We start from the raw sequence: 144156 nt of genomic DNA, 5'->3' as shown, positions 1-144156 counted from the left end.
TTCCAGCTGCTCAGGGCTGTGTGACACAGATCTCTGCAGAGCTCTTGCCAGCCTCCCTTAAAGAGACATTCTCCCACAACATTTTTTCCCAAGCCAAATGTAATCACAAGTAACTACCAGAATCATCATAATGCATAGCTTCCAGCATAAATAAATGGATTAAAACTGTCCCGTTAATTTCTGAGATGTATTGCCACATTGGCACTTGTGCTGAAATATTCCCCTAAGCTCCACTGCTGTCAAAATGTAATAAATCCATGTTGGGTTCTGCCCATCACTACCTCGCCAGCCTGGCTTCGTACTCACTGCTAAATCACACAGGGCTTCGGGGGGTTCCTTCGGTTTCTCCACCTCACTAAGATTTGCATCCTATTCCTTCAGACATCTCTGCAATGTGCAGCTCCCAGGTGATGCTTGAGGAATACAAGGCACAAGTATTCCAATAAATCCTCCTCTCTGGAGGGGCAGGCACACTGCAGGTGTCTTCCATTAGTGTATGCCAAAGTGCCTTGGTGTATTGGTGTGTTCTCTCCTGCTGTTTTTTCTCAGGTTTGAGGAAAAATAAAAGGCAAAATGAAGAGGTCTCTACGAAGTCTTTAGTCCAAAGGCAACACCAGCTTTACCCACATTCCTCCTGATCATTGTTTGCTTGGCCTGCTGTTTCAGAGACCTGTGCGACCATCCTTCCCCACAGGAGGTGAAACAAAAAATGAATGGACTGAGAAAACATCTGGACTGCTGAAGGCTGAGTGCACGTTCAGCAGTGATGGAGAAAATAATGTCTCCCAAGGAGAGGGCTCACTGTGAAAATGTGCTTTTCTTATAGCCCTTGCTGGAGGCTGCTGAAGCATCAAGTGTGAGAGAATAAATCTCCCTCTCTGCAGTGAGAGAGATACTTTCTACTGAAATTCTCCTGAAATCTGAGGTGTAATATTTCCCACATGACATGAGCTTCTGTTTCCTACACATACACACTTACAAAGTTATATCCAATTTTATACTTACCTGAGGTTGCATTTTACCCCACTTCTTGGGTAAAGATTCATGCAAACTTTGGGGTTTAACTGCTTGTCTTTTATTATCTATGGCTTCAGTGATAATAAAGCTGATGATTGACAACCCCATTCTGATGAAGCCACTGCAGATGTTGCATCTCTTTCCGCATGGCGTATGTTGTCTGTGTTTGTGGTGTTTGTGGTGCAATTCCTCGTGCGATATCTTTTCCTTGAATGCTTTTCTTCTTTCCCAGGAGCTGTTTTCCATTTTATTTCACACGTGGCACCACGTGCCGTTCAGCAGCTGCACGGACCTAGGACGTCTGAGAGAGTCTGTTCCCTTCAGCATTAGCTGATCATTAGCTTTTCAGCTCCGTGTAAGAGGAGCCTTTGCTCAGTGCAGCAGCAGGCCCTAAATGGCTCTGGCAAGAGCCTCTAAAGCACAGTTATTGCTTTATTGCTGAGGAATGTCTAATCACGAGTCTCCTCTTGTTATTCTCTGTATTTCTGGGATTCCTTCCCCCTCAGCAATACCATTTATGCACCCTCCTGCCAGAGGGTGCCGGAGTGCAAGAGGCTGATTTATTGGATAGTGCAGAGGGTATTTTGCTGGGATTTTTCCCAGGAAGCACCACAGTTTCTCAGGCTGGTTTGATGAGAGCTGGCTAGAAACACATTCCAGGGGCCAGGCCAAGACAGGCAACTTTTATTTAAGCAAGAAAACATGATATGGTGACAGTGGGGGAATAATATTGGAAACTTGGGAAGAGGATGAGAGAGTTTTCTGAAAAGCCGCTGCAGGAACCCAGCTCTAACAATGCCCGCAAGGTCTGGGTGCTCCCTCTGCCAGATCCTGGCTCCAGAAAAATTCCTTGCAAGGCTGGGGATGATTAGGCCAAGTGGAAAATAAGATTCAAGCAATTTAGGCAACACTGAGGCTGACAAACAACTTTCAGGTCAACTCTGCTCTGCATTCATTGGGCCAAAGCCTGAAAATAGGTTTTCCTTCAACCTGACACTTTGAAAAAGCAGAAACCTAGAATGCTGATGCTGACAATTTAAATTAATATTTTATCCTCTTTCATGAGAGACGAGATTTTTTTTCCCCAGTGCCAAGGTGATTCTGTCAAAGAAGCTTTCACAGCCTTGCGCATCCCAGCATAGTGCTGAGATTTCACCAGCAGGTTTCATGACAAAATGTTACAGGATTTAATTTTTTCTTCTTTTACAGAGAGGGATCACTGGGCGTCAGAGAGGCTGTAGCTAGATGCTGTTTTGATTCCAGGGAAAGCAATTACAGCAGAGAGACAAACCAAGAGCACCAAAAAGCATCAGGACATTGCAGACAGCAGACATTGCAGGATTCAGCTAATCCCCTAGGCAACATCAGCTAAGTTTTTATTTGACACCAACCGCTGAAGAAGTATCAGCATTAAACTGCACCTGCAGTAGCTTTTCCAAACAAGCTGACAGCACCTATAGCAACTGTAGATAAAAACAAATAACCTCCGTGTTCATCTGGCGCAGGGCTAACCGCCTTCCTCAGCATGGCTCCGGTGATAAGGGCCACTGGACATGTATTTGCCTTTTTGGAGAGGAGGGGATAAACCACTGGAATACAGGGATTTCTACCTGAGACAGGACACTCTGTTCCAGGACTAAGAAGGGAGAGGTACAAATCTCTGGCTCAGCCCAAGGCCTACCCTGCTGGCAGGAGATTTTATGTACTAGAGAAAAGATACCTGTAGCCAGCATCAATGTTCAGGGACCGGATGTGTTTTGAGACGGTGTCCACAGGGGAAGACATCTATTGAGTCAAAGCCTTTTAAACACCACTGCTAAGCTGTTATTTAAGTGAAGAACTAGGCCTATGACAAGAGCTTAATGAGATCCCGTCTCAAGCTGAGAAGGTAAAGGCAAGCCCTGGTTGGCCAGCAAAGTCTGCACAGCTTCAGTGGCTGCAAAATCGCCTTGCAAATCACAGGGATTTTTAGAGCTGTGATGTGAAGTGCTTTGTTGTTACAGGACTTAAAAAGGTACCCAAAAAAGCCATCCCTGGAAGGCAAACTCTCCTCTCTGCTCCCTCCCACGCTGCCCACCCAAGAGATTTTCTGACAGTTACAGAAGTTAGCTGCTTCTTTGTAGGTTATTTACTACCATAGCCTATCTGTTTTTCCTCTCTATGAAGGAAAGGTGCACAAGAAAGCTCAGAAAGGTGCACAAAAAAGCTCAGAAAAGAGCTTGATTCTTCCTGCTGACAGAGGTTCATCAAACTGCACCCAGAGGAAGTCTCTCAGGAGACAAGTCCATGGCATCATCCCCACAGAAGTGAGGAATTGGTTGCGTGCCTCCTGCCCAGTGGGTGGTCTCATTGTGGTGGCACAGAGCTCTGGATGCCTGACAAATAGAGATCAGGGGAAGCGTGGGATGTGTCCCCTGGCCTATGGTAGCAGTTGGGCCTGCGCTTAACATGCTAAGCTCAAAAAGATGCTGAACTCAATGGCAAGTTTATGGGCATCACCCTCACATTTGAGCTGTTCTCTAAATGTTTATTGCCACATTTTAAGGTAGAGACTCAGATATTTATTCTTGGGAATTAATTTTGCATCTAAGTTGCTTGGGAAGACAAGTAGCTGGGTAGTGTGATCCTCACCAAGGGTGGCCCTGACCCCATCCTAGTCCGTTGTGTTATTGTTGAGATGCTCAGTGCACACGAGCAAAATACCATGACCACTTCAAGACGTGGGACTTGCCTGAACGTGAGCAGATGTGAAGGCACAAGAGAAGCATTTGCTTCTGCACTCAGTCCTCTGGCAAGAACAGACTGAGACCATCTGCAAAGCAGGCAGATCTGTCAGCATCGCAGAGCTGCGCTGCTGTCAGCGTGTCACCAACCTGCAGGGGAACTGCATACCCCAAAACATCTGGCACCAAACTGCACTGCTCTGATGGAAGTGAGGACAGGTGTAGATGAAGGTATGTTGCAGGACAGTCATTAGTATGACTTCCAGTTTGCCCTTCTTCTGCAGGCACAAATGTGTCAGTGTCGTGACTGAGCCATCATCATGTAGGAGAGCAGCTGTTCTGCTGAGGCAGGAGGACATGGTGTGACCAGACTGATAGCATATGCACCAGGAATGTTACCCCTTAGAGAGAAATATGCATTCACACAAGAGAAAAACCATTCTGACATTTGCCTGGGTATTTAAGTGCTTTCGAGATTTCACCACAGATCTCTCTGTAGATCTCAAAACTGACCACAAACAGTTCTTGTCAGGGTGTCCCAACTTGCTGTCTTTGGGACTGCAGGGAATCAAGATGTGTATGATGAGGCGGTAACTTATGTTGCTTGAGGCCCAGGGTAAAATTCTTGCCACAGCAGGTGACCTCTCAAGAAGCCCCTTGCCTGGAGCCAGAGGCCAACATCTGGTTGAGGAACTGGCTGCCAGCTAATTAGGACTGCATTACCAGCCACAGATCAAAAGTTGGCTGAAATCTGCTCAGCAAAGCAAGCTGACCAAACACAATTAAAGGAACTCTGCCCTTCAGGACATGGGATGAGTCTCAGCTAGGAATCCGAACAAAAAAAATGTCATGCTTCCTCGTGGAGGGCTAAAGAAGAGGTACTTTCTGCTCATCCACCGAGCTGTGCAGGCTGAAATGCTCCCAGGGCTGCACAGGGGACAACAAGGCATTGCGGAATGCTAGGTCTGCACACACACAGCATCTCTTCTCTGAGATGAAAGGATGTATAGAAATTTCCATACTGTGCATCTGGGAACAAGAGAGAAGAGCCCAAACCATTCAAGCCCTCTCTGAAGGTTTTCAGTGATGAGGTGCTGACCAGTTTCCATCTGCAAAATCAATGGTGGCTTTTCATATCTGACTCTTAGCACACTGTTCTGAGCCAGCCACATTTGGTGTTTTTTCTTCTAATACTGGTTTTAATCACATAAAGTCTGTCTTTGCAAGGCACAGCATGCTAGAGGACAGCTGACTTCTTTTCACAAAGGCTGCAACTGTAGCCCCGTCACTTTGAGTTGTCCCTGTTCACAGAGCCCACTGAGACTGTGGTGAAGACCATGAGGGCCCATTTAGAGGGAACTGCTGACTCATACAGGGTATTACTGACTAGTCCTGCCATACTGTGAGTAAGGAAGGCGAGCCTCTCTTACAAATTAATATAACAAATTTATGATATATATGTTAATCAGAAATAGAAAAGTGACCACATAAACAATAGAAGAAAAAACATGACAGATGTCTTGGATTATTGAGGCCTCCTCAATGCCAGATGGACCAATTTTGTCTTTGCCATTCATACATACATTCAGGGACAAGTCAAAGAATATATCAAGGTCCTGTGTGCCTTAGTGTCCCCCTGGAAACCATATGCTCCTCTCTTCTCTATCCCAAAGCCTGTAGAGACAGTGGAGACTGTGAAATGAGTCTCCAGCAGCCTTGGGCTTTCACAAACAAGAAACATCATCTGTTTCTTACCAGAATTAGAAAGAAGAATGGACACCTGATAAAAATATCCCCAAAGATGGGCTCCTGCTTAATTTCTTCTAGGGTTTTATCTAGCTTTTCAACAGCATGAGCTGTATAGACATGCATGCTGTGCATGCTTGTCAATGTGTGGCAGAGTATAAGACTCTAGCACATTGAGGAGTTTCTCCCTGTCCTTTTCAGAAGTGCTTCACTTCTCTGGTTTGACTTCTTGAGAGCTAAACAAGGATATCTCTCAGAGACCAGGCCTGTGTTCTTTGCTCTTATTTAAATAGCATAAAAAATAGGCTTATCTCACAAGAGGTTTCCTTGACAGTTAGACAAAGAGTTGTCTCTGGTTTCCAGACAGAGGTATGAATTACATGTATCCAAGCAGGACACCTGCACCAAGTGGTGCAAAAGATAGCAAGAGTTTCCTCTTCTCTTGGCCCTGTGAATGGTGTTTCTGAGGCGCACCTTGTCCCATCTGTGTAATACTCAGGAGCACAAACTTTTGTGGGCCAATACATTATCCTTGCGCCTCTCTTTTTCACCTTCCCCACTACCCTCTCAGGTTTGTAAGAAATAGGGCAACATCTTCCCCCATGACCATACAGAGGGGACAGAGTGGTTCGCAGCGACTCCTTTTCCCCGATATGTTCATCACAGCCCTGCATGCTTCTCCTCATGACCCGTCAGAAGAGAGGAAATCCTTGGGTAAGCCCCTACCACATCATGGCAATAAGTGGGGAGCTATCCAACATGGATATATTGACCCCAGCCTCAACCCTGACCATGAGAAGTAGAAGCACCATTAGCCCTCAGAGCCTTCCCATGTGATGATGCTTCCTGAAAAGTGGATGCTCTGATTTCCTCATATATCTGCTTGTTACAGTTTGCTCGGCAGGGACATTTACCCTAATGGGAACCCCTCTCCTGGTAGACATGCTGTGAACATGCTTTATAATTATACCTTTATTTCTCATTCAGTTACTTTAAAATACTACTCCTGTGGCCAGGCACTTGTTTTCTGTAGTCCTTTGCAGAAAGGAGAAAGTTCATACAAATAGTTATCATCTGCTCCATTTTCAAAACAGCATCAGAAAAAGAAAAAGAAAAAAAAAAAAAAAGAAAACTGGGGTCTATCTGTTTTCTTCATCTGGCTGGTGACTCATTTGGCACCAGTCTCTCAGAACTCGAAATTAAAACTTAGATATGATCCAATTTTAAAGCCATAGAAGAAGGCGTTTCCCTCTCTGTTTTCCAGGACTCCCCCAGGAGAGCACAGAGGTTTCAGCAAATAGAATAATATCTTTTCTGCACTATGTATAATGAAATTATACTCACCACAATTCCTACTGGGAGTTTCTGAACTCCAGGTTTATTTCTTAAACCGCTGCCAAAGGTTTTATTGACAGGAGGAATAATAGAATGGAGAATCTTGTCTAATGGCTCTAAGGAACTCAAAGGAGGTAAAATGATAGATTTTTACCCAGATTGTTTTCTAGGGATTCTATCATCGAGACTTATCTGATCAATTATAGGGCAAATTTATATGAAGGAAAAGATAAAAAATACACCTACTTGCCAATATCAGAAATATCTTGAACTGTTCCAAACTAGAATAATCATTCCATTAAAATAATTATCAGTTAGAAATTCAGTACTAAAGAAAGGTAATAGAATGTGAGTTGTCAGCCTGTGGGATATATGTGTGATTGAGCTCTTTAGATCCATTTACCAATCATAATGAAACCTGTGCTAGAAGCCACCTTTCTTAGACAACCACTGACTTGAAAATATCATCCAAAAATAGCTCTATTATTCTCTGTCTTTTTTGTTTTTTTAAAGATTCTTTTCTCTTTGGCAATTCACTAGTCTCTGGGATGGTGATTCCCACCAGATTTCATACCTGTTGTCTTTTGTCTGCTGAGCCTCACTTGTTATTTTTGCTATATCAAAAGTGAGATTCTAATTTTGATGGAAACTTGATAACATTAGGAAAATAAATTAAGGAGAAACAAGGTGGGGAATGGCCCAATAAGAAGCACAGAAGTGTAACTGCAGTGGGAAAGTCTTCCCCTGTAAGGAATAACATTTATAACAAGAAGGCAGAATAAATGAGCTTAGGCAGGAATTGAGTGAACAGCTCATTCCCCACTATGCAGATCAATACAGTCTAGGTGTGTAGCCCAAATACACGCTCACTCTTCTAAGCACCTCTACATGAGGAAAGAGAACCATTCATAGGAGCCAAGTACTGTCTTGCACCTATCACCTTTCAATGATTTCGGCCTTTCAGGGGCTGAAATAGGTCAGGATACATCACTATACCAGGGCGAAAAGTCAAAGAGAGAAACTAGTACTCAGACATGCTGGCGGACCAAAGCACTTTCTAAGAAACCACACAAGCAGTTACTTTCAGGGATTTTTTTTTTACCCATTCCAATAATGCATTAAATAAGATTCGCGGATACATTAAATAAGATTCACTTCTTCACTTCATCAATGATTCATTTAAGCAGTCTTTTCCTAGCTCAGAACTGATCATTTGCCCTCTGTTTAATATTTTAAATCCATAGGAGAGCCCATTTTTCTTTCCTACTTTTTTTCTCCACATTGGTGTTCAGGTAGACATGATATTCAGGTATTTAATCCAGCTTGACCTGTCTGCTTTCCTCACACTGGAGTGTGCCTGAGTTACTGGCTTCAGCCCTGGACTCCATGTCCAGTTACGACTTCTGCCTTTCAGCAACGTTAACTAACACCTGACACAGATAAGCAGCCAATGCATCTTCCCACAGTTCACTTCTTTTCTCATTGGCCCCCATCACAACAGAGATATCTGCAAAAGTGTTCAAAGCTGCCCAGAGAATGGGATACTCCTCTCCCTTGAATTTTATTGGAAAGCACGTGTCTAATCTGGCACCTCTACATATATCATTTAATGCATTTCAACGGCAGCAGCAGCACCCAGGAGCTGTTTGGACAAAGTCTCCTGTGTGCAAAGCTGCCCTCAGAACTAGTGAGCTGCACAAGACTGCAAGATGAGGCACTCCACAAACTCCATACGAAAATAGAAGTGACTCTCCAAGCAAGGGAGAAAAAAGCTCAGTTTAGATGATTCCAACAGAAACATTCCAGTATCTTGACTCAGTAGGAAAGTAATTAAGTTAATCTGGAAATCAGATTCAAAGTCTAGCATGAAAGAATGGCTCTCACTGCTAAGAGAAACAGCCTTGCAGGAGACAGTGATGTATAGCACATATTACAATGTAACAAGGAACAAATGGTTTGTTACAGGGATGTTAAATTCTGTGTTAATAAATGAACTCTCTGTTTTCACTCATTTGCAGCCTGTTTTCTTCCTTCTCTTCTTGTCGGTCTTTTGGTCTTCATACACATTTTCCGGACAGCTTTGCTGTAAGTCTCTTCTGTCATGCTGTCATATTTACTGACATTTCAAGGCCATTTCATTTAAAACATAAAATATATACACATAAATATATATATATATCTCCCCACATCTGTCCAGGAATGAATGGCAGCATTTGAGATCATGTCATCTCATCTCCACTCATCTGCATCTGGATCCAAATCCTGAGAAGCAACATATGGAAACGGAATCCTAGGAACACTTCTAAAGGCCACTGCACATTTTGATCACATCCATGGACCTCACTTCATGACAGCAATTCACCCACAACTGGGCATGAGTTACCACAGATCATTTATTGCTTAGGTCCTCCTGAGTTTTATCCTTCCGCATAGTGTTTCATTTATCCTTTACATCTCTTTTCACGCTCTCAACATAGAGCTCTCCCTAGTTTCCCCTCTTCCTTTGCTGTTCACATCACATACTCAGGAGATTGTGTTTAATTTATTGTTTCTCTAAACTTAAACTGTCAGTGTCAAATCTTCACCTGTGCCACTCGTAGTAGACCTTGAAAATGAATAGCTCCAAGGCCATTTAAAGTCCTGGAAGATACGAATCTCCATTTCCAAGCTCACAGTATCAGGTTTTTGAGAAGGGGGACAGTTTGGTCAATAGATGAGCAAAAGATACTAGAGTCTATGTGCATGCTAAACAACTAGGAGGACAGAGAAAACTTCTTCCCCTTGAAGTGTGAAACTATATGGCCAAAGGCAGCCACTGGTAGTGAGGTGTGTGATTTGAGACCTTCAAAGGGTTGAGAAGGAAGGTAGACATGAAGGGAAGCTGAGTAGATCCTCCTGTTTGTTGTGTGATTAACAGAGAAGCAGAGAAGGCAGGATAGTCGTGTCCCAGTTCATCTGGAGCGGCGTGAAGGACGGCTGTGCTCCAGGGAACTGACTCACTGCGGGAAGCTTTTCCGTTGAGCTTCAGCTGGGCCAGCGGGTGGTCCGATGCGGATTAACAGGCTAATCCTGTGCTGGTTTTTCTATTCAGGACATACCGCTTGCAAAAGAGAAATACGATGTGGCACAGAGTACAACTCCTCATTCCATTTTAACCTGCTGGAACATCAGTATTGGCAAGTCTAAGGCAGAAAAGATCATGAAAAATATGCCATAGATTAAATAGATGCTCTCCTTAAAAAGAAAATAATGCAAATCTGAGATCCAAATTTTCTTGATCAGAAAATCATTTTTTTGATTATGAATTTTGCTTTTTCATCTTATTCCACTTCTGTTTGAACCCTGTCTTTGTGATGGAGCAGTGACAACTATCACTGATAAAGAAGATAATCAACGATTCCCACTGCCTCCTTGCTTTCCGTCATTGCTATCTCTATTGCTTTGTTTCTTTTATGGTTTGAAAAAGAAAAAAAATCCACAGAATTGATGATACACCAGCATGAAATTCCCTTAACTACCCACCCTCTGCAATCACAATTAGATTGTGAAATAATAGTCTCCAACAATATTTGATGGCCTTAGAAGGTGGGACAAGAATGTCAATAAAGTTTCATTTCTTCAGAATGTCTTCTCTGCTGCTTTTCCATATTTGCCCTGTGGGATATTTGGCAATTTTTCGCACAGAGCACATAACTACGTCGACTTATCACATGCAGCTCTTTTAAAATAACACTGGAGGAATTCAAGTGTTTTACTTAACACAATATTGTGAAGAAATACATCAAAGTTCTGTTCACATTAGCTATAATTCCCTAATGTCCCAACTATTCTGCTCAGCTGCAACTGGCAATTAAGCTGAAGTTATCTAAGCAATAATTAAGCTTTTAATTATAGAATTTTATCCAGTGTACTTGGGGAAGATCATTCCTAAAAAATTGCTGTCAGAAACAATGGTGTCCTGAATTACAAACATCCCCAAAGAGACAAAGATGTTACACAGGTCACTTTCTATGACACAGACAATGGACACAGGTGCCTCCTGTAGAGTCTAAGCGCGAGAAAGTAGTGAGCAATTCAAACCACAGAAATGCAGCATTCTTAGATCCTGCCTTCTTAGGAAGCCAACAAGGAGAAGTCATCAAAACACTCAGACTATAAACAGTCAAATTCCAGCAGCTCTGGGAAAAATCAGAGGTCTAAATCACTCATTGCTCTCTTAGACAACAATATTGTAATAGGCTTTTAAGAGGACATATAAGAGCTCAATTCTCCTTTATTTTAAACCCTTAGTAGTGGGACAAATCTTTTTTTCATAATCGTCAGACCATCTGAATTTGGATTACGATATGTCAAGGTAGGCAGGGTGTGACTCTCCGCAGGGTCTTACTTTTAATGAAGTTTCACCATCTGATTTATTATGTCAGAGCAGGAGCCTAGTTCCACAACACCCTCCACCTAAGGAAACCCACTCCAAGGCAAGTCTGTGGTGGTGAACATCCTGCTTCTGCCTTAGTCTGTTCCACATTAATCATGCATCCCATTATGGCCTTGCTGGATGCCTAGTTTCAACGGCCAGCAGAGAGGTGATTTTCACTCCCAGTAACCTCTAGGGAACACTGCAAGGCCCATCATTTCTCCCAGGGTTTTTCTTTTTGAGGGAAGGAATTAACTCTGTGGGCAATGGTCCACACTGTTGGCTCTGACTATGCAGCAGTGTTGGTGGGCCACATCCTAGAGCCCTTCCTTGGTCTCCATTCTATGCTTATTTAGGAAACTGTCTGTTGCTTAGCTTAATAAATACTGAAAAAGAGACAGGCAGGGAGAAATTGTCCTCTTCTTGAACACTGTGTGTCTTCCCAAAATCCTGATCCTCACTGAGAACATTCTAGTGCTATTTTAATAAAAATAATTATCCTAATTGCTCACTTGACATATTCCAGGTGCTGACAATAAGTGTGCCTTATAAATAGAAACATGGAATGAAAAAAAAATAGGTGAAGCCACTACACTTGGAATAAAAATACCTAACGTAGACTCCAAACCCCTATCTCAGCTACAGTCAATCAACAGGAGCACTACAGATGTTGCATCAGTACTGGGCATAAGTTCAGTGTCTTTACACAGCACTGCAAGCTTCATGAATACAGACACAGTGGCCAGCACCAACACTTGTGCCCTGATCCTTTCTGAGAAAGCCCAGTCTCAAGATGAAGGTTTTCAGGGCCCTTGTGCCTCTGGGCTTTGCAGTGCCTAGAGCAGGACATAACGCAAAGGGTTTTTCATTCCCAGGACAGAATGTCAATTCCTTTGGCTGAGCAGCTGCCAGATTTCAAAGGCTGGTTATGCAGCTCATACTTCCAAATGTTTATTTTCTGCTAAAGCCCTGAGCCTGTCGGAAGAAGCGTTTCACCGTGAGGACCAGAGCAGAAGACAAGGGAGGTGCTGAAGCAACACAGTATGCAAGGGCATGCTCTGGTGGACTAATGGCCATGGTTGCAGTACACCAGAAAATCATCGGGAAGGGCAGTAATTCTACGTGTGTCTGCTGATCTGCCAGTATGATGCAGTTCTGAACACCCTGTGGGGACAGAGCAATATGGGAGTGGGAAGCCTCATTCAAGGCCCTGGTGAATCCTTGCCTGGGATACAGAGCCAGATGTGGTCAGTGACTGTCCAGGACAAGTGAAAGGGCCCTGAACTGGCACGAGAGCTGTCGTGGTGGTGGGAGGACTGATTCTTCCAGGTTTGGAGAAGACACTAGCAAAGGCCAACATTTCTAGCCTGATGGAGAGGGCTGAAAGGCACTATGCTATGAACACACTTTAGATACCTCAAGGGCAAGGACTGAAGAAGTTGGGAAGCTTTCTGAACTAGAAAGCAGTGTTGTTACAAGTACTGTGAGTGTATCTTGCAAGTGAGTTCCGGTCCGGAATAAGCTTTATGAACTCCTAATATTTAAGCACAGGCTTGTGTTGGCTTCAGCCTAGCCAGCCAGTGTGCTTCTTTCCACATCATGCCATTGTCAGTAGGATTCAGAGGCCCTAATCTGAATTTTATTTGTTATGAAAATGTCAGGACATCGCATATCTTCAAGAATATATCCCTTCATGTAACAGGCAATGCTCTGTTATGACTCAGTCTGTGAATCACAGGAGATAAAACTAGAATCCAAACTATACTGTGCTGTGTTCTTTAACAATGCAGCATTACTTCTCTGTCATATCAAAATAATTTATTCTTTTGTTTCACTACTTCTCTCTCTCAGCCTCCCAATTGTCTTCTTTTTTTTTTTCCCCCTTTCTCACATATATTATTTGTCCTTGATTGGAAACATGTTTGCCAGGCCCATGTCCGTGACATAGGCATGTTTTGAAGTGCAGCACAGAAGATCTATTGGTGGCTCTTGTGCAACCTCTTTCTCATGATAAAGAGAGGCTTCCTGATGGATTATCTTGTTGCAATGGCCCAAAACATGTCAAGGCATAAAGCTCAGTCACACAGGCATGTGCTGGCACGCACAAGACCTGCATGTGTCCAGGATCAGGGTGCTCTGAAGGACGTGTCTCCTGCAATGTGGGCCAGGGGACAGGCAGCATAAGCTCACAGTCACATGCCTGGGCCTCAGCAAGAAGTCCCATTGCTTCCAAAAGAAGAAAGCCTGGCTAATTTTCTTGACCATCATTATGTTTTTTTCCATGAAAATCAGTTCTGTTGGTGATGCTGAAATGTGGAAACCAGATAGATTTAAAAAACAAACACTTGGGATGTGAAAAAGTTTCCCATGTAATTTTGAGCCAAACCTAAATCATTTTTCATTCAACCCTGTTCTGGCCGTGTTTTGAAGGGAAATGTATTCACACAATCATGCTGGGGGAGGGAGAAAGGCAGTTGATTTGCCTACGAGTGCTTCAGTATCCCTCTCCTAAAATTCCATTTGCAGAGAGGACGCTGTATCTGAGAGAGGAATAGTCCTGTTCATTGGGTAGATGTAGATGTTCAAGTGGAAAAGAAAAATCCAGCAATGCCCTGGGCAGGAAAGGCTGCAGGTTGAGCTATGCTTGAGTAGACAGTGGAGGGTTGACACAGGCACCTGCCCTTGGGCACACTGATGCCCAAACCCCCGGCCCAGTTCTGTCATCTTGGAGCGCCTTGGTGGCCAAACGACACCAGTCCAGGCCCTGTTCCCCACAGAAAGCTCCTGCCGCAGCCTGAGTGTGCAGGGCAGGACACAGCACGGCCTGGCGGAAAGGGACAGTCACGCTGGGCCACCTCTCAGTTCACCTCTCATCACTCTTCTCAGTTGCTGCTTTTTCCCCTTCTCCATTTTATCCTTTTCTCCCTGGCATCACATCCCAGGCCATGCTGTAGGTCTTTCCGCTGAGACCAGGGGTTTGCACCAGGGAACACAAAAGCAAGAAACTAAAACTACTGACAGTGAGCAGTGCTGCGCCGGAGCTGGAATTTCCGCTCTGCAGAAATTCCCCTGTTTTGAAATGCTCTCTTCTTCTCTGCTGGATCAAAACCAATGGGTCTTGGCAATTCCTATGCAGCTGAACTTTGAAAAGATGAGTGGATCCTTTGGTGTCTGTCAAAGCATTTGTTGCCGTTTCAACAGCTGACAGTTTCTTTTTTTTTCACATGAAATACATTTCAGAAGGGCACATCTCACAGAAGAGTGAAGTGAAGCATTCTACCATGCCGTGATTGAAGCAAAGTATCTTATTACTTTAGTGCAGTGCTTCCTTCCTTGCTTCCATTTTTTTTTTTCTTTAGATATTCCATTAAAAGGTTTCCAGTGTTTTGAAATAGCATTTTCTCCTGGAAAAAAAAAATGTTTTGCTGGAAAGAGGCCCATCCAATGTACTTTTACTGCTAAGAAATCTAAGCAATTTCAGTGTCTCTGCAGCCCTAAGTCCACCTGTAGCACTTCCTGAATGCTGGAAAGAGAGACCCATGGAAACTGGGAGCAGAGATGAAACTCAGCCTCTGAGCTGCTGCTTTTGACTGACTGACGGCTAAATCCTGGGGCAGATCAAGCCTTGATGGATCTATCAGTCAGACCAGCTCTGCGTATATATTTATTGCTGCAGGTTTCCATCAGCAAGAGAAAATTGCAAACCCTTTATCTATGCCCTCGGGTTTCCATAAATCTTAACCTCCTGCAGCGAGGGGCCTCTGCAAATTCGGGCTGCTTGATCCTGCAGGATGCAGCCAGCGGAGGGATGAAAGAAGGAGGTTCATGTTTTCTGGCTGTCTCACAGAAGGTGTTTTGTAGAGGGAGGTGCACAGTCTGCAGCAGGGATTTCAAAGTGCTGTTTGGTACTGGGAATTTTAAGAACCTTTATTCTCACTTCACACAGTTCCCTCCAGTTTTTTCTGATAGATGAGCCTTCCTGCCCCTGCACAGACCTAATCCGCAGCTTGGTGGTCATGAGAACCAGTACAGAACAAGTTTTCCTTTCAAAGAAAAGCAATCCTGCAACAATAGAAACCAAAGCTATTACCTTCCTATTCTACCATTTTTTCACTATCTATTTTGACTAAGTCAATCCCATATAAATTCCTGGAAGTTGAAAAGCTAAGTATCCTTTTCTGCATAAGGAGCATGTTTTAGCCATATGAGAAAAGTGATGGGATAATTTCTCTGTATAGCAGTGCTTTAGATCTTGTGTCCATTTCTCTTCATTTATTCATCCATTTAACATCCACCCTCCCTCTGTTGCTACCAAGTTTTGCACTTGAGTACTTTCAAGTGCAAGAACATGGTCTAGCTGCAATGTAAATCACAACAAAGAGGAATTTCAGAAAGCCGTGAGTGGAGAAGCTTGGAGCCTCCCGGGAGGCAGCTGTGAGGACCCCATGGCTCCCTGCACCCGTGACACCCGCGTGCTTTGGTGTCCCTGGCACGGCAAGAGCGCGCTCGATGGCTGAGCCCCCTCAGGACCAGGCAGCAGGTGTCTCCCCACAGACAATCCTTCTTTAAAGACAAGATGGTGATCTTATTGGCAAATGAGGGCATTAGAAAGCACGCAAGCTACATAAGGTCAGGTCTGGTACAGCAAACATTGCCACTATTTCCACCATGCTCTCTGCCTGCCTCCTCTTCAAAACATGCACTGCTGCCCTCAGCTTGCCCAGTCCTTCTGGCCTGTTGAATTCCTGCCTGTTCTCCCACGTTTTGCTTTTTCTCGATCTTTTTTTACCCCATGGGGAGGGTTTGGGTAGTGTCCCTTGTGAGAAACCCCCACTGATGAAGTCAGCCCTGGGACATGATACCGAATTTAGGCACCCAAGAAATGCCTTTTCTTGCCTGGTCATTCTGTAAGACAGGAAGACAACCAACTCAGATGTAGGTGTCAACATTTGGACAAATTCAGCCTCTTGTAGCTTGAACACCACTTGTAACCCTGTAGCCCTTCTACAAAGAAGGCTGAAACCCTCCAATTAGTTAGCTGAGCCAAGAAAATTGTAATTATTTTTAAATTTTTATTTCATTCACTCAGTAAAAAGGGTGGATTAGTTTCCTTGCACCCTATCTCTCCTTGGATTAGATTCCCAACTTGACTTGTCTTCGAACACTTAGCTGAGTGTTTTTCTTCATACTGACTGTCTACCCCTCAGTATTCTTCTATTTCTAGTCCCCAACACTCCTCTGTGTATTGCCATGTATGGTATCTTTTAGGGCCCATTCCTGACACACATCCAAATCTTCACAGCTGTCTTTTTCAACTCTTCAGTAGCAGGGTAGTTTCTTGTTCTAGCTGTTTCCCTCATCACATCATCTTTTATTTTCTGCAGCCCTGGCCCTCACAGCGTTCTTTCCGGACAGCTCATTTCTACAGTCCATATCTCTGGTTCGCTGCCTTTTCTCATACTCCAGCACCCTGATCCATACAGCAGACTTGTCTTAGACGTGCTCATTCTCATTTGCAGCAAAACATTGTGAGCATATTCCAGTCCTTGCAGCGTTTCTAGCCCACTGCCAGTCTCACAACACCTGATCTCTAGTGTTAGTCCTTTGAAGACTGCAAGCCTTTCAACTGATCCTAGTTCTTCATCTACAGATGCCCAAACTTTCTGCTCTCCTGGTCCTTCCTCGTCACTTATTCTCTGTAGACCATTCTTAGTGATATGAGGTCAATAAGACAGCTGAGCTGGGAAAATTGCAATGAATAATTAATCTGACAAGTACAGGTCCTTTGTATGTCCATGGCACATCCATGAACAGCTTGTGTTTCTCTGGCCTTCATCCAAGTCCTAGGCACATTTGCAAAGCTCATTCCTCACAAGCAGGTTTATTATTCAATTACACACTCGCCACTATGGGGGAATTGAACTCATGTAGCTGTCTAGCTTGGGTCTCGACCAAACCATCAGCCCACCAGTGTCTGCTCGTTGCACCCCTGTCTGGGCTTGGGAGAAAGGTGGTTTTCATTGTGTTGGTGCATAGCTGCCGATATCCTCTGCTGGAAGGAGTATGCTCACAGTTCCCTCAGGGCTTGAAAATCTGGTTCCCACACATACTTACAGATGCAGCTTCAGCATCCACTGCCTGCAAACGTGAGCACCAGCGAGATTCAGCTGCGCAAACACGTGTGGCAACCAGCTCCCCAGGGCAGAGCTAAATCCCAGAGGGATTTAGCAGGGAGCAAGGCACGGACAATTTGCTAGTGGCTATTCATGGCAAGTAGTTGGCACTTGAGCCTTGAGCCGGCCCTCATTATCGTGCGGACAACCTCCTCACGTAACTTCTTGATGTGAAGCAGGGTAGACTATCAGGTAATTTAAAAATCTAATTTCAGCATCAGTTAAGCAAGAAAAGGCTGTCAGGAAGCTGAATAGCTTGGGGAGACCTCTGACTTGCAGAAATGTCAAGGACTAATCAGGGAAATCTGTGCACAGGACACTGGTTTCCGAGTAATCCTTTTAATGAAAAATGGTTACGTAAACTAAGCTCAGCCCTTCCTGCACTTGTAACCCCAGTCACAATTAAAAGACAGACAGAGAAAACACGAGCAAGAGAGCACTGCGTCCATTGCTAATGTGTCCTCTTATTCTCCACAGGGACTGGATTATTTCACTTTTAGCTTCCAGTACTGCCTTGCACAGTGAGCTGCAGTAATGATTAAGAGGAGGAAGACACCCAGTGACCCAAACCAAAGCCCATTACAGTAAATGGAAGCTGCCCATTGATTTCACCGGGTGCTTCCTCCTGCAGTATGGGGAGAGCTGGCCCCAGGACGGCTGGTCTGCGGCGCTGCTGGGTAGAAAGCACTTGTGTTGGAAAGGTGGGAAGAGGAGCGTCTCTCCGGAGCTCTGGGAACCCGTTCCCGTGGGATCACAGCAGGCAGAGCTTATAAACGTGGCTCAGCTCCCCCCTCTGTCCTTCCTGGTTGTGCTTAACGCCTGTCCTTGTGCTACAAGCCCTTCCACTCCTGCATAACATGGCATTGCTCTCCGTGAAACTAAGGGTACCTGCAGGCCTGAATTAGTTCAAAAAATCACCGCTGTGATTACTTCCAGGGTAACAGGTATATATATCCTGCATAATTAAGTGAGTGCATGTGATAGGAGCAACCTCAGGAATTTGATCCACAGCTCGGAAGGACTCAGGAAGGGAAAGAACCTCCTGCAAGGAGCAACACTTGGCAGATAAGGGCTGCTTTTCTGGGGGAGACGGAAGGGCGCTAATGCCTTGGTTCAAGGGCATGAAGAGCTGGTCTCTCTTATTGATGTTATAGCCATTAAAAGCTTTTCCAGAGCTGCAAACCTGCATTTTTGGCATACTCTGTTCTCCTTTACTGGAAGTGAACAGCCTACAATCCAGCAATCTTTGGGCCTTTGAAAAGCTTCCCCTTTATATTGTCACACTGGAGCGTGGATATCCCATTGGTGTCAGCTGGCATGAAACCCTCCATACAGGACAGCTGCTACCCAAAATGCAGGTATCATTGTAAGGTGCAGGCAAAAAAGGGACTGCAGGCCCAGGGTTTTCCTGGATATTAGGTGGGGACCGGTGTGACTCTAGGAAGGGAGGCAAAAAGCAAAGGGGCAATAGACAAAGATGCAGGACAACGTCGGAACGTTGCTCTAGGCCAGGGAAGGAGAGTGGTGTGCGGGTGTTGGAGGCCGGGCGTCCCGTCCCCTCTCCGGATCGCTCCTTCCTCGTGGCCATGTGAAGACCCAACGCAGGTTGTTTTCCTCTAAGATAAAATAATCTGTAAGGCTCTAAATAGTGGCAACAGGGTTGGGTCAAGTAGCAAAATAATATCTATAAACGGAGGAGGTTACTCCCCACCCAGGATTTGCTAAAAGTGCTATAACAGTTCAGAGGCAGTTGCAGGTACCATGTCAGGGGCTCTGACCCCTGTACAGTGTGTGTTTGTAGCAGGTATTTATGAGAAATGGAGCGTTTTAGAGCCTCTCACTGGAGACTATTAGCATCCCTCCAAGCTGCATGGGACCGCACAGCTCCTGCTCATACCCAATTTCTTTATGACTAGACCCTGCTACTAGATATGGCCAGATACTCAGCAGGGGAAAAATGGTAGAGCTGCTGCCTCTATGGTTAACCCCAGTGGATCATCTGGTCTCGTGCTATGTACAGCAGGGCTGCTTGCAGAGTGCAGGTAGGTTTAAGTTGGTTTAAATAGTTGCTACAGTTAATTTTTAGAAAAATATGACTCTCCATTGTTGAACATCCTTTATTCCTGTGAATCTAGTGATGTGTCAAAGCAAGTCCCCAGAAACCTCTATATGTGCTTTCCCCTGCAGTCTCACCTTAGGGCTTACGGTGCTTGAAAACTGAATATTTAGTGCATTTTTATTTATGAAGTGGGGAGTTATTTCAGGGCACCTCATGAATGTTTTTTAAAGTAACCCCACATGTTTAAAACAAGTCAGAAAAAAAAGAGGAAAAAAATAAGACAAGGATTATTATTATTATTATTATTCCAAATATGAAAGCTCTTCCTCCCTGCACTCCACTATCCTCCCGCCATTTGGTGTCTGTGGAGCAGGAGGTGCTCTAATTCAGGGAGCACGTACACCCAGAGATAGGGAACATTTGTTTCTGCTTGGCATTGAGCGGGGCCCTGGCCTGAATCTGCAACACTTGGCACTAACTGGCAGCATAAACCAGGGTTTCCAAAGCCAGTGCTGCAGCCTGTACAATAGGAGTTAAATTAATGAGTAATTGGCTTCCTGAACCCAAGTAGATTCCTGAGGCAGAGGAAGACTGGGAGGCACCTCCTGTGTCCATCAGATCTCACGGAAAATGCAGATGGGTTGCCTCAATTTGCCCATGAGGAGCTGGCTATGCCAGCTGGGCCGGCCCAGGGCAGCTTTTTCTCTGCCCATGCCTCTCCTTGCTGTGGAGCATGACATCCTCTTTTAGCAGGTAATTTTGCTGGGAATGGCAGTAAGAACAAAGCTGGATTTCCTTCCCTCTCTAAGTAGCACCATTTAAGTACCTCTCATTCATCACTCCTTCCAAAACCTGTAGGAACTTCTCACCTTTAGGATCACCATGTGTTTGCCCAATTTAGTTGAAATTGATTGATGTAATGAGAAGATATTGAGAGCAGGGGACGGGAGGACACAGATGGCTGGGCTAGTTGGCTGACTGGCTGTCGAGACAGATGGACAGATGGTAGCATGAGTTTACATGCCTTATTTCCTCTGAAATCCAGGCTCAAATTGTGTTTCTGTGCTACAACTGCAATAATTCATATGATGGTGTGAAAAGATAGCTCTTGGGCTCGCTGCAGTTCTGGGATAACCGAGAGCAAAAGGTCAAATGATGCATATAACCATATAAAAGTCCTCAGATAACACAGGCTCTCGTATTTCTACAGACAACAGAGAAATCCATTGCCAGGCACAGAAGCTGAACCACGAACAGTAAGTTTGGAAAAATCTTTAAACGTGAATCCGGCTGTAGACACGAATCGAGCCTAAAGCCCGGGCACCAGTGAGCTGCCCACCCCAAGGCCAGTGCTGCGGTGAGGGGCTGAGGGCGGCCCTGGCTGCAGTTCTTGGGGGGAGGAGGCCACGTATCAGCCCACCCTTCAAGTTGTGAGGGGTCTTTGGGAGCCTGAGCATCTCTTTCCTCTTAGAGATGGTGCTGTGGCCATCATGGAATGCAGGGTTCAAGTGAAAGACACAGACACAAGAAAGTGGAAGCAGGTAGATGAGCTGCAGGGATAAGACGAGAATTTTCCTGGGTTTCAAACAGAAGAGGCAACCAACGGATTTTTCCTCTCAGCCAGAATTCCCCACAGACACCTTTCTGGATCTCACTTTGACCTGCATGTTTACCTACATGTCACTCCGGATGAGGATAATTACGGCCATTATGAGGGCGAGGGGAATTTTTCACCCTTGCAGGTGCCAACGCGGCCTCTTTGAGCCAACCCTTCAGACGCTGTGGCCAGCTCAGGAAGCCGGCGGCACCAAGGGTGAAACTGCCCCACGGGAGAGACGCTCCAGGACAGGGGGCCCTGCCCGCGCGTGCCCGGGCGCCAACACGACACCCTGCAGCCCTTGAGCCGCAGCCTCTCGCATCACCGGTGCAGCCAGTTGCACGGGTTCGTTCTGAACTGCCTTGCCCGTGTCAGCTCTTGTGTCTGCAAAGGGCTGTGGAGGCTTGTTCAAAGACAATAGTACCTTGTTAGCAGATAGTTAACCACAAGGGTGTCAGTCTTTGCAGCAGATGGGGGACAGAGCCGAGAAAGACGAGGACTGAGGAACACCTCCCCCTGCCTTGTGTGCGACGTGTCTTGCCAGAAGAAAAGAAACAAAGCCAGACAACCGCGCAGGTGGCCAGATGCTGATTGGTTGTGCGCTTTGCAACACTTGTGTTAAGAAAGTATAAAAAGAAGTCGGTTTGGAAATAAAGTTGTCTCACTCTGCACCCCAGACTGAGTCCGTTTCTTCACAAGGTGCAACAAATGGCGCCCAACGTGGGGCACGAAGACTAGCTGTCTCTCCGGTTGCACCGCCCAGCTGAACTCCCGGGAATCACGCTGAAAGGAAGCGTAAGGATCAAGCTGAAAGGAAGCTTACTTTGTGTGCACACTAAAAGCCTCTTGAAAGGAAAGAGGTAAGCGGCTGGGAACTATGGGTTCATACCTAATGAAGGAACAAAAGGACGATTTGGAAGCTTCTCCTAAAAACTTGAAACCGCAAAGAAAAAAATTAGGTGAAGAAGAGCTGCAAAAGGTTCTTGCATGGGCTTCTAAAGACGATCCTTCGGTGAATAGTAAGAATGTTTTTAATCTGGAAAGATGGGACCAAATTGGGGTCCGACTGTGGGATAGTGCCACGCGCGGTGATAAGGCTGCTGCTAACCTGTTGCCACAATGGCGAGTTGTACTCGAAATATTGAAATCTCATAGTGGGTTGCAGTCGAACATAAATGACGGGATCGGGGCCCCTGCCATCCCCTCCGCGCCTCCTTTACCTCAATCGTGTCCTGATGAGAATCAGAAAAGAAAACGTGCTGCAAAAGCCTTTGCGGTACTGCCACCTGATGAACAGGACGATGATCCTTTTGGTCCGGGTCCTATTGACCCTGGAAAGGAGCCAGACCTATACCCCCCGGATCCTCACGATAAATGGGCCTCAGTAAAACGAGGAGCAAAACAGGCGGGGGATGTGGGCATGCTGAAAGCCTTTCCCGTTATCTGTGCACCAGACCAGAATCCGCGTTGGGAAGGTTTGTCGTATAATCTTATTAAGGACGTGCGACGTACGGTGACAGATCATGGCCTTGGCGCACCATATACCACCCACCTTATACAATCTCTTTGTGATTCTTCGGTTTTTACTCCCCATGATTTTAAAACTTTGTTTCGCCTCATTATGACTGATATGCAATACACGATGTGGGAATCGAAAATGAGAGAGCTTGCTCGAGCTCAGGGGGAGGAAAACCAGCGGCTGTCGAAAAAAGGTCCTTTACGGGCTGTTACTGTGGACGTGCTAATGGGGGAGGGCGATCACAGTGCTACAACAGCACAAGCAGAAATCCCCCCTGAGGGCTTGCAACAAGTTAAGGCACTTGCTCTCCGCGCCCTTAAGGCTGTTCCGGAGAGTGGTAAACAAAGACAACCTTTTGTTAGCATAAGACAAGATGCGAATGAGCCATATATGAAGTTTTTGGATCGGCTTAATGAGGCTCTGGAGAAACAAATTGATAATGAACAAGCACGAAGCTACATTTTTAAGCAACTAGCAGTTGAGAATGCTAACCCTGATTGCCAGAGAGTTTTGCGGCCACTAAAGGATCCTACTATTGATGACATGCTAAAAGCATGTATTAATGTCGGTACCAAACAGTATGAATATTCACTGATGGCCGAAACATTTGCAACAATGTCTATGAAAAGGCCATGTTTTGCTTGTGGCCAATTTGGGCATATTCGTAAATACTGTCCGAAAACACAAGCAAACAAAGGAGCGCCTGGACTATGTCCGCGCTGCCACAAAGGACAACACTATGCTAATCAGTGTCGATCAAAATTTGATAAGGAAGGTCGACCGCTAGCCCCTTCGGGAAACTTCAAGCGGAGCGCGGCAAGGGGTCGCGCCATGACGGCAAATCACCCCTCGGAGTGGCTCCCACCGGGAAGCAGCCGCCGCTTGTGCACCAGCACAAGCGGCAGCGCCGGGGTGGACCTGGCCACCACAATAGAAGTGTTAATTACTGATACATCTAGTTGTGCTAACTGGTGTCCACGGCCCCCTGGGGCGAGGAATGGCAGCACTGTTAATTGGGCGATCTTCAACCACGAGACAAGGGCTGTTTGTGTGTTACCTGGAGTTGTCAATGCAGATTTCATAGGAGAAATTAAGATAATGGTATGGACTCCGATACCACCCTGTACTGTGCCAATGGGAAGATATGGACGATATATTGATTGCTGCAGAGCAAAAGGAAACAGCAGAAGAGGCTCTGCATCAGATTACGCGAGCAGCATCAGCTGCAGGATTAAGAATTGCGGAAGATAAAGTACAGGAAAGTCCGCCTTGGCGATATTTAGGATGGAGAATTTCTGATCATCAAATTCGGCCACAATCATTGACCCTAAAGACAGACATAACGACTTTGAATGATCTTCAAAAACTTTTGGGAACTATTAATTGGATCCGTCCCTCCTTAGGGATTTCCACAGAAGATTATCTAGTCCAGTAAATCCGTTCGTAACCTGTCTAGTAGGACAGACTGTTGATGTTTGGCATATTTTGTTTATTGTTAGCATGCCTGCTTTGTTTCTTGTTATGTGTTTAAGGATAGATTGATCATTTAATTAAGTCATGGCTGTTCAACCAAAAACAAATAAAGAAGGGTGAGATGTGGAGGCTTGTTCAAAGACAATAGTACCTTGTTAGCAGATAGTTAACCACAAGGGTGTCAGTCTTTGCAGCAGATGGGGGACAGAGCCGAGAAAGACGAGGACTGAGGAACACCTCCCCCTGCCTTGTGTGCGACGTGTCTTGCCAGAAGAAAAGAAACAAAGCCAGACAACCGCGCAGGTGGCCAGATGCTGATTGGTTGTGCGCTTTGCAACACTTGTGTTAAGAAAGTATAAAAAGAAGTCGGTTTGGAAATAAAGTTGTCTCACTCTGCACCCCAGACTGAGTCCGTTTCTTCACAAGGTGCAACAAAGGGCGGCAGAATAAGTTGCAGCTTCCTGGGTCAGACTTGGCTGTGACTGAAGAGAATTCCTGCAGACTTGGCTGCGACCGAAAAGGAGAATTCCTGCAAATCGGGCTGCGCTGGGCACAGGAACGTGGAGGTTTCTTGCAACGTGTGCAGCTTTGTTGGCGCACTGGGAACAAACCGGCGAGCTCAGCAGTCTGCAGGAAGAGCGCAGAACTTGCTGGAGATAAGTGATCTCAGGGGCACAGGAAGGAATATATTGATTTAGGGGCTCAGAGAGCGTTTTTATGCAGCAGGATGCACAGGAAAGTCAGATCAGTTTAGCTGAAGCTGTAGAATTTTTCCAAGCCACGAGACATCTGCCAGAGGAAAGAGATGGCCCCAACAGGAAACAAACTGCCTCATACTTTTGTCTCATTAACCACGTATTTTTTGGTGGAATCATCTGAGCTGGAGACACTGCCAACCACAGCGAAGAAAATAAGTTATCCTTTTCGGATTCGCCTACCCCACGTTTATCTTAATACGGATTGCCTTCCCCACTGCAAACTGGAAGGCAAAAGCTTTAAAGCACCCCAGGGACTTCCCCCCCAGCTATGCAGAGCTGTCGTTCAGGAAGGCTCTGCAGAGAGGCTGCCTCCTCCTCCTCCTCCTCCTCTCCTGCAGCGCTCGTGCTCTCTGCTTGGAGCTGAGAACGGCAGCAGATTTTAAGCCAGACCAGTGGGCAAGGAGGATAAGGAGGCGCAGTGCCAGCAACTACAACAGCAGTATCTACATACCTATATAGATGCACACAATATATACATACATACACACACAAATATATATATCCTTAGCCATCGGGTCTCCCAGGCTGTCCCTTCCCCAGGCCGGATGAGCTCCAGGCTTTCCTCACAGGCCAAGTGCTCCAACCCAGACCATCCTGGCAGTCTCCCCTAAATTCGCTCCAGCTTATAGAGAGCTTATTGGGCATGGCGGGAGGGAAACTGGATGCAATATCTAGGAGCGGTCCAACAACAGCCAACCAAAGGGGAATAATGACTTCCCTCCATCTGCCAGCTCTGCTCCTGTTAATCCAGCCCAGGATGCTGTTGGCTGCCTCTTTTGGCAGGGCTCCCTGCTGGCTCCTGCTCACCTTGCTGCCCATCCAGCCCCAGGGCCCTTTTCCCTGCCGCGCTGTCCCCAGGCTGAGTCACTGCCAGGACACGCTGTTCAAAAGTCAACCCACGTGGGGCAAATCTTCCAAACTTCTTACGCCCTTTAGTCCTTCCAGCTCTTTGGTCCTTCTACCAACAATACAGACTAATACAACAATGGTTGTTTTGCAAAGGTTGTCTCTTTTAAAACAGTGCTTCAAAACACATTGCAATGGCTTTTCCAAAGAGGACACATGCACAACTTTGCACCTGATAAAGATGGTGAAGCAAATCAGGGTGCAGATTTGAATGACTTGAGTTTCAAAAGGTCTAAAGAGATCTATCCCTATCTATCCCATTACCAAGTCCTCCTCCTTTCTTCCCAAATTTTGTTTTCTCCTCTGTAATTATTTAGAAGTGTGTTAGCTGAGATGTAGCTCACAGATTTAAAACAATGGACTCCTTGAGAGCTGTAGTTTGTTTTCTGAGACAGCAGACATGGCAAAGCTTTAGCAGAATATACATGCACATACATATATTTATTTTTTAAACACGAGAGCACCACGGGTGAATCACCTAGGTGAATCACAGGGGATTTCTCCACTGCATTTGGCAGCCAGAGGACACAGAGGCTGAAGGAAAACGCTCTCCCCTCCTGCCTCGTGCAGGCTGCTCCAAGGGAAGCCACGGGCGAGATCCCGCAGCTCTGCGGCGTGTCGGCTCACTCAGGTGTCCGGAGGGCCCACGGCCCTGCAGGGACTTGGCCATAGTTAAAGACAGAAGTGACAGAGCCTCCTGACCTCAGCCCTGCCGTGATCAGGACTGCAAACAGACTGGGCCAGCATCTGCTTTTTGTTCCCCGGCAGCCTTACCCTGAGAGGTGACCAACTCATCTCTCTGAAGGGTCCTCAGTACTCTCTGTTCAGATATAAAAGCTGGAAGTAAGAGCTGTATATTTTACCAAATCCTCTGCTTTTCCATAGTAGTGGAGTTCATCAAGTCCAGAGTCAATTCATATTCTACATCAACTGCAAGCCCCAGAAGAGAGATAAAGTGTTTCAGAGGGAAGCTTATCACAGCTCTCATCATATTTGGTATGGGCCAGATCCCCCCAAGCCCTGACATCAACAGAGACCTTCCCAGAGCTACTGTGGGAATCAGATTAGGCCCTGTCTCTCGGTACCTTTATTGTCATTTTTCCACTCCTCCTGTCTGTATGCGATCCTTGGAGACAGGCCAAGGCTGCTTCCTGTGCTCCTCGTTTATCAGCTCGCTCCTAAAATCAATATGGTTGTGACGGCTACTTCTGCTAGCGCGTTACCGCTTCCTGTAACGAGGTTATCTCGGCAGGGTGAAGTTTCAGCTAATTGAAGTTCATAAAACAGCTGTGTTGACATTGGGCCACAAGCACTCTGCGACCCATCCCACGCGGTTTCTTCCCGAGAGGAGTCCACAAAGGTTTGGGGTCCCCAATCAGCCCTCGTGCACTCGCCAGCCTTGCCTGGTGCTTGGCAATGTACTTCGCATTCGGGACTCTGCCCCCATCAGCAGCGAATGAAACAGGAGTCCTCCAGGCCCAAGGCACTAGGAGCCCTCTCCATCGCTGCCAGCACAAAGGCATTCAAAGGCTCCATCCATGTGCAAATTCCACATCTGCTGACACTGAAACCTTCCTCAGCCACCCTCTTGGCATATGCGCTCCTTAATATGGGAGAAATGAGAATGCAGCTTCTCTGATTTTCAAAATATTTTCAGCAGAGCACATGCCTGCTCAGAGATAACAAGCCATCACAGGATTGCCTACTAAAGCAGCCCAGTCGCAGTTTAAAACCTCTGAAAGGGAAGAAAGGAAATTGCAGAGTCTGCTGGTAAATCCCAGGGTGGTCTGGGCTGAGAAAGGCTGAACAAACTGTGGGCAGCCAGCAAGAGCTCTCAGACACTTCATTAAGTCCCTACATCAGAATAGGCTAATTTGGGGGCCAGTACCATGTAGCTCATGAGCTATATGCATTTATGGGAGGTGGATATCCTTACAGCTTCTAGACAGATGCAAGAAAAGCATTGAGAGGTGAGAGCAGAAGTGAAGCTAAACAGAGCTAACTCAGTGCAAACTCCCTTCTCTTTGCCCTCTCTCTGCTGGGGATATTGCACCAGTTTAGGCTTGCAGCATACAGGAATATTGTCCTGCAGTTTGGCATAACTCAAATGCAAATGGCCCGAAAGAAAAGAAGCATTGGAAGGAAAATCTAAGAGTAAGGCTTGAGGTTACTGCTAATGAAAGTCGACAGCGGTGCCTTGGTTTGGGCCCTCATGTTCCAGGATGTTCACTGAGGGCAGCCCGAGCTCAGCTGTTAGGAGAGGTATATGCACAGCAGATACCTCCCGTCGATAATATAAGGCATTTTCTAATACCCCTTAGATGACAACGGTCTCATTTCCACACCTTCCTGAATGACTCGTGGGTTAGGGTTCTCAGCCATTTTCCCTGAACCTTTCCTATGATTGTTTAATCATGACTGCATTAGAGCTGGCATTTATTACTCCACTAAGAACTGTGTTCTAAAACACAGTTTGCATCTCGTTCAGGAAAAAAAGACCGATTTCCTGCTGCAGCAGCCTGACTTTCCAAATTCAGTATTTCCTGCATCCAAAAAAAAAAAAAAAAAAAAAAAAGACTATATAAATACACACCATTGGTAAAGCCATCTGCACAATATCAGAGCCATGAAATGGGGAAAACCACTGTGGGTTCTTTCTAAATAAGTTCAGAGACTTTCCCATTTGCAGATTCCAGATAGTGCTAGAGAACCTGGTGTCACCTCCAGGGCCTGATACTGACCCAGACAAGTAGCAGTTACGCAGGGGCTGCCACAAAGTGGCAGTAACCTCTGTGCAGTCCCAAAAGGGAGCAGTGATGCAGGAGCCACGGAGAATGAAATGCATCTCCTCTCGCAAGCTTGACAGGATTGATAGCACAGCATTGCCAGGAGTTGTACTACTGAGAAAGGTGATTTTTCAAATTTATGAAGAAAATTCAGTACTTAAAAGAGACGTGAAGAAAAGAAATCATGCAGGAGGAATGGTAATTTTTTGTTGAATCAGGTTCAAACATTATAGTAGGATTTTCAGCCTTTTCTAGGCTGAAAATGATAATGATAATATCTATTATTAATGATAATATCTATTATTATTAATGAAAATATCTATTACATGCTTCTGCATCTTCTCATTACTGCATGACATACATTTTTGTTTGTTTTTCAGGAGAAAAGTACTTTTGTCATGCCACAACTAGGACTGTAAGGCGACTTCTACAGAACACACCTTCAGCTGACTACAAGTTCCTAGTATTTATCACTTGCGGACACTTTATTTTCATGTTTAAGCGCATTGTGGCAATCACAAACATCCCAAAGGAGAAGCAGCAGCGGGCACAGCAGGTGGAGCTCCCCTCTGCTGCTGACGATACGGTGGCAGCCAGGATCCCACAGGATGGGAAGCCTCTGCCGTTACTACAAGCACCTGTTGCATTCTCACTGCTCAGTGAAACCAGCTCATCTAACACCATTTCTGAACACAAAGCTCTTTTTCATCCGTAGAAATCACACCCTTATAAAGAAATAAGCGCAAGACCTGCAGTTGTAAAGGACAATCAGATGCTATAATTCAGCACCTGTACTTGGCAATCAAGACAACCTCAGTGTTAGTTTGCGAAATCTCAGACCATCATCACTAGCAATATTTACAATAGCCCTAGGTTTATGATTCTGATGCCAGACGTTGCTGTATCTTGCTTTTCCCAGCTGAAATGAACTCAACCTTTTTTTCTGACCCTCCTTTAACTTGGCTTTCTTAACTGGAATTTATTACTGCAATTCTGTTCCATACAAGCTAAATGAATAAATAGTGTGTGTGAGATATTTCTACTGTTGTGCCACAAATCCTTTCTTTCAGTTCTGAAAACCCTTCTGAGTACCTGGCCGAACAGGGCAGTTGGGGGTTGAGTCCCTCTCTACTTTAAGGCTTGCCGTGGCATGAGGGTTATCAAATTGCGTTGACTTCTCACTCAGCAGATACTACCACGTTTCTGCAAACCCACTGCCTTTCCTTAGGGATGGGTCTCCCGGCAAGTGCAGGAGTGGCCTGAGCTTCTGGCATCCACCAAGTTCTCGTTTCACACACTAGGCCGCCTCCGCTTCGTTTCGCGCTGACACACACGGGTATCAGACACGAGCCTGCTTTTCAGAGGAACAGGAATTAACCCCCAGGTTAAACACCTACCGGTGGTTGGAAAGGCATCTGTGCATTAGACAGCACATATATAAATACTGTGTTCATGGAAGCTTCATTAGCCAAAGGGTCTCATGTCTTCTAAGGCTTCCCCACCAACATGGGGAGGACTTGTGTTCCTTATTTCCCCCTTGAAGGAGGGATGGCTCTGCAGGTCTGAGACCAGCAGGGCCGAGGGGAATCCTTCAGGCTTTCCCTGCAGCAGCGACACTGCACCCGGGAAGGACAACAAGGAAGCTCCCCGGCGCTTTCTGCTCGGTTGGAGCCCAGCGAAGAGGAACACTGACATTGCCTTCAGGCGACTATCCCCAGAAGAACCAAACAGCTTACACAAGCAGATTCCCTCTCCAGAACAGAGAGGAAAGTGGTGGAGAGACACCGCCAACCTAGCCCATCGGTTGGGATAGCCTTTCCCTCCAGCAGGCCTGAACTGTGCGCACGGGTTTTCCCAGAGCCCGATGCTCCCATCCAGGAGCAGAGCACGGACACACGTCCCCGACAAGCCAGAGCTCCTCGAAGGCAGATGGGCGTTCGGCAAGCACACGCCAAGCAAACACCTCACAACTGCCGAGCACGGAGCACGCGGCACCGCCAGGGGAACGGGAGCCGCTCTTAGCGCCTGACCACAGGCTGCAGAGTTTAACCATTAATTTTCAGCTTATTAAAATGGCAAGCTGCAGAAGCCTACACAAAATATTTAGCATGAACAAGATTTCTCATAGCTTTCAACCACAAGGCAAAGGAAACTACATCTTTGAAGACTAAAACATAAAAGCAGTTTAATCCCCCACAAGAATAAAACCCAAGGAGAGGCTTATGCCTTCCCCGACTTGCAGCAGCTGCCAGCTCAATGAGGCAAGCGAAAACCCTGGGCCGGCCACGTCCCCGTGCGAGCTCTGCTGGGAGCACCAGTCACGCAATGCGCCGGTGCTGGCAGCAGCACCCGGGGTACCCGTGGGGATTCGGCCTGGCTCTCCAGGGCTCAGCGCCAGCACCGTGGGGCAGGTGCTCCCGGGCTGGGCCTGCTCTCGCTTGCACCTCAGAAAGCTGCTTCACTCGGTGCACCCAACGCTGTGGGGTGCGTGGGCATGACCGCCAAGGCAGGCCCCACGCCGAGACAAGAGGCAGGGCCTCTGAGGGGCCTCTCCTCAAGGCTCCATTCAGTGCTCTGATCACTCCAACCAACAAGGTAGTGGCCGGTCCAGGACGGTCATGGCAGAAACAAAAACACAACACAACAAAATACACCCTGTCGTTGCAGCCCATAGGTCCTTCAGGATTCTGCAGCCATGATCCAGCCACTGGGACACAGCTCCCTACATGCACACAGGAGTCTACAGGAGGGAAAAGGACTTCTAGCTGTTCTTGTGGAGTTGATCCTTCCCCCGGCTAAAGAAAGGCCAGCGCCCGCAGCAAGCAGCCTCCCTTGCCATGTCCCCAAGCCCCCTCTGCTCTCCCCTCTTACCAGCTCGATGACCAGACACGTGTCGCGGGCAGCTTTGCCCAGACCGCGAGCAGCAGATGCAGCTGGAGCTGGGCCTGGCAGTACTGGGAACCGCCAACGTGCCCTTGGCTTGGAAGCTCAGAGCCTCTGCTTCTCTCTACCAGGCAGCTGCACCTACTCGTCAGAAAGAAGCCACAACAGTGCGTGGAGAAGCCCCCTCACGGAGAAGCCCGGCAGGGATGGCTGCATCCGTATTTTCCTTTTTTTTTTTTTTTCTCCATCCCTTGCTATGGATCAGTGCAGAGGTGTGCGGTGGTGATCACTGCAGTCTGCATCCTTCTGGACCAGGTAACACAAAGCCAGAATGATGGGAAGCTCAAAGACTTTGGTGGTGAAGCCAAAAGGAATAATAAGAAAAATGAAAATTATGAGAAACTTCATATACGTTTGTTGAGAGATCTTCCCCGGGGTGTTGAAGATAAAAGCGACCAAGAACCAAAAGATTTGGGTGACATCTCTTATTCCAAGGGGATTCCTTCAAACCTGCTTCAGGAAAGCACAAATGTCATCTTAACTCTGACCAAAAGCTCTTCTCAGGAAGCAATAGAGTTCTAAAGGCAAATTCTCATTAAGATTTCTGTAATTACATTTCCCTTATGCAGGCTGGGGCTTATATTGTGCAATTGGTTGTAAATAATGGGGCTGGGAATATGCCAGAAGTATTTTCCCCCCAGGATTTGAACTCTTTAATAGAAGTCAGCGTAATGCATGAAGGACAGGATTTACTATCCTGTTGAATAAAGTTTGTTATTACTAATCATGACACTTCTGGTAATTCTTTCTGTCCTTGCAATTACCCATTCCCCTTTCAAATCTTCCTCAGGCTGTAACCTCTATTACTTCCAGAAGCAGTGAGTTGCATCGATTGCTTGAAAAATATTTCTATCGAATTTGAATTTTTCATCTCTTCAATGTTAAAAAATGAAGTTACAAGAAAACAAAATTGATCCTTTTTTTTTTCTGTGCTTGTCATCACTGTAGGTATCTTAGCCTCTCTTCTCTTCTGTTTCTCTGTAGTCTTTCCATCGCCTAATCATTTTCGCTACTATTTTCCGAACTCTAAGTGCATACCAGGTTGGTCATAAATCAGTTCCTGACGGATCCAGTTAATTCAGAAGGCTAAGTTCTGCAAGTACTTCACTTCAAATATGTCTTCCCTTTACCTTCACAGCAGGACTTTGTCACTGTGGTTCTTTCAACTCGCTTTATCAGGTGCATCTGTATCCTGATTTTTTTTTTTTTTTTTTTTAGCCTGACTTGAATAGCCTTCAGTATTTTCTATTTCACTGGCTCTTTCCTTTTCCATTCCAAATTTACCAAATTTTGAAAGCTAAATAACCTCAGAATATTAAAAACATTAGAAGACATTTTTTCTTTTTTTTTTCAAAATACACAGCCTATTATAATAGATTGGTAAGCAAGCCAATTATTACATCCAAAACCTCTTCACAGGTTTGCATGCACATGACAAAGACTGCTTTTGACAGGTCTGTTCTTACAATATGAAGATGTTCTGGGCTCCACAGTACAAGAGGGATGTGGAGCTGCTGGAGAGAGTCCAGCTCAGGGCTACAAGGATGATCAGGGGCCTGGAACATCTGCCCTATGAGGAGAGGCTGAGGGAGCTGGGCCTGTTCAGCCTGGAGAAGAGAAGGCTGAGAGGGGATCTAATCAGTGTCTATAAGTACCTCAAGGGAGGCAGTGAGGAGGATGGTGCTGGTCTCTTTTCAGTGGTGGCCACAGACAGAACTATGATTCTGTGTTAACAACCTATTATCGTAAGACATATATTGTTGTCAGCCTCTCAAAAAATAAAGACCTGTTATTGTGCTCTGAAAATAACCTTGATGTTCACAAGTTATGACCAAGATACAGGACCTAAGATATCTAAACACTTCAGTAGAAATAGAGATAGGAAATCTCCTTTAAGAAACCTAAGGTATCCTGATAATTCCTCAGATTTATACACAGAATTCCCATCAGATTGATAGTGCAACTGCTGTTAATGGCCTAAGCATCAAATTAAAATGAAACATGTATCAAAATAAACCTAAAATTACCTGTTTAATTAGCATATTAGCAAGAGTTTGGGGAAGTAAATCCAATGTATTTTATGTTTCAGAATGGACTCGGATTAGATTTGCTCTGCAAATCTAAGTTCAAGAAGCAAATAGGAAGACTGATATATTTCTCTCCCTTAAAGTCTTGCTAATATGCTAATTAAACGGGTAATTTTAAGGTTTATTTTGCTGCATGTCCCATATTAATTTGGGGTAGCAGAAAGCCCTGACTGTTGGTCAGTCTATGAATAGCTGCCATCCTCCTCCTTTTCTCGTAAGAGGAAGCTTCTTCCCAATGCCATATCTTTCTCTTTAAAATTAAGGCACGGTACCTCCTGTTACCATTGGTAAATGCAAAGTACTGAGGAAAAGCACTCAGAGACTGCAGAGATCTGCACTGGATTCATATCAAAGCAGGAAGTTCCTGTAAAGCAAATGCGTTAACATTTTAAAAGCATTAGCTATTCATTCATCCTCCAGCATCTGAGAAGTCCCTTGGATTATGGAAACAGTCACATCTGTGCTATCATTTAGGAAAGAAGATACGTACATACATTGCTATCAGATGATATTCCTTGTGTGCCACTGCTGCTTTATGCCAGATAACACACACGATGCATGGGAGACGGGCACAGCCCCTTCAGACCACGGTCAGACTGCGAGAGGTTTCAATTCATCCTCTTCTTTCCTTCCTTAACAATATCCAGTAATTCTCAGCAGCAAAAAAAGTCATTTCTAACAGTGAAAACCTAATGTCTAAATGCCCAGTATATTACCACACCATCCACCAGCAGCCTGAGCCTATGAAGGCTTCGCCTTAATTTTTATACCCTGCAAATATACTCCTGATTCCCCTTGCCTTAGAAAAGCAACATACCTGCAAGCTTTAGCAAGGCTGAGGAATCTGGGATTAGGAACGACTTGTTTTTATTCTGATAAATAGGCACCATAATTTGCAAAGTACAAATCTTTTAGCAATTCTTTTCCAGTTTCTCACCAGCCTAAAACAACAGAAATACTTGGAAACAGGCAGAACACTGAGAATTGGCAGAAAAACTCAGGCAAATGTTCTGCCTGCTTTCTGCAGGAATTACATCTTGACAAGCACATGCTTTAAATGCCAAGTAGGATCTAAGCATTTGTTTGGGCATGTACATACTTTATTCTTCAAGAGAAGCAAAGACCACATTTTTCACTAGTCAAGCTAGACACATTTTAACCAGAACTTATTGGATTTTAATGTATTTCAGTTGCTGCTTAGTATCAAGCTATTATTTTCAAACCATGATCACACTTCCAATATTCATTCTTCAAGATCCAAGTCTCTTAAAGACTTGTGGAACTAATAAAACATGTCCTGCTTATCTCCTTTCTTCTTCTTGTACCTAGTTATCATTTCTCACACGAACCTCTGTTACTTGGACAACCAGCATTTTGGAACAGGGATGTTACACTTCATATTTAAGGACGGTAAGGTGCGTCCTACTAGCTTTCTTAAACTGATGTTTAGCAAACCTTTAAGAAGTTGGTTTCGTGAGAGTTAGCTGTTGAAATGAACTGCACTGCAGAGAAAAAGAAGGCCTTCCCTTGGCATTCATGTATGCAGCGAATGCCCAGTACTGCTTTTATCTCAGTCCCTGACCCCAAAGAGGTGAGCAAGTTCCCTGCACTGTAAGCAGAAGGAGGGTGTGAAAAGTTGCAGAATGAGCCCAGAAGCGTCTGGGGTTCACAAGGGTGCGACTGAGGCACAGGAGCCACCCCACAGTAACTGCCCATGCTCGTGGCAAATAACACCTTTTTATTTTAATAAAATGGAGCCCTTCCAGATTAAGAAATGATCCAACGATAACCCTTACAACACCACCAAAATGCACTACAATATTCTTTTATTAGTTTACAGAAGAGTCTATCAGTACAGGTTGCAGAAAGAAAATGTTTAGTGCTATTTACAATTTGTTTTAAAACTCTGCTCTATACAAATTTAATTCTGATCAGTATGAACAATATTTTTGTAAATCTACTGCATATAAAGCATTTCATCAAAGCAATAACAATGGATAAAATAACCCGATTACATTTGAATGATGCTGATCATTCGAAAAAACCATTACACTGAACATCTGTAAGAGTTGTGGACACTTAAGTACAAGAACACAATGTCAACCTGTGACTCATTGTTTTTTAAAGGCTAAAGCTATTTATACGGAATATTGTTCTATTATACTACACGCCAATCTATATTTAACTTCTATAGTTATGTATTTTATAAGATTTTTATTAAATATATTCTACACATATTTGTAATTTCAGCCAGGAAGAATTCCTCCCCAGTGAAAAAAATATAAAATCTTTTATATTTTTTACAGGTTTAGATGAAACTAGCTCATGCTTTAGTGCTGTGCAAATTTCTTTAGCATATCAACATTTAAATTATTGATATGAAATAAAAGAATGGCATCCTTTTTAATTATGTATGCCTTCAAAAAATCAGCTTCTGATTTTAATACAATTGCAAGCACTAATACCAAATGCAGATTACAAAGAAACAAAACTAGTACTATGGCAGAGGTTTTTTTCTCTTTTTTCTTTTTAAACTTTAATCCATTTGAAGTCTCTAATGAGTAAGCATGACACTGGACGCTAAGGTACAGATGAGAAAATGACCGAAAAACACCAATTGCCAATATTCAAATACATAAAACTGATTAGTAAATGATGACTTCTAACATTTATGCACAGTAATAAAAGCCTATGAACTACAGGAAATTACCCCTCCCATATTAAGGCTAGGAAATGCACTCTCTGCACTTGTTTGTGCTGTCTGAATAAGCACTCACCTAATGAACTAGATCAGAGTGCACGCGGTAACGAAAGAAGGTCGGTTTCATCAGCCCTCTGCAGAGTGCTTTAAATTACAGGCACATAGTTTTTTTGTTTGTTGCAGTTAAAATATATATGGTTAGACTTGGTTTAGTTAGTATTCTGTGCCAGTTCGGCCACCAAGGTTGACTTAGGTAGAATTGACTTAACAGTTTTTCCTTCCATTTGGCCATGAGATTTTGTTGTAATTACAGATACGCTATTTTCCAGTGTTGCATTATACGCTGTAGGTTCTTACTAGGTGTCTGAACTATTGTTAGAGATTGGTGATGAGAAACATACTGTCAACCATACTTAGTGCAAATTGCATCTAGAAAGCTTGACTGGTTAGATCCAGTTAATGGAGACTGTTGTTGTAGCAAAATAATTCCTGCCATGGAAAATAACACATTAACTTTCCTAGAGGTTTAATTCAGTCAAGAACAATGTACTATAAGATTATTTAACAAACAAAAAGCAGGAATTAAAAAAAAAAATCAATGAAAACGTTCATAGATCTTTGTCTTCTTTAAAGAGGAAAAAAGACTAATGTGACTGTTCGTGTAATATTTCAGTTCCATGGATTTACAGATAGGCTCTTCCTACAGGTGTTTGAAGCAAGGTAGGGCCTCTTCTATTCCAGCAGCATGAAAGACAACGACTATATTACATCAAACTTAGCAGGTAAAGCTAACAGGGCCTACAGGATTACACAGCAATTGCTTTCTCCAGTTTTTTCACGGTTCCTTTGACCTGTGGAACAAAAAAAGCCTTGCTGACAAACAATTTCTAAAGCAGTTTGTTCTGTGCATGAATAAGCTTGATATAGAGTGTTTTTATTTTTTAAGGAAAAAACTTATTATTATTATTACTACTATTAAATATTTGCATACATATATATGAAAAGCAGGAATACTTTTCAACAATAGAGACTGTAGCTTTCTAAGGGTTTCTGGGTTCATTTCTGCAGTCTATAAAAATGCTCAAGTTTCTCATTTCTTAGTTTTTTATAAACACGTGTACAAAAGTTACTTGGTTCACAAGAAGTACTCGCGGACGTTTCCCTGCTATGAAATACCCCCAAAGCCCATGACAGTTCTGAACACTTTCTCATTTTGTTGGATGAGAAGTCTCTCTAGTGCAGAGCCTACCTTGAGAGTTTGGCTCTGGCAACGTCTCTCTAGCCACCAAATGCATCACTGTTGTTTTACCAAAAGGGAGTTTTAATGCTGCAAAAGGAGAAAGGGAGATTCATTAATATTTTAAAGATGTCATCTTTCTTCAAAACATCCAGACAGGTGAAACTGCAGTTTTTCTTGTGTTAGCTCCTTTTCCAATTTTTAGTGTTTAGTTTGAAGTCCTTTCTTAATAATTGTCTCCAAAGGCATTTAATCTGACAAAAGATGTACAGAGTCTTAGGACATGGTAATAATCCTATAAAGCATTATGTTATTGAAGATTATGATGCTCACATTATGAAGCTTACTCTTCCTCCTATGAGCAACATTAACACAGGCATCAATGCCAAGATTTAGGTGCTAACCACTCTCCATACGTAATAATACAAGCAAATTGCTAATTCAACCCTTACAGTATAACAACTCCCAAAACAAACAAAAAGCCAACAAATAAATATGAAATAAGCAAAAAGAGTCACTATTGATCTTATCGTGCATGTCTGCATCTTGCATTTAGTATTAACCTATGATGCCAGCATCATATAAAAAAATACAAATTAAAAACATTTAGTTTATATAAGCAACATAAGGAAAAGTACCTTAACTGAGTTTTGTTAACACAAAATAATAAAATTAGATCTTTCAGTAGTTTGTTCTACTTATGGCTGAAACTAAAATAGCTGTTTTCATATTAATTAGAGTACTACAACAGTGTATTTGTGTTTTTTTCACCAAGGAATATTTAGCAAAACTTCTGGCTTCCTTGAAAAAAAAGCATTCACTATTATGGTTTTTACTAATATTTATTGCCAGCCTTAATATTTTGAACATAAGCTTCTTCACATAATTTTTAGGAACATTTATTTATAGAAGTTTTATGTATTACTTTAGTTTTGTTCCCCCTCCCCTATCCAACTCATTAGACTATGTGTCTTTCTTGTCTATTTTTCCTGAGAAATGTATGAGGTCTATAATGTCCTCTTTTTCTTTCTTTTTTTTTTTTCTTTAAATTTATAGAAGAAAAAGACTTAGCACTAGTATGTCTTCTAAATATACAAATCATTCTGACTGGAGTAGAACTTCATTTCTATTCGGCTTACAGCTTTCATTTTCACATCAGTGCCCTATGGCATTTAAAAACCACCTCTCCAGCAAACCAGAACATGGCCAAAGAGAAAATGCCTCTTAGTCTGGGTCACTACAGCACGATCCAGAACTGGGAAGTACCTGGGCAAACCAGTACTTGGTGTCCATGTATGTTTACTACAATTCTAACTACAATACTGCTTTTAAATCACTTTAATTATCTATGTATTTGCTTAAAGAAATGCAACTACAACACAGGTGTAAGCATATGGAGGGATAAACAAATACACAAACTTCTTTGCAGTATTTGTGCTTTGGGAAAAGCCATTTCTACAGAAAATCAGACCTGGAATCCTGACTCTACTTGAAGCACAGTCTGTACCTACAACCAGGAGCTATTGATACCTGCGAGACTGAAAAGGATCAAGTATTTTGAGTATGTGGTTCTCTGATACAACTGAGAACTCTACCAAGACTATATCAGCAGTCAGTTAAACTCACTGTAAAGGGATTTTCTTTATTACATAAACTCCTAAGAAGCCATTATAGAAAGATCAAAATATCACAAACTAATCACATTATGGTAATCTTGCACAATATCAAGACACATGAGGAGACTTATTAGTGAGCTGTGGAGATTAATTATTTGCAGTAATTAAGGAAAAGTATGCTAATATTTCAATTAATTAATTTCAGCTAATAGGTTGCATAGTTCATGTAGAGATTCCTTTTAGCAATTTATTGGAGCACCAAGCCAGAGCACTCTCAATGATGCTCAGTGACCTTTTTTTTTTTTTTGATGCCTTCCTTGTTTTTTCACTTCTTTCTCTCCCTTAAGCTAAGTCCTTATTTCACTCCTTTCCCATCCATTTAATTCTATTTTTATTCCAGATTTACTATTGTCAGAATTTCACCCTCTTTTCTGGTGAGCATACACGTGTGTGGGGGCGGTTTTTTGTTGCTGCTTTATTTACAAATAAAAAAGCAAAACATTGCCTATTGCCTTTATCTAGCTGGAAACAGCACTGGCAAATACAGCATTACCTCCCTATGAAATACTACTTCAAGTGCAAGCTGCAGACCAGATGAAATTTCCTGTTGGAAGCTGAACAACAAGCTCTGGTGTGCACAGACGGGAAGCAACCGGGCACAGGCCAGAGGGGCAAACAGGCTTCACAGAGCTCGATTCTCTTCTACCACCACCAGTGAGTGCTATTAGCCCTCCTGTACTTGTAGTCACAAGCCATTCACCACTAAGACATGGTGGTCAAGGACATGGTTTCTTTAAAATAGTTTTTTTTTTTTCTCACTAAAAAAATATTTTTAACAAGTTTTCCTTTCTTTGAGGCTTGTCCAGTAAAGGAGGTGCAGAGTCATAAGATTTTACATGGAAATGTGAGGTAACAACTAGAATTCTACAGTACCATTCTTCAAATGTTGTTGAAAGTCTACTCGGGGCGGGGGTGGGAGGGGTGGAATCTGTTTCCTTGGAATTTTTTGTTTCCCTAGTTGGCAAAGTGTCTTTCAATACAGATTAAGTGCAAATTCTGGTCAATATTTCCTAATCACTTAAAGCAAATAAAACACTAAGTGCTACAATTCATAGTTACAAATGATTGATATCAAAGCTTAAAGAAACTGTATTATAGCAGAAGAAACTAAATGTTGTATTTAACATGGAATTCGATTTTTTTCTTTCCCCAAAACACCTAGTTCACTTCAGGTTACATCAAGTGAATACCACAAACTGACCCCTTTCAGGCTGCTTCATGGGTTCCTGCTCCCCTTTCAGCTCCATAATCTTATTCCAGATAAATTTGTTAGTACTGAAGTAAACCAATGTTTTAGGGATTTTTTTTAGACCAATACAGCAACAAAAAGATCTTTGAAGAACACTAATATACATGTAAGATCCTTAGGGTGAAATCATTATGATCAAGTTGTAATGCTTGAATGATTAACAAGGAACTAAAATGCCCTGAGCCCAAGTATGTGCGCAAAATCCAGAGACCTGGGTTATTCCAAGAGTCAGGAGCATGCAGCTATTATTTTTCAGTATAACTCGATAATCAAATATTCAAAGTTGCTTGTGATTTAAACAGATGTCAGTAAAGGAAGTAAATACTGGTGCACCACAGAGATGGATGGCAAAGAAAGTGCCATTCAGCTATCCCTGTCTGGAAAAGCTAAGGTGAGGCTCCAGAGTTTGGGATCCTATCCGTGACTAACACACTTGTTTTTCAACCCTACCCCAATTACTGTGGGCTGCACCCATTAGCATAGCTACTAATACTACATTACTACTATGGGCTGTACAGAGACATGCAAATTACAGAGCAAGTAAAAAAATTCGGAGTTCATTCAGCTCAATTTACGGTGATCTTGTTTATATACATAGCAACATTAAAAACTGATTTATATGGAGGGTTAATGTATTCTAAAGGCCCATCACCAGCTGATATCAGTAATGTTGAAAGCTAATCAATGGCTGTATTATCCTAGGCACTTCCTAAAGGAAAGGTTCTTGTAACTGGTAATTTTCATTTTAGATTTATTTTAACTTCAAAAAGCATTTCATTGGTGGTTTCATATTGCATTATCCTTTCTATATTGCATTCAAGTACAAAAACAACAATTTATATAATCCGTACACAGAGAATTGAATTTACATCAGCACAAAGTCTCATTTTGTGTAAACAGTGGTATATTTGATATACATAACAGTAGCTTTCATCTACAGAAAGAAAAAATGGTACAGTTTTGTCTCATATCCCTAGCAAACAGCATCTAAAACCCCAGCCATAGGAAAAGGCAGGCCGCAAGGGGGCACAGTTGAATTGTGTTTCCCTAGCTCACAAAGTGAAGCCATTTACTTGGCTTTTCACAGAACTATGTGATGGTATCCCTGGGAAAGCACTGGACAGCAGGAATGCTTCCCCTCATTCTCATTCCCAGGATGTCCCTCATCATTGCACTAAGATTTCAAGTATTGTTTAACCAATTATCATAATCTTTACCCAACGTTTTTTAAATACTTAGGTGCTTATGCAGTGGCTTGCCCTACAACTGTGGTGTAAGAAAAATGCAACAAAATACCCCATGCAGTAAGGTAATAAACACAAGCAGTGTTGCTGTTCCTTCATGTAAGAGACTTAACTCACCAGGTGTCACCTTCCAAAGCCTGACAACTAAATATAACAGGGGGGAAACAAGATAAACACTCCAAAAGATACAATATGGCATTTGATGCAGTAGCAAAATAGTATATAACAAATCCTATTTAGATCTTGAGTAGTAAAGTAATATTTACTCTATTTTAAATAAAAATTCCCTCTGCCCAGATAATCTGTAAAATAGACCTTATTGTCGTTACCTCCTAGTGTGACATTGCCATGAAGAAACCTCCCTTGATAAATAAGCCTCAAAATATTTGGACTGCTGACCTGTTCCTCTTCCCAATCTGAAAAGAAAAGAGATTTTTCACTGTTACACCATAATAAAAATATCTTTTGTTATTTTTCTCATCTTTGCCTCAAAAGAAAGTTAACTAAGAGGATTTTTCCACATTAAACACTAAAGAGAGCATATTCTGAAGCACTCCCGAAGATCTACTCTTAAATTTAACATTTGATGTTGGGCTTTAATACATATTAGTTTATGTTCTTAATATAAATGTTATGCACTTTTATTTACAAGTAGCTTGTGATGCTTAATGCTTACAAAAGTCTGGCTAAAATACTTTGTAAATACAAGTTGCTTCCTGTTTACATCCGGGCTTAATATCCACGTGGCTAATGAAGCCTCCCGAGCCGCCCCAGTCATCGCCAGGAAACGTGACACGGGAGCGGAGAAGGGACAGGGCCCCCGAGCAGGCTGCTCTGCAGCCACCAGATCCAGGCAGCGGAATGTCCAGCAGGCACCGTGAACTGAGCAGCCCCAGTGGCTGTGGGGAGGCTGAGCAGGGACTGTGACAGAGGAGACACACACTGACACATTTTGAGAAAATCTTTCAAGAATAATCTGGATACGTAGCAAAAAAAAAGTGTAATTTGGCAAAGGCAAGCATTTTCCTGTAATTCATTTCCTATAAAGTTTAAGCTGTTATAAGTCATTTATAAGCTTTAAAGATCATTTCCTACTCTTTTGCTGTTCCTTGTCACAATGTGAAAATAAATATGCACTTTGCTTTCAGAATAAATATCATAAACCTTTAAAAGTTGAATTTCAATTGGCTCTCTGGGAATACAGGATCTTCTGTTTCTTAGCTGAGCAGCTATCTTGTACCAGCTGCTCACAAATGCTCCCCTTTCGGGCTTTTGTAGTGTTCAGAGGCCAGAATGAATATTCAGCGAGGGATCAGGCAGACAAGAGGAACCGGCCACTTTACCCAGAACGTACAATTAACACGCAGACAGTGGCAACTGGCAGCACAAAAGGAGAAGGACTGAAAGGGGGAGAAGGGGAGGCATTTAGAAGAGGAGAAAAAAAGGAAAAAAAAGGAAAACGAGAAACCAAAGCATTACTCTGGAAAAGTGTAAGAAGCATCTGGCGAGGACAAGACAGCAGAAGACCAGGGCAGCTGCATCCCTGGGGGTAAGGAAGGAAAAAGGAAAACTGCCCGAGGAAAGAGGAAAACTACATATTTCCTCCTAGGTGTGAGGAAATCCTTATCTAACATGAGTTAACCCAGCAGGGGAGAGCAGCAGAGAGGCTTGGCTTAACCCTGCTAACATGTGACACTGGCGACACATTTAATGACGTTTTTCATTTTCTCCACAAGATTCTGATAGGTCAAAATAATAGCAGAGAAAATATCTTCTTATTTGTACTTTGTCCTCTCCAGGATTGCTCAAGTCCCATGTTAAAAAGCACCCTCACTCTGAGGGCAGCTAGCAGGCAAACATACGTGAAAACCTATAGCCTATTCTGAAGCAGATTTTTCCTCAGTCTTTTTAGCTGACACTATCCTTCTCTCCTTGGTAATCAAATATTCATCAAGAAGATGTGGAGTGCTCCTTTGGGATGCTAGATATTTGCACTGAGGCTTCCACAGCCAGTCTTTCTTTTCTTTTTCTTCAAAAAAGAGGCTTTAAAGCCTGGCATTCTTCCCAAATACAAACCCAGAATCTGGAACCTTCATGTTTTCCACAGATTGGGAAGATTGGATGCTGGTAGAAACACATGCAAATAACAGATCATTAACTAGTTTCAAAGACGCAGCAGTGCTCCCATTCTGGGGCTCTTCTGATTTTCTAAATCAGCTCCATCAAAACTGATGACTCTGCTGAAGTCCTTTACTATAGCGTAAAGGAGAGACGAACTGAGCTCACACACACCGATCTGCAATCATTTTCTGAGGTTATGATCACTCATATTGTTCATCTGTTTTCCTACAGCAGCAGGAAATCACCTTTTTTTTTATTATTACAACATTGTTCATTACTTAGTGTCAGTTGATACTGATATATTAAGTCTATTACATAGATATATTATCTGATATATTAACTTAAGTCTAAAATAATGAGTCTGATGAAGTGTTCCTAATCAGATGTTCTGACACAAAAAAATGAAAGCATAAAATGACATTTATTTCTGAGTCTGTACTACAACATTGCTAAGCATATAATCAGGTCCAACACAGGCTTCAGACTATAAGCTTTTATTTTATTCAAGAATATTCCTGAAAATGCAAACAGTTTTGCCACTACCAATTCAAATAAAGGTGTAAGAAGAACACTGGATCATGACAACTATGTCTTCTGCTCTCACTGAAGTATGCAGAAATGTTACACTATCCAGAAAAAAAATAGTATAAAAATGTTGCACATCTATATCAAATATTTAAGAGGACTATGGGCCTCTTCCTTTCATCATATATTTTGTTAAATATATAATGCTACATCACTGCAAAACTAGAAACCAGCTCCCCCACAACCCTTTTCTTCTAGTTTAAGGCCCAAAATACAGATTAGCAATGCTAAACTTTGTGGTATGGATTATCATCCATTCTATTGCTTTGACAAAGGCACCACAGAAATATATGTTACAATGTTTTATTTTGTGTAAGCAATGAAACAGTAAATCGAATGAAGTTCTGTACGGGAAGCATTTTTTTTTTTTTTTTCCATCACATGTAATGCTATGTCTCTGTTTTGGTTATTTTCCCATGAAATCAGAGTCAAGGAGAACAGCAGCACTTTGTTTTTGTGGAACTATTCACATACTTGAATATGTATCTTAGTTTTGAATTCCATTTTTCCAAAGTTAATACTCCTGCACAACAACAAATATATTCCTATAAAGATCCTCACTTTCCCTCTGTCTTTTAATACCTCTTAAAATGTTTTTCCTATTTGCATTTCCCCCCAAAATTTATCATTACTACAGATCCTTGCCAAGATAAGATAATAAGAAGTATTTTAAATTCAATCTCATTCCTGTGCCATGCCATGTTTTCCGTAGTCTGTCCTCACACAAATTTTGGTAACTCCTCTCACATACTATTAGATCTTCTGTCAAAACTGATCAACAACAGGGACAGAAGACTGATGGAAACAATTTCCGTTTGGAGAAACATTATTTTAGATATAAAGCAGAAACTAGTTAAAGCATCCAAAATTCTGCACAACCAAAGAAATTGAGACAGCACAAAGAAACTTATTTATCTACATAAATCTACACCTAGGTGCAAAATAAATATTTGAATGTTGAGAACAGAGAAAGTTAATGAACGCTTCAGGCTGAAAACCCAGGGAAGTTCCTAACTTGGCACATAAGACCCGAAAGGTCCCCGCAGCTACTCACCCATGGGCCAGTTGTCGTACACATGTTTGGCAATATCTGCAGCAGAGTCATTGGGGGAAAACAAGAACTCTTTCGTCTTCCCGCTTACCAAGATGAGGCGCAAATTTATCTGTTAAAAAAAGGCAGTATTAGCAAAATATACACAGAAGATTTAAGCCATAAGATTCGGCCAAACACACTAGTAGTGTGTCTAAGGAGAATGAAAAGGAGAAAAAAGCAAAAATAAACAACAAGCCTGAAAATTTACCTTAACACGCACAGCAAAAAAAACATGGAAAACTGTATCTACATATTCTGAACATCACTAGGAGCCCTACGACCCTCCCTCCAGTCTGGTATTTATCGCCCTGATTTCATGCCCAGTATCTCCTCCAAAAACCCATGGGGCCAAATGGCAACCTACCTAATCTATCTGCCTAACCCAAAACTTGGCTGCAACCTGGCCTGTCGCTACAAGGAAAACAGCTATCTTCCCTACAATTCAATAATATATTCACTGGTTTTTTTCATCATTCATTTCCTTTATCTGATCAGCAGCAGCTTCAGCTATATTCCCTTCTAACTAGTGAAGACCCCTTACTGATTGCAATCCTTTTCCTATATAGCATTAAAATATTCTATATAAGAGTTCATTATGACATTACAATGCATAAAAAAATTAATTTTGGCTCCTCCTTTGGCTCAAGCAATGGCTAGTGGGGTTATAAGTTATGTGAGTAGCTAGCACTTAACAGTGAAAAGTCAGAGTGTTGCCAATTCAGTGTTTTGGTCTGCAAATCTAAATCCCATCAACTTTTTGCAACTTTCATGTATTAACTGCTTGGGTCTTTTTCAAATGAGAAAATGAAAATTGCACCTCTCATCTTAAGTTGCCAGGAAGTTTATTCTTGCTGGAAGTCGGGATTTTTTTTTCCTCTAGATCAAATATAAAAGGAAAAAAATTGACACTCATGCTCAGCTTTAAGATTTCTGCAAGGATGAAGATGTCAACACTTGATGTCCCTGCCTTGCTTCATTTATCCATCCCCTGTTTATGCCTGCAGCTTGCCAGATAGATCATCTGTTCCCTTCTAAACACTTTGGCTCGGATTCATACCGTCCATCTTTAAGCACCTAATGGAGACATCTGAATTAGGATCTCCATCATCCTGCATATTCTATCAATGTCAGTGGAGAGAACGGTCCCCCCAAACGCATTCGGTCTTTATATCGAGGTATAGCAAGGGCAAAAAGGAGTTATCATAAGAAGGTAGCTTCCCCTCCCTGCCTCCCGGTGAACTCCTGTCAGAAAATAAAGTCTCCACCATTAACACAGGCAGGAACCCAAGCAGAAGCTGTTTCTGAGGAAAAGCCCCTGGCCAGTTTCACACTCTCACTGCCTTCATGTAAAAAGGAAAAACAAAATTCACAAATATCTTAAAGGGCAGAAACTACGGGAGGGCTGTTTAATCAAAGGAGCTTTTTCAGCTGATTCAAAACAAATCTGGTTAAAAGCATGAAGGCTGCTTTCCTTTGCTATTTCTAGAATGATTAAGAACTACTTTCAAATCTTACCAGGATTAAGGAGGGAAAAAAGACTAAATTCCACTATTTCTGTTTATTCCAAAAACCAGCCTGCTCTGATGAATGAGAACTTTCAAGCCTAAATTTAGCAGCGACCAGCCTATGCCCACTTGTTGTTTTGCTTATATTGTCTTTCAGTGTAAATAGTTTTTCCCCCATAGCTGCCTCCCTGGAGTATTTATAGAGCGCGCTCCCAGAGGCGGTTTCTTTAGCAGGCCTTCCCAAGATGAGCTCCTCAAGCTTTCACCCTCGAGAAGCATTTCTTCACTCACCGTAGTAGTTTGTTCTTGCATGTTTCAATTCCAAATACTTTTTCCCCCCCTCAAAACAGATGACTTTAAAGTATACTAGCTGATGTCTCAGCAGATGTTTGTATAACACCACGAGTAATTTCCTTTCTCTCCTGGAAATATCCCCTTTGATTGCCTGCCAGGACTACACAGACTCCACAACTGAACTGCCCAGTTAGCTCGGTGCTAGAGGGAACTTTGCAAATTCCAAGATTTCTTGTTTTCAGGCCCCAAGCTTAAATGACATTTTGGCTTCAACGCCCTAAGGCAAAAGGCTCTGTATTTCATCCTACTTAGATTGCTCCACTCCTTCAAGTGAAAGGAAGAAGCTTAGGTAGAATGAGATCTGTCAAACCCCACTCTGTCCCTCAGAAATGCTTGTTTGAGATCTTCCAAGTTGACCCGACTCCTATGAAATCACCCACAAACATTTCTGGATAACATTCCCTTCTCGTAGTGAACAGCATTTTTCCAGCTTCATGCGATCAACAAATTTTAGCAGCACAATCAGGTACCTTGATGACTCAGATGAAAAAGAGATTGATACTGGAATCGTTTGTGGACAATTCCAATAATTCTCTCTCTCTGATCCACCTTCCCTCTTTCTCTATCTGCCAATAACCCCTGTTAGGTCCTTATCTCCTCACAATTCCTCTAATTTTTCTTATTTAACCATCAGTTCACAATATGGCAACAGATTAAATGCTATGCTCATTTTCAGATGAAACCATAAAAATTTCTAATTAGAAAAATCATTTTTTTTAATCAAAAGCCTGTTTGTCATAATCTGGCTTTCATAAATGGTACATGTTATCTTCTATTCCATTTTCTCTATATCTCATTACCTTTAACTATCCTTTAAGGCTAAGGGCAACTCACTGCAACACAGACCTACTGCCAAAAAAAATTAGGAGGTTTAGGCTGCATCACAAACTGTAGTATTGTGCTTGGGAATAGGATATCTGTTTAAAAATAAACATGCTAACCCCAAATATTCATCGGTAATGCCCGCTGGATGCTTTAGTGGATAAAATGAGGAGCCTTCTTCATCACTTGCCTTCCTGTCTCTCCTTCCCTGCCATCTGCTCACTCCGTCCTCCACCAAATCCTGATCCTTCATAGCTTGATCCCACTATCCAAGCAGACACAAACTCTGATTTTATGAAGGTTATCCCAAGATTTATTTTCAATTATTGGTGCATAGTTTATTTGTGGTGGGGATTACATCTTTTGAGAAATAAAACACTTCCCTAGGCAATAAACTTTTATGTCACTAAAGTGCCAGCTATCTAGAACAGTCTGACTTGGGTCCCAGAATTGATGATTAAAAAGAAAATAATAAAGAAGAAAATCATGGAGAAACAACTGAAACTAACTTGGCTTCCTGCATATTTGATTAAGTCATACTTCTGCAATTAATATACAATTAAAAAGCAAAATCAATATAAGTAACAGGAAAAAAGGAAGTGGGGGGGAATTAGTTCCTTCTCCTCAAAACAGATAAAACTTCAGCACTGATGAGTTATCCAGTTATTGTTGCAGAGTATTTCTCATTCTTGTTACTAAACATACAAGATGATACTTCAAGAAAAAAAATCACTAATTTGACAAGTTGTACAAAACATATGTGTAAAATGTGAATTATTTCATTTAAAAAATACCAAATATTAACAGAAGCCCAAAATAAATCCTTAAATCAGTCAAGCAGATGTTACATCAAATGCAAGGAAACAGCTGCTCTAATAAGAGGTTAACATTTTTTCTTATTTATAGTAGTGCATACCACTGACACATTTACTTTGCATGTTTGTCTATTTTTTATATATGTATATACACACACAAATATTTCAGTTTGGGCTTGAAGGAATCTTACCCTTCAGCTGCACATCACGCTGTCTCAAGGGGTTTGAGGCCAAGAATTCCAAAACTTGCCTGAAATTTAAAGTCTAATCCTGAAGTTCCCCTCAAGAGTATTAGTGATGCTACTGGCTTACGGCCACTACACTTCTTACTCTGTAAAGAGTTGAGGGTTAAGAAGGCATTTTCGAGGAGATGGTAGGAGATCTGGAAAACTGTTTTGACAAAACACCACTGATGGAATTTGACATATAAAATGAAATGAGTAAAAGTAAGAGGACGTGCATGTGCTTACTGGAGGAAAGAGGAGAAAAAACTTTCTTATGATTCTCAGTCTTAGCCTTATATATTACCAGTTATATCATATTTTGTATCTTAAGAAGTTGCAATAAAATTGCATCTTTACCCTTTATAGACCATATGCTTAAAGCTCTTCCATCTATTCTTGCAGAAGGAGCCTTGGTTCTGCTACACTTTTTGTGATTCACATGACTGTGACAAGTTTGCTCTTCCACAGGGTACAGAACAATCACTGTCCTGGTTTCTTTTTTGTTTTGGGGTTGTTTTTTCCCTTGAGACTGCCAAAGGGAATTCCAGGCTTTCGCTACAGCAAGCAGAGTAAGGATCACACACTTGCCTTTCTGCATTGCAGCATGAGCTGGGATGTTACCGACGAAAGCACCAAAAGGAGAATCAAATGTGATTTGTGGACTCTGCTCATTGTGTGCAGTTATATAATGGCATATTCTGTTTGTGATGCCAAGGAGGCACACAAGCAGTGCCCCTCCACTCCTCCTTCATACTTACAGCATCACAGGAGTCACACCACATACGTCATACACAACCATAAGGTTAGGTACACTATGAACCTCACCTCCATGTACCTACACATAAAAGGCACTAGGAACACTTGCTGAGGGACTACAATTAAAAAAAAAGTCACATACAGGCAATTGTGAAATAAGTTTCATTTTCTTTGTCACAGGCATATGCAGGGTTTTGTTTGCTCTATAAAATCTTAGTATCACAGGGCTTCTGATTTCAGAGCTGACTAGATGAGAGGTTACCTAAATATCAAGAAACAAGAGTGTTACAACCTACAGAATATTTCTGAAAATGTTGTACAACCAAGTTCAAACTATTTCCTCCTCTTCAGCTATTTTGAAGATTTAAAGTTACATATACAAGACTATTTTTTCCTCAAGACTATTTTCTTCTCTTAATAAATACAAAATTTCATTAAAAGCTATAATAACGGACCCAGAGACATAAAATTGTGAGAACAGCATTCACAACTGCAGACTGAAGTCTCACTTTTTAAAATCCAGTATCAGCTTCCTAGTTCACGTTCAAGAAATATGTTCTTCCAAGACGTATCAACGTTTTGGAATGACTCTAGCCCAAATAGAAGCCTATTCAACTCATACCTTGCAGCACCATGCAAAATGCTAACTTAAGGCCATCAGATTTACTTAAGTTGAACCAACTCTCTGTGACAATCTAAATGGAAAGGCAACACTGATACAGGTCAAGTCAGCAGGAACCTGCGAGGTTCTAGAGTTCACTCTTAAGGTAGCTGCCATCTCATCTCATGTAGTCCCTTCTATAAAGATATGCAGCTGAAGTTAAAGAACAGCTTCAGTTTTCTGCTCGCTGTAAGGCTGCTCCAGCACCTGACTGCTCTGTTGACTGGAATTGCTTTCTAACTCCCAGCATGAATTTACACATGGACAGGTTATACCTATTGATGTTGATCCTACCTTGTGCTTAGCTGCAGTAGCAGTTTTTCCCCTGCTGAGTGTCAATGCCTTTCTCCTACATCTGCACTACTGGCAGACATGAAAGCTCTCCACAAAAGTAAATAAAAAATTCCCTTATTAATAGATTGGCCCTTTGGTGAACATTGTGTTCGAAGAGCTGAACTCCAGGAACAGAGGTTGAAGGAACTGGGCTTGGTTCACTTGCAGGATGGGTGCCCTCCCGCAGCTAGGGGGAGGCTGTGGGGAAGACAGGCCTGAGTGCATGGCAGGACACTGAGGTGCAATGCTCACAACTGGAAGCAAAAGGTTTTGAAGCAGGAGGGGAAAAATGGCCCTGCCCTGAGAATTGTCTCTCCCTGAAGGTTTTCCAAGCCCAATTTGACAAAGCCCTGAGAAAGCTGGTCTGAATTCAAAGCTGGCCCTGCTTCAAAAAGCTTCTGAAGTATCTGAAAAAGTGTCTGAAGTTGACTCATATTTGCTACTCAGTAATTTTGCAATTCTTTTCTCTAGCCAATCAGCCTATAAGTCTTCAGACTTGCCTGACAAAATGCTTCATCTAGTCACCCTGTTACGTGTACTTTGATACTAATAAAATTAATTTTGTTCCTACTAATCCAATCCTTGAGATCACCCATACATCATCATGATCCTCTTCTGTACAGCTGATGCCTCCAAATTTTTCACTGTCAACACATTTATCAACATATTGACTTTGTTTGTGCCAGTGATATAAATGAAAATATCAAAGACAGCTGATGCCAAAATTAATCTGCAAGCAATTCCGCTGAACAGGACCACCAGCCTGACACTTCCACATTCACCATTACATCTTATCTTCTCCAACTGAGTGATGCACTCTACAAATATCCTCCTTCCCAAGCTCATCCTTTCCTATGTGACAACACATCTGCTACTCCCTGAAGCCCAGGCAGATCTGTAACGTTTACTCATTCCAAGATTATTTACATAGCTTACCTAAAATACTCAGAATTATCTGGATATGTAAATTATCTAAGAAATTTATATTCTATAAATTAACTAAACTAAATATAAAGAAATAAAGGCACTATTTGTATCACATATCACAGATCCTTGCCACTCTTTTCTGGCAACTCTAGAATGCTCCAAGTTATCAGGCTCCTTCTCTCTGCCTTCATGAAAACAAATACAATAGCTGCCATCCTTCATATCATGGTCTCATCCCCTTCATGATTTAAGTTCTTTCGATGTCTTTCTAGTGTATAAATCACTCAACTGTACACACGTCTCCTTCCCAATACCCTTGGTGTAATGGTTATTTGTCTCTTGGCTTCAAAGTCTCTTCCTGCGTCCTTTCCCTCATTTAGCATTATGCTCTTTATACCAACCCAACACATTGAGCTTATTTGGCACTTGCCTCCTTGAAATCCAGGGCCTCTATAGCCACCTCTTTGTTTATTCTTCCATATATCATGGGATCTATGATTACAGGTCACTTATGACCACTAGATCTGTCATTGTCCCCAAGGAGCTTTCCTATGATTTCCAGAACTTTCTGGCAATTTACTGAGGATCTCTAGCACAGTAACACTCCTTCCTGCCTAAGGAACTAGCTGTTGAAGGGCCTGAGATACAGATCCATAAGGCGAGGAGAAAGCAGATGCGCAAGCAGTGTAAAATTTGTAGCCCAGCGACACAAGCAGTCTCAAGAGAGTGAGAAAGGGCCTTGATTCCGGACTCTGCTTCAAGGATCACTGAATATTAACTTGGCAGTTATATTCCTAGACACCTATTTTGCGCTACCTTCGCAATCATCTAGTACCCATCACAAGTCATCATCTTATCAGAGAAGAGACTGCTGCAGAACACATCAACAGACAGTTACATGTCAAAACAAAGCTCCACTTTAACTGCCAACTATCTCCAGTTTAATTGCATAACTCACACAGAGCTGCACTGCTTGTGGCAGGAGGGTAAGTCAAAGACGAAGCCTTAAAAATTTTATAGTATGTCCCATCACCTCATTCACAATTCATGGGAACTTGCAGCCATTTCCACGAAATACTCACCTTTAGATCATTATAAAGAGAAACAAATTAACTTTCATGGACAACTGGTTCCTTCAAACAAAGGAACAGCTAAGACAACTTGGCACAGTTAATAGAAAAGGGAAGCATGAAAGAATCAAAAATGATGCATTATCAAATCTTATTTAGAGGAGGAAGAAGCAAAATCCTATGATCGTGTAACTCAGGAGCGAGGACAGAGGCACCTGTTGCCAGGGGAACCAGGGCATTCTCGAACTCCAAATCACAGTGTGCGGTCACACTTCATCCACCCCCTTCCTTCAGTTCAAGGAACACAGGACCAACAGCACTGGATTTATTCAATATCTGAGCATGGGGTTGTCTTTTAAGTAGAAATATCTAGGAAAGATAGCTCCTCAAAATAAATGTTTACTATTATAAGCAACCAACAACAGAATACAAAGCCATTCCAACAAATAATAAAGCTCATCTACCACTTTAAGCATTCTCAGCAAAGGTGGGGTTTTGGGTTTATTTCTTTTGGTTGGAGGGTGTTGTGTGTGTGTGTGTGTGGGTGGTGGTGGGGGTGCGGGGAGGATGGGCAGAGGAAGAAATTACAAAAAAAAGTCTCAAACCAGATTAAGGACTTTAACTTAAAAATCAATTCTAATAAGAAGGTCCAAATGGATGAACAAGTTTTCACTGAAAAACACTGGTTCCATCAGTGAAAAATTTTTCAATAATTTGATCAGACTGGAGACACAACAAATGGCGGATAAGGCAGCTTAAGGCGGATATGGCAGCTTAACAACTGGCTGCGCCGCTGGACCTGGCAACAGGGTTTCGGCTTCTACGACCATGGGTCTCTGTTTGATGACCAACAGCTAGTGGGGAACGATGGTACTCATCTTAGCAAGAGGGGCACACGTCTCTTTGCAAAAAGGCTGGCCAACCTGGTTAGGAGGGCTTTAAACTAGACAAGAAGGGGGAAGGGGAGTGGCACACTGACGCGGCAAGCAGTACCGCACAGCCCAGGTCAGATGGCGTCCAGCGGGAGTATGGTAGTGGGGAAGTGAGGATAGGAAATGATCACAGAGGGTCCTCTTTCACCCCTCCTGGGAAACCTGTGGCCTCTGTTGCTTCCCTGAAATGCCTGTATACCAATGCGCGAAGCATGGGGAATAAGCAGGATGAACTGGAGATCTGTGTGCGGTCCCAGCGTCATGATCTCATCGGAATCACAGAGACGTGGTGGGATAGCTCGCACGACTGGAGCGCTGCCATGGAAGGCTGTGTGCTCTTTAGGAAGGACAGGCTGGGAAGGCGAGGTGGTGGAGTTGCTCTTTATGTGAGAGAGCAACTGGAATGCATGGAGCTCAACCTGGGAGTGGAGGATGAGCGAGTTGAGAGCTTGTGGGTAAGGATTAGAGGGCAGGCTAATGTGGGAGACACTGTGGTGGGTGTCTGCTACCGGCCACCTGACCAGGATGAGGAGGTTGATGAGGCCTTCTATAGGCAGCTGGATATTGCCTCACGGTCACAGGCCCTGGTTCTCATGGGGGACTTCAACTACCCCGACATCAACTGGGAGGACAACACAGCCAGGCATAAGCAGTCCTGGAGGTTCCTGCAGAGCGTCGACGATAACTTTTTGACGCAGGTTGTGGAGGAGCCGACGAGGAGAAGTGGGCTACTGGACCTCGTGCTATCAAATAGGGAGGGCCTAGTAGGAGATGTGAAGGTGGGGGGTAGCCTCGGCTGCAGTGACCATGAGTTGGTGGAGTTCAGGATTCAACGAGGAGGAGGAAGGGCTGTAAGTAGCCTTGCGACGATGGACTTCAGGAGGGCCAACTTTAGCCTCTTCAGAGACCTCCTCGGTAGAATCCCATGGGCTAGAGCTCTAGAAGGAAGGGGGGCCCAAGGGAGCTGGTTAGTTTTCAAGCGGCACTTCCTCCACGCCCAGCAACAGTGCATCCCTGTGTGTAGGAAGGGAGGCAGAGGGGGCAGGCGACCTGCGTGGATGAGCCGGGAGCTTGTGGCAATGCTCAAGCAGAAGGCAGCGGTATACAGAATGTGGAAAAAAGGACAGGCCCCCTGGGAGAAATACAGGAACGTAGTCAGGGAGTGCAGAGATGCGACAAGGAAAGCTAAGGCACGTCTGGAAGGCAAGCTGGCAAGGGACGTTAAAAATAACAAAAAAAAATTCTTCAAATACATTAACAGCAAAAGGAAGATCAGGGAAAACGTGGGTCCGCTGGAGGACGGGATGGGCACCCTGGTTACAAATAACACAGAAAAAGCAGAGTTGCTCAATGCCTTCTTTGCTTCGGTGTTTACCAAGGGCAGCCCTTTAGAGCCCCAGGCCCTAGAGACAAGAGAAGAAGCTGGTGGAGAGGAAGACTTGCCCTGGGTAGAGGAAGATTGGGTCAGAGAGCACCTAAGGAACCTCGATACCCACAAATCCATGGGCCCTGATGGGATGCACCCCAGAGTGCTGCGGGAGCTGGCAGATGCCATAGCTAAGCCGCTCTCCATCATCTTTGAAAGATCCTGGAGAACGGGGGAGGTGCCGGAAGACTGGAAGAAGGCCAATGTCACGCCAGTCTTCAAAAAAGGCAAGAAGGAGGACCCAGGCAACTACAGGCCAGTCAGCCTCACCTCCGTCCCCGGAAAAGTGATGGAACGGCTCATACTGGCTGTTGTCTCCAGGCACATGGAGGACAAGAAGGTGCTCAAGAGTAGTCAGCATGGATTCACCAAGGGAAAATCTTGCCTGACTAACCTGATAGCCTTCTATGATGAAATGACCGGCTGGATAGACGAGGGGAGAGCGGTGGATGTCGTCTATCTCGACTTCACCAAGGCTTTTGACACCGTCCCTCACAACATCCTCCTGGGCAAGCTCCGGAAGTGTGGGATAGATGAGTGGACAGTGAGGTGGATTAGGAACTGGCTGGATAGCAGGGCCCAGAGAGTGGTGATCAGCGGTGCAGAGTCTAGTTGGAGGCCTGTGGCTAGTGGGGTCCCCCAGGGGTCAGTCCTTGGTCCAGTCCTGTTCGATTTATTCATCAATGACCTGGATGAAGGCACAGAGTGCTCCCTCAGCAAGTTTGCTGATGATACCAAACTGGGAGGAGTAGCCGATACCCCAGAGGGCTGTGCTGCCATCCAGAGGGACCTGGACAGACTGGACAACTGGGCGGTGAAAAACCTCATGCAATTCAACAAGGCCAAGTGCAAGGTCCTGCACCTGGGGAGGAATAACCCCAGACACCAGTACAGGCTGGGAACCGACCTTCTGGAGAGCAGCTCTGCGGAGAAAGACCTGGGTGTCATGGTGGATGAGAAGTTGACCATGAGGCAGCAGTGTGCCCTCGTGGCCAAGAAGGCCAATGGGATCCTGGGGTGCATTAAGAAGAGCATCTCTAGCAGGTCGAGGGAGGTGATCCTGCCCCTCTACTCAGCCCTGGTGAGGCCGCATCTGGAGTACTGTGTCCAGTTCTGGGCTCCACAGTACAAGAGGGATGTGGAGCTGCTGGAGAGAGTCCAGTGCAGGGCTACAAGGATGATCAGGGGCCTGGAACATCTGCCCTATGAGGAGAGGCTGAGGGAGCTGGGCCTGTTCAGCCTGGAGAAGAGAAGGCTGAGAGGGGATCTAATCAGTGTATATAAATACCTCAAGGGAGGGAGTGCAGAGGACGGTGATGGTCTCTTTTCAGTGGTGGCCACTGATAGGACTAGAGGAAATGGCCGGAAACTGAAACATCAAAAATTCCATAGGAACTTAAGGAAAAATTTCTTAACAGTGAGGGTGACAGAGCACTGGAACAGGCTGCCCAGAGAGGTTGTGGAGTCTCCTTCTCTGGAGATCTTCCAAACCCGCTTGGATGCAGTCCTGTGCCACGTGCTCTAGGTGTCCCTGCGTATGCAGGGGGGTTGGACTAGATGATCTCTAGAGGTCCCTTCCAACCCTAAGCATTCTATGATTCTATGATTCTATGAAATGCTGACCCAAGAATAATTCATTTCCCAGCATTTGGAGATAACAGAAGTGTTTCATTACCTGAAATAATGGAAGTGTCCAAGTATCTCATTTTCTCAATTTAAATGGCAATATCTACTGCATTCCAGGTTCACACCTTAATTGTGGAATAGAGACTTAACCTGTCTCCTCTTGGATGGTACACGAAAATGAAACCAGTCTTATAGGAGAGCTTCAGCAGAACACCTACTCTCACCACACATGAGCCAAATTCAGGGCAGTTCCACCTGGTACACACGAGATTTAAGTGCACCAGCATTTCCGAAATTTGCTTTCTCATGCCTTCATAACCATCTAGAAATTTTCAGGAAAGCAAAGTACAAAACAATTCACAAATATTAGCACCAGCCAGGTGCAAGTCCTTTTTCCACAACTTTGTATGCATATTGTTTCAAGCTTCTTCTGAATATTGCTTTGCAAAAACAGATTTCATTTTCCAACTTTTATATAGAATAATGGTAAAGGCCAACTAGGTGATATGCAAGTCTCCTGATGTTAAAAGCCTTTCAGAATAATTATACCAGAATAAAAACTTTTCATTTTACAGACACAGGGTTATGACAGAATTGTCCAAGTCCCATCATAATCTTGATGCATAAATTAAAAGATATAGAAAAATATCATTTGGAATTGGATTATAATACATATGAGTATAAAACAGGCATGCAGAATTAACCACATGGCATTCAAGTTTCCTATTTTCCAAGTTCATCCTGTCAGCCGCGTGTTGCAGTAAGTATATTTTTGCCTTTAGATAATGAATTAAAACACAAACCAGAAAAACTGATACATACAGAGTAACACACAACTTCGATAGAGATCACTTGAGCTATCAGCATACTGATAGCTCAGTATGAGCTGAATGACTGAAATGCCATTTTAGAACATAAAAGCAGAAATAAAAGTAAAATTGCATCAAAAAGCAATGCATATGTGAAGAGCTTGTCTGCAGGAGCTAAACAGGCTAGCTCCAAGCAGTAGTGTGTCTCAAACTCCAGTGTCCTGAGACTTCTGCTACCAGAAGCAGAAGCTACTCCCCCTGGCATAGGAACTGGAATGGCCCCACTCCGACAGGACACACTGTGGAGCTCCCCACCTTCTGCACATGGAATTGGAGGACCCTCCTTGGCACACACACAAAACAGCAGCAGCAAAGTGCACTTGGGGTTTTATTTCCAAAGTCAGAAGAAAAGGAGAAAGGAGACAGCGCCTGTTTCTATGTTGTCAATCTTTGTCTCCCTAAAAATACCTTCTAGTGCCACCATTCTAGCCTCCCACCACTTGACTACAGACTTTTAAAGTGAAACAAGCAGCATGTGGCACCGTCTGTGGCACAATCCTAGCACCTCCTCTCAATGGCTGCGCCCATCCCTCTCACCCCCATGTCAGCTGGTATTAGAAGCTTAGAAGTTCACTACACAAAGGTGATTAGTGACACTGCTAGACACTTACTTAAATTTGGATTTAACTCTGATACAATCCAACATTCGATCTGACTTATTCTAATTATAGGGCATTTACATACTATTTTTAAATTATTACTTAAGATTGTTCAACCTCTTGTTTAATAGGAAAAACACAAGAGCATCAGGTTTGTGACCGCATATTTTGTCACATGCTAAACATAGCTGAAAATGAACTGCTACTGCTGACAAAGAAATACAATTGCAAGGAACCGGCTCTTCAGGGAGCTACTCATCCCAGCCCACGGGAACAGGCTGAGAGCTTTCACATGCTTGAGGCTTATTCCTCAGTCCATTATTTTCCCCTATCTTTAACTTTGTGAATGACAACTTATTTAATCGGCATTTCTGAAATTTTCAGATACAGCTGTTCCATGATTACAAAGAATAAAGAAAAACTATTGTCAAGCCGGGGAGAATATGTTCTGGGTGCACTACAAGAAAACAAGAGGCAAACATCTGAGCTTCCTGATGCAGGAAGAAAATCTGAAGAAACATGCACAGCAGAACTTGGACATATCAGAATTTTATAACCAGAACAACTCAGTGAGCCGATAGACACAGCTGAAAAGAAACCTTCAGTTTCAGGCTAAATGAAAACAAATGTCGGCTTCAATTCGAACACAGATGAAGCTCAGTAGGAAAAAAAATCCCCATTTTTTTTTTTAAATGAGAGAGAAATTTGACATATCAAGAGTTACTATTAATTGGAAGCAATCAAAACAATGGCAAACGTAAGGAAATAGATTTTACTGGAAATGAAGCGTCCACTCTTCAGTTCCTTGAAAGAGCAGGAAGATCCCTATCACAATAGTTTTCCTGAAAAATAAATTAATCTCCATGTAAAGCCTATTAATTTGTCACTGTTTGGACCCCCAAAAAGTGGAAGTGATAAACAAGTACAAAAATAGCATTATTTGGAGCAGAAATGATGGAAGAGTGAGAAACCTATCTTCTCAGTTCATTTTTGATTTGTATTCTAGGTGCTCTGACAATACCTATTGCATTGCATGGTTTTTATGGAAGTTACTGTAGAATGCATAAAAATGCTAACACTGTCATAAATATAGAGATTATTAGCTGACACGAATAATATCTGTCATTTTAATCAGACCCAGCTTGTAAAATTCTAGGAAAAAAATACTGTTATGCCCTAACAAAGAAATAAAGAGTAACTTGTTTCCCTTGAAGTCCAGTCAAGCACTGTTCCCTCTTCTAAGCTATTGAACACAACGCTACATGAATAGAAGATTTACAGAAGCAATATCCCAGTAGAAATGCCCACAACTGGGGCTAAGTTTGTAAGTCCCCACTCTCAAGTCATTTCAGGACAATGCTAACTGGTCTTTCACCTTGAGAGTCTGTCTCTTGGTCCATATTCAGCTACTAAATTTTTCAAACCATGAGAGCAAATATCAAAAATAAAATGGGAAAAGTCTCCAATATTTTTAAAAACACAAAAAAAGGCAGAGTTGCACCTTGAAGTAGGATATATTTCAATTCACTTGGGGTGGAAATACCATAAAATTATTTTTTTATTATTAGCTACTGATTCTGACTTTTGCTAGGTTTACTGTGCATCATGGCAGTCAGCCAAAATTTTGCCATTCCGAAGCACTTTCTAAATCACTGAGCTGTGGTAATTGAAGGTAAGAGACAGGACAGTAGGTATTTTTATCTCTGATGCAAAAGATAGTTTAAATTTTAATCAGAATGCATGTTTTAATGACCCTAGACCTCATCTACTCTAGTGAAAGCAAGCAGCTCCGATATGAATGAGAGCACAACTATTTCTAATTGTTTTCTCCCTAAAATAGCCCAGAGTAAACACTGTATCACGTGACAAGAGATCAAGGATAGTCGTGCTGATGCCAATTTATTCAGTATAAAACTCCTCAAGAGCAAACAGCTTGACCTTGACCTATGCCTGTACTTCTCACAATTGGATAATGAGCATTCTTTATCATCAGATATTTTCTTCTTCCTTAACGAGTTCAACAAAAATATAAAACATTTATTTACACAAAACTTAGGTATTTTTTCTCTGTTTAAACATCATGGTTCAAACTCATGCACAAGCTAATCCTGCTGGAGTCAAGTGAGTGAAGTTAATGAAATGATATCCCACACCAGGCTTAATTCAGTTATTTGCAGTGCACTGCATTCGTTGCTGAATACTAAAAAGCACAGAGCTCATCCAACCTTCTGCTACTGCTACCGCATGCGAGTAAGGTGCCCGCGCCCTCCCACCCAGCTGGAAATCTAATAGTTGCTCTCATCCTATTTCCATCATGAAGAGCACTAGCTACTCCAGACTATCTATTAGTGACTGAAACAGCCAAAATTTCCCTCTTGTTTTGGCTTCTCCTGTCCGTATAAAGTACAAACTTGCTGCTCAATGACTTTGGTAGCTTGAGCTGTGGATGCAAAGCCCCAGTGTGGCCACCATACGGTTTCGTGCAGGACTTGCCACCTGCAGTCAAGCACTTCCAAAGCAAACAGGATCTGCCTGGCAAGGTGCCATGAAGTCATGGTACATTCCGCTTTAGCCTCTTCCAGATGGAAAATAGATTTTCCTCATAGAAAATCAGTTTTTTTTTCTGAGGGAAAAAAAAATAAAGTTCTTTTTCCAGAGATGATTTTTCCCCTTCTTCATCTGTCAGAGGCTACACAAGAAGTATCATATAGCATAACACAAAAATGCCTCATTTCAACCGTGTAGAAAAATCTGTATATATTGAAAAAGGAAAAAAAAACAAAAAACACTTTACTGTGTGTTAAGACTGAAATCCCAACTTAAGTAAGATTGAATTCATATTCAGGCATCTTTAAACAAGACCATCATCTTGGTCTAGAATCTCCCTAAAGCCTATGGGGAAGGAGGAGGTAGCAAGGCAGAGACTCCACAGCCTTACAACTGGCAGCACTTACAGGCAACACCAGTCAGGGATCCAGTTCTTAAGGCATCAACAATTACGTTCGAACTGGCCACCCGCTCTGTGTCCAAGTAGCATGGGTGGCTTCTGTGAACCTGGGGGAACATGTGGCTCTAGCCTGTGTCTTAATTATCTTTGACAAAATGCTGTGTACAAACAACTACAGAGGTATGCCATTAAGAGCCCCCAAAGTATGTGTGTCCCTTACAAAAAAAAATTAAATAGTATTACCGCATCAAACTAAGGGGATTGAATTTAAAAATGTAAAAACATAGGCAGCACAAGAAAAACTTGTGCTTTGATCCTCAGGAGAGACATGTGGTGCTGACTTACACCAGAAGATCATTTTCTGACCTTCTTCCATGGCAGGCCACTCAGTCTCCACATGCCTGAATTTTCTGAAACGGATTTTTCTCTTTATTTCTCAGGTGCTGACATTCTTAGCTGTTTAGGATGGTCTCTTGTTTTGCTTTCTATATAATGCTCTTAAGCTATACCTCATTTCTAAAACAAGTGCTTTAAAACTGAGAGTTTTGTTAATGGTTCCACAAGTATTACATGAAAGTTTTTCAAAGACTCAGCTCTTTTATTGCAGCAAAAGGCAGAGCAATCTAGAGAGACGGCATCAATGACCACGTTGCCATTTTTTTGTTGTTGTTGTTGATACCACTAGTTTTGACTAACTGTAGTTAACAGAGAGTTATTTTCCAGCAAAGTTGCTAGATCTTTGTAGCTGTCTGAATTGAGTATTACTTTTATGTTAGAAGAAAAAGCAAACATTCCCTCCTAACAGCAAACAGGAAAGAAAAGTCTTACTGGAACTTAAAATGTTCAACTCTGAGAACTGTGGATGGATATTTCACTTACAATGAACAGCCTTCAACAAAAAAGTATTTTAAAAATATTGAGAAAACTCTCATATTTTTCAATAAGGGAGGAAAAAAAATGTACTATCTTTGCAATTGCTCTCATGGCATTACAAATGTTGCTGCAACAGTACTTTTGGAGAAAAGAGAACAGAATTTAGGCAAGCTCTGTACTAGCAGACAACACCCTTTAGGAATAATTTTTCAGGAAAAAAAACAAAAAATGTATGCATATGTAACAGTTCTCTGTACACAACCTGGCGTTCAAGCATGTTCGAGGTATCAGTCACCCGATTTTCTAGCTGTCTACTAAGTCGCAAATACAATACAGTAGCAGCATTGTAGACAATCTATTTTTTAATCAATATTCAAGTGTATACTCACAAGTTAGTAATGCAAATACAAGAAACAGCTGCATATGAAGAGAATGAATGTCCACATAGTTAAAACTACTCCATTCTTCCCAATACATTTGGGAAACAAAACATTACACAAAGCTGAAAGGAGGATCTAGCATTTAAAAGAGAAATGTGTTTGTTAGACAAAATAGCTATCAAGTAAATTATTGTCTTAAGCTACCCATGGCTTGGGCAACTGTTCAGCTGAGAAGTCAATGAAGATGAACCTGTAACTAGTGATACTGTCACTCAGTGGTGCCAGAGACAACCACGGCATCATCTGTTCTTTCATGTTAAAATTCTCACTTGTTTATGAGTGCTCCAAGAACACTAACGAATTCCGATGTGTTTGTAACTATTTCATCGATTACTTCAACAGCGAAGGCCATTTACTTAAAATAAACAGCCTATCAAATTCTACAAAGTAACTGTTAAGTGATCACTGTACCAATGCTTATACTACAAGTCAAGGCTCTGAGGAGATGGATAAGCAGACATTGTGCCAGATACTGCTTGGAATCTAAGTATCACCATGATACAAGAAAGTTAATGTCATCATCTTTGAAACAACTTTCTAAACTATCAGCTAATTGACAAGCAAGCACCACGAGGACAGTTCTGTTCTGAACTGGTCTAAATAACCCTAATTTACATTTACAATTAATTATTTTCAAATTAAACATTTGTATAAAGAATTTGAAACGGCTACAATGCAACTAAAAAAGGCAGCCCAGAAACCAAAGACGAAATGACAAAGGAAGCTGAAAAGTAGAACAAAATCACAGATCTTTATAGATAAATAAAACAAAAAACTAGAGCACCCATCTCTCTGGAAAAGGAGATCACAGCTCCAGCCTGCAAAGAATACTGGAGTCCAGGGAAAACAATGGTAAGGAGAATCCTAGAGCAGCAAAGGAAGGTACTCCAGTATAATGCTGAGGAATATGTCACAAATAAAGACAAACGGCAATTACCTATGATCTTGTTAAGTTTAATCAAATGAAGCCAAAGAAGCTCTAATTTGCCATAGCAGCCATACAAATATTTATGCCAGAGACATTAAGAACAAATAAAACCATTGTACTAATTTGCGTTCCTCTCTCAATGTGCAGGCCTCTCACAGAAGTATCAGTTAAACAGGCTGTAACAGTAACAGTTACAGCCTAAATAAAAGGTTACTCAAGCTACCTCTGAGAGGAAAGTTTTGAAACATTTCAAATATAAAGATCAGACCCCATCCTTATTAAGCCTTAACAAGGGCTAGTTTCAACTTCAAGGACAGTATCAAAGCAACAACACTGACAATAAGCAAAGCTTCTCCTTATTTTAAAGCCCATGGTATTTTGGACCTTTCCGATATATGCCTCAAAGGCAGGATTAAAAAGTTTAATTAGCTTTTCATGCAAGTACTGAACCAGCTGATCATGCTGCCTTCCTCCCCAAGTGCGTCAGTGAAATCATTGGGGGGCTATTTGCGCTGTGAGGAGGAGACTATTATTGTGATTACCTGCAGCACACTCTCAAATCACAAAAGCCCCAGTGACACGTTCCTAAAACGATGCAGCAAAGGCAGCAACATATGCCCATCTACTCAGCAGCAGCAGTCTCAAATGCTCAGGACCATCCAAAGCTTTGGAGCAGAGAACATGTCTTACATTCTATAAGCTTTTTATTTAAATGCCAAGAGAATGGAGTTTATCCATAATGAATTAAAATCCTACATAAAGTAGTATTATTCACTGTACAGACATTTATACATATTATTATACTAGAATATGTGAGAAGTCTGACAGAGCAGCCACCATCCAAACCATCCAATCCATCCAATATCGGAACAAGAGTAACCTCCATAAAGATATGGATTAAAAAAAAAAAAAAATCAATGCAAGAAAAGAGCAAGTTAATCTGAAACTTCAAAACTCTTCACAAGTTTCAATTTTACTTAAAGATAAACTTCTGACACGATTCTTCTGGAACTCAAATATCATTGTCATTTAACAAGTGATGCCTCTACTCTGTTCTTCATTAAAACTTCTTCTAAAAAATAAAACAAACAAAAATGCAGCCAACAGCCAGTAAGTGTTCTTACACTATCAGATCCTTCAGAGTTATTAACTACTCTCTCTTCTGTCTCAGCATACAAGGGTGGAGGATCCTAACTTGGACATGAGCCTCTGTACAGGACACTTCAACGTGTGACGAAACTGCCCTAGGCAATCAGATATTATTGCACTAGAGTGCAAGAACCTTGCTGCCAACCCAACTAAGTCACCCAAACTTGAGAAAAATTTCCACAAATGACTTGACTTCGCTAGGTCTAAGCTGTAAAGTAGAATTTATGTCATTTGTACCAAAGGGCTGAAAGCCACAAAAGTGGGCCTCGGTTGATGAGGAAAATGTTCAGAATTTTTCTTGCCTCTTGTGATTAAAGCAGAGGAATATGAAATACCAAAGAACAGTCCAAGCAGCCAGACCCCTATTTTGACATAGTCATATTTTGGATATCTCAGAGAAAGGATTAAAACTTTGACAGCTGAAGTCTCAGTCCCACAATACCCTAAGTACAAGAACTTTCCCTCACTTCAACAACTGCTTTTCAGTTTAAGGCTCCAAATTCGCAACAAGAACTAAATTATATCATTTGTCTCAGCATCACAAACCATCCTACAGACTTCCCACCTCACAAAGACTTTATGTTTTTTTTAAAATCTGACAATTCATTTGCCTCATTGTACAAGGATAGCTTATGTATTTGTCAATTCCTAAAGCACTTCCAATCCTTTTTCTCATTTCACATGAGATGAAACACATTTTTCATGTCCAAAACCTTAAAAATCAGGATACGCCCCAACTGAAGTTGATTCTATTTAATCAAGAGAAAAGGTCTTTTTCTCCTCAAAAACAGTACTTTCACCTCTGTATACAGCTAAATTTTATATTTCTCCTTGTATTTAGGGAGAGTGTAACAGCTTATAGCTACTAACAACATATTTTCCAAGTTAAATTTTAATGGTAAACATCATTCACAACATGACATTTCCATTTATAGATTAAGCTAAAATCAAATACAACTGTACTAAAATGCATGGGGATTCTGAAAGAACATAACTTTAATCTTTCTCTAATTATGAGAATTAATACTACAAAAAAAAAGAAGACAAGAAAAAGCACATTTATTCAGAACTCTGCAAACTGCAGCACAAAACCAAATGTCTCTTGCCTGCTAATTACTTCTTTTGTGGTTGGGTAACAGCAGCGCAGCAGAGGGATGGTACTTGTGGTGAGCTAAGTGAGCAGAAGAGCATAAATCAAGAGAGTATTTCATCCTGTTTGTCTGCTTCATAAGCTACACTGGCAGACACCCCTCAGTTAAAGACTTCCAAAGTTTCCAAACGAGAGGGCAGTGGTAATTAATACTCCCTTCTTTTCATATGGGCTGTTTTATCAAGAAAGGAAGTGTAACTGACATTGCAAGCCACAAAAAAGACCAAGTCACAGTGATGAGGAGCTTTCTGTTCCTGGTTTGTGGGCTATTTTTTCTTCTTTGTGGAGGGTGGTGGTGGTGGTGCTAAAAGATACTGGCTGCGTTTTGGGTGAACACAGAGTTTCCAAACAGACAGGGATTCAGTAGGAGAGGATTATAAATCTGGCGCTCTGCATCTAGGCATCATATCCAGCTTTCTTCTGGAAACCTGGGATTTTGACTTGCAGCTCCCCAGACTGCTCTTTAGGCTGTCTCATAACAAGCTGAAGACAAACAGCCTTTCCTGATGAGCTGCCACTACTCCTTCACAAATAAGCACTAAGAGGAAAACAAGCAAACAAAAATATTAATCAGGACTAACACATGACTGGACTTCCTTCCAATCTCCCTGACCTCCACAAAATACATGTGCATTTTCTTATGATTTTCTCCTGCACAAAAGCCAGCACAGACCAAAAACACCATCCTATAAGGTAAATGGTGAGATTAACAGCTGGAAAAACAGGTCCAGGCCAAAAAATCAAAGGCATGGTCTCACCATAAAAGAATTAACTTCAATTCTGAGAGCTGAGCCCTGCCTGTGTGCACTTTCCATGCATTTAGTCAGATATTTTCCCTAGAATATGGGTATAAAATACTATCCTCTAACTACATAGAATCATAGAGTGCTTAAGGTTGGAAGGGACCTCTAGAGGTCATCTAGTCCAACCCCCCTGCACACACAGGGTCACCTAGAGCACGTGGCACAGGACTGCGTCCAAGCGGGTTTGGAAGATCTCCAGAGAAGGAGACTCCACAACCTCTCTGGGCAGCTTGTTCCAGGGCTCTGTCACCCTCACTGTTAAGAATTTTTTCCTTAAGTTCCTGTGGAACTTTTGGTGCTTCAGTTTGTGGCCGTTTCCTCTAGTCCTATCAGTGGCCACCACTGAAAAGAGACCAGCACCATCCTCCTCACTGCCTCCCTTGAGGTACTTATAGACACTGATTAGATCCCCTCTCAGCCTTCTCTTCTCCAGGCTGAACAGGCCCAGCTCCCTCAGCCTCTCCTCATAGGGCAGATGTTCCAGGCCCCTGATCATCCTTGTAGCCCTGCGCTGGACTCTCTCCAGCAGCTCCACATCCCTCTTGTACTGTGGAGCCCAGAACTGGACACAATACTCCAGATGTGTACACGCTTCTTAGTTCAAACTCAACAAGCATTTTTCAACAGTGCCCCCTACAAGCACTGGCTCATTACACAGAGAATAAACCCACTGAACCATCAGCTTCCAGAATTAAGAGATTATCATTTGATATGTACTAATCACTAACCAACCAGAATGTGTACGTAGCCAAAGATCTTACGGCTTCTGATCAAAACTGCATACGGCAAGCAACTTCAAGTAATTCCAATGGTACTTCAAGAATTTTAATAGACTTTTATACCCTACCACACACATTATATTACTAATTAAAATGTTTTTGTTACCTTTGCACACATTCAAGCATGACAGTGAAAATATATTTAATTTCATGAAATAACAGACTACTTTCTTTTCAGTAAAGTAAACATTAAGTATTCATGAACTCTAAGTAATTACTATCTTTCTGTAGATTAGATCTTTTTAATGTACAATAAGGGCTTAACTGTAATAACAGTAGCTCAGCTATTTCAGCTGTTCTTGAGGAAAATCAGATTGTAGCATTTGGGTTTAAAATTGCAGAGTGTATATAGAATCATAGAATGCTTAAGGTTGGAAGGGACCTCTAGAGGTCATCTAGTCCAACCCCCTGCACACGTAGGGTCACCTAGAGCACGTGGCAGAGGACTGCATATCCACCTAAGTCATGTCCAGAGGAAAAAAAAAGAAAAAAAAAAAAAAAGAAAAAAGAATAGAAAAACAAACAGAAAAATTTAGAGAGAGACAGACCCAAAACACTGCGTGAGGAACACATACTCTGTTAGAAAGACAGTTATGGGTAACTTTGACCAAGACTTTCCACCATTTCATCAACCCATCATTGACAGTGCTGAACAACCTGCTATTTCCACCTCTGAAGCTGAAATGTGCTACAATAGATCTCACTTAAGACAGGACTTGTTTTATCTCTCTAAAAGCAGGAACAAGAATGAAATTACCACTTCTGAAGACAGGGAAGAGAGACAGTTAAAAAAGGAAAAGTACTTTCATGATTTTTGAAGATGTGACGCGTTTCACCTTAAGTCTTAGATAACTTTACCAACATGAGTGGAAATATCAAACTTAAGTTCCAGTGGTAAGGACTGAATACTACAGCACATGCCTAGCATTTAATGATTACAGATACATGGTCACTTTCTCATTCCCGAGAGGAACAATCATTTATTTATATTATTTTGACACCCACATTAGAAAATGCTTAACACATCATCCGGGCCATCCCAAAAGGGTCACATTATAAAAGAAGCCTCACAAGTTATACTTTGTGAAAGTCATTTTAGCTAGCCACTTGCTTAATCCATTAGCGAACACTACTGTCTAGAAAGAAGGTTTCCTTCCTACTAGAATTCACAGTGAACTAAAAGTAACTGCATAAAGTAGTAAACATAGCTAAAGAAAACAGGCAAACGAATCACAGTAATACAGATATGTATAAAACTTGCTGAGCCCTACTTAGCTCTGCTCCCTCAGGAATCACCAAAGCAACAAGTCTCTAAATCTCCTTCTATAAAGTTTCTATCTCTAAAGTTCCTTCCTATTTTAATCTGTCCTCAGCACAGGTATCAAGAAAGAACTTTGATCAAGTGGCAATGAAATGGCCAATGAAAAGATATCGCTGCAAATTTAGAAATATTTGAATTATATCATCTATAGCATAGGAAAAAAAAAGTTTGGCAAAATATAATTTTTATTTTTTGCCATCTAATACTGCATGCCTTGCACAATTCCCCGCAAATGTACACAGTTAAAATGATCCCTATACATACTTTCGACTTGTGCTTTTCTACATGTGCAAGTTCTGACTCCTTGGGGAAAACAGCATAAAATCATTGGAAAACACCTATTACATCACCCTTCACATTTGACCTTGCCTTGTCAGGAAGCCAGAAGTCAATTTATTTCAGAAAGGTGAACAAGAGCTGCTAATAAAACATCCTGATGACTCTGCTTAACCCCAGTGTCTGTATTGCTGTGGTTCTGTCTGCTCTCCCCATTTCCTATGACATTTTCAGCCTCCTATCGATTTTCATAGTTTTCTTACCTCTTCCTCTTTCAATAGTATTTTCTATGGCTCCCTTACCGACACCCAGCCATAGGTGACTCATTTGTTCTTGTACATTTATCTGTCATTGTACAAGGAACCACTTTCCTTCCTTTTAAAACCCAGATATCTTATAATTCATTTCACCAGCAGGCAACTTGGTCCCAACACAATCAAAAATTACACTTATATTTTACTTCCAAACTCTTGTTTCCATTTTTTTTCACAGCTGTAAGCAGCTGCTGACCATGATTTTCACCATTTACATTCACTTCATAGCTTTCTGATTGCCTTGGATTTGTTTTTTTTTTTTCTTCTAAACAAGGACAGACACCAGCTGCCCTTTCTTACTCATTTGCATCACTATATTACTTAAAAATCTGAGTCTAACAAAGTTATCTTCAACTAAGGACACAGTCCCTTGTAACTCAAGGTGAGGCAAGGAAACCTAAAAACTCTATGGGCAAACCATAAACAGCAGATGACTGTTTTTATGGTCCCTGCTCTTACAGAATCTCCTGTTTGTCGTCACAAGGTTTTGCAAACCAGAAAAAGAGTTCAGAAAGAGAACAAAAGTGGGAAATTTAATTTTGCAGTTGGTGCACACAATATTCCTCCTGAACAAAAATAAAAATGCGGGATAAAGATCAAAAAGTATTTGTTGCATTGAGTGCACATGCAGGAGCAGCTGCCAAAAGTCACTGCCCCCACTCCGCAAATACATAAAGATAAGGAATCTACCAAAGACAGATAGCGAACGAATGTATACAGAATTCCAGTCTTAAGTCTTTACAGGTCATTCTGGAGGCACAGAAAAGAGGGCAGAGAAGGGGATGCTGCAGTAGTTGGAAAATGTGAGTAGCAGATCCTGGAGAGCTGCAGCGCAAGGGACAAGCACAGAGTGCAGATGTCTGAGCTGCTATCCAACTATTTCCAGCTCCTCTTTCCCAGGGATCTCTCATTCAGGTGTTTCAGGCAGGCTCATTCCAACACAGTCCCAGAGCACAGGCCCAAGCAATAACCAACAGCACCCACTTGGCCAGAACAGAAGCAAAGGAGATGGCTTGAGGCCAAGCTGCGCTCGAGCTACAGCTGATCATCCACCAAGAAGGGTCACAGGGACAGGCTGAGCTTTTAGTTGGTACAGGGCACAAGGCTTTTGTAGGGACGTGGTGCCAGGTTGCTCTGCCTGCAGACAGGGCTCTTGGGAGGGCCACAGAGGGCAGCGCTGGCACAACTGAGCAAGGTGACGCGCTGGGAACTGCCACGAGGGCTGGCAGGGGAGAGGAGCTGGTGCCATCTGCAAAGAGCACAGAACTTCATTGCAGTGTCAACTGCAATAAAGACACTGCACACAAACAAGGTTAAAAAAAAAAGAAATCCCACATTACAACATCTCTAGGGATTCCTTTAAGCCCACTATCACCCCAAAACTCTAATTTATGGTGATTTCTGGTCCCAAATCTGCAGCCAACAAGATAGATATGCATCTCTAACTTACATGGTAATAACAAGCCTGTTATTCAGTGAATAGTGGGTACAGATGAAAGATTTAGCTGGAAATGACATTTCTCTTGAAGACTGATCGGTTCAAAAGAGGACAGAAGAGGAAGAACAGAAGTTTTACTTCTTCATTAGTCAGCATCATGCTGCTATTAGTACAAGAAATTAGTAGGAAATTACACTTAATAAAACAAAATTACATTTACATCTTCAAGAAAACAAGACAAGGCTTGAGTTAGCAACAGTGGAATCCCTACCATTATCTTAAAAAAAAAAAAAAAAAAAAAAGAAAAAAAAAAAGAAAAAAAGCATATTTCCTCTCCCACCAGATGTTTGTCTTCATGATGCCTGAATTAACACTACTTTTCTACAGCTGGAACACGGATTTTAGGGCCCTTGAACCAGGAAGAAGGGTAAGGAAGAAAGGCAGGCATCAGAATGCTTTCAATTATTAGTATATTAAAAAAAAGTAAAAACATTGTCATTTTACTCTTAATCATCTCCCAGTAGTGAAAATGAAATGTAAATTTTACAATCTTGAGTCTTTTTAGAGAAAACATACATATTTCACAGAATAAATAACTGTTCGGCAAATCATTCGGCCATTGAGGTTTAGTTTTTTGTTTGTTTGTTTTGAGCATCATTTCCTCCTGTAACTCCCAAAATTTCTAATTGGTCATTTTCTAAGTTTGGAAGACTTGCATGAGCTTTCCACTTCATGGCTGCTAGCTTTAAGTATAAGCTATAAAGAAACATCTAAAACCTACAGAACCATTTCCATTAAAAAGATTATCTTCTGAAGCTCCACTTTTCTAGAATATTACCCAAGCATTTCATTGAGTTTAGAACACTTTACAGCTGATTTGAGGTCTTTTTATGTTATTGGTTTAATTCCTGTATTGAAAGTTTTTTCTTTGAGCAATAAGCATGGTGTAATTTCACTCTGCAGGTCTGAAAGGATGAAAAGAAGCCACCAGTTATAAACAGTCATTCATATTCCCTTGATAAAAAAAAATACGAGGAAAAACACATTTATAGTATTTATTTTTCTCCACTTGTTGCATGTTTATACTCAGCTGTAGAGCAACAATCAAAGCTAAAGGGGCTAAAGAGAGCTAAAGAAGCAGTTACAAACTGAAGAACTAAATGATCTAAAATACTACCTGGCCGTTTTACACCACATTGCAGGGATGATACTGCTTGATAAACATTCAAAAGCAAGTATTATACATTTACTGGGACACTGTTCGTGAGGAACAGAGGTTCCAAGTTCCTGGCCCTGCAGTTTTAAACTAACAATATTGGTTGTGCTTTATCACAATTCAGAAAGACAATTTTCAGTATACTTAAAATGGAAAAATCCAGTGGAAAAACATACTCAAATAAAAGCATACTTTTTATAAAGAAACAGTAAAATACAGTGATAGCCTGGACCCCAAGCGAAGCTGCGCAGTGCAGCGCCCAAGAGCGAAGCTCGAGGCGCCCGTGCAGCTGGGATGGCATCACAAACTGCTGCCCTTTCCTCCTCCACAGCAGAAGCAAACAGCAAAATTCTGTTCCAAAAGATGATCTTCCACCTTTTGGAAAACTACTATCAAAGTCCACCAGGATGCATATATGCATATTTCAAGATGTGAAAACTTCTCTTAAAAAAAAAAAAAAAAAAAAAACTATTTTCAGAAACTATTTGAAAATGTCATTTCAGAAAACAATTTCAAAACAAATTGCACCATCTTTTTTGCACCTTTAAGTATCACCTCAGCAAAATGCAGAACAAACAGTATATTTTGATGGCATCTACTTACTTCTTGTCTCTCCATTTATTGTTTCTTTTATTAGCCTGAATGCTTAAGTTTTTTTTTTTTTTTTTCTTTTTAAAGGGCAGATTAAACACAGTAAAAGTACCAATATACATGCAAGAGACAACAGGTTGATTTTTGAGGGAAAAGAGGAAAGGGAGAACATATCAATATATAAATTTTAAGTACTTTTTTCCTGGGAAGAAAAAACAAACAAAAAAAATCCTTATCAGCCACCTCTTTTCAAAATTCTATACACAAGACAGAAGCCTTCCTCTCTTTGACCCAACATTTTTATATCCATACACACACACACTTTAAACTGAACTATCTTCCAACTTCTAAGTGACTTTTAGTTGAATATACACACACATATATATATATATGCACGCACACACATATTTTCCCTCTCCTTCTACCACATAAATAAGATGGATAATGTTTTTGGCATTTCATCTGTGCCCATTTTTCAATAAGAATCTACACAAGCAAAAACTTCTCATCTATAGACAACTCTGAAAAGGGCAAATACACTAATGAGGAGAAATCAGGAAGAATGCCAAGTTATTTTGAAAATATCCTTACTAAAAGCTCTTCAAATTCCTATGCACAAGCAAATTCACTATTTGCTATGAATTTCAAATCATTTCATTACTTATAGACTTATTTCTAACTCACAAGTTTCATTAAATAAAAATTACAGTAACATATCACTAAAAAATTTATGTTCCTCATCTAAGTACTAGGATTATATTACTGTAGAAGGCTCAGTATCCTTCATATTGCATATTACATGCTCTAATTAAAGCAGAAAATTATAGAATTAAAAGAATTAAGAAATAAAGAATTGAATCTCTTTGTCAGTTTTTAAGAAACAAAGGGGTTTTTTAAGCAGAAAAGATTCAGAGAGTCAAAGGGGAAAATCCGGAATTCCATCTGAACAATTCATAGCATTACCTCATTATTATAACAGGTAAGCTGGAGGGAACAAAAAAAAAATTACAGAAACAGGTGGATACTCCAATACACCCCCTCGCTCTCTCCCACTCTCCTCCTCAAAAAACTCCAATATCTTTATTAATGCTATTATCATTCATTTTCATTGTCAGACAAAATATTGTCTGGGAATTTCATAATGTTCCTCTGATTTTTCCCCCCATAAAGTAGTACAAATAGGGGGAGAGACAGTCTAATAAATACTGTATCAGGCATGTGAAAAGGCATGAGTAAGTGCTATTTTAAGTGTGTAAATATTGCATCAAAAAGTTTAAATTTGAATGTGTAAGATACTGTGTCAAAAAGTACAAAAATGAAATTTTTTTTTCCTCAATTCTGCTGTCAGTTTACAGGTCCATATGAAATTTACAACAGTAGCAGCTATTTAAAATAAAGGCTATTTAGGCATTCATGGACCTTTTAATACTAAGATTCATTTTTATAAAAAAAAAAGAAAAAAAAAAGATTACTTCTATTTTGCCTACTCAATCTGATAAGCAACTAATCCCTTAAGCTATAAAGCATTGTTACGCTCCTACTGGGAGACGAGTATCGCCCGAGTGCATTGCTGGTTACATAAATGTAAGCACGCGTCAATCGAGCATCTAACTCCCTTTTCTTGCTACGAACATGGCATTTTCACAGCACAGGCAGCCTCTCGTACCTGCAGGCTGCTGATGAGGGCATTGGTCCTGCTTGGTCCCTTTTTCTGAGGGCAGTTCGGATGAACACAACAACACTGGATGAGCAATTTTCAACTGAACATACAGAAAGGTTTGAGAGAATTTTTTGGTAGTTAACTTCATCAAAACACTCGTTAACCAATTCCTCTTTTGAAGGCATAATAACTACATCCCACTACAAGGAAGCAGTAGGAACACGGCTGGCGGAATGCAGGCCTGGCATTATACATGTCTATGCATAACAACTAGTGGAAAAATAGATGGAGAAACTGAATTGCCAAAACAGTTCATAATGCAGTTTTGCACACCGGTTCATCAGAACATTTGAATGAAAGCATTAAGTGCTTGGTTGGGCTGTCCGTTTGCCAGGAACACAGATAAATGGTCTCTCTTGCAATTACGTTACATGCCCTGGTCTTAGCTACAAAGCTTCTAGTGAGACTTCCAAGACAAAGGCTGGGGCAAAGGAGATTTTTAAAGGGAAGATTTGAGGTTCTTGATCTTCCTAGGATAAGCCTCTGATGAGCTGGTCCAATAAAGTTAAGCCAAAGCAAACCATGTGCAAACAGCAGAGCCTGCAGGATGTGATTAATTCCCTTGAGTGCAGTTTATCCTGCTGAAAGAGGAGTAAAAGAAAAGCAGGCAGCTTCAAGCATTTTGATACTATAGGTTGATTAGTATGACAGATGCCCACAAAATACATGCATTCAATAGCTTCAAATTCTTGCTCCTGTTTCTCTTATTCCTGGAGCCCCAGCAAAAGGGGAATGCATCAAGCTGCACCACAAAGTGCTGCTCTTCTGAGAGCATCAGGACATAAAGCTGGGCAACACAAGAATATAGCAGAATATTCCTACACGACATTTAATTCAGAGGTTTCATGCATTCAGTTGGCGTGCACCTCTTGCTAGCTTTGTGAGGAAGAATAAAAAGCATTTCCATGTGAAATGAAGCCAAACCTTTTCCCAACTTTACAACCTCTACCTGACAGAATATAAAAAGCAGCTTGGTCTTTCTCCCTGCAGACAACCTGGAGCTGCACACAGTGTGTTCCATGGAAATCTGCAGGAGGGAATGCTGTGCATCTCTTCAACAGGCTTGCACTGGATCTCACTCAAGTATTATCTTGCAATTAAAAAAATGTAAAACTCCTGTGGAAGGCAGAAGATTGGAAGCCAGAGTCACTTTTTTTTTTTTTAAAGGTAAAGCCAGCGTTTTAAAGAGCAGTCAATGAAGAGACTGTTTCTAATCCTAAATCTTTTTCTGTAAACGTATTTTTTTCCCCGGTTAAATAATAAAATTTAAAAAAATGGAATATTTTGCTGCAAACTAAACATCAGAACGACTTGATTAAATAAATCGACAACAATTTTTCTTACACATCCTTGGAAATACCATTTTTTTCCTTGCCTAATCAGCCCTTACGTAAATTACAACATTTGAAAAGTGAAATCATTTCAGTTAAACACCGTATATGTCTGCATTACCATCTTAAAACAGTCACCTAAAATAAAGTTACAAAAAGCGCTATCATCTGGCAGGGTCAGACAAAGAAAGCAGAATGCCAGACAGATTAACTAAATGCTGCTTGGGTTAGATGTCAATCGGATTAGAGGGGACTTGAGCCTGCCACTAGCAAACGCATCCCGGCGCCTTGCGGCGCTTCCCGGGCACACGTCTCGCCCAGTGGAATCCTCCAAGGAGCGGTTCCAAACCCACGCAGAGGACATGGAAGAACAGGCTAGAGGAAAGCAGAGCAGCTAAGGAAAGGTTGCAAGCACACTCCTCAGCCCAAGTCTGACTTCAAGGAAGCATCAGGCAAGCTAAAGGAGTCTCAGATCAAAACAAAAAGCTTTCTTGTGAGCTAACAGAAAGCTCACTGTGGTACTCCTAAATGCATCCAGGCAGCAGTGCGAAACAGACAGCTGGCTAAACCCTGCAGAAAAAAAAAAGAGCTTCTGGTGTATTTAGCAGATGGTGGCACAGGTTACGAAGTTGGTCTTTGCTTCAGTCACTGAAATAAACTTTTAGCACAGCTGAGCTATAATATTTAAATAGACCTTCAAGTTACTCCCAATTGAAACAAAACCGAGCACTTTTCTCAGTCCATGTCCTAGTGCTTAGAAAAATCACCACATTACTATAGATTTTACCAATATACATTTCTGCAAGCAGAGACAAAACCTCCACGCTTAGAAAAACATAAAGCTCGAGGGTTATTTGCATTGTGCTTCAAGCAAGACTGCAGCAAGGCATGTCCTAACATTGTACTGCGTATTAAAAAAAAAAAATCCCATTCAGATGTTCACCAGGTTGGCTTCTCTATATACCCTATATATCCACCTACTTTCACCTCTTAGCATTAGCTCTGCAGGTAATGTTATGTCACTGAATCTGATTCTAAAGAGAGAAGATTAACCCCATCTGTTTTATATACAAGGGGCTCTGGGGAAGAGACATTTCTTTAAGTAACAAGTACCATTCTCCCCCTGGGCTGCTATACAAAGCAGCATTTCTTAACCTTTTCATATCACGAAAGGGAAAAAAAATGAAGGAACCTGCCTCTTGACAACACAGCACTCTTCAACAGTCATCAAAATCTTGTAGGATACTAAATATTGCAGTGTTTAATACTTTACATTTTTCTCCTGATAGACTGAAGGTGTGCAAAGGAAAGTCCTAGCTCTTTGCTATCACATGAAGATTTAATGAGATACAGAATCACTTCAGAACAGATAAAAACCTCACACAAGCATCTGTAAATCCCACTGAAGTGGTTTCCATAGAAAGTTACCTGCTGACTACACCAATGCCTAGCATAACCTTCTTTTTTTTCCCCCGGAAAAAAACACAATTCTTAACAGCCTGCATCCTTCTAAAGACACTTTTAAAAATCTACTACCAAAATCCAGGCTCATTAAGGAATTTTGTACTTTTTAAAAATATACACTAAATATCCAGACACCAATTAATGAGTTGAATGGCAGAACTTCATGAGCAGAACTTCATTATACAAGCACAGTAACTCTGACTAGTTTAGGAAAGACAGACATAACATTCTTCACTAAGCTTTTACGGCCATTTGTGCTTTAAACTAGTAAAGCTTCACATGAAGTTGTTATTTCCCCCTTAAAGTTAAAAGCCTCACTCAATTTGCAAATCTGGCAGAAGTTTTCACTATTATTTTCCCTTTTAATCCTCAGAGAAAACATTTTACTCATCTGCTCTGCTACAAAATAACAGGAAGCAAAACATAACAACAGTTCTAAAGAAGTTTCACTTTTCCAAAGCAAAATACTGATTGAAGTGGAAGTTTTCCATTCACAATCCCTCCTACTGGGTGGCCACATACCCCGAGCGAAGCTCCCAGCTCTCGGAGCTGTGCCCATCGCCTGGGCACAGGAGGCCCTGGCTCTGGCCCTGGCTACGGGCTCTGTGAGGATAAAAACTGCAGCTCACAGCAGCTCCACAATGGCGAGTCCAGAAGGGGACAAGCACACAGCTCACAGCCTTACGTACCTTTTAAAATGAGTGGTATTTACCAGCGTTCTCCACCATCGGTTATCATTGCTCGACTAGCCAGAGTGACAGATATCACATTGCTCAAAGATACTGTGCGGCAGTACTTATAAAATGCTTTCCAATTTCAAATATTAATTACAAAGTTACGATGCAGACAATAACATACACATAGAAATTTTCTGTAGGCAGAAAGCCTCCTTTCTGGATAGCATTTTTGTATTAGGAATTATTCTTAAATTTGCAAGAAGTCTGTGGTCTTATGAATGCTTCCTACCAGGCTCCATACCATGGAAGTTAGGCTCAACGTAGGATCAGGTTACTAAAAGTAGCATAGCCCTGTATATTTTTCAGTTTAAATGCTAAACAAAATACATTTTAACTGTAACTCTTCATTTTAATTAGATAAAATACTTAGCAAGTACTATCAATATGCTTCTTTTAATATTTTGTTTACTAATTTAGAAAGCCATGACCATATTTGACAGAGAAATGCAAACATTAAAATCCATACCTATCATTAAGGATTGCAATCAGTTTTCCTAGGTAGGTGACACTGATGCTACAAAATTGCAGGACCATATGTAAGGACCATAGGAAAGCAAACACGTTGACCTTTCTAATAAAGTATGCTGGGTAATAAATTCTCTTCCTACAAAAATGAAACCCTAAAAAATTGCATTTAATAGAAATAGAATGTGAAAAATATTCTATATCTCTAACTATTCACCTAAAAATAATTGATCTGTCTTTAAAGAGGAAAAAAGAAAGTTAAACAAAAAATTGTTTAATTGCCCAGGCACATATTGGACAATGACAATACTGTCCAAAGCCGGCAAATTCAGAACTAGGTCACAGCTTTATCCTGCAGATCATTTTCAGCTTAGTTTGAACAATAGAAGTCTTTAGAATAAACTGTCTACATTCAACAATCATGATACTCTCATCCACAAATAGAAGCTGTATTAAAAACTGTAAAAGCCCATGTATGCGTGGCAGAACACGTGTGGGATCAAATAAATACATTCACTGGCTGCTAGTTCTTTGCTTAAGCCTTCTAGGCACAAAACCGCATGTGCGACAACATATCCAACTCGTTGCTTGCAAAGGCTTTCAATGGAAACCAAGCCTTGCACTTAAAAATAACAGAAGATATCTTCCAACTCTAGGTCAAGTATTATTTCCAGCATTCCTGATATATCAATTCCATTTCACAAATTTTTGATTGATCCCTCACTAATGAAATGTAACCATCCAGGAGAGGTCTGCTGGAAGCACAAGGGCAGACATTAGCCTTCTCATATGGATGAACACTATATTTAAACTTAGATACAAAGATTCCTCCATAATCGTGACCACCACTCCCAATCTAGAAAAATATGAAAAGTTTATGCAAAGACAAAATGCTAGCTAGCCTTGAAGTACATGGAGGCCAAATACGCTTAGAGATGCACATGAAGGAGCAGGGTGATGTTGCACTCTGTCTATAAACATTGCAACAATTCATGCTGAGAAGTTGTATTTAGGATCACTAGGTTTCTATTAGTGATTCAAGAAAACCAAATAAACTTTACAGACACTAAATTGGGCCAAAATAAAAGTGCCAATATGAGACATAGAAGGGTTTTACTCAAAACCTAACAAAACCTCCAATGATATACAAATATCAAAATATCCAAAATATAAGATATATTTCGCCTATTATAGGAATGAAATTTAAATATAACAATAGAAAATTTACTGAGACTATGACAGCAACAAGCTCCTCTGAGTGTCATACCTTATTTAATGTTAAATAATCTTTACTATTTATGTAGGATAAATTTTCAGCTTACTCAAATTCATTCTGCGCAGAAAATAGAAAATATCTTGCAATTATTTTGGGTCAAAAATGACAAATCAGGCTTCAGTTAGCAAGCTCTCTTCTTTTAGTCTAACATCAGAAAACATAGTTGAATTTCTTTGCTAGAGTCCATCACAAGAACTCGCTAGTATCATTAAAGCAACCTACTTTTAGTATAGACTTTTTTCTATACAAGTGTGATTATTCACTTCGGCATCAAAATTACAATACACTTCCAGTGTAACGTTTAAAATTGATCACTAAAGTACTATTTTATAAAATGAATTACAAAGTTGGTAGATAAGGCACTTTCAAGGACTTTGGACAATCCTCAAAATTTAATCTAGTTTTGTACAAATTTTCATTTGTTTGATAACCTAAACTACATTTAACCTCACTGTGATTGCAATGCGTTTCTACTTCAGTATTTTTCTATTTTCAATAGACTTCAGGTCACGCTTGACAAAGACAACAGCAATTACCCATTACTTACTTCACCAGAATAGATAGTTCTACATCTATCACAAGCTTCCAAATAGTTCTGATTAAGCGAAATTTTGCTATACTAAAAAAAATAAATTTAAAACACTGGTAAATTTGTTTTCTACAGCACTGTTCACAACCTTAGATGGAAAAGTCTTCTGTAGTAAGTAACAAAACTGGTAGAACTGTAATTTACTACAAATTAAAGATTTCAATGATTTTAAAGCACTGCTTAATAAATTTTAACCAGGAAAAGGCAACCTACCAACCAAATGATATGAAAAATGTTGCAAATACACGTGCCTTAATGAAGATTCACCAAGCTCCAAATAGTTAACAGCACAAAAGAATTACCTAAACGTAGGCATCTTGTGCTATTTTAGACAGCGGAGTATCCTCCCATGGCCACAGCTGCTCTCCCAGAGGAAGGTGTGGGTCTCCCACGAGCCATGTGGCTCTCCCTGGATATCCTGGACACCTTCACATGTGTGAAATGGCACTGTCTAAATTTAGGCAGCTGAACCAGGTCCTTGAAGCCTTATTGCTTTACAGCCTAGACCAGGCAGCAGCATATCTACTTTTTCGGAAGGCAAAATTGCACTTATACAGATGTATCTCACTCATTTGTGACCAGGAAAAGTAACACACATTGCTTTTCCATCTCCGTTCAGCAGCACAACTCAAAATAAAAATATTAACTAAGCAGTTGATTTAGATGGGAGTGTCCGTGTTTGAAGAGGGTGAAGGGGTGATAAAAACCTTGATCCTTTATCAGAAAATTGTATTATCATCTGACACGTTAAGAACGTGGCACAAGGGAATTTAATCCCTAAGCGCACAAACCTATACGTGGTAAGAGAAAATTATAGTTTTATCTTTTCTTGGCTATTTCTTTCTGCCTATCACACTTGTCGACAGTAATCTGCCCTACAAACAAGTCAGAAAGCTTTGATACTGCTACTCGCACTCAGTATCTGTGACAACGTTTGGTACCTGCAGTGCCTGTCTATTTGTCACTGAATGGTGGCCCAAACACTTGACTCTTCTCTGTAGCAGTCATCCTTCCCACTGCTACAGCAGCACAAAACACCTACAACTGAAAACAAATACCAACTTGACCAGCAACCCAACCGGAAAGGTTTGGGTACAATTCAAAAGATTTTCTCCTCCTGAACCCAGGAGGAGATCCCTGCAGACACTCCAGATGTAGCCAACACAGCTTCTAAGAGAGCACCAACAGACAACTATAAAATTGCTGCCTTTATATCAAAGCTAAAGGCAGAACAGAAATACAAGACTACATTATTTTAAAATTCAGATAAAGTGACTCTGTACATGAGCTTTCAAATTCCTCCAATAAACAGTTACGGCCCTTCCTGAAAACTACCACATTGTGGAATATGCTGCAATCCAGTTTTACAATAAAATTATTTGATATTAAAAAAAATGCTGAAAACTCTGGGTTCATTCAACTATAATCTAAGTTCTGTGAGAGGAGGGAAAAATAATAATAAAAAAAGAAATATAGTAATAGAAAAGCTGCAAAACTCTGCTAAAAGAAAAGAAAATCTATGGGATTCCCAAAACAATCTTTCCTCTTCTGCCTCAAACTTCATCTCTATATCCTGAAGCAGGGAAAAAAAAGCAAAACAGACCGAAACAACAACAAAAAACAGTTTTCTTTTTTGTTGCCCTCTTCTCCAAAGACAGATAGGCTGATAAGTAGCAGCGGAATCAACTATTAGAGGTAGGAAATTATTTACCTTTGCTCAGTCTTATCTGGTATTACTCAGCACCCTTGATTATTCACTTTGGTAAAATTCAAACTCCTCTGAAGGAAAATAAAAGGCGGGGGGGAGGGGCGAAAGCATCAAGCAGCTCATCTGCAGGTAAGAATCCTGACTGTTCCTTGCTCCTTGTTTTGTGTTCCATCCCTACAACAAACCGTCTTCCAGAAAAAATAAAGAAAAATCACATATACAAAACCCCACATTCCAAAGCAGTAATTTAAGAATAAAACAACCCACTCCCTCAAATTCTTGAATGCAGGAAAGTGTTGTGCATTTATTTTTGTTTTTCCCTTTCATTGTTCCAGGTTTGAATTGACAGTATGGTACTCAAAAAGCAGAAACACGAAAACCGATAACTAAATAAGGTAATAAGTAAGTGACATGAAAGTACTCAGAATTTCAGTTTCTTTGAAACACAGAGAAAAACCACTTCAGCAAAACTGTACTACTCCCAGCCAGTAGTAACAGGTGAAAAAAATACTAACATAACACTACTAGGAAGATGGTATGAAAAGAAAGGGAAGCATTAGCCCTCAAACTTGCTTTTTACATCTCTTTAATAAATCTAGTTACAACATTTCTCCAAATTCTCCTGGGACCATCTATGAATGTATAATATTTTCCTGACTCCTGCATCATTTAAATTTACTCTTTGTTCACAGCAGGTCTTCTGGAATAAACCTAAAACCAGCAAGACAGTATGCTAGCTTAATTGAAATGCTAGCACAAGCATGGAATAAGTCTACTCTGAACAAACAGGACTGACAAGCATTAAAGATGATGCTGAGAGGCGCTGTCCAGAGGAATGCCAACAAGTTGTTTTTTTCTAGAATATACAGCTCCGTCAAAAAGAAAGTTATCTGATTTCTTCTCTCTGACTAAAGTTCATAAACAGTAAGTTTTCATCCCCTGCAGCCTTGCTACTGTTACCTTAAAGATATATACTGTGATCTATAAAAGATATTTACTATGAATGTCTTTACTATATACAGATATTTACTATGAATCAGATAAATTACAACATACAATTTTCATAACTTGGAATAAACAATAACCTCTTATTTCACAGTCTTTGAAAGACAAATGGATTTTAATGAAGGAGATAAGAGTCACAGGAAGGTTTAAGGCGAATTCAACAACTCTTCCAGAAGAAGCTGGAGCAGCGTGAAAAGGCACCGATCCCATCCTTAAGCAATGACTAGGTGCTGAATAAGGAACAGAGCCTGCGGAGGGCAAAAGTGCACGGTTCTGGATGAAGAAACTATTACACGCAAACAAAGAACAAACAAAAAAGATAAACGAACATCGCTGGACAGTCTCGATCCTGGTATTTCTGAATGTTTCTGCACTTCATTTTAAAAGCAGAACAGCTTCCTCCTAACGTTAGTTTCCCATGTGTGATACAAACAGTGCTACAGAACATACTCTATGTTAGCACTGGCAAAATGCCCATGATAAGCTGTATTTGCTCTAGAAGCACAAAAGGGTATTGAAAGAGACAACCTCAGCTTGGAAGTGTCACATTCTTTGTCCTGCTCTTTCCAGCTGACAGAGACAAACAGGTGTGGTTCTTGCCTTGGGAACAGCACGGTCCTCACCTGCCAAAGCTTTGTATGCCCCATTAAAATCTTCCTGCATCTCATCTAACTCTGGCCCACCAGCAGACAAGCAATCTCCTCTCCTACTCTGTACTGGGCACCTGCACTCTTGCTCTGGACCTCCTAGAGGGCTCCTCCCTTAGCAAGAGGAAAACAGTTTATAGGGGACTATCATCTCCAAGACAAAAGAATTTTGCAAATATCCCCACTATCTTCACTGGACCACACATCAGACCCCTGCTTAAAGTTTGTTCATTTCCCCTACTACAATGAATACTCAAAACTTCCAAATAACTTCAAATATATGCAACATATAAAAAAATACCCAAATTCACATGAAGACCGGATTCTTCTGAAACTTTAGTGGGCGACATGCTAAGTAGTCAGAAATCAGCCACAGCTAGTTTCTTCTTCTCTAGTCATTTCAATATTAGTGATGAAAATGAGGCGCACAAGACTTGGGCAGAATTTCTAAATAGGAAACCGTTTTCTTGGTCCCAGTGTCTGACATAACTTATCTTAAAACTTCACTCATGCCTAGATGAATAGAAATACTCGCTAGCCTTTTTTTTCATATTTTGGAGGAAAAAAAAAGTTTCCCTGATTTTATACTTCACATTTAAAATGAACTAGCACAGAGTTGAAACACTCATAAAATATTTATCTCATCTCCAAAGCATAAAAGTAGTCTTTAAGATAGCATTTCTTGGAAATCTATGGAATTAAGAATACATAGTACATTAAATTTGGTACAAAAATCCTGAATATTCAAGTCAAACAATTCTTACAAATTCTACAGCCAAAGGGTGTGCACGTGACAAGCCCCATGTATGAATATGGAGTTGCCAAATGAAGATACAAGAAAACTAGAATGACTCAAAAAAAAGTTACCATCGCATTTGTTTAACAGGGAAAGTAACTTCTCTCCTTAACTGCTCCCTAAATCGGCAAAACAGCTAATTCAGATGTCCTAACCCCAGCAAGCAGCACGAGGCAGAGCTCAGCACAGATTTATCTGGAGCAAAACTGGCTGAGTGACACATGGGGAGGGATGGCCACAGCACCCACATGCTGAGCAGCCAGAGCTAATCCTGCCTCTCACAGGAATGGGCAGAAAAATCCAGGAATATACAGCAAGTGACAACTTCAGAAGCCCTCATATTAGAGGACACACCATCATTCAAAGAACAAGTTTTTAATTATTTGTATAATGTACAGTAATATTTATATTGTCATTACCACTTACATGCTGTAATATATCTATTGAAAGTTACTATTTTTGTGTGTTTATGTTATTTTGATTATTTCCGAATCACAGGAGCTTAGGAAATAGATTCCCCCCCTCATTTAAAAAAAAAAAACAGATGATAAAGCTTCTGAAGGTTTGGGTTTACTGACAAATAGCTATAAAATGGTACAAAATATAAACCACTAAAACACACAAGTCCAATAGAGTTTGATTGCATTACAGATCAATAACACTGTTTCAGAAATGAAAACTAAGCTTCCATCACACCCCTGAACTGTTAAGCTTGTACAACTCATTTGTACCAATTAAAAATTAAAAGCCAAAATGATATAAATATTCAGATCTGATATGCCCTAAATAACATGTATTACATCAGCTACAACCACAGTATACTGCTGCATTAAGCTTACTTTGATGTTCATGATACTGACCATAAAAATAAGAATTCAATAATAATAAAAACTGTAACTAGGAACTTTAAGTTTTAAAAAACTTACATGGGCTTCTAGTCATTCATAGAAGAAGCAGATTATATTAAGGACTACTATCTTTAAAAAGTAGTTAAAATAATAACTTTGAAATAAAGTTTAAAATAACTTTCCTAAGGTTTACTGGCATATGCCACATATATTCACATATACATTGGCATTAAATCAATCTTGAAAATAAAATAAAAAAAATCTTAAATTTAAATCCCCAGCTATGTGAGGCTTGATTAACACTGAACTTCACTCTTTCATCACTATTCCAGCATCTCCCTGCATTAAAACCTTATGTCAGATTCCTGAGACAGTTTAAGTAGTCCATAATGCAAGTTTCAGAAACAGATTACAGAAATGTGGATTTCTGCCAGATCACAAAACATTACCATATCAGAACTCCACTGAGGAGATACTAACCAATGCTACAACATATTACTTTGAAGTCTGAATATTTCTGAGATGAAGCATATTGTTCACTACAATCTCTAAAGGAAAAAACACATTTAGCTTCCTTGTGTTTACTTTGAGATTGGTACTACACTTTTGTCAGGAAAATTTATTATGCAACCTGCAAAAATGAATATTGCACAATGAAGATCACAAAACTCTCACAAGAGCAGCTCAGGACACCCCTCTCATTCACCCTAACCCCCCAAAAAGGGAAAGTAGTTAAATGTTCATTCCCATAAAAATTGTCCATAGACATACCGATTAAAACCCAGATCCTCAGCTGCAGCTGGAGAGCTCTCCAGGATAAGACCACCTTTGTTTTTCAGCAGCAGTCCAGGCCATTCACATAAATTAGGTTAGTCTGAACCATAATCTGTGCCACTTCTCAACAGAAACTGAAACCAGCACTGTGGGTAGGCACAGAACACAAACATTTCTAGAGTACGACCTAATGTTGCTGAATATGAAGTACCACGTGGTACCCCTGCCCCACTAAGGCATGGATTTGTTCTTTGGTAGGGAAGTGGAACAAATTTGTCAAATTCCTAGGCAGACTCCATATTTTTACTTGGTTAATGTATAGAGGATACATAAAACTCAAGCACTTTCTTACTTGTTTCTGTCACCATAACAACAAAATTATGAAGTAAGATCACATCTAAGCTCTGCCACAAACTTTCCATTTAGCTCTAAGCTGAAAGTCCCATATAACTTTAAGTAAAAAATATATTATATATGTATATACACACACAGACACAACTGTTGCCCTGTCATTGGCAAGTTAATTTTATGATTTGTCTACCAAAATTAGAAAAAAAATGACTGATACCAGCATCACAACTGTGCAACCTGCCTATTTTTTATGCACATAAAGTATCAAGTTGCAGAAAAAAAGAACAACTTTAATTAGATTTAGCATACTCACAAAGTCTCACGGCAATTTGAGAGGTCCTTTAGCATGGATGGCCTACAAGCAGCAAGAAAGCTGCCTTCTCTCAAGGGGCTAAACAAAATCCTGATTAGTGACTAGAAAATGCACTGTATTTCCATAAAAACTTAGGAGCATTCAGATGCAGCAATATTCAAGTATGTCAGCAGAATCATACTTCTGAGGTCCAAGAGACATAGTTGAAGTCTTAACTTTTTCTTTAAATGGCGCTCTTAAAAATATTCAGGAGCTGTTTAATTTACATTCATAGAAAAGCTGTTTAGTATTTTTCTTTTTCCAAATAGTAAAAAAAAAAAAAAAGCACATTATTGAAAAGCACAAACTTATTTGGAGAACCTCTACTCAGCAACTTAAAAAAATAAAAAAGAGGATTTTTTTGTAGGAGGATGATCCTTCATTCTTTAGCATTTCTTCATTATCATGGCTGTAACAGTTAATGGTAAATCTGTGAAGTTAAGTTTGTCTGGAGGTACACCCAACAAAAAATGTTCCAGTCAGTGCTTTAAGATGCTCTACAACATATGCATTCCAGAAGCTAGCAAAAACCAAAGGCGTCCTTTCTAATTTTCTCTAATTTTCAATAGCTTCTGAATTAAAAGCATTGAGCTCAGTCTTTTAGCTACTGCAGTAAGTTAAACTTTAGGTAAGCAAAACTGCTTGCTACTTCAGTAGGCTCAGTTAATTGCTAAAAAAAAAAAAAAAAAAAAAAAAAAAAAAAAAAAAAAAGCCCCTTAACATTGAAAAGTGCTTTTTATTATGGTTAGAATGACAAACACTCACTTGCTTATTTTCAGTATTGTGCAAAGCCTGAAAATAAGCTGTACTATCTCTTTTACATAAAGCCACAAGAATGATTAGTCACATTCCAGATATTTCTGGATTCCTGCAAACTAGAGTAGCACTCATTGGCTGAGTCAGAATTGAGCTCTCCATTCTACTCAGTTCTGTATTGGCTTATACAGGGTCATCAACAAAACTTTACATGTCGAGTTTTATTTAGAAATAGACAAATTTGAGTCACCAGAAATAAAAACAAATATATCCCTCATGCTATATGCCATGACCATATCTTTCAAAATGAACAGATTTCATCTTCAAGAAGAACTTAGAGATAAAAGAAAACCCCGTCCTCGGTCACTTTGAATACAGTATCACTCAAGTGCTGATTGTGACCATATTCTATTTTTCTACTCCAGAAAAGAGCGAAGGGCTTTGAATGATCTAAAATAAAATGCTGACAGGAGAGAGCTGGTAAGTTTAGATATGGAAGATGAGCAGTTACAAACTTCTAGGTGAAACACAGATTACCTTCCCCTCAGTTTGGCCCCAAACTTTGAGAGCTGCAACTTGTTCCTATTCAGGTTATGACCAAACTACCACATGCCAAATTCAGTGCTTCTACTGCAGAGGTTGCCATTTTGCTACAGTCACATATTCCAAATTTGTTTTTTTTTAATCTCTCAGTCCCGCTAGAACCTGTCAGCAAGTACTGCCAGCATTCCCAACAAGGGAAGAGTTAGATGTCCTTCAGCATACTTTCCCTCCAGTATTTCTCAGAATTAGGCAAATCCTAAAAGTAAGTTCTTTGAAGCAGAGAGCCAAGGCCCAGCATAAACATCAACCATTATCTCATGCACAAGCTACAGTTGCTCATCCTTCAAGCAAATGAAAGGAAGGACATATAAACATTGTTTCAGAATATGTCTGATATGCTAGGATGCTCTGGAATTTCATCTTATTACATTACATCATCCTACGTACAGATGTCAGTCATTACTACAGTGATTTATTTTTGGTTAGACACATAGATAAGACTTCTTTTAATCTCAGAGAGAAAAAGGGAGGATGGCAAGTATAAATCATGCTGAATGATACCCAAAATATACATATACAGCATCAGCTTTGACAAGCATGTTTCTGGCCACTGCTGCAGACAACAGATAAGAAGGTTCTTCATCTCATTACACAAAAAGCTGCAATATGCTACAGAAGTGTTTTGGTAGCCAGGAATGATCATCTTCAAGCTGCTCTTTTCAACAGAGATCCCACCAATTCTTTCTCCAGGAAGGGGAGAAGAAGCCTAGAAGGCCAAGGACAACACTATCTCTTACAATCAACAAACAATGGTAAAAAAAAAAAAAAATAGGACAGGGAAAGAAAAATATAAAGATAAAAATGTTTCTTATCTTTTTTTTTTTTAATCTTACAATGTAATAAATTAAAACTTCCATTGGGAGGATTTTGAGACAGAAGTAATTAGACTTCTATTATAAAGTCAGTCCTTTATGTTCTTTATGGCTATAAACCTAAAAATAACTTGGGATATAATAATCTTCAAAACAAACAAAAATACCTACCAAAAGGAAAATCGGCTGCAATAGAAGACATAAATAATTTCTTACATTTTCTCCCTATAAGTTTAACTGCTATGAGCTAAAGTACTTTGTTTCTGCATTCCAAGTGTATAATAATAATATTGTGCTTATTATTCTTTAATGAAATTTGTTTAGACTGAGATTGGAGGAAAAAAAAAAAACACAAATAAAAAACACTCAGCTGCCATAAAGCTAACTTCTCCTTTGATTCCCTCTTGCCTGATCTTACCCCTGAATGCTAAAGTTCCTATATACCTTAGGCTATTGATCATTATTCCACATTAAAACCCCTGAAAAAGGGTATGAACATACGCAATTTCACTAAGCACTGAACCTAATGAGATATTTGCTGAGGTATGGAAGTTCTTTTTCTGTTATTCCTATTTTATTATTTTTATTCCTCTGTTAGTCCTTTTATTTAGTTTTTAACATTCTCCATATATGTAAGTGTTTTAGGTCATGAACTTCTACCTCTCTCTTATCTGCTTATGTCTAGCATAAAACTTGCTGGTTTTTATTCAAAATAATCTCTGTCAACTATATCTGTTCTTTAAGCTCAGCACAGGTATTCAATAGGTGGACATCATAAGGTTGAAACCTCAAATTAATTGTTAGCTTTGCCCACTGTTTACCTAATGCCACAAAAAACAGCATGCCAAAAGCATCACTTGAACAGTGACATTAAAAGAATCTGAGACTTTGTGTCCTGGAGGACACACAAAGGACTCCCCAAAGAAGAAAGGCCCAGCAAAGCCTTTTTGGACCTAAATAGAATTCACTGACACAAGACAGATCTAGATTGCAGACAACATAATATTTACATTTCAGTCATATAGGCACCTTACTGCACACTTATGGTGCCTAAAGAGTTGTAATTATAAGGAGAAGGGTCATAAGAACAGAAATGCAACTTCCCAGATTCTTGTGGTAACTCCACCAAAATAAAGGTGATTGTTAAATTGAACAGTAACTTCTGCAGTGACCTTACTTTATATATACATATATATATACACACACATATACAGCTTGTAATGAAATGATCAGCTACAGGTTTTAAGTGAAGAGCAAACCATTTTTCATTTGATCAGCATAAAAAAGTGCAATTAATCTCTCAAGCCTATAAATCACCTAGTGACCATTTTACTATTACTAAATTAAAATGACTTGCAAACAGACTCACCGTTATTCACAGTCAAACTCTAGCTACTACTGAATGGCAAAACTGATACATTATTTGATGAAATTACACAAAGTATTCAGAGATGCTCCCTCTTGCCACCACCAACACCAGTATTTATATGAAAAAGTAAAGAAAATTAGACAGTAGCTTCTAAAAACTGTTCCATACATGTCTAGCCACAATTAAGTTGATGAAACTACACAAGTACGGAAGTCAACATTAGCAGGTTTCATTCCAAAAGTGGAGTTTTAACCTTTAAGTAGCATGTGCTGCTTGTACTAAGCAGTAACACACCACAAACGTATAATGCTCGGAATGCAGTGTGTCACCATCCAGTTTGTTAGTGGAATGCAAATGATAAAGTGTTACGTTAATTATTTAAGAAGTAACCAGCTAACCATTTCAACATCATATCTGCTGTATTTTGAGGGAGAGGAGTAACTAAATACACCTGTTCAAATTTTGCCAGTAAAGCAAGTAAAAAACCTACTGAAGATTTGATAACTTACTATGGAAATTTGTGTAAAGCAGGTCCTTGCTAATTTCAAGGAAGGACAGGGACACCCATTGCAAGTTAGCATATTTGAAAAAGCACTGGTTAAAATATTTTTATTATCATTAGCTTATTTAATGAATCTAACAAAACAGCTTGAAACCTAATTATTGTAGTACTTTAGTAATTCATAGCGAAGTTAATAAATGGAATGAGGCCTTCCTAATATCCCACCCAAACACAACTACGCCAACTATTACAGAAATGGGAAATGATTTTTTTTTTTTTTTTGTGAACGCAAATTATAGAGTGGGTGGATAAGAGAAATGCAAATTCTAAAATCTTACAGTAAATAAAAACATATATAAACAAAGTGACAGCCTGGTAAGTGGTTCTCTTTAAAAAGCAATCAAATAACAATGCCATTATACTTCCTCAAACTCCTTTGAAATAGAGAGACTGGTGATAAAAGATCCAAAATGACTTTAAGTGTTCTAGAAATTAATCTGTATGTAATAACTTAAGTTTCTAAAAAAACACACTTCAAACTTTCAGAGAGAAACTAAATCTAATAATGCCAAAACAAATCAAAATGATCCTAGGACAGACAAAAATAAGCCTATCCATTATGACAAATTAGACTGAGATTTGTAACATCTTCATTCAGATGTCTTTGTGATGACTCAATATTCAAAGATCACCGTAGAACAAGCTGCTTGCTGAAGGAATAGAGCATCTCTAGGCCTAGATATCCCTGACAGCAGCATCCGAATTACATCATAACCAAAACAAAGGGTTTCAATAAATAAAATATTTATATATATATATATATATACACACACATATATATATCTTTATACTTGTATGTGGTTATAAAATGGAGTCTTCAACCAGTGCGAGCCCAGGGGCAGCCGCAGGACTCCGGGGCAGCAGGATCTGGAAGCACCCGGAGGTGGCAGCGCTCTCAGTGCAGGCTAAGAGGGGAGAGCAGCCAGTGCTGGTGTCACAGGCAAGGGACTCCTCCAGGCAATTTAAGCAGCACTATAGAGAGATTTGCATCTAGCTCTCCACAGATAAGCAAAGATTTTCTCTGATACAATGAAAGAGCAGCACCGACAGGTGAGAAAGGGGTTCACAGTATTCTTATGATCACAGGGACTCCGAAGAGAAACATATGCTACATAAAATTGTATTTGAAAATTACAATTTTGTAGAGGCAACAGTTTCCTCGTTGTTCTCTCCTTCCAGGAAGCACAATATATCTATAGTTTTTGAGAAAGATAAATACCTGTAAGTTTAAAACTGTTTGGTTATCATCTATATCTTATGTTTCTGCTTTTTGGGGCAGAATTTAGTCATTTTGCATGCAGTATAAAAGCTGCAAAGGGAACAATGAAGGCAGGCATCTAAATGATACCATTATTTCAATAGCCTAATTGTCATACATATGCACCATTTACTTGTATATCGAGGGCTGAAACAAGGGCTATTCAGTTTTTACATTACTGCTACTGCAGCAGGTTATAATCTGAAGATGTAATTGCAACCCAAGAGAGAAAAAAGAAAAAAGCCAAGGACAAGCCTGCAGCTGGCCAAAATATTCTCTCTAAATGTGGGCATATATCTTTTGTTACAAGAGAAAAATAAGGGGGGGTAATCTAACAAAATAGCACAGCCACTACTCTTTTTCGTTAAGTGATTTATGGAAACATACACAAGAACGACCTGATGAACAGAAAGATTAGCTAGCAAACCCGCTTTTTCCTGGGCCCTCTCCCCATGCCCAGCTACACCTTTCTAGTTGAAGTGTTCGGAGCTGGGTGTCCAACGCGGGCTGAAGTACAGTCGGCCATAAGAAGTACAAGGAGTGCCCTTGAAAAACGTCCAGATTGCAGCGAGTGCACAAAGGACCTCACTGTGTAAATAAGTGCGGGAGAATTTCTTGCTCGCTCTTGAGCCGGCATCAAGCAAAGGGATTAACTTCCCATCAGCATCAGGAGACCAAGCGCCAGTAAGAAACAAGGGAAGTTAGAGAGCAAAGAAGGAAGAAGTCTCAGCCCGAATTTCGGATGGGTTAGAAAGAAAAGAAAAGCCTGAATAAATAATTCTATGCCTGCCTCCCCTCGGAAAGGCTTGGCAGACGCTGAAAAACACAGTTACCCAAACAAGCAGAGGCAGTCAGATAGGAGCTGCCAAAGGTAAAGCAAGGAGGCGACATTCACAGAATTTGCTACTCGGAAGACGACACTGCAGCTTTACACGGCGTTACCGAAAATTAAAGAACCAGCACCTAGCAGAGGGGGTGGCGGGCACCAACTGGGAACTTTCTCTTCCTTAAATGCATAACCGAGATTTTTTTTTTTTTCTTTTTGCCCCTCTTCTTTCCATCCCCCCTGCTAGAGCAGGGCTAAATAAACGTTATTACATAACAACAGTGTTAAACGAGAAACACCAGACTTACCATATCAGCTGGGACGCTGCTGGACATCTTGACGTTACCCTGATGGTTTAGGACAACTTAAAATAAAAAAGGGAAAATAGAAGGCAGCTCCGCGAGGCGAAAACCGTTCGGAGGCAACGATCTCCACGTCGCGGGTGAGCAGAGCGCCCGGCGGGCAGTGGGAGGGCTGCCGCTTCCCGAGGGAAGTGAGGAATATCCGTGGGGAGCGCGGGCTGCTCCAGGGGAGCCCCGGGAGGGCGGCGATGGCACCAGATCCTCGTCACCAGCGGCGCCAGGTGGAGCGGGCGAGACTGCGGAGTGACATGGACCGTGCGCGGCGTCTCCCCCCCTCTTCCTTCCTTCCTTCCTTCCCAGCCTCGGGATGATTCACGGGATAATGGAGCGCCCGAGCCACCTCCTCGTTAACAAGGGGCGACCCGGGCGGGCGGCTCCGGTTGCTGCCCGCGGCGGCGCCGCTTTCCGGAGCCCCCTCGAGCGGCGCTCGGCGGGGAGGCTGCGGGAGGGCAGCGGGGCGCCCTCCCCCGCGGCGCTCCGGGGGCTTCCAAGGGCGGCCGCCTCGGGCACCTCAGCTCGCTGCTCGCATCGCCGCCGCCTCAGCCCTGCCTCCCTCGCCCGCCTCCTCCTCCTGCTGCTGCTGCGGCCGCCCCCGCGGCGGCGCCCCCTCCCTCCCTCCCTCCTTCCGTCCCTGGCGGCCGGCAGGAGCCGCGCTCGCTCGCGCCGCCGCGAGCCGGGCCTCAGCGCGAGCCTCGCCCGCAGCCGCCCCCCGGCATCTTCGGCTCAAGCCAACATGGCGCCCGCCGAGCCGAGGAAAGGGGACGCGGCGGGGGAGAGACCGACCCCCTCCCCCCCCCCCGCCTTCCCCGCGCCCCGCTACGTCACGTAGGCGGCGCCGCGGGGCATCATGGACCTTGTAGGCAGCGCGCGCGCAGCGCAGCCCCGCCCCCCGCGCCGCAGCGACCGTTGCTAAGGGCGGGAAGCGGCCTCCCCTCCCCCCCGCCCCTATAGGGAGCCCCAATGGGATTCACTGTGGAAATTGCTGCAGTCGGGAACATCTGGTGAAAGGGCACGTAGCCCCCAGGAGCTCGCCTGCTCCCCAAGGGGCCGCGTGTTTGTTATGGAACTGAATTAGCCCAAGTGGGGCCTGTACTGGGTGTTTTGTTCCGTATTCCCGTCTGTTTGGTTTTTTTTTTCTGAATGCCACGGTTCAATAAACTTGGGGCATATCCGAGGAAAAATACTAACCCTGTTCTAACACAAAAAGAAAAGGCCTATACAAGGTGCAGATCTACTGAATGAGTTAATAGGGCCCTTAAAGGGGTGTGGAGAGAGGCGTTTGTATCGCAGCACTCTGTAAAACTGTCCAAGAAAAAGAGAAAAAAAGAAAGGCAAGAAAATCAGGTCCATGGAACTTGTGACAGATGTAACCTGGTTCCTTCAGGGACGTTTCTCATGTAAAACCACGAGAATTTAAAACAGATTTGTTTCCTTTAACATTAAAACTTAGAAGCTGTTTCCCCTCATGGCTTCCCACTGTGCAGGATGAGGGCAAGCCCTGGCAAGATGCCCTCCCCTCACCCATCCTTAGATCCAGAGCTTTTTTCCTCCTCCCAAATATTGTGAAGCTATCAACTTTCAAAGATGAATTTGACACTAAGCAGCCCACTCAAATGCCAAGAAAGGAGCCATGGGGTCGGCCCAAGTGAAGACCCCAAGAAGGAGTCTTCTTAGAACCATCATGATGAAAAGGCTCATGTTGTGGGAATAATATCATACTGCTGAGCCTCTGGCTGCTTTATCTCCAAAGGGGTATCCTTGAGGGGTGGAGAAACTGCTGGGATTCTTCATCCTTTTTTTTTTTTTTTTTAAAAAAAAGTATTTAAATAGTAAGACGAGTAAGTGAGGTCTAAGGGATGAGCTCTGCAGGATGTCTCTCCATCCCAAATAACATGCATTCCCGGGTACATAGCATTTCCTGTTCAAGCCAGTGACAGAATGCAGAATTATCACTGCATCTTGCTGAAGAGAGTCCACATGTAAGAAAGGCAAAGTATTTTTTTTAATTGTATGCCCCACTGCACAAGTTTGAGCAGACTCTTGGGAGCTTCTCCAAAGCCAGCCTCAAGGCCAACCATGCAGACACAATATTTTTACAGGCACCTCTGAACAATTTTTGATGGTTCCTGCAGGGACAATTTTGGAGGTGCTCCGCTCATGCCCACCCCACGTCCCCTGAGAAGCTGCTGCCCTATCACAAAGGAGAGAGAATAGGCACCGTGTTGTCTGCCTTTCAGGCAGTGCAGCTCACAGCTGCATGTAAATGTGTGTAAATTGACATTAGGGGCGGCTTAAAATGATGTCCTTGTCTGTGCTGTGGCAGCTGAGGAGAAGATCGGGGGCCCCTTCCTGCCTCCCCGGCTGCATGGACAGGGCAGACAGCAGGGGCTGATAGCTCTCTGCAGCTCCCATGTGGATTCCCAGAGGGAACACCTTGAGCTGGAGCATGGACAGCTCCACGTGCCCAAGCGTGGGGGATGTGCTGGGACCCCAGCATGACCAGGTCAACTTCATGGGGCGGGCAAGGGCAAGGGGGGGCATGAGAGCACATCGTTGCTTTGGGGATCATCTTCCGAATAATGGTCATGAATGGATTCATCCACAGCAGACAGGAGACCCCATTGACCCGAGAGCTCAAATCTAGAGCCATGGGGTTCTCTATCTCCTCTTCTCTTCACTGCATTTTAATGGTCAATTAAAAGGAAGGCTCATGCATTTAGTTCATGGAGGGGATAGTGTTGTTCGTAAGGAGGCAGGGGGCATTGCTATTTTGTTCATGCGCTAGGGCTGGTCAGCTTTTCTGTCTCGTGTTGTACAAACGAGGAGCAGTTTATCTCTCTGACATGCAGCTGTGCTTTCCAAGAGGTGGCATAAAAAAAAATCTTGTTATTATTTTTATTACATATTCAGATCTACAATTATGAGAGTACTAGGCAGGACACGGTACAAAGACATAACAAAGATGGAATTTCTGCCCTGAAAATTTCATAGTGCTGTATTTGCTCCATAGCTGAAATTTGCATCACATTTACGTGATTTTTTTCCAGCTCTCAGATATGATGACACAACACAGATGAATGGGGGATTCAGCACAGCTGGTACACATTGGAGATCATTTAAGGGTGATTGTGCGCTGAGCAAATGAATAAAAAGAGGTGCTGTACAATGAGCCTTATAGAAGCAGCCCAGGTCTGTTTAGCACATGTGACAAAAAGGGTACATTGCCACTGGCTTTGTGGAGGTGAGGTAATGTGTTTGAAATACAGTGTGGCCAAATATAGAACAGAAAAATACCTTTTCTCTTTGGCATATATTAAGAAAGGCTGTTATGATAGTATTCATTTCACATTCGCACAGAGAGGAAATGAGAGTTGTGGTCAGCAGTAGCCAGCTGGAACAAGGGACCCTGCAAACACAGGGGAGCTGCACAGGGGATCAGCTTGCAAGCAAGCACCGAGCCCGTGCTGCAGGCACGCAGATCTGAGAGCAAACCCTTCCCACATCTAAGGAGCAAGCAAAATGGGAAGTGCTGTTCGAGACAAGTCCTAGCAACATGGAGAGCTAAAAAGGCTATTTTGCTTTTGAGACCTCGTCCTGCTTTCATATATACAAATCTCATTTCCATTAACTTGCCCTTGCAAAACTGTCAGGATAATTTAGCTGTCCAGGTACAAAATCGTTTATCAACATCATTTTGGCTATGTATAGAGTAAAATAATGGAGTACACAACTGATACTTTGCTCCTCCTATGAAAAATATGACTTGGCTTGAATAGGTAAGTAGAATTTTCCAAAGTTACATTTACTTTGATAACAGTTGTGCCAGGTGTCTAAGGCTAGGTTGGGCCTTACTTCTAGTGTTTCATGGCCATGAGTACTAGTTGAAACCTGACTCTGTATCAAGATGTGCTTAATAGGAATAAAAGGTCTGTTATTCTAAATCAGATTAGTAGTCCAGCCAATATGATATCCTATCTCCAGCAGTGGCCAGCATCGAATGCTTCAGAGAAAGACACTGAAAAGCCCACAATGTACAATCCTATTATAATCCTCTCATTTGGGAACCTTCCACTGACCGACAAAGGTGCAGGAGAGGCTGGTTTGTGCCCTGGAGCACAAAACTTCGTGTCCTTAATGGCAGCATAACCCATCAATAGCATGTAAGAATGATTGCCATTTTTCAAAAAAGCGGTGCTATCTCCCATCAGCTGTTACCGTCGGGGTTGGAGGACGCATCAAACCTAACCTCCAAGACTGATGTTAAAAGCTTTCAGCCCTGTAATATCCTCTGTGTTTTCCATTTGAGGCAGGAGTGTCTTCAGGAGGAGGAATGTGCCATAAGGACGGAAAGGACGGTTCTTTCAAGGCAGGAATGCTCATAGCTTCTGATTTCTCAAGAGGCTTTTTGGAGCTGCAGTGGCAGCCTGAGCAGGTGAAAGGCTTCTGAGACAAAGGGTTTAATTCTCCGCGGTTTGGCTGCAGGTCAGATCAGGATTCCTTCCTCCTTGGCAGCCACAAAGGCAGCAGTGCGAGATATCCAGGGCAGTAAGGAACACTCTGGGCTAGTCAACAGGATGCTTCTAATACCTTTGTAGAAACACGTGTCTGTGTCTTTTAACTCTCAGCAAGCCAGGTTCAAATTTAACTTGTTTTAGCTCAGCCTTGTTTAATTCAGTCTCTTGCAAGGGAACATGCAAGCAAAAAGCTGCATAGAAAATAAGGGACTGGTCTTGCAGGGGCTTAGTGCCTGCCGTCTGCTCCTGCATAACGCCAGCTTCTAGCACTGGCCCCTGTAAAAGCCTCAGATTTCATGCTCCTATTTTCAAATATTTTGTCGTACTAAATTGATTCCTCGATTTTGGAGAACATTGATTTTTTCCCTTTATGTTTCACAGGTTCTTCTGTGTCAAGCCAGAACAGCATGTGTGTCCTACCAGCCCCAAGAATTGATGTCAGCAGAGTTCTGGGAATAGCAGCTAGTGCTTCTTACCTGCCTCAGAGCCAGTGGGGGAACAAAGAGGACCTTGGAGTCCTCGTAGAGTTTACAATACACACTGGTGGCCATAATCATCATTTATTTATTTACTTTTAAGGTTACTTGTTACACTGGTCTTTCTGGAAAATAAAAATATGCAACTGTTTAAAACAACACAGATTGTAGCCATGAATATCCCAATTTAGGGCATTTTCCCCTCATATTTGTAGATCAATATGCAAATATAACATGATGGGAAACAGCAAGTAGTACCTAGAGCCAGCGATTATTCAAGGTCTTCTTGACACAGATAAGCCCGGAAAGGACAGTCCTATGCCAATGTAACAGGCGTAGCAATAGAAAAGGAGACAGAACATATTGATGTCATATTTACTGACGTCGTAAATTATGGTAGGAAACTCCTGACAAGGGTGGGGATTGATAGAGGAGAGTACAAAGGTGGAATAGGGAGAAGGAAGTAACAGGAATAGGAAGAATGAGCACAAGAAATCTCACGGCCTGTTTTAGAAAATGCTCAAATCAGCAGCATCCTTGAAGCAGTTTAGCTATCCATAAAGCTGTGAGTTAGCAAACACATACAGGAAAAATAACTCCCCAAACAGATGGAAGAAGTTCCGTATTTTATAGAAGTCAAGCGGCAGGAAGGAAAGAATTTGAACAGAGAGGCATCCATCCTGGATCCACTTCCTGTCAACAAGGAGGAACTAAGAGAAGCATTAAAATAACAAAGAAGTTCTGAACCAGAAACTTGACTTTAGCACAAAGTTTACAAAGCACAGCAACAAAATGGTCTTTCATGTCAGGGCATCAAATATGTGGAAATTAAAAAGTCCTCTGCAAATAAGAAGTGTGGTAAAAAATGCTTAAATCTACTAGAAGACAAGGAGATGGAAGAATCTTCCACGTGCCATGTCACATTAAATGACTGGTCTTCGGAAAAGGGAATAAGGAGCTGCGACTTTAGGGAATGGCTCTCTGCAAAATAAATTTGCCGGGAAACAAAAGTAGAGTTTGGAGAGGGTAAAGAGCATCAGAAAGGGCTCACCAAGAGCACGGAAAGAAAATGTAAAGATGTAAAAATTTCAGAGAAACTCCATTTGCTTGTCGGTGCCCCCAGAATCCGGCCTCCCTGTGATGCCGTATGGAAGCCGTGGAGAGCTGCACAGAACCAAACTCAGCGGGAACGCGGAGCGCTCATCGCCTTTTGTCATTCCCATCTCCCGCTGACTGTAGGAGGGCTTTTTTTGCATTAGCTTATCTAGAAGCTTGGGTTAATTCATATATTTTTTATTATAAGGGCCTCCAGTGGTAATCTGAACACTAGCAAGCTCCCTTTATAGCTCATATTTACAGTTTATAAAACTAGTACCAAAAAATAGCAGAAATCTTGTGTTTGCCACAATAAGAGTGACTGCAAAGCAAAATCTACTGCTAAATTGAAGCAAGAAATCATTCCTGCTCTTTTGAGTTTCATGTCCCTCTTATCTACCTGTCATTAGGCCTCTTCAGATTTTTTACCTTAAAGATCCTCATATGTCTCTAATCGAAGACTGTTAATTACATGTGTATGCATGTGTGGATGTGCAATGTATACATGCACAAATGCATGCTCATATAGATATAAATATATAGAACATATTCCTGTTAGTTCTCTGAATAATTTTTATATTAACGGTAGTACTCAAATAGATTATTCTAAATGCAGGCTACTGTAAATAAGCATTGTTTACATATGCTATAGCAGTGTGAAGTAACATTTCATGAGATGTAGATTCTATCATTCGTAAGTGTCCAAACCAGAACCGTTCTTGAATGAACCAGTGTCTAGAAACGCTGGGTTTAGTTGGATGAAGCGATTGCTTGACCTTCGTAACTGGTAGCTGTTGTTGGGGAGACTTTCCACTACCACTGCTGCATTGTTTAAACATCATGGGGCAACAGTCTAATGTCATCTATAGGATATGGAGACACCACCGTTCTGTGTTTCTGTTACTTTATTACTATACATGCTGGGCACAATCAACAAAGACTTCCTGAGGATGAATGTTTCAGTATATGAAACACTGAATAACTGCTTTTTGTTTTGCTGAATGGTCCCTTTTTGTCATATTTAAAGGGGAAAATACAGAAAATATAGCTTTGGGGGAGGGAGTCTAGCATACAGGGTTTTTTTTTTTTTAAAAAAAGAGACTTTTGACTGTAATGGGATTTTGCAATAATTTTACGTGAGTTTAACTCTATTGACGTAATCTGAATTTATTCTTGGTTTAGAATAAGGTGAGAGAGGGACTGGACAAATTAATAGTTGTGTAAATTCCATATTGCTTACAAGGCCACAGGCATCTGGGGTCAGAGCGCTGCCAGTGCGGGCACTGATTTGATTTTTCTCTGTTTTGACACTAGCTTGTCACAGCTAGAAAATCCAAGAGCACCCAATTTAATTCTAGCCTCTCCTTCTTATTGCAGTCCCAAGCCTGCAAGCACAGTAAGAGGTGTTTGTGTAGCATAAGCAAATGCCTCCAAAATAGCCATCACTAGAAACTATCTAACTGGTTTAACGTCGGAGAGGTTTGCTAGGCACAGCCAGAGAGCAGTCTGAAAGACTTAGCGGACAGTTTTTTACCACATTTGAGCTGGTTATACATATACCATCTTCTGTTAAAAACACTTTAATAGTGACTTTATCAGAAAGATTTTACTTAAAGTTAAATGAGAGGAGAATTCATTGCCTGTCGCTTTTGGTCCACCCATCATTCGCAATAAGCAGCTTACTGCACTTACTGCTTAGCTGGAAATTAAAACCTGAATCACTACTGTGTGTTCCTGTGCCCCAAACCCCTCGAGCTTGGTGTTATTCCTGCTCCCAAAGCTAAGGCAGGGATCCTGCATCCACCTGTGTGGGACGTTCAACACGAACGCGGCATTACCCAACGGACAGCATGGGGAAGCAGAATTGGTTAAGAACTAAGCAAGTGCATAGCTTTGGCAGGAGCAAGTCTTAAATAATAATCACCTTAAGGCAAGAAAAGGATCTTCTTTTGTTTCCTTTTGCAGTGCAAAATTTGCTATTGTCACGTAATTAATTAAGTTGTTTTTTAAGCTGATGAATGGTGAAGTAACTTGGGCAACATTACAGCCATGGCATCACTTGAAAATGCTAATGCTGCACTGAGAGAGGTGAGAAAATACAACTGTGCTTCGAGCAGAGTGAGGCTGCTGGAGTCTGAAAATGGCTCATTTTTCCAGAAAGATCCTTGCAAAAGGTGCTGAGGACAAAGTGAGGAAGTTTATCATTAGACAGAACAAGAATGGGATGTGAAAGCTTAAAGACAACATGTATAGATCTCTCTTTCTTCATAGATTCAATATGTCATTTAACATGTGCATGCCTTCTAGTTCGCTGTTAGGATCTTTGTAGATACAGCAATAGGTAGTTTTTAAACAGAGAACAGAATATTACAGAATATTTTCTAACATATTAAAAATGTCACCAAGCAAAGATCTTGTTCACTTTTCCTGCCCTTTTTGTGACAAACGACTACAGTAAAAGTGAACTCCTGCTTTTCCTTATTTATGAAACACCTCTTCCCCTTTGTATGAAAAACTAATTTTTGCATGCTTTAAAAAGCGCATAAATGGACATTGGAAAAGGGAGAGAGGGCTTTACATTAGACCAGAGGAACAAGGCAAGTACTGTAAAACAAAAAACGATTCAGAGTTTTCTCCTGAAGGAAATGAAATAAAAATTGTCATCAGATTAAATTGTTCTATTCCTGATTACTGTGTACAGCATGATGAAACACAAATGCATTTCCATTTTAGCTTCCACATGCAATATATGCCCGCAAACCTCTTGATGTAGAAGATATTTTCACAGAAGCACATTTCTGTGCTTCGTCAGTGATCCAACAGAGCTCTCATGCTGCTTTGGCTTTTTCCAGCTCTCAGAATTTCAGACTTTTACAATTCTTCCTAGGACTCCAGCAAATGTAATAATACAGGCAAAGTTTTCATAGATTGACTTTGGGTTTACAAGGCTCCTGGCATCATGTTTTGTTTGCTTGCCTAGACAGAACTAATAGGTGGAATCTCGGCATGTCAATCACGAAAAAGGCCCATCCTGACAAAATAGATTTTACCCAGCATCTTCTCAACAACTAGGACTGAAAATGTATCAAATTAGGCCATAAACACTTTGTCAGGAAGGAATTGAGCTTAAATAAGTCCATTTAAATAAAATCAGCAGAACCAGCTCCAGTAATACCATCTGGTGACTCTTATTAATCACATCCGTGCAGCATAGAATGTCACAAATATGAATCAGGTTAAAAAATGTGAGAAAGACGGTGAGAGCGTGGAAATTCAAGCGTACTGAGTTAGAGCAGCTCACAGCTGGTAGCAGGAAGAAGGCTGTGGGGGAACACGGAGCTACGCGATCCACAAACTCAGAAACTAAACCCATTTGTTCTTGTTAAAACACACCCCTTTGCCAACACTACCCTGCCCGTTCTTGCTGCCTGTTTTGGTTTTGTTCCCCGAAGGGTTTGTGTGCCTAGCGCAGGTCCGGAGAGGAGGGGTGCAAGCCCGGCGCAGAGCTCCGCACCGGATAGTCTCCCTAATCCTACAAGCTCAGCCTCATCGCTCCCCTGCCACGGCGGCGGCGGCCGCCTTCTCGAAATCGTGCAAGAACTCATGAGATCAGCAGCTGTATTTTTAAAGCATTGGCAATGTTTTGCAGAATTTAAACTGTTAAATGCAGAGTGGACAGCTTTTTTATTCTTCACATTCCTTTTTCCTTTACTGTGGTTGAACCCTCAAGCAACCGCTGCGCAGCCTGGAGTAACTTGCGGCAGGAGTGACAAGGGGGAACAGTGGGTGACATTGGACAAGGGGCTGAGGAAAGGAATCGTTGGAACAACTTGTTTATAAGTTCTTTTGGAAACCAATGTTTTGCTGCTGGCACACACCATGAGACACCATTTCATCTCACTAGCTGCAAATCCATTTGCTCTCAGCTGTGTGGAGTGATGTATCACAGGATCACTGAATCAAGAAATGTTTATAAGTAAGGGAATAAAATCTTTTGCGTTTAAGGCTTTGGTTCAATTCCCTAGTATAAAGACGGGTGCTTTCTCGCGATACATTTACATGCTAACAAGCATAAATAAGATTTCAAATTATTGGTAGAGACAATTAGAAAAAAATGAACCAAATGAGTTCATAAGAAGTATAAATACAGTTCATAAGAAGTGTAAGTATTTTGATGCAAGTGATTTTCCCATTTCAAAAATAGTTTCTAATTAGCTGGACATTATTTGATGTGATAATTTATGAGTTCATGAAAAAGTAGCTGAAGAATTTGGGTAGTGGATATTTACTCCTGTAGTGAGTATTTTGTTTGTTTGTAGCTAGCAGAAGAGTGTGCATCTGTCTTCATTGCCGGTTTCCATTCTCACATTTTCTCTGCAATCCAGCAAAGTGTTCTAGAACCAGAACAATCCCAAACACACTGCGAATGCCAGGCTGCTCAGGTGGGAAAATTAAGGAAGCCTGAAGCACTTGGCTAGCTTGTGCTGAGAGTGCTCAGCGTCTCCTGCGGCATCGCCCCCTCCCTGGTGCTGCCTGCGTTGCCCCACAGCACTGGGGCAGGATGCAGATTGTCACCCACCAGGGCAGTGAGAAGAAACATCCTTTCTCCATGGGCATGAGGCAGCTCTTGACTCAGTGTGACCTTGGAAACCAGACTTACACATCTGCTATGGCAACCAAATTCAAGAGATCAGTGAGTTATTCAAACAGTCCAGTCTAAATGTCAAGCCAAAGTTGATTTGTTTAAGTCCATCTTAGGTGTTTCATCTTGGTTCCTGCTTCTAAGGGCCATGATCCAGCAGGTCTTGGTACAGCCCTGGTTTATCTTTCTCGTTCCAGATGAAGTCCTAGTTCTAACAGGGAATTGCTCCTTGCCCTTTGGTTGCTCCACAGGTGACCAAATCTGCCAAAAGTGCCATGGGGACAGTCCGTTTCCACTTGTCCCACTCTCAGGGAATTTGCCTAAGGTGGAGCAGTATGATGCTATTATCATGTATTGATCAGATAATTCCTGGAAAAATATTCCAAGCAATCCACTTCCTCTTACTAGGGAAACAGCAAGTCTTGGAGGAAGACAAAGAATGAACAGATAGGTGAACATACCCATACATACGTGTTTGTATTTTTTTAAATGTATCGATATATTCATATATTACTGTGCGTTATGCACACACACACACATCTCTCTGTATGCACAAGTAAGAAAGGTCATTTCTTTTTTCTAGACTCCCCAGCCTTCAAGTACTGGCGTTCAGTACTCTGGGCCTTTTGGCCTGTTTGCAGCAGTAATTGGCCGTGTTTGATGGAGTCCTCAGTGAACGGCATTTGGGGTGTTTTAGTTGGAGTCCAAAACACTCCAGAGCCCCGGGGAAGTTATATAACTCCTCTCCCTCATTGTACAGAATCAGATATATATTGTGCAAAGGAAAGCAGAGGTGCATACAGTTACTTTTATGATTGGTTCAGCTTGGCAAAGTACGTTAATAGAGAGTTGCTTTGTCCTTGTACTTTGTTGTTCTCCATGCACTTTTGTGAGCGAGTGAATGTGTTAAATTGGGTCCTGTAGAGACTTGCTGGCAATTCTAAAAACATGGCATAAAGAAGCTTGTTTCCAGCTCTGCAGGGATAGCTTCTTTTGTTAATCTCCCGAATTAAGTATTGGGTAGGCTTGATTCATTAGCAACTGGGGGAGAATATGTCAAGAGCCCCATTTTTTTTACCATTGGGCTCTCAGTTCTGCAACAACCTTCCCTTCGTTGAGGACAACCCAAATTCTGTTTTCCAAAGGGAAAGCAAAAACCTTTTCTTAAAGATGAATCCACCTCAGATCAAATATCTAATACTTGCTTTTGAAAATACTGGCATGTCTGAAAATCCAAGTTAAAATAGAAAAAAAAAATCAGGCATTTGCCAAAAGTGCCCTGGTCAGGAATAATCATAATATCATGAACATCATGCCACAAATTTAGAGAGACATTATCTACAGCACATTTGAACACTTATTGGATTTCCCTCAAAACCATCGGAATTGTTGGTGTTTCCCATAAAGTTTAACTGGAGAAAAGAGAGAGAAAAGTAACTCCAGAGGGGAAGTTGTCCCATCTGTTTTGGGGAGCTATCTCGAGCAAAGTGAATCATGCTTTGCAAACATATCTCAGCCAATATGGCTAATTTTAATCATAGTTTAGATTAGATGTCTGACTTCTGAATAGATAAATGTAGGTGAAAGAAAACTAAAACCTGCTTTTTATTTATTTTTTTAATCTTAAAACAAACTGAATGGTTCTGGGACCCCCAACAGAATGTACAGCTCCTTTTCAAAAAAAATGAACACATTACATTCTGCTAAATCTATCTTTAAAAGTTCTTGCCTCTCAGCTGAGATGTAGTACCAGTCTATTCCTACTGCCAGGACATTCCCACTCTCCTGAAATGCAAACTAAAATACCTGCTCCAGGTGCACACTAAGTAGTGATGAGCCTGGGGTGCAGAACAACAGAGTGCTCAAGAGATTTTGGCCAGTAAATCTGAATTAAATAACTTTGATAGCATGCTCTTAGAACAGAACACTTTCCACGGTAATAATGTGATTCTTCCTACACAACCTTTGCAGTAACAATTACTGGAAGTGCTCATGCTACCAGCATACTTTTAGATGTATATTATGGAAATAATGGTCTCATCTATACACTGCAAAGTCAATGGAAAGTCACTGGGACAGGGCGCTGGGTAGCTTACACTTCCTGTATGGTGAAAGCCAGCACCATGTGCTTATAAGGGAGCTAAAATGCTCTGTAAAAAATGAAGTAAGGCTATGAAAAGCACTGCAAGGCCACTGCTGGTACCAAAGTAATTACTGCTTCTCAGTTTGAAACCCAAAGGAAGTTATGCCTTTTCAAAATCCAGGCACACACACAGACCAGCAGAATATGTAATCATTTGATTTTTTAATGAGACCTAAGAGAACAGAAGAAGCCCTTGAGAATTTTCCTCCAGCGTCAAACTCCACGTTGCACGTCGGAAGAAGCCACATCCCTAGCATGGCTTCAGCTCCCATCTCTGTTCCCCAAAGGTCTTCCAGCTTTGGCAGAAGAACACTCTCTCTAGTTACTTCATATTTGCCCTTGGAGTGTAGGGAAAGAGGGAAAGGACAAATTGTGCTAGTTTCAGAGAATGCCCTGTGCTTGAACACCTCACCAGAAACAGGCTGCACAGCTCTGCAAGTAACATGGGGATTTCCTTCTGCCAAAATATTTAATGCCTGCAATAATCTTCCTCCCTCTTGAGATAACAGTGGAAGGCTCTTGGCCACAACTGCACTCTGGTCAGAACAATTATACATAAAAAAAAATAAAATAGCGGTGGTTAGAGTAAATATTACCAGATCCACTTACTGTTGCATGTTCCTGCTCTCCTCCAGCTTTTAAAGTGCAGTGAATATTGTCTGACCCTGCTCGGTGGATGTGCCATAAGACTCTGACTTGATGGAGAGTAAAGAAAAAAAGTAGCAGAAGCTGGATACAGATCTCTGCAGGGTCAACTCTTGCTGTAGATGGGCACATTGACCCACAGCCAGCAGTTCACAGCTCCTGTTATTTCCAGAGGACAAAAGTTCTCTCGTGTGAAAATGCCACAGGCTCACTCAATTTCTTGACGGCCAGCTCAGAGCGCTGCTATCTGTATCCTGATGGACTTATTCGTGTGCCAGGTTTTCTATCTGCAGTCAGCTCTCCAAATACTCTCATCTTTCACAAAATTCCTCCCAGTACATCAGTGACAGGGAGGAGAAAAACAGCTACTTTCAGAAGAAGAATTGAGCTAAATCCCAAAGTGTATGCTGGTTTAATTTGGCTGATATTTCATACAGAGTCAAAAAGAAAATGATCCTAAGGGGTTGCAAATTCATGGGGTGGAAATACATGGCGTATTTTAGCATGAAAACTTCCTTCATTCTTCAGAAATGGTCCCAGATAAGGAAAATGATTGACATTTCTACCTTAGGAGCATCCTTTCCTAATACAGGGTCAGCGTAGAGGAATGAAGGGCCCCCTTCACAATGAAGTAAGATTATTCAAACACAGTCAAGAAACTCTTGGTTCCGTAGCTCAAAGTTATTCCCTCTCCTTCAACACCGATGGCTCCGGCCACATCAATGTGTGCCTTGTTTGTAATGCTGGTGAAGGGAAGCTCGCGGAAGTGATTTCCTTACAGCTCTAGTCTGAACAAGGACTTATTACTTCTGAAACTGGATCCCTGTGTCTGAGGAGCCCCTAACTTTTCCAACTTGAGTAAGTAGTTTAATTCACAGCAGAGCTGATTTCAGCCAGTTGTATTGAACCCTTGTCATCACAGCATTGTTCAACACAGGATGGACAAATGAAATTAATAGTATATTCATATGGCTTTCCTATAAGAGCATGAACAAAAGAGCCATTACTGCTGAGGAAATATTGCCATGTATATACAGAAAGGATTAATGCTGCCGTTTGCTCTCTGGATCATTATATTTGCTATCTCCCTCCACCTTTACAGTCAGATAGTAGCTTTCCAGAAACCTCTTCTCCATTGACTTTTCATCTCTATTTCATTGGCTCAGACAACTTGTGGTACTTTGGATAAGACATAGTCAGATAAGATCAAACATTATTTTATTTGACAGAACTCTTAAAAACAAACCAATAAATATATGCATGTAATACATAGCTAGTATCATTACATATTCTGCACTGTGTTGAGCTCCTAAATGACAATGACTGTGAAAGCAATTTTTATATAGGCACTATATATATATGGCATTTTTTTTCTTATCTTCCTTTCTGAGATTGCAGGCTGGATCTATGCAATCACACTAATGAAATGAGCCTTGTCGCTTGAGGAGTAAAGCTTATCAACAGTTGTTAGTCGTCACAAGCTACCACTCTTATGGGGCATCTTGATATGTCTGTGACAGATCAGATATTGTCTGGAGAGTGTTGCAGTAGCTGTAAAAAAGCCCTGGCTGAGAGGAAATGAGGATTAAAAAAAAAAAAAAAACAAGCAAATCAGATACACCTTTTCCAGCCCCAGATCCTCTGCTGAGGTACGAGTTGTCTGGGTCTGAAGCTAATGTTTTAATTGGAGATGGTCATTGCTCTTATTTAACTTCAGCTTCCCAGAGACTAGAATTGGTGCTTTGTTGTGCTCATTGCCACGCAGATAGAATCAGTCTCTTCCCCCAAGTAGTTTACAATTTAATATGTTTTCCTTGCGATTCTTCTTGCTTCTCTGCACTGAGGGGTTTTGATCAGAGCATCTATGCTGGAGCCAGAAGCTGAGTGAAAGAGTTTGGTGACTGTGGTTCCTACCCCTCCGTCTTGCCATCAGCAGCAGTTTGTGATGAGCTGCAGTCCCTTCCTTCCCCTGTGCTTGTCCACGGCCACGGCTGAGCCCATCGTCTGGAAAAGCCTTTTCCTGCATTCCCAGTGACAGCCACAAGGACAGCCAGGGCCATTTGGGGCAGCAAGGAGGAGCCAGGTCCCAGGCAGCTGAAATCCTTCATCTTTTTCAGTAAAATAAGACTCCAGAGAGGGAAAGACAAATAAGCCACCAGCCTCAAGGGGCCCATTGCAGGTGCCAGTGGAGGCTTTCTGAGCCATTAGGTCAGAAGACCCGTAATGGTGCTCATACAAAGTGGGGCAGTAACAGCGCGGTGCTGTGCAGCCCGCAGAACCCCCCTGGCCACCTGGCTGGCTTGGCAATGATGACGAATGGCTTCGCTCCACGTGCCACCAAGCCTCAGGAACGCCATCTGCACCTCGCCCCTGGAGACTGCTGATACCTCGAATGCACAGGAGACCCCAGGAGGCTCCAGGCTGCATCTCCTGCAGAGAGCTCTTCCTCGACACCAGCCCTCTGCTCACAGCAGGGTTGTTCTCCCTTCAAGTTGAGCTCCTCTAGGAAAATTCTTAAGATGCAGAGCACCCAGCTTAATACTTCTAGCTGCGTCCTTGATGTGATGTCCAGGCAAGCTGGCATGAACAGGCACACTCCAGAACACTAAAAACAGTGTAAAAAAAAAGTAAATAAGTGGTCTACTGTAGTGGAGGAAGCAAGAGAAAATGCAGGGTTTGAAGTTAATTAGCCCTTGAACTGTCAGGCCCAATTACTTCCAGCAGGCTCTGACATTTCGAAGATTAATTAGGGAGTTAGCTGTCACATCTCACAAAGGGCCACCGTTACACTGGAGAAGATCTACCTGCTCTCAGCACACAATGTCTTGAAATTTTGCAATGTGAAATTATATCCAAAAGCTAATTGGGGACCTTTGGTAAAAGCTTTCTGATTATTATAGGCATTTTGAGGAAAACACTGTATTTATGTGCTGAAATACAACCAGTCACTTTGAAGGAAAGCTTTAACTGAATGGATGATGGATTTTAAGTATTTCAAGCTGCTAGTACAAGGCCCTGATATTCCTCTGCTTCCTTTGAAGCTCTCTTGTTATAACCAGTATAGATTGTACTATACTGCTGTACCCAGGATATGTATTATTCAGCATGTATTCACTCCAGAACAGATTCATGCGTATCGCAGTGCGTGTGTCCCTGAAATCAGCCTTCCCAAACATTTCTCAGCAGGAGAGAAACTTCTCAGTTGGCAGCAAGGCCAACACAAGGCAGCAGTGTGCCCTTGCAGCGCCCAAGCTCAACCACGGTCTGGCCAGCGCAGACTGAGGGACGCGAGGACTGCACTTTCTCAGCGTTTCTCAGGTGACACCTGCATAACCATTTCCATTCTTCAATCTCTCGGCTAAGAGAGACATTTGGAAAATGTCCCCAGTACAAGAGGGATGTGGAGCTTTTAGAGAGGGTCCAGCATAGGGCAACAAAGATGATTAAGGGACTGGAGCATTTGTCGTATGAGGAAAGAGCTGGGCCTGTTTAGTCTGGAGAAGAGAAGATTGAGAAGAGATCTGATCAATATGTATAAGTACCTGAGGGGAGAATGTAGAGAGGATAAGGCCAGGCTCTTCTCTGTGGTGGCCAAAGACAGGACAAGGAGTTATGGGTACAAGTTGAAACACAGAAAGTTCCATCTCCATGTGAGCAAGACCTTCTTTCCTGTGAGGGTGACAGAGCCCTGGAACAGGCTGCCCAGGGAGGCTGTGGAGTCTCCTTCTCTGGAGATCTTCCAAACCCGCCTGGACGCCACCCTGTGCCACGTGCTCTCGGTGTCCCTGCTGGAGCAGGGGGTTGGACTAGATGATCTCTAGAGGTCCCTTCCAACCTCAACCATTCTGTGATTCTGTGAAAAGCAGAGAGGGTCCAGCTGTGACACTGATTAAAGAGCTGAAACAGAAGGCCGTGCTTTCAAGGGAAGATTGGATCAGATGATCTCCAGGGCCTCTTCCAACCTGAACTTTCCCAGCTTTATGTGGCTTTCTAATCTTCTATTCCTTCTCTGGGTTTTGATTCCATCGACCACTGTTTAAACTGGTAGTGATGGCAAGGGGCACAGCAAGGCAGGATGGACACGGAGAGGGCTGGGGGACCAGTGGCTTCTGCAGATGGAGCAGGACAGGCCCAAATCCCACAGGAAAGGTAAGTGCAAGTCCTTGTTGGGTCTCTCCGGCCCTACATTGCCTTCTAAGGGGTGAGCGTGAAAAGAACAGCTCCTTGCTGTAGGAGGTAGTCTGCTGAGTTTTTACCTCCTTCATTAGAGCTCTTTCTTCAGCAAAAAAATAGAACTTAACTTGTTAGTGTGCTATATCATTAAAATATCTTTGTAAGGATCTTAGATTAAAAAAAAAATAGTCCTTGCCTCAGAACATCTGAAATCCCAAGCAGTGAAGTAGTCAATTCTGGAAACGAGTCTTTACCAAAAAAAAAAAAAAAAAAAGGAAAGAAAGAAAGAAAAAGGAAATAAATCCAATGTTAGACATAAAATGGTCTCTCTTTTACAGCCATCCAGATATTTTTAACATGTCCATCAATGCAGTCTCTGTGTACAACAAACTGTGATCTGTAAATCTGTATGCATGCTTCCGTTTCTCCCTCAATGACCAGAGGGCGTGTTTGAAAGAATAATTTGGTTTGAGCTGGTTTTATTTTCTTTATCACCAAGGAATACTTATTAGGGGAAAGCTAAGCTGTTGTGAGGTGGTGCCTCTTGGGTGGTGATTTCTTCTGTGGTCCTTTTGATGTCCATCGGAAGGGGATTTCCACAGCTACCATACAGCTGCGCAGTACGGCCACCCTTCGGCACAGTCAACCCCAGCCTAGATACAGCGAGCTCCAGAGCTGCCCAGCCCTCACCAGCAAGATACGAGTCGGCAGTAAAATATTTCATCTCACCCAGCTGAAGTACATGCCTACAAGTCAGAGTAACTCCTCTCCTACTGCTATTATAATTGAGTATTCCTACACTTGTACAGAGCCTAGAGCAGGAGTGGCCAACTTTCACGATCCCCCCAGACCACTACCAAGAGTCACAAAGGCTGCCTGGAGAGCTCTGTATGTGTGCACCATGCATACAAGTTTGTTAGGGCCCTGTAAGCATGGTGGACAAGAGCTCCCGTAGGTCCCCTGGGTCAGGCCGGCTCTCCCATATGGGGCATCGAACTGAAATTGAGGTCCCATAGGCCTTGGTACAAAGGCACTGTGGGAACCTGTCTTTTCTGTCATTACCTTAGCATATTAAGGGATAAGGCAGAAGAAGGTAACGCTATTGTCAGTTTAAAGACTGGGTCCTGAGGAGAGTAAGGCTAGCATTCATCCTAGCTATCTTCAGCCATCTCAAAGTTGGACAACTAAGCTAAGTCAAGAACCCTTGTCTTTTAAGACTGTCTTTTCAGTAGGGTTTTTATTTTTCAGGTCAGTGGATGACCTTGCCAATGCCAATGGCTTGCCTCTGCTGGCCATTTCAACCAAGCTTCTAAGTGCCCAGAAACACGTGTAGGGGATTCTCCTGCTTCTCCTTGCTCTCCTGCACTGACTAGTTCAAGGTCACACTGCATCTGCAAACAAACTGTCTGAACCACAATCTCATACTTTCTCTCATACTTTTCTAACTGTTTTCAAACCTAACAGGAACAGATCAGCTGAAAAAATTCCAGAGATTCCAAATGCCTTCTAATCTTCTGTACCATCAATACAGTAGTCATAAATACCTGCTGGAGCCAATCCAAGGCTGTTTTTCCATTTCATTTCTCAAGGTTTTTCAAAGCCAAGAGAAAAACGAGTTTGTCTACGGACAACTGTTAATCATTAACCACATGTGCCAAACATAACACACTTGACCCTTTGACAAGCTGGAAGAAGCAAGTAAGTGGAGACGTCAGGATATATTGCCTTATGCTTCTCTCAGACAACGTTGCCTATCTACAGAAAGGGAAGAATTGCCATCTTTATTACAGGAGCTTGGTAAGGATGTTGCATTTAAAAGAAATAAAACAGATATTTTAAAGCTGCTACCTTGTAGGTGTGTGTGTCAGCTTGCCTAATAAATGCAAGGTCATTGATATTTTGTTCCTGATGATGGCCAGAATCTAACATGGAAGTGCTTAGTCAGGCATATTTTGCTGACTCACTGACTTTCCTTTCGGAGGCACAGAACGTCTTCCCAGGACACTGCTTTGCTCAGAAACGGCTTGTGCTGCGCAGAGTGAAAAGTATTAACTGGCAGATGAGTCGGCTGCTGAGCCGAGTCCAGTGCAGCCGTCATTTACGTCAGGAAGCACCACAGGGGACACGTGTTGCTGGGAGCCGCTCAGGACCCTGCGCATCCCTTCTCAGGCACCAGAAGTACCCTCAACTCCTCTGCTTAAGAAGATGTAAGGATGCAGGGCATAATGCAGGCCCTTCGTCACCTGGAATAAACAGGACAGCACTTCTCATAAAGCCTTCATTAGATTTGGCATAAACAGACCTTCTGGAGCGCATCACATTTGGTGACTTTGCCAGTTAGGCAGCTTGCATTTCTGGCCTCACCTGGGCTTTAAAAAAAAAAAATAATAATAATTTCCCATTGCCGCTCGGTGAGCACGGGGGCAGCGCTCAGCTTCCTCCTCGGCATCAGAACCTCCCTGGAGGCTGCGGGGAAGCTCCTTTGACCCTGCCAGGGCCCGGGCGTCCTCCTCGCAGCAGGGCCCTGGGCTGGCGACCTGGGGGTGGCGATGCCACCTGCTGGCGACACAGAGCCAGCTCCCCCCCACCTTGCATCCCTCATAAGGCACCAGCCTGGAAAAACGTCGCCTCTGCCTGCACAAAATCTCTCACAGCACCTCTGCAGCTGTAAATATGCTGCTGGGTTTCTTTTCTGCAAGTGATCTGGCCCACAACTATCCAATTTGCATGACTGCTTTTTTTTTCTTTTTTTTTTTTTTTTAATAACAGAGAAGATACTTCTTTAATAAAAGAAGAAGCATCGCCCCTCAGGGGGAGCGTACATGGTGAGGCTTAATGCACAGACCAAGTGTTGCAGTGCAGAGCTGAGTAACCAGACCGGCATGGTGGTATCTTAAGTATATTCAGTTAAGGCGTGGGATGTCTTAATGGGGATTAATAGTCATTTCAGAAGTTCAGCTTCTTAGGCATGCTCTTATAAGGTGGGATAAGGCAGCTGATTTGGGGAAGGAAACGAGTTAAAGCTCCAGAATTTACAGCGACCATGCGGGACAAGGTCTTCTCCGCTCAAACGGCTGAGCCGGCGCTGCAGGGAACTGTCTCCAATTTCATGCTCTGCCAAAAACTCTCCATGTGTCCTTAGTACATGATGGTACGTGGATAGTTGTGGTGTTCTCTAGGTGTAACGTGGGAGCACACAAGGAACTCTATGGAGAGAAAGTCGGGGCAAGGCCAGAAAGGGGGCCAGAAGTTGTGTCCCTTGTGCCTCACTGGCAAGTGCTGCAGCCTTCCCACTGCCTTTCCATGGGGGCTCTCAGGAGGGTGCTGAGCTGATGCTGGTCCTGCTCTTACCAGCACCCTCCAGGGGAAAATAGCACAGGGAAAAGGGAAGAGAAAAAAGACCCTTTTTGTGCCTCACTGTTTGCTCAGAGAGAGGCTGAGCCCAGCATCAAGCGTAAAAAAACAATTTCTGATGTAAAATATCACCGGACAGTTTCTCCCTGCACTTCTTCAGCTTTGATTAATGACAACATGGCTCCTGCCTGGCTGCAGCTGGAGCAAGGGCTCGAGTTGGGGAGTGGGAGTGTGTCCAGCAGGGGCAGTTCCCTGGGCAGCGCACAGGCCGGGTCTGCAGAGCCGCAGGAGCAACCACATCAGCTCTGGGCGAGACATGAGCGTCTCAGCGCACGGGCGAGAGCAGGGACTTCTGCAAGTGCTGTGTAAGCCAGAGCCGCAGCGAAGGCCTGGCAAGCGCTCACAGCCTGGCCGTGCACCAGCCTGGCTGGAGCGCACGGCGCCGCAGCTCCAAGGCAGGTCCACAGCTCCGGAGATAGCAGACGGCTCATTTGGATAGGAGGATATCCCACATAAGGTCACAAGGCAGAGAATAGGGGCGGTGGGGAAGGGAGGCATAAACTGATTCACTGCTTGCATAACTTGCCTGAGGAAGCCGCGAAGGAGAACTTGCAATTCTTGGTCGTGTATCTGAAGACTGTGCATGGCCAGAGAAAGAGAAGTGAAAGGCAGAACCCCCCGCTGGGGTATCACACAGCAGTGTGACTCTGACAAGTTTAGGCTTCAGTCTGCACTAGCAAGGCAAAAAAGGTAGACGGTATAGGCCTAAACCAGCCCCGACTAACTGTATGCAACAGGAACATGCGGTACCGAGGAGATCCGAGTTCACTTCCCAAGTTCCCCTCGCGCCTGCACTGTGATCGTGGGTAAGTCCCTGCACCTCTCTCTCCCTGTCAGACATTGTGGTTTGCTTAGATTTCAAAATCTTATGGCCTTCCCCATGTATTTGTACACAAAGCTCAGGAACTTTGCAGTCCCACCAAGAACAAACTGTCGGTGAAGCCTTTTGCCATCTCCACCAGTCCTGACTGAACCAGACAAGTGCAATTTCACTCTCCTCGAAACATTTTGCTTTGTGCTGCTCTTTCTGTCATGTCACTGCTAACTGTAGAATCAGAGACCTGAAAAATCTGACTCTGGACTCAGTAGCTCCAGAAACATAATCCTGCAAATCCTGATGACCCACTTCATTGTGTCTGGGAGGCCATTCTTTGCTTCTTTCCTTGAAGAAAGTTGCTGTGGAAAAAAAAAAAAAAGAACCTCTGCTTTTTCTTATTCCCCACAGATTTTATGCTTTGTTGTTTTATTGGGTACTCCTTTGACATCCTCTCCTTAGTAGATCTGAAAAATGCCTGAAGGGTCACCTCTTTGTTTATTATTAATGCTAGCTTTCTCTGCTTATTTGCTTTTCAATTTCCTGAACAGCTCTCAGCACTTTTAAAAGAAAGCAGAATATTTTTTATAAATACATATTATAAATATTCAGATTATAAATATATCTACTGGAACTATATAATCACTATGGATGCAAACTATGAGTTTTACATCCTTTTTTTTTTTAACATGTGTTGAATACCTGTTCAGGATACAAACTGTGACTGAAGAAGTGATCTTGCATCCATCACTCAGACTGAAGAATCTGTTTCAGTTATTCGAATTTACAGGAGGAAATAAATGCGTTGGTTGCAATGTTTTGTGGATGGGTGAGGTTTCACTCCCAGTGCAATCACTCCATTAAAGCTGTCTAAGTCACCCTAGCTCTGACTAGCCCCTTCTGAGTGTGAGGGGGGAAATGACATTTAAAAACAACCTGCAACGTGTCCGTTCCTTCGGTGACAGAATATCTCTCTGTGGAGATGGATGTACTTGAGCTGACATAGACATGCCGTTCTCGCTGCCGCTAACCAGGGAATTTACTGGGTCACTGAGATCTCCTCCAGCAGCTGTATGTGGGGCGCTGGGATGTATCCACACGCCGGGATGTGACGGCAGGCTGCCTGCTGCGCCGTTGGCACCAATCAGTAGGATACAATGAGACTCAAAGCGACAGAAGTGAGAGGAAGGCTGCCGTGGTCAGCGAGGCGGTTGCTGCGGCTCTGTTCTCTGGAAGGTGCCTCACTGGCGGGTAATGACCCCTTCGCCCACGTTCTAGATCTCTCTCAGAGAGATGGAGCTCCAGGGAAGGCGCAGGGCTCCATGTGGGGGCAATGTTTGACCCACATCCAGTTGCTGTTTTCACAATGCCCCTTGGTGAGACTTTGGCCTTGCTCGACACAAACCAGACAGCCCCAGCCGGGTGCTCCTACTTGAACTCACTCGTTTCTATCTCCCATTGGAGACCTGGCTGGGGGCACTTCCCAGGCCTAATCCTCCTGCGTCCCCTCCCCTCCGTGCTAAGGAGATCAGCCCATCTAACTGCTAGGGCATGGCCAGGGCCAGAGATGCGTCTCAGACCACAGGCAGCCCCCAAGATGGCCGCAGTAGTTCTTCTAGCAGGGGGAAGTGATCGCTCCTCTTGGCTTTTCTTTGGGTACACAACAAACTTAAAGTTTCTGCTTAAAACAGGATCTCCATTTCCTTGGTCAAGTGAAGTCTTGTTAACCCGGAGCTAGTTCTTGGCAAAGTGTTTCACTTTTATTGATACTGAGAGTAGTTGTGTAGCACTATTGCATTGCCAGGATCAATGCAGAAATGTAGACAGAGAGATAACATGCAATATCAGGCTTCCTTGCTTGGTTTTCTCATGGGCAGGGGCTCATAATTCCCCAACTCTCTCATTATTTCTGGTTAATTGGCCTCTGTGCAGTCTCTTCCAGGTGGGGGCAGAAAAGCAGAGCCATTAATTCTAAAATATGTGTCTTTCCAGGACAAGGAAATAGATCCTTCCCTATTTCTAGAGGCTTTTTACCACTCCTCCTTAAAATAAAATGTGCAAAAATGGATTTTGCTGGCCTGATTTTTTCTTTGAGCTTGTCCCCTCTTGGAGAAGTACTGAGCTGTTTTAGCTTTTCTCCAGGATGAGCACTGCAAGGTGTTTGTTTTGGTATAAGTACGGGCATGCTTCGTTCCAGAAGTAGTACACTTTCCCCTCGCTTAGTTTAGTTCAATGCATTTTGTATGTTGTGATCATTGGAGAAAGTGTTGAAGCACCTTTTGTGTTTCTGCTAAGTTTATGAGAACAAGTCACCTACTCTGATGTGATAGACCTTCTCAACTCCGACTTCTTCTCTCCTACCTTTCAAGGAGGGAGCTCTTGGGGAGGTTTCACCTACTGCTTGGAGAATCTGGGACTATGACTGACCACTGAGCCCATGGTAGTGACAGGGTTTCCAGGAGTGAAGATGGAGAAGAGGGAAACTCTCTCCCCAGGAAACGTGCCCAACAGGTTGAAGTATGGGACTGTGCTTCCATCTGCCCAGACCAAAACGTTCATGGGACCATGGATCTGATATTTGGAGGCTCAAATTCAGGAAAGTGGGTAGACAATTTCTTAAACTTAACCAAAGTATCTATTTCAGGATAACCTGGACATATGTGCTTTTGTTTTGGAATTATAATCAAGAACAGGTTTTTGGTATAATTATTCTGAAAGGCTATAAATTATCACATTTGGGCAAATCCTGCATTGTTATAAATTTGTCTTACCTCATTGAATGGAAGAGAATAAAACTAGATTTCTACTAGATTTGTATTTTCCAGTAGATTTGCATTTTCCACTAGATTTGCATTCGAGCCTGGTCCTGATAAGTATCTTTGCTCGACTTAATGCACATGAAGAGCACTTGATTTGCAGAGAGTGCCGAGCTCTCCTGAAAGGCTGGGTGCCTTGACCGTTCTCAACTGAGCATCTGAAAACTGAGAAACCTCAGCTAGATATCACCACATACATACTGCCTTACCCCTCTAAAAAGCAGGAGACTTCTCTGTAAGTCACCTAGTGTGAGTTCACAGTCAATGCAGAAAAAGCAACACAGAGAGAACATCCAAACTTGCCTGACCTTCCCAGGTCACTGATCCTGCCTGCACAAGACGTTCAGCTCAGACTGAGGAATGCCCTTCGGATGGCCCATGTCAAGATAGATGAACCTTGTGTCAGAAGTTGCGCTTGAAAATGTTGACTTGATTTTAACCCAATTGCTATGATCACCAGAGGCTCTATGGAAAGAAAATTAACTACTAAACAACAAAAAGGAAAGAGAAATATGATGAAAAACTGAAGATAATTGGCTTTTTCTCAGTTACATAAGCACCCAGATTACTCCAGTGCAGAGTTGTTGGCCTGCCAGTACTTTAATGATCCCGAGAGAACTTTGCACTTAATATATATTAAACACCCCAGCCAAGAACGTAGGAACTGTAGACAGGAACACTTGAAGATAAAGTGCCTCTTAATGTGTTTTCCTGTTTAAACAAAACCACGTACTCACTAAACACAGCTAAGGCAGGAGGCAACAGCCCTTGGCAAGCAAGCCTATCTGCAGAGCACTCTCAGAGCATGTTTACTCACTGGGTTTGAAAAGTGTACCAAGTATATTGACACTGCAACACAGTGTTCATCATGTGTCGTGTGAAACAAGAGGGAGGGCTGACCATCTAATCACTGGTCCCGGAGTTACTCCAAGCCAGGACTTATTTATTTCTTTGCAAGTAGATGGAACTCAGAGGAACTGGATTCATTTCCAGGCAAATTTAGAATGAAATTATATTCTGACAGAAATCACAGATCCAATCACAAAGCAAAGCAAAACAAAAATACTACAGGGCAAGAGGAGGGATCCTGAGTGCCAGCTCACAAGCCTTGTCTGTGTGCAGGAAGACAGCACAGGAGAAACACTCTTTTCTACACATGTCCACAAAACAAAGTCCAGAAGTGAGTGCAGATGCAAAGGTCTGCCCTAGGCAGGATAGACACTCTTCCCGTTTCCCTTCCAGAGTGGAAGCAAACATTTTAATACCAGGCCCTAAGAGTCTCCTCCAATACACTCATGTGATTCTACCTTTGGGAGAAATATAAGGAAAGGCAGGCCGGCATTCAGCTCTCTCCTTTCCATCATCGAATTGAGTAAAAATCCTACATTTGAAGAAAATAATCCATGCGGCATATCCTTTATTTTGCTTTTTGGTTACAGTGCATGATCTCACCCTTTCCTGAAACGACGAGGACCAAAAATTGGAATTTTAAGTGAAAACTGAGAGGCTGAGTTAACCTCTAGGTGAGGGATCTGTGCTGAGGTGCAGCACAAGCCAGAGGGTTTCCAGGATCACCGAGAGTCACCAAGGCCGTGTTTGCCGTGCACAAGCAACCTTGAGCATTCGCCCTAATGAAGTGCTTATCAATGTCAGAAACGCTGTGACCAACCTGTTCTTCTAACGAGCCAAGGCAAAAATCTGCCCTGGAAATTTCTCCTGGCTCATGGAAGGGAAAGCCGGGATGCAGAGCCAGCTGGAAGCCCTCCCGAGCGGCAGCGCTCGGCAGTGGCGCGGGGCCCGATGGGCACGCGGCCACGCAAGGCCCAGGCAGGAGCTGTTTCGTCGGAGGGCAGGATTCATCCTTCAGAGGGTTCTGGGGGTCTGGTCTGAAGGCAGGAGGCAGCGTGGTGGCCAGATGGCCCAGGACACGCTTGGGAACCCGGCTCCTCTGCATACTGAAATGGCAATAAAGTTTTCTCATCTCCTTTGGAAACTGTGGTAGTGTCCAGCTCTAGGGTCTGTCCGGTGGGCAGACCCAGATATTTATCTCATGGGCCCCAACAAATCTTTCTGTTGCTTATAGACATGGAGACATTACAAATACTACATTTAGACTTGTTTTGGTCAGAGTTTTTTGGCATGCGTTCTTTAGGAATACTGATCTCAGGTTTTTTCCCTCCAAACCTAGGAAAGGAAGAAAAAGCCAAAAGGAAAAATTATCAAGCTGCATAACTGCAGCCTTTAACAAAAGCTCCAAATACTGGAATTCAAGATGAAATTATTCAGATGGGTAACATTGGATTAAAAGCACTAAATACATTTTTGGTCTTACTATTCTATTACTCTGTGTGTGACCATGCTTGCAATGACAAATCCTGCCACTTTGATAAGGAGCCATACTTTGAAGCCAGGACTTGATTTTTTTTTCTTTTTCCTTTTTTTTTTCTTTTTTTTTTTTTTTAAAAAAAAGATAACTCCACCTTTTTGCTTTGCTTCTTTCAACATTAAAGGGAATATTTTCAAACCAGGAACGCTCTGCTCTTCATTCAGTTCTCTTTCAATTCCAGCTCATTTTGGCTCAGTGTCTCTTTGTGTAGTGCTAAGTGTCACCCACAGTTCAAAGGACAGAAGAAGAGAAATCCCTTCAATTAAAACATAAAATAAAATAAACCCTACTATGTAGGACAAATGACAGTCAGGGAAAATTCTCATTCTGTGGCTCTTAGGAATTTGTTAACCTTAAGGATTGTTACCTTAATGGAAAAAAATCATTTCTTGCTCTTATACAGATCTCATCTGCAGTTTGCTGAGGGTTTTTTTATTTCTTTTCTTAAAATGTTTCCTCTTTTCTGTTTACACTGCTAAAATTTCCATTATCTGCCTCAAGAAAAGTCGCATCTCTATTAAAAGATAAGGCACGGTGCCCCTTCCTTCCTCACTGCAGGGGGAAGCGGTGCCCACAGGGGTTCTGCAGGATCCCTTATAGGCCAAGGCGGGCAGCGTATTCGCTGTGCCCATTTCACCCGCGCGAGGGGTTAGAGTGGTACCAGCATTGCCCGCGCCGTGCACAGCTGCTGCCTTCCCTGCCTCCCCCTTTGACAGCCTGGGACACTGCTCTGTAACCAAACCGGCCACACCAAGGTGAAAATCAGAACAAAACCTCCTCCAAAACATGCACGTCCCAAAGATTCCTGAAAGAGAGATGACGCTCGGTGCAGTGTGCAGTTGTTCCTCCTTCTTCCCGGGCAATGAGTTACTCAGACGAAAAAGAAAAGAATGATAAAAAGGGAAAAGTTCCTTTTTCTTGCATATTCTAGCAGTACATGAAGGCCGTGCACCCTTTTTCTAGGATTTTAGAGGAATAGAGGAATCCTTCAGAGAATGGGAACCTTCCCATCCCTGTTGGCTTCCCCCCAGGCAGCACACTGGGCGAAGGCAGTTTTGATGCCACCTCACGCAACCAGACTTGCCACCACAGGCCTTGTCTCCTACAGGGGGATGGAGAGTGACAGGTCCAACGGGATATTTTGCATGGACTTGGAGCCAAGCTCTCACTCAGGCATTTGGGAAGAGCAGGGGGACAGTGCAAGCTCCCTGACAAGCAGGACAGCAGAGGTGCCTTCCTTTTCTGGGCCTCTGCTCTCTACCCAGCATGAGGACTCCCTTGGCTGCTCTGAGCACATCATTTTTGCTAAACCTGATAAAATGTCTTTTCGAGGAATCTATGTACTTATGGGCACTTTTCCAAAGCTGCCTCCTTTGGCATAGAGCAAATTAAATTCAGTGTCAGCCCTAGGTCTAGTTCCCTCAGGGTCCTTTGAAAAATGCAGCTTTTATGTTATTCCTTGTAAAACCTAACAAGCTTATTTTGGTTGCATTTTTTTTTCTGGCTTAGCTTGTCTCAGAGCACAGTCTTTGCCATATCCCAGAAGAGAGGGCTTTAAGCAAAATTGTAGCAGTACAATGCATACACAGAACCCACTGAAGTTGGTTGTTCATACGGTCTAGCTAAAAATCATGAGGGTTTAGTAAAGTGCTGAATTCACTGTGCTTAATCTGGAGGCCTCAGCAGAATTTGAGTTAATAGTTTCAGAGGGAGATACAGAAAGCTTCTAAGAGAGCTGACCTGATAGGGAGTAATGATTTCAGGGGGAAGGGAGCTAGGGCTGCAATGGGAGTTGGGATCAGGAATGTTTCAGTGAGCTGTGGAGTCACGGCTTCAGTGGGAGTTAGTGCAACCATTGAGAGACAAACGGGAAATGATTTGGACGAAAGAAGGAGGAAGGCCCTTAGAGGAGGCTGGATACTGAGTCTCCAAAGCCTTTCCTGCTGCTTTGCAGACCTCCACCAATGTGTGTCTGGGGGAATGAAGTAAGACTGCTCCTGACCCCTTAGGCCTTCAGGGAATCTAAGGACTGGGACCAGGAGCAGCTGTGCAGTTCCCCACATCTCATCCCCGGGGTCTCCTGCACCCCCACACTGGTGTCACGCGTGCACCTAACACAAGTCACACTGCAGGTCTCAGAACTGGGGAAGGGAAGCAATTTGGTTGTCTTTGCTGCAAAAGGTGTCCAGCCAGGAGCAAAGACAAGATACAAACATGGCCAAAGCCCTGAAACCTGAGTCATTACAGCAGCAGAGAAGGGAACAAGGACAGGCTCAGTGAGGCGCCCAAACCCTCTGAAGGATTTCTGGACAAGTTTGTCATTCAGCCTATATGAGAAACACCTGAATGTAATTCTAGGGCGGATCTGTCTGAAGTGTCACTGCAGGTGATTTTCCAGCTAGGGGAAGTTCACTTTAGCGTGAAGATGTGCCAGAGCTGATTTCAGCACCTGCAAACCACTACGCCTGGGATATGCTCACCTCTGGGTGCGAGCTCTGACAAGCTCCCCAGCTTGGCTACGGTGGGCACAAAACCTGCCACGTCTGCCAGGCACATGAGGTGGATAGGGGACGGTGTAAGGAGCAGGGTAACAGTGGCCTTGGTTCCTCCTCTCCTTGGACTTGTAGAGACGGATACTGATACGGAAACACTGACCCACTTTCTCAGAAGAAAATGAAAATAAAAGGAGGTCTGAGTTATTTTCCCAGCTATCAGTGGATATTTATAGAGAGAAATGCATCTTCAGATGGTGACATCAGCTCCTTGCTCTAAATGGGGTCTTGGACCAGTCTCCTGTATTGTGGATGAGAGGGCGACGTGGGCTGGGGAGGAAGGGAAAGGTAAGGAGCTTCATTGCCAACAGCTTTTCCCAGGTGAAACAACTGACCTAACACTGAAATACTGAATCATTTCAGGGTGCCCCAACCCATTTGGGGTTCAGCTCCAAAGATTTTCAGAGAAAAATAGTGATTAATGTTGGATGCAAGCAACTGAGCTGATGAGGTGATGAAGAAACATGAATTTCAGGCGGTTAAAAGGCCTCCAGGAGAAAACCCAAGACATGCCGCCAAACAGAATATGCAGAAAAGCCCAGGGAAATCCAGAAACAATTACTGACAGGGGATGCAGATAGAGAAATGAGATACTAACAGCTTTCAAATGTCACAGCTGCAGAGCTCTCCTCATACAGATCAATATGAAAGATAAAGAGAAAAAAAAAAGGGAGGAGGACAGGAAAAAAGCCACGTTCCCCAGTGAATACTTCCCGAGGCATCAGCTCTTTGGCTCTATTACCTGATACCAACCATCTCTGAACTTGCTCTCCTTGCATTCAGTTCCAGCTGGTAGCTTTTAACTCAGGCTTCATTTTCTGTTATTTGGTGTTATTTTTATTGCAGAAGTATGAGGTGAGAGGATGCCCATTGTGCTCTGCGCGAAAGGCAGCCCTGCAAGCGCAGGACACAGGGGAGCACAGCAGGGAAGAGGGTAACTGTCCCCTTCTCTCAGAAACTGTCCTCTGCCTGTGGACAAAATATCCTGGAAAAATGCAAGGAGTGAAAACAGACTTCCTCCTCATGGCCTTGTTGCACTTTTGCTTCCCTAGTGAGAGGAGCCCCGTTTTTCCCTCCCCTTTCTCAGTTAAGCACCTCCACCCTCCCTTTGGATTTGATATATATATAAGGATATGTATGTATGTCTGTGTGGGTGTGTATGTGCCATAAGGAACTCCTCACATTGAGACCCACCAGGGTGACATGCATAGTAACCGTGTCCCACTCAGCCTCCCGACACGCCAGCTCCAGGCAGCCGACCCGCACAGTGCCTCGGAGGCTGCCAGCCCTCCAGGTAAAACCCACCTTTCAGGTCACGGTGCCCTCGCTGGGTTTTATTGCTGCTGCTTTCTTGGTGCTTGGAGGTAAAAGCAGCAGCTATGGGATTGTAAGACCATGTGGGCAAGAGCGCATGGGCAAAGGGGCCGAGGGCTTGAGGCGACAGAGGCGTCTCTGTGTCCCTTGCAGCAGAACGAAGCTGGTGGGTACCCAGCAGAGCAGGGAGCCACCAGCCCCAGGACTCTCCTGTCCCGCGCCGCAAGGGATGGAGCAGCCACCACTCGTGCAGAAGCAGTGGGAAGTGCACAGACAGAGCTGGCACAAGGGCAGGAGCGGGTTTAAAACCAGCCTGAGTGGTCGCCAGCAGGAGGGAGTCTGACAAGACCCCGGGGAAACACAACTGCAGCGGGAGATGCTGTGAGGCAGCCCCCTGACCACACCAAGGCAAATTTGCTCACAAGTCAGATCCAGACAGGAACATGTGTTTTGAATAGCTCCCCTGCAGACCTGATTGGTGAAAAGGTTTTTTTAATAGTCTGGCCAATAAGTGCGTGGCATCCCTGGTACATCTACCACTCCGTTACAAAGCACCTCATGCTGCAGCCAAAAGCTTGGTCCGCTGGGCTAGCTGCTGAGGTGCTCGTGCCCACACTCAAATCCTGACCTAAGCAACTTACAGCCTCCATGGAGAGAGAAAATATTGCTCTGTGCTTGTTCGCTAGCACTTCAGTGGCGCCTGGGAATCCTACGGCACCGCTCCTACAGCACAGCGACGCTTTGAGTCAGCAGAAACATAATCCCAGGGACGCAACTGCACGTAGGCAGGAGCAAGGACTAGAGCACCCAGACCTCATTCTCACTGCAGCAGTACCAGGCGTTAGGAAAGGCTGCGCTGAGCTCAGCTGAAGCCATTGGCAAGCAGCGGCTCTGGAAATTCAGGTAGAGCTGATGCCGAGCACAGGCAATGCAGATATTTCAGGTGCAGCCGATGCCAAGCCCAGGCAATGCAGATGTTCCTCCACCACACTTGCAAACCTCATGTTGAGGAGAAATTTTGCCAAAGTACTAGGAGAACTGGGGTGGGGTAGCACAGCCAGAGCAGCTCTGGTCCATATGGTCTCTGCAACTGACTCCTGCTTTTATCTTTACTAGCGAGATTTTGCTAATTTTATAAACTGTCAAGACTGACGTTTCTCTGACCATTTATCAAAAGCGCTGCAGCAAAAATAGTACCATTAAAAATGGATTGAACATGTGACTCAAAACTTGAAGTCATTATGTGGGCTGCTTCTAAAATTTCAGACTTATACTTTAATGTTGTGAGATTGGTTTATAAAGGAGCTCCATTTCAGACTCCTGCTTTAATCTCTTCATGCACTCAGTGCTGAATGATTACATATACTTCTCTGATGGGCTCTTTGTTTACACCAGCTCTCACTCATTCCCAAAAATCACTAAGTGAGGTTTTCAAAATCCTATCAGTCATGTCCCTAGGAACATAATTCACATTGAAATCCATTGTTTTCAGTTTAAGAATGAGCTGCGACACATGGTAATTAAAGCCAGATTAAAAAAGAATCTTTATTTTCCAAGACACATTTAATTCCTCTAACAACATTTATTAATAATTTTTACCCAACACAGAAAGAAGATGCCTTTTTCAACAGGGTTTACCGGGGTTCAGGTTTGTGAGTACGGCCTCTGTCCTACACATGCATTTACACACAAAATACTTGTATATATAATGGAGTATATAACCATGGCTTCCCAAAGACTTTCCATACCAGAAGAAATATCAGCAATAATAATAGTTTTCATTCCTGAGGACGTGCTTGTAGCGACTACGTCTCCTGTCTGCACGTCGGAGCCGCCAGGCGCCATGGTGGGAGGGGAGCAAGCACGAGAGCCCCCGGCCCCGGCCGTGCCCGCCTGGCAGCCCCGTGAGCCCCTCAGTGCCCGTGCTTGGCTGGTCTGACCCTCTAAATTATTGAGGCTCCCGTGGCCGCGAGCCAAGGCTTTGTCTGAAGCCTTTGCCTTTGATCTGCTTTGCCTTTGAAGCTCAGCCCGGGCCCGCACGCGAGCCGCGCTGCTTTGCCGCTAAAACACCACCCTGTGGGCTGATCTTCCCCTCGCTGATATCAATGAAGAAGTCCCTGTTTGCTCATGTCTGAAGGCCGAGGTCTCCCAGGCTGTGTCTCTGAAGTTACCCGACAGTCTGCATCGCGAGGTTCATCCCAGGGACCAGGCCTGTTCCTCAGCAACACCGAGTGCAAGCAGGGAGGGCAGCACGTGCCGAGCACCTGGGAAGCGCAGGCCACAAACTTCAGTGTGGCTCTGAGGGCTGCTTTCCTCACACTGCTGTCTGGCCAGCAGCCCCTGTCCCGCATGCTGTGGAGCATTTCCCAAAGTCATCAGCAGGTGAAAGTACCAGTGCTTCCTCCATGGCTCACAGCGCCTCGTAGGATTAGACAGGCTTGTTAGCACCATCATTTCATACCCACCAAGCGCCATGAGAGAAAGTCAAGCATCACCAAGCAATGGCAGATACGAAGACACATCAGAGCAATTTCCGCCTCAGCATCTATTCGAAACCCCCAACCCAACGTCATTTAAGGACACTGGGAGGCTGGATTGCGGAGCCTTTGGCTCTCAGCATGGATGGGTCACTGTTCCCCACCACAAGCCCACGTGCAGCATGTCAGAAACAACACACAGGCACGTGGCAGCATCAGCCACGGCTCGCGGCCAGCGCAGCGCGCCTGATGACTACCTGCCAGTGAGCAGTTTAATTCAAGCCCCACTATGCGCTATCAATCGCACTTATATTTACTACCAGGCTTCATCTTTCATGTCCGGTTTATATTTTGGCCATGGGGAAGGTGTGAAATCCTTCCCCGTGCTGCTGGGCACACACTCATTTCCTTTGACATTAGTGGCAATACTCACATGGACAAGGACTTGCAAAGGTGAGCATAAGGTTGCTTTAATATTGCCCACAGCAAAAATGAAGAGAAAGAGCATCTCTCCCAGTCTGGAAAACATGGCTAAGGGCCTCCTCCTCTTGGGTGTTTTGCTCTCAGACAGGGCCTCACATTTCCCCAGAAACCAGGAACTCACCATAACATCAGGACGTAGTTTTTGGAAGACAACATGCAAAGCAAGAGAAAGCTAGTTCTGGCTCTGAAAAAAACTCCATTTTAAACACTTTACAATGGTGTTTGGTAAAATATTTTAGCAGACATTTCCTTGCTGTATAATTATTTGTGCCCTGATCTTGTTCTTTCAAAGCAAAAGGAACAGGCATATTATAAATGTAACTGCAGTGAGTATAATGCTAGCAAAATCATTTTAAAAACAGCAGCAGTTAGGTATATACCATGAGCCAAACAGCTGGCATTATTAATAGTGAATAAGACCTTATATTGTTTTATTCTCCAGGACCTACAGGAAGAACAATTTTTATGTAGCATAAGCTCATATCACAGTGTGGTGTAATGTGCAATTAGTATTTGTCAGGAAAGCAGCTGGCAGAGTTTTTTGGACACAAAGATGGTTCATTGATTAAGACAAAATACTTCTTTTTTTACAAGATGACAGTTTGAGGATGGAGAGATAGTGTGCAGTAAAACCAGGGGTCTGCTCTCACTCTCACTATGTCACGAGAAGCAGTGCAAGGTCATAGTGGAGCAAAAGTCTTCTACAACTTCTGTCCGTGTCCTGCTGTGACGCACGCTTGCTCATTGAGTTACCCTTGGTTGTAAGCACGGCCATACAGCCATTTGCTGAATCAGTATCTGAAAACACCACTTGAGAGCCAAGGGTTTCCAGCCCAGCTTCTCAGAAAAGAGGCTTTAACTCTGCAGTTTCCCTTGTTTCCTTAAAAAAAAAAAAAAAAAAAAAGGGTGGTGGGGGGAGGCGAAAGCAGGCCAAGTCAGATTTTTGTGTCATAGATTTCCATGGCAACTGCGTGCCATTCAGTAATGACACTGGAAACGAGCGTCCCCAAGCCTCCTTACCAGTGCCAGCGTCCAGCTGGCAGCCTGCAAACAGTGCTAGTGCTGCTGGGCTGCTAAAAGCCTCCCTGGCCACTGCAACAGCATGGCACAGGAGCTAGAGAAGAGCCAGCAGAGAAGCGCCCCAGGGCATTTTGCTATGTCAGTACAGGGCAGTCAGGCAGGAGTCACGATGTGCAGCGCGTAGCACATGACAGCAGCATAGTCATATCCTCAGCCTGTGTTGTCAGAAGGGTTTCAAGTGATTAATGGCAAGCACTGAGGAGTGTGCCTCAGCTTTGCGACAGTGCAAGGAGCCCAGAAAGAAAGGGATGGGGATGATGGGAGATCTGCAAAGATGAAGTTTGCCCCTGCCCTTGCCTTCAGATATCTTGTCCTCCACGTGGCAGGATGCGCAGAGCAGCCAATGCTTGGGCTACATTTCTACTTATGTCTTAGGAGATCCTTGACTTGAATGGGAATTAAAGACACCCAGTACCTCCATGTCCATGTCTTTCACTAAGGTTGAGCACCTCTAACAGGTTGGGCTCCCCTTTCTTCTTTCTCAACTCATCCTCTTAGTTTATTCTCAGCAAATACGGAAATGCTGCCTGAAAAGTCAAATATTCAATCAATTTTATCAGTGACAGAATTTTCCTTTCAGAAGCTATGACTGGTGTATTATTGCTTGGTCAGAGCTTTGTTAAAGAGGGTGAGGGCCAGCCACACGGGGGTCACATAAACAAGAGCATACCTGGCATGTGGAGGGAAAATATTGTTTCCCTCTACTCATGAGGTCCTCTTGAGGCTGCATCTGAAGCAGTGTGTGCAGACTTGGGCTTCCCACCATGCAAGAGGGACATCAACACATGGGTAAATCCAGTGGGCAGCTATTAAAATGGTGAGGAGGCTGAAGCATGTGGTCTGAAGAACCTCTGAGCAGCTGAGAAGAGCCGTTTATGGGAGGAGGACATAATGTGGCCTTAGGTTACCTAGAAGGGATTACAGGGAAGACAGAGACAAACTCTTTCCAGAGAGGCATAGTCAAATAACAAGAACAGGCATCAGAATTTCCAACAAGGGAAATTCCAGTTAGATATAAGGAAAATATTTTGCAAAGAAAGTGGTCGAACACTGCCACAAGTTGCCTAGAGAGGAGGTGGGATCACCATCCTTGGAGACACTGAAAATCCAAGGCCAGAACAACCTGATCCGGCTTTGAAGTTAGCCCTGCTTTGGGTTCCTTCTAACTGAAATTATTATTTGATTCTGTAATTCCATTACTCTATTATTCACACAAAAATATTGGAAAGGTAAAAAGAAGAGTGAATATATAGGTTCTATTTTAAATCTAAAGGCAATAAAGATCAAGCAGCAGTCGAGGACAACTCTGAAATGATTCAGTCTGGTGAGTCTGCTGGTAGTTTTGCTTGAGAATAGCATAAACTGCAAAATATATCTAAATATCGTTTATTTTAAACTTAATACAATATTTATTTTTTCTTATGAGTTTTCAAGCACATCATCATGCACTTGAGTATTCTCAAGAAACGTAGACTTAACATTACAAACGCAGAGATTCATAAAAGGCCCAGGCACCCACACTTCATCATTTTCTTTTTCCATGCTTTAGCAAACCAAGCCTAGGGCTATATCCCTACAGAGAAGACGTTTCTCTCCTACTGCTTTTTACAAGCTCCCCTGACACTCTTGTGTGCCTGAGGTCCTCAGGCTGCCATCACAGGACAGAAGCTCTTGCTGACAAATCACAGTGACCTTTATGCACATTTTCTTTTTTTGAAATATCTCAGGAATCCAATTCAGATTCAAGTTCTCTTCTTTCCCCAAAGGCTATTGACTCTTAATTTAACCAGGAGCTAGTTTTGACACATCTGTCCCTGCATTACTGACTATTCTCATCCCTTTGAAACTCAAATGTTTCTCCAGCAGAGCATATGCCACCTCTGAGGGATAAAATATTCTTTCCCAGGTGGCCAATCTCAGGTCTCCACACTCATTAATTTCAGCTTGCTGCCTGCAAAATCACCCAGCAGGGCACATCTGATCCACATCAGGCATGGCTGCAAGCACACATTTTTGTCAAGCTAGTCAAGGACATGAAACATAGCTCACTCCAGCAGCAGGTGGATAGCCCAAGTCTGACACAGAGTTAACTTGAGAACTTTTTAAAATTACATTTCCACCAGCAGAGTGTGTTTGTTCTAGATAAGCATTTTGTTTCATGAGGCCATGGCATTTGTGATTTGTTAGTCCTCAGGCTTCGTTCACGATATTTTCCAACTGCAGACTGAAGGAATCTTTTCTCTTCAATGGCATGATTTCATAACAGGCAACCACACCTGGCACAAATGCATACAACTCATTACTGGCTTTGAATGAGGCAGGCCAAAGAGCAATCAACTATTTAGGGTGATAAGGAGCTTGTCTCAAATTATACTGCCAGATGTCACACCAAGTTCAGCTGTTCATGTGCCACAGAGCCCTCTCATAAATCATCAGGAACAGCAATGCTGACAAAACAGCCCAGAAACAGCCTGCTGTAGCCACTAAAGTGACTCACGCTCAGATATACTCCTCTCTATTCCTGTAGCTTTTGTGCAAGAACAAATCCCTGTTGTGACTATTCTCCCCTGACTGAGCTCCACTGCCAGGAGTTTTCACCCCCTCCTTCTTCTCTTCCTCCAGCAAAAATGCTCTCACACCACCAGGGCCAAAGCACAGTGGGCTGCAGCAGTGAGGTGTCTGTAAATAACACTTCATTGCTTCTGCCGTGGGTAATCCATGCCTCATCAACCTCATTCTGCAGTAGTCTTACCAGAAAGGCAGGGGCTAAGATCTACCTTATCTACTGGGAGCAGAGCAGTGGTTGGGGGGGACACAGGGGAAGCCAGACCCATGTGCTTGTGACCATATTTCCATGTTTACATATTTACATATTAATTTTTTAAATATTTATAATTGTTTCACCTTTGCTTAAGATTTCTTTGCTATTCACTGTAATAGTCTTACAGACCAGCTATCAACTTCTGCCTAGCTGCCACGACGACCCTTCTGAACTCTGAACAGTAACAAGGGAAGCTAAACAGGGAGCCCCGAGGACTGTTAGGAGTGACACTGGAGAGCTACTTAGATAAAGCAGAGGTTTTACAGGCCAGAGTACTACCTGGCGAGAAGGGAAGTCATTCCTCACTAAGTAGCTGCTGTATCTTCATTCAGAGTGTAAAAAGGAAGTACCTCAGAAATGTCAGGATGAATCTGCCATGGATTGTCTGAAACTAATCTTTCAGGTATGGCACTTCTCCGTTGCAGGAAAGGAGTTACTCCCTTGCACATGATCATCAAAGGTTATGAGAGATTAGGAAGGAAGAGAGTTATCACAGTGACAAGATGTGCTCATGTGGTGTGCTACAGCACAGATCCAGATAAGCATGCTAGTTCCGTAATGTAAAAATAGCAATATGGTTGTTTGGACAGGTGAGATCATGATTGTGAATTTTGAAGAATTATTTTAATTACAGTGATATCTCTGTAGTGCCCAAGTCCTAGTCTTGTGCCTCCTCCCATAAGTGATCACAAAAATGGTCCCCATCTCCTCACAGAAGGGATAAAGAGGACGAGGATGACGTGGAGCTTTAACAGGAGCATCACAAGCGTCACGATTTCATCCGTGAGTGACTCTCCCTTGTCGCACATGGAAGGAGCCCTGCAAAAGCCCAGCAGAGGAAACCATAGGAGGTTCTGACTGCCGGAAGACAACTGCTTGATAAACGAGTTGGATGACACGGAATGTTGAAACAGTTAGGCCAGTTCACAGGCTTCCTCCGCCCGGGGTGTGCCCTGCCAGTCAAGAGGGAGAAGGCGCAGGATGAATCACAGCAGGATGGAAAACAAGAGCCTGCTTCTTCCTTGTTCTAAGGGCCCTTTATTGCCTCTCTGCCAGCGCAGAGAGGCCTCCAAGTGGGGATAAGCCATGCATGTACCAAAAGGCTTGAATTCAACGACCTTCTTCAGCTCAAAAATGCTGTGATGCCTCCCCCAACTCTATGCTACAATGGCAGGCAATGGGGGCTCCGCTGCTCCAGATGTGCCTGCTGAAGGCCTCTACTCATTTGCGGGATGCCCAGGCTTCTTTCCTTGCTGCAAGCTAAGGACTTATATAAAGAGAACCTGGCAGCCCAGTCTGCCCAAGCTTGGAGCCCTTTCTGCTGTGATTTGTCTGAAAATGGGCTGGAAATTCAGGAGGACAGCGCTGGCCCTGCAGCACTCACGGGCATTGGTGGTGGTGCCTGGCTTGGATAGGGGCCATTGCTCTGGCTGTGGGGACCAACGGGAGCCACCTGGCATGTCCAGAGCATAAGGCTGCCTCAGCAGAGACTTGTAGACAACTCTTTCATGATTGCATTGCCAAGGGGTCATCTCAGAGGGTTTTAGATACAAAACAAGAAGAAAGGAGATTTTTCTCATCTCATTAGCTCTGGAGATGAACTCATGGTGCCCCAGGGAACAAACAGAAAAGCTGTGGGAGTCTCCAAGCGTATGAGTCTTCAGCACCATCGTGGGCTTTCCCCTTCTTTAGACAGGACCGGGGGATTTACTTTCATCCTGTGCTCTGAGGAGAATGAGTCTTTAAAATAAGACAATTTGCTCACACACTCTTTCTTTTACTATTTTTATCCCTATCAAATCAAGAACAAAGCCAGCACAAAGGGAACACAACCCACATCTATCTGAAGCGATCCACCAGGGAGAAACATATGAGGGATCTACAGGCAGCACAGGATATATATAGACCCAGTCCCCGGAGGGTTTCTAATGTAGGCAAATGCCAGCCTCTGGGACAAGGTGACCACCTTTAGTGAACCTGCTTCCTTCAGATGCATTCAAGGATAGATGTTCCATCAAACAGCTTTGCAGAGGGTCTGGCAGGGGATGGTGTGCATTTGCTCCCAGCTCAACCCTGCCGATGCAAGGCCTTGATCCAAAGTCCACTGGATCAGTGGAGCTCCGAGATGGAGCTCTGTACTGGGGGATCCCTGGAGGTAATGCCAGTGTAACCAAGGATACAGATTTCCTCGTATTTGCTGAGGTGGTGCCAGTAGCCAAGGCTGGAGGACACGGCTTCTCAAACCCCTCTTCCTCCCTTAGCCTATTTCCTGGTGGGAGAGAGACATCAGCACCAAGAGAGCCTCAGGTGGAGCTGCCAAACCAAGAGAGCCAGATGGTAGCAGAACCCTCTGCAGCAGCAGCTCTTCTTTTCGTGAGCTGGGAGCTCAGGACAGGGAGTCCCTGGGCTTCCAGTCTACCTAGAGATCTTCCTGACCCTCCCTCACTCCTGAAGCGGAGCTGTGTTTACAGCAGCTTACGGTGACTGCTCCCTGGAGGCTCAGGCTGATCCTGGCCTCTCTCTCCTACAGCGAATTCGTCCACTGTGCATTTCTGCGCTGCAGTTCCTGTAAGACTCTGTGGACAAGTTGCAATTCTCATCTTTTCTGCCTGAAAATATTCTCTCCTAGGAAATTCACCCTCCTGCAATGCAGCTAGTATCAAGAGGCCAGAGCAGGGTTGTGTAGGTCTCACCCCAGGTGTGTTCTAGGAGGATTACAGAGTACAGATGTCAAGTAACTCTCCAAAACCCTACATCACAGGGAAGATGCTTTTAGCCCATCTGCTTGGTATGTTTGAGCATTGCTGCAGCATCTAATGAGACTTTATTGATCATTAGGCAGGTAATGAAGAGTAAAATTGTCCACCTTTTTCCCTCCCTCACCCGCCTTTCACACAATATGCTCCGGGAACAGACATAATATTTCCATTATTTGCCAGCTTACTTGTCTTGGGCGTATACTCCAAGTGATTATGGCACACAGGAAAACAGCAATAAGAAAATAGTATATAGAACAAACTGCAATCTATTCTTTTTAACTGCAGAATTGCTTTTTAAAATTGGAATTATCAGGCTTACTCACCACCTTATTTTGAAATGTAAAGAGAATGAAATAGCTGAAATGATTCATGTCTTCAACCAGCAGAAATGATGCATCTTCTCCCTCCTAGACCTTGGTTCTGGAGCTAGACTGGTTCAGGTTACTTCCCAACAAGATGCTATTTGAAAAGTGATGGCAAGTTGGAGTTGGGGAAGAGGAGAAGCTGTCAGCAATGGGGAGAAGTCTGGCCAGATGCCTGAACATCTCTGATGTCTGCCTATGGGTTACAGCCCAAGCTCCAGAAGACGAGAGAAAGGTCCCTCCTTTCTAGGCTATCTCCTAGTAACTGTTCAGTCTTCCTCTTTAGAGGCCTTTTGCCCAACCGGAGGACTCAATGATGGCTAAAAAGAGAGATTTCCTTGCAAGTACTTGTAGAAGCAGCAAAGAACACCCCTCAGAGAGACAGGTTAGACTCCAGAGTTGCTTTCATGACTGTAAATCAGCAGGGGGATTACAGGCTTGCACAACCCTAAGCCAGTGTGAGATAGGAATCAGAGCACAGAAGTGCAATAATTTAATGCAAACAAGCATCAGAGCTCAGTAAAATGTCAACACATAAGGAAAAATCCTAAATGCATCAGGAAAAGGACTGTGCCTGGATGTGGGTGTGTTTGTGTGCACACAGGCAAATACACAATAACCACGAGGGACTTGTTTCCACGGCAGAACAGACAGCAAGCTGGATATCAAACTCCCACTATGAGACCATGGGAAATGGGTGCACATTAAGGCTCCAGTGCACCCAGGGAACCCAGGCACGGGTGAGCGACAGCCCACAGCCGTGAAGGAGCAGCTCAGACTGGGTTCAACACAGTGCTTTACCCCAGGACTAGTTTAAACTCAAATCGTCCGTCACCCTGCTTCATGTAGAGATCAAAGGATAGAATACTATTCTGGCTTTTTTGGATCAAAGGTGCTTTAAAAAGAAGAGAAGTAGCTATTTCTGACCCCTTTTCCCACCCAGATCTGAGATCAAGGATCATGCTGAGCCTGCAGGCAACAGGGCTGGCAAGGCAGTTTTGCCCCTCAGGGAGTTTTTACCACATGACGCTCTTCTTAGACATTCATCTGCAGGAACAGGAGGCACAAATGATAGTATCAGCTGAGATAAGAGCAAAGAAACCGTTATCCTAACAGCCTCGAGGCCAGCAGAAGACACGACAGAGCAAGCCCCACATCTGCAGGCCTGAAGCGCCACGTGGAAACAACGGTTGATCGTTTTGCAATAAGTATTCACACATGGCTCCAAAATACAGATTCTTTTCCCGTATTCATTTGGAAGCGGCACCTGAACCAGCCCAGCGCGCTCCTGGCGCGGCTCCGGGCGCCAAGGCCTGAGGCTGGCTCGCGGCCGGCGGCGTTTTCCCATAGCAACCGAGGCGGGCGAAGACGCGTGGGGCAGAGGCCTTGGCTGCTAATCCCTCATGGAGAGGGCAGCGCCGCTTGGCCGGAGCAAACTGAAGGAGCAAACTGCAGGCGCTGCGCTCGGGCGAGCGGGCTGGCGGAGTCAGGAGCTGCTGCGCAGCAGGGAGGTTTGCATGGAGCGAGGTAAATTCAGACCCGCGCCGAGCACTTACAGCTAGAAGATTTATTGCTCTGCCTGACAGCTGCGCCCACTGAGAGAAATGATACACTATGCCTGGAAAGATGACTGCCTGCTTTAAGCATAACCTGCACCCAGCTCATCCTTTCTGGGTTGTTCCAGATTTGCCTGAGGAACCTGTCAGAGAAAAACGAGTTTGCTGTCAAATGCACTGGCTGAGGTAATTTTTTCCCCACTCAGTTCTGCTGTGCTTGCTGCACAGCCCTGGTCGCAGATCTCTGCGGGATGACCTTGCTGCCCACTCCTCCCATGGCCTCTGCAGCTGCGGGTCTCCAGCATGGTCCCTCCAGGATCATGCAACCCTGCACCAGAGGGATGTACCTGGCGCCAGGCTCTGCTCTTCCAGCCCAGTTTCCTCAGGAGGGAAGTCTTACACAGGCGCAGGTGTGAGAATCACACACGTGAGAATCTCCTCATGCCCTTCGGTCCTCTCCATAACAGCTTTGGACCTTATGGACTGGTATTTGTCTAAAATTGGACCAATTTCTGCCAAAGTTGGCAGTGGGGCAAAGATAACCCACGTGTGTGCACATTTTGTGAACGTAGTCCTCCGGCTGAAGGAGGGATGTCCCTTACACCAGGGGAAATCTGCAGGGCAGGATCACACCCATGGGACATCACAAAACCAAGGTGAGAGCATTCCCCAATGAAGAGGGCAAATGCAAGGGAAGTGTCAGCAGCTCATGTACTGCCTCTGCAGTCCGCCTGTCCTCGACCTGCCCAGCCGCAGGCAGACACGTGCAGTGTTGGGGGAAGCTGTGACCACAGACATCTCTGCTGCTTTGAATTGACCTTATAGTGAACTCACCCATGTGCAGAGGGTCAGGACAAGGGCTGTGAAGCCCTTAAATCCTTCTTAAGCTTGACGTAATCAGCACATGGGCCTTGATCCAGGAGGCAACATCATCCCTTCTGACCAAACCTCCTTTGCATCCATGGAGAGCAAACGCTCATGGCACCCTGTTTCTTTTTAAGTACAGTCCTGTAGATGAACAAGGTCTGCTTTTAGGAAGTCATCCAATGTTTGCTTCTAAACCTGCTCCCTAAAGCTGATGAGAGTTTTCCTCTGGAGAGACTTTAGTTGCATTCTTCTGGCAGATCTGCCAACCTCTTTCATAAGGAGATTGTCCAGCTGAGAGGCATACGAGGGTGCAAGCCTCCTGGTTCACCTCTCCATGAGACAAAGCTGTTTTCCTACGGCTTTGGGGCTCAGATCTGAGCTCTGCCCCTTCCAGGCAGCTCTGCTGAGTTTTTCCTGGCTAGATCTCGCTGGGTGGTTTTGAGGCTCTATTCCCGGTTCTCTGAAGCACAGGTGAGTAGAGGCTGGTTACAAGTCTGCTTTAGGGATTGCTTCCCAGACCTGCAGATCCAGGAGTACCATCCCCAGCACAGAGCACCAGGGACAGGGCAGGAGCAGCAGAGACTGGCCCTGCGAGCACACCAGGACAGCAGACGTTCTTGCTGCTTGCTGTGTGGTGCGTCCTCCTCCCTTCCCAACTGCGGCCTCCCATGGGCCAACACGTAGCAAAGATGTGGCCCTGGCCCTCCCTATGCTCCCAGGAGCAGGGCGGGGTGACAGATTGTAGCTGACAGGGCTGCTTAGCCCAGGAAGGCCTGAGCATGTCTTCTTTTCCTTCCACGCTGCCCATGCTTGCATATAGCTTATAGGTTGGGATTTGTTTCCTGTTCCCCACTGCGCTCTTTCAAAAGCACCCATTTTCTGGAGAGCTCCAGGAGTGGCTCCAAGTCCTTCCTGGTGACCAGAGAAGGTGCAGACTACAGTCAGCCTGTGCAAATTGCCTTGCATCTCATCTGTGAGATTACCTAATGCATTCGTGGAAAAGGCCTGGTTTTCCCTGATAAATGTGTTGATAATTGAACACCCCAAACATGCTGTGCTCACAGTCTGCTTCAAGGCCAGCAATTAAGCCAGTTTCTCGAGCACATCTAGGAGGGAGCCAGGAGAGCTGTCAGCTCAGTCAATGATTTAATAAACCAGTAACATCACAAAAAATGCTGGATCCAGGCTGGAGCAATCTGGCTGCTCTCACACCAGCGCACCGGCCTCCCTGCTTTATGCTAACCCAGGACAACTGGGAGGCCACACAAAGCCATATGCCATAGCAACAGCAGCGGAGTCACCATCTGCCACCTTGCTGGCCAGCTTATCTATGACTAGGAGGCATGGGTCCAAAAGGAACATTTTTATTTCCCCATTTAGGGAGGTTTACCTCAATTTGGAAGAGGGTCTATCTAGGGCTGTCAGCCTTTATCTGACCTCATTCTATGGGGCAGATGTTTTTCTTCTATCACTCATTCACTGTCAAGGCTCTGGGCAATAGCTACCACTATGTTTTTCAGATTATAGCTTCTGTAATACAGCAGCAGTCCCTGGCTGAGCTACCCTGTTTAATTAGTTCTAAAATGAAGGCGCTTTTTTCATCTCATCTCCTACCATTCTGGAATAAGTCCACTAACTGTAGATACAACTCAGACGAGTTGTATTACGTTGCCTTGCACACATTAAGTAGCTTGGCAAGTCGACCTGTCTCCTTCAAGTTTGCCAGGAACCTAACTCGCTCCAGCGTTTGCTTTGGGGCGGTTGCAGCTGCCGGAGGCAAAGCCCCTCGGTGACTGTGCTGCGAAGCTCGGTGCTGCGTCACGCATTGGAGGCACGCGGCAGGCATGGCCCCCAGCCCTGGAACAGGGCGGGCAGCTGTGGAATGACAGGATTCCCACCCAGCCTGTCCGCATTATGGATGGATACAGCACCTCTCCGCCCGTGTGCAGCAAAGGCTGCGGCATCTTGGCTATGAAGCCCTGATTAATTGCTGGGGGTGTCCCGTGGAAGGGTTTCCTGTTTATACTGCTGGATTCCTCATGTTAGTATCATAGCTTTTCCAAATGTGCACCCTCGTACAAGCCTGAAGTCCTGCGGGAGCTGGGCAGGGAGAGGTGGGTGAGAGGGGTGGAGGAGCAAGGAAAGCATCACGAAGGAGATGGTGCCCATCGGAGTGGAGAATAGAATCATAGAATCATAGAATGCTTAAGGTTGGAAGGGACCTCTAGAGGTCATCTAGTCCAACCCCCCTGCACACGCAGGGTCACCTAGAGCACGTGGCACAGGACTGCGTCCAAGCGGGTTTGGAGGATCTCCAGAGAAGGAGACTCCACAACCTCTCTGGGCAGCCTGTTCCAGTGCTCTGTCACCCTCACTGTTAAGAATTTTTTCCTTAAGTTCCTGTGGAACTTTTGGTGCTTCAGTTTGTGGCCGTTTCCTCTAGTCCTGTCAGTGGCCACCAGTGAAAAGAGGCCAGCACCATCCTCCTCACTGCCTCCCTTGAGGTACTTATAGACACCGATCAGATCCCCTCTCAGCCTTCTCTTCTCCAGGCTGAACAGGCCCAGCTCCCTCAGCCTCTCCTCATAGGGCAGATGTTCCAGGCCCCTGATCATCCTTGTAGCCCTGCACTGGACTCTCTCCAGCAGCTCCACATCCCTCTTGTACTGTGGAGCCCAGAACTGGACACAATACTCCAGATGCGGCCTCACCAGGGCTGAGTAGAGGGGCAGGATCACCTCCCTCGACCTGCTGGAGACGCTCTTCTTAACGCACCCCAGGATCCTATTGGCCTTCTTGGCCACGAAGGCACCCTGCTGCCTCATGGTCAGCTTGTCATCCAGCACGACACCCAGGTCCCTCTCTGACACCCAGGTCCCTCTCTGAAAGAAAGAGGAGGAAAGCACCATACCATGTGATACAGGGACAGGCCCCCAGCTTCCCTCCTGACAGATGGTGGTGAGAGCCCATTAGTGTGGCCAGTCGCTTAATGCAGAGTTTGTTTTGGCACAGTGTGAGCAGGAGCAAGGCACCGGGGCACCCACGGGTGAGAACATGTCTGAGCTCTGCTATCTCCGGCTCTGCTATCAGCCTTATCAGCTCTGTGCATTTGATGAGAACTGTTTGGCTCCTGCTATAAAGCATATATCTTAATAGAGAGATGCTAGAGGCACAGGCAGATAGCGAAAGTTCCCAGATTGCTCTCCTGGTCTGGTTTTTGTCCCCATGCTCTGCAGGGTTTGCTGCCTGACCCCTCCTGGCAACAGGCACAAATTGCCCTCGTGGCACCACGTGCTGCTCTGCTATGCCCCACACGAAGCTGAGCAGGGAGTTTTTGAGTTCACCTGGTACCAACGGATCAACCAAATGTATCTGTCAAAATAAAATGAGCATTTTGGTGGATGCTGCAAGTGTCACTATTGCAGAATGGGGGAAGCCAAAACAGATAAGTGGAGGAGTATTTTGTTTTCTTGGCTTTGCCCCAGCCTGTTAGCTTGCCTCACCTCTGAACTGGACCGGTAAGGTGTCTCTTCTGAAAGACTTGAAATACATTTGCACGTTCACAGGAGCCAGGAGGGGTGCAGCACCCAGGCCGTGCTTTGAGCTCCCTTTTGGTTGTTCCCCATAGGGTCGTCCCAGGTTTTCTCCCTAGCGACACCAGGTTTGCATCCACAGCAGCTCCCACCCCTTGCTTTCACTGCCCAGCTGGCCTGGTTCAGAACTGTGGGATAGGAACCTTCTCCCGAAAACTGCAGCCACAGCCACAGGAGCCGAGGACCACAGGGAGCTGCCAGGCTCTGTTGCCTCCCTCCATCTCCACCTGTCAGCTTAGTTAGTTCCTTTTTGAGTTTCGTGCCTTACCACAGCGGCACAGCATATGGCTTCTGCTCCTCCTAGGATTAGGGAGAGAACGTCACACGCTCAGAGTGCAAAGGACGAGGAGGAAGAGCGACGACGTCTAAAGGCTGCAGCCTAACGCTGTCCTCTGCCTGGGCAAGAGGAGTTTCACGGGCCTGAGTTTTCCTCCTGGCAACTAATGCAGGATGGAAACATGAAATATCTCCAGCCCACGGAGAGCATCTGGGGAGCAATCCCCCAGGATTTCCCCACACCACACAGGCCACTCACAGCTCCACCTGGGCTGGCCAGTGCAGAGAAATCCAAGGCGGGCAGCCAAATTCCTCTCTGTCCAGACAACGTTTCCTGGCGGAAAACGCGGACAGAGTGGGAGAAGCAGACATCTGGCAGCTGGGGGGGATGTGGTCCTCCCTGCAGTCATGCACAAACCATGTGTGTGCCCTTCCCATCCCACCGTGTAAGCATGGTTGGGGCCTGCAGAACCACCACAATGTGGGGCATGAGCCACCTGCCAAGTGCCCAGGCCACTGCTGCAGGGGAGGACAGAGATTTGTTGGGTCTGGGTGTTTCTTCCCATAGGAGGGACACCTCCTGCAGAGCGCTGCTGGGCAGAAACCTTCGGCATCGGCCTGCAAAAGGGGACTGAAACCCGCTGTGGACCTCAAGGACCTTTCCCTGCTGTTGAGGCAAGCACTGGCATCATCATCTTTGCCTTTACAAAATGTCTTTCCCCATGCCCGCCCACAGCTGTAAAACAGGTTGGGGAGAAGCGCCTGCTTGGGCGTCTGGGTCTCCCTGATTGTTTGGGATCTTTGGGATCAGGAGAGGATTTTAAGGCTTGGTGCAAGACTCATATACTGAAAAAAAATTGTCCAAGATGTAAAACTCCACCCTTTGGCCCAAATATCCAGCGTTACCACTGCTAATGTGCACAGTGGGTGGTAACTGAAATCTTGGGATTTAAGGATTAGCTCTTGTGAGGGCCTGGAGAATAGCCGAGGATTTCCTGATAAAAAATGGAAAAGTACCAGAAGAGATATTTACTCTTCAGATCCAAGCATCCATTACCACCAGGCGAATAAAAAGAAGTGCCTCGTGGCTACACAGACCTCCCCTGATTGCCTGGTTTTAAATATCTGAATGTGTCACCGAGAGGAGCGACTGCCAGAACTAGGCCCGAAACTGAACGGTCATGTGCCTGCTACACCATGTGCGGCCAGATGCAGATCTGGGAACCTAAAACCCACCTCCCTGCATCCGTAGCTGATGGCACTATAAAAGGTTTCATGCGTTTTTTACGGCAGTGGAGAGACGGGTGACAGCCTGTCGGGGGACACTGCGACCACGTCCTCCAGGAAGGCGGTGGGCGCTGTCATGTCCCCGATGCACCAGGGCACACAGGACGCCGCGTTGTCATCCCTCTGCTTCCCACAGGAGGGACGGGGCTTTGAGCGCTGATGGGTTACACAACCCCACGCACGGCTCGTGCCCCGGACGCTGAGGCAGCGGGAGGATCCCGGTCTCACGGCCCGAGTTAAGAGACTGACTACTAAGCAACCTTACATCCCCATAAAGCTGTCCTCGCACGTGGTCTGTCTGGACACAGACTGTGCTAAGCCACGCCAAGGAGGAGCTCCCCTCCCCTTCCTCCTTGGAGAAGGGAATTCTGAAGCGAGGGGACTCGGGTTGCTCCCACATTTGAACAAGGGTCTCCCAAGGGTTTGGCTGTGAGGATCGCGTGCAGCTGCTTCCGAGGGAGCCGCGAAAACGGCCGTGAGCTGCAACTGCTTCCTCTTTCAGACACTGCTGGGATCCAGGGGAGGAAACCCCCCTGAATTTCATTTCCCATTCTGATCCAAATTTTGTTTACATTGAATTTCCTCCAGATAGGTCTGCTCAGAGCAAGAAAAAGCCCCAGGGCGCTGCGTGGATCTCCTCCCGGCCGGCTGCCGCTGAGGGAGCCGCGGGGACGCGGGCAGCAGCGCCCGCTGCGGCTCCGCGTGTGCAGCCAGCTGGGGCCGAGCAGCTTGTTTCCCATTTGCATCCAAGGCAGGGCTGGCAGCAGCCGGGATCACCTCCCACTGTTCTCACTCTCACTCAGATGTCAGGCACTTGCTCTGCATTGCAGCCTCACACACTGGCCAAGGCAAAGAGGTAGGGAGATAAATGTATATGCATTACAGTTCCCAGCAGGTCAGGCACAAGGACATTCAGAGCACCTAGAAGCCGTTTGTAACACCTGAATTTAACTTCTGTGTATCTAGGGTCAGGTAAGATGAATTCCCACTGGATATTATCTCCTTATTCAGGCACAATCACTCCACTGAAACTTGGCATCCTTCAGAGCTTGGGGCATGTGGTCAGTCACCCCAAGACCTCTGTCATCTTAACGTGCTCGATTACTGTCGTGTCTGGTCTCAATCCAGGCCCAGCAACATCTCAATGCTTGCAAATAAAGAACGGATGCCAACTTCCACATCCATCTGAAAGTTAAATTCATGGAAAGGCTCCATAGTCCAGAGTCCGCTGCTGTGTTGCTGATGCCAGATCAGCGCAGTGCTAGCTCGCTCAGAAGGACGTGCTGGCATGGGTGAGATGCAGACCCACGGTCACACAGCTGCATTCACTCAGCGTGCACAATGCAGAGCCCCTGTCAGCTTTATGCTTTTTATGCCAGCCTCATGCGGGCTTGGGGTGGACACACACAACCAGATCTGTCATACAGGTAGAGCTGCGCTGACACTTGATAACAGAGCCAGCAGAAAGACTGCAAGTGCAGAGCTACCTCGCAAACTCTTGAGCAAACTGGACATGACAAAGCAAGTTTATGCTGAGTGTTTTGCATCAGGTGGGCCACAGCATTTTTGACTCAGGATGGAGACCCCTCACATCATTGGCTTGATGTATTATTGAACTGAAGCTTTGAACATTAATATACTAAGAGGCGAAAGTATCTCCCCTGAGCTGTTCATAGCTCAGTTCAACTCTGAAGAAGTTGCCCATGGCTTCTGCTTGCTGTCAGGTCTGGAGATGGCTGAACCTAGCCTTCCTGAGGGACATCAGTGTTGCCAAAAAGCTGTTGCAGGAATGTCCAGAACTGCTTCCTGAATAAGCTAAGGATCCATAATGCTTAGGGCAGGGATTTGCTTCTTAGAGAGCCCAGCAGTGGGTTTGATCCCAGGGGAGGCATGAAGCCCCAAGCAGCCTGTCACCCATGAGGGCAGGAGCTGCCTCCATAGTCTCGCTGCCATCACCTCACCTGTGTGGAGGAAGCGTCTTGGATCTGGACCCAGGGTAGGCGGCTAGGAACATGGGTTTTGGCTTCTGTTCCATTCCCTCATAATTTTCATAGTTTCCTTAATCACCTGACTTGTGTTAAGCTTATTCTCAAGCTAACTGAGAGATATGAGAGCCCTCCAGCCCTACAGACAAAGAGATCTTTTAGATTAAGGGGGGTGACTTATGTCCCCAGGGTCTCAATGTGATTCTGTGAATGCTCAGAGTTTGTGGCACAGACACTGTGCGTGTGCCCAGGACTCCTATCAGAGCCCCCTTCCAGACACTGCTCCAGCAGCGTGGCTCAAGGCTCCCACAGGTAAGGTCTGCTGCCTTTCAGCAGCGGGTTAAGGCATTAGCTTTGAAACAGCAATGTCCCCATGACTTATCAGTGGCTATTACACCTCCACAAGAAAGTTGCTGTGCCCAAGGGCTG

At 43.3% G+C, this 144156-nt stretch overlaps 1 protein-coding gene across 1 annotated transcript; it reads right to left on the bottom strand.

Annotated features, from left to right (window-relative positions):
• Positions 1-35345: 35345 nt before the first annotated feature.
• On the bottom strand, positions 35346-93786 carry UBL3 (ubiquitin like 3). Its single transcript, XM_088522291.1, has 5 exons — positions 93144-93786; positions 45404-45512; positions 41973-42059; positions 37487-37564; positions 35346-37088 (listed from the first exon to the last, which is right to left on the bottom strand). Exons 1-5 carry the CDS (start codon positions 93168-93170, stop codon positions 37036-37038), a joined length of 354 nt encoding a protein of 117 aa, XP_088378417.1. The 5' UTR covers positions 93171-93786; the 3' UTR covers positions 35346-37035.
• Positions 93787-144156: the final 50370 nt, after the last annotated feature.

This window comes from Tinamus guttatus, unplaced genomic scaffold (assembly GCF_059628265.1).
Source record: "Tinamus guttatus ecotype Peru unplaced genomic scaffold, ASM5962826v1 Tinamus_guttatus_pri_ptg000150l, whole genome shotgun sequence".
NCBI classification, from domain to species: domain Eukaryota; kingdom Metazoa; phylum Chordata; class Aves; order Tinamiformes; family Tinamidae; genus Tinamus; species Tinamus guttatus.
This window is presented reverse-complemented; position numbering and strand designations above follow the sequence as displayed.

Coding starts and splice junctions, on each gene's coding strand:
- UBL3 (XM_088522291.1), bottom strand. CDS start 93,170: ATGTCCAGCAGCGTCCCAGCTGATATG. Junction 45,513..93,143: donor GCAGCGTCCCAGCTGATATG/GTAAGTCTGGTG, acceptor TTTTTTTAACAG/ATAAATTTGCGCCTCATCTT. Junction 42,060..45,403: donor GTACGACAACTGGCCCATGG/GTGAGTAGCTGC, acceptor TTTTCTTTTCAG/ATTGGGAAGAGGAACAGGTC.